The sequence below is a fragment of the Rutilus rutilus genome, assembly GCF_951802725.1.
Source record: "Rutilus rutilus genome assembly, chromosome: 19".
NCBI classification, from domain to species: domain Eukaryota; kingdom Metazoa; phylum Chordata; class Actinopteri; order Cypriniformes; family Leuciscidae; genus Rutilus; species Rutilus rutilus.
This window is the reverse complement of record NC_140232.1, coordinates 21,003,918-21,140,910: the sequence shown is the minus strand read 5'-3', so window position 1 is coordinate 21,140,910 and position 136,993 is coordinate 21,003,918. Positions and strand designations below refer to the sequence as shown.

At 37.9% G+C, this 136,993-nt stretch overlaps 5 protein-coding genes across 8 annotated transcripts; 3 read left to right on the top strand and 2 right to left on the bottom strand.

Annotated features, from left to right (window-relative positions):
* The first annotated feature begins 15,950 nt into the window (after window positions 1–15,950).
* Window positions 15,951–27,406, top strand: pdpn (podoplanin). 2 transcript variants are annotated; one of them, XM_084389510.1, is made up of 5 exons: window positions 15,951–16,535; window positions 22,305–22,664; window positions 22,782–22,887; window positions 25,511–25,559; window positions 26,182–27,406. In XM_084389510.1, the coding sequence occupies exons 1-5, from the start codon at window positions 16,472–16,474 to the stop codon at window positions 26,236–26,238; spliced, it is 636 nt and encodes a 211-aa protein (XP_084245636.1). In that variant the 5' UTR covers window positions 15,951–16,471; the 3' UTR covers window positions 26,239–27,406. The 2 variants fall into 2 exon arrangements, with proteins under 2 accessions (XP_084245636.1, XP_084245637.1); XM_084389511.1 differs by lacking the exon at window positions 25,511–25,559.
* Window positions 27,407–37,779: 10,373 nt separating this feature from the next.
* On the top strand, window positions 37,780–45,506 carry prdm2a (PR domain containing 2, with ZNF domain a). 2 transcript variants are annotated; one of them, XM_084389566.1, is made up of 3 exons: window positions 37,780–37,851; window positions 39,728–39,805; window positions 39,945–45,506. In XM_084389566.1, exons 2-3 carry the CDS (start codon window positions 39,763–39,765, stop codon window positions 44,369–44,371), a joined length of 4,470 nt encoding a protein of 1,489 aa, XP_084245692.1. In that variant the 5' UTR covers window positions 37,780–37,851; window positions 39,728–39,762; the 3' UTR covers window positions 44,372–45,506. The 2 variants fall into 2 exon arrangements, with proteins under 2 accessions (XP_084245692.1, XP_084245693.1); XM_084389567.1 differs by lacking the exon at window positions 37,780–37,851 and adding an exon at window positions 38,484–38,538.
* Window positions 45,507–49,206: 3,700 nt separating this feature from the next.
* On the top strand, window positions 49,207–71,900 carry rimkla (ribosomal modification protein rimK-like family member A). The gene is made up of 5 exons (XM_084390391.1): window positions 49,207–49,887; window positions 57,247–57,477; window positions 60,189–60,275; window positions 67,521–67,724; window positions 68,648–71,900. The coding sequence occupies exons 1-5, from the start codon at window positions 49,725–49,727 to the stop codon at window positions 69,160–69,162; spliced, it is 1,200 nt and encodes a 399-aa protein (XP_084246517.1). The 5' UTR covers window positions 49,207–49,724; the 3' UTR covers window positions 69,163–71,900.
* Window positions 71,901–71,903: 3 nt separating this feature from the next.
* zmynd12 (zinc finger, MYND-type containing 12) lies at window positions 71,904–82,018 on the bottom strand. 2 transcript variants are annotated; one of them, XM_084390393.1, is made up of 8 exons: window positions 81,789–82,018; window positions 78,942–79,083; window positions 78,675–78,846; window positions 76,800–76,969; window positions 76,447–76,569; window positions 76,282–76,363; window positions 73,102–73,247; window positions 71,904–72,508 (listed from the first exon to the last, which is right to left on the bottom strand). In XM_084390393.1, the coding sequence occupies exons 1-8, from the start codon at window positions 81,899–81,901 to the stop codon at window positions 72,395–72,397; spliced, it is 1,062 nt and encodes a 353-aa protein (XP_084246519.1). In that variant the 5' UTR covers window positions 81,902–82,018; the 3' UTR covers window positions 71,904–72,394. The 2 variants fall into 2 exon arrangements, with proteins under 2 accessions (XP_084246519.1, XP_084246518.1); XM_084390392.1 differs by lacking the exon at window positions 71,904–72,508 and having other exon boundaries at window positions 72,835–73,247.
* Window positions 82,019–83,706: 1,688 nt separating this feature from the next.
* On the bottom strand, window positions 83,707–118,709 carry slc16a1b (solute carrier family 16 member 1b). Its single transcript, XM_084390390.1, has 5 exons — window positions 118,513–118,709; window positions 103,577–103,869; window positions 89,721–89,864; window positions 88,807–89,601; window positions 83,707–86,496 (listed from the first exon to the last, which is right to left on the bottom strand). The coding sequence occupies exons 2-5, from the start codon at window positions 103,791–103,793 to the stop codon at window positions 86,258–86,260; spliced, it is 1,395 nt and encodes a 464-aa protein (XP_084246516.1). The 5' UTR covers window positions 103,794–103,869; window positions 118,513–118,709; the 3' UTR covers window positions 83,707–86,257.
* Between the last annotated feature and the right edge of the window lie 18,284 nt (window positions 118,710–136,993).

Genomic DNA, 136,993 nt, shown 5'->3' with positions numbered 1-136,993 from the left:
AACAACGTAGCATACTCTTTTTCTTTTTCATAAAGGTGAGGTCACATTTACCATTGCTCTGTGAAGTTTCAGTGGCACAATTCAGTCAATAGGAATCTGCACAATCAGGAGTTTTGAATGAGGGCAAGATTTTGCATCAGGTTGAAGTACTTTGTGAATTCACCGCAATGACCAACAGAAATCTGCTTGCTTTGAAAGTGACTTCTGTGTGAGCTGTGCTTCATGCATTGAATTGACAATGTTGCACACAAAAAAGGAGCAAGTATACAGTACTGCACAGTGTTCAGTAAGCAATGAGATATTACATTACTGTGTTAATTTAGTCCCACATCCCTGACCAATGTCCACACTGACCACATCCCTGTTAGGATGCTGACCACCAGCTGCAAATAATTGCTGCTCACGTCATGTGGATGAATGTATAAATCGAGCAGATTAAACACTGTTAAAGAGAATAAGAGTAACGTATATAACTGGAGGTGAGCAGCTCACTGCGAGAAATATAACACATGCATTCAGCTTGTATTTTGAAGCAGATGACAACACCTCCCTCTGTTTATGACATCACTTCCTCCAGGCTGCTGTCAGAGTGGTGTGAGGGTGACATTCAGCTGTCTCTCTCAATGTGTTTATTGTCAGTCACAAACAGCTCCAAAATTCCCTGATGGAGGACTGTTTTCCCCTGACCTCTTCAGTACTTGAATAACTGCCACTCTTCACCCAAAAATGAACACTTTGTCATCATTTACTCACCCTCATGTCGTTCCCAACCCGTATGATTTTCTTTATTCTACACATTAATAAAAAAAAAAGAAGGTATTTTGAAGAATGCTGGTAACCTGAACATTTTGGTTAAAACTGACTTCCATTGTATGGCCAAAAACAGCATGCGGGTCAATATACTTCAAGCGAAATCGTAGAACGATCTGATGTGATGTCATGTTCGTATGGAGATTTGGGTTTTGGGAGTTTGAAACAGCTTTTCAAAGCAATCTATCCGTAAAAGTTCACTCCAACTGGTAAACCTTGTGACAACTACCACTGGTCCGTGGTGAATACATTATAGGTGTGCTCTGAGGCTCCGCTTTTATTGACGTGGAAATCTTCTCTGGTTCATTTCTTCTGTTCAATCCTTCGAGGTCATACGTGAGTAAAAACATGATCACACTGGAAAGCTGCTTTATATTAGAGATAGAATTTGTAATTCTAATTGTAAGCAACACTGACATGGTTTCTTCATGTTTAATACTGTAAAGCTGCTTGCTTTAAAGCAATCTTTTGTACTGCTACATATTCATCTAAACACTACATCCAGAATCCATGTTCACTGACAGTATTCCGCTTCAGATACTTCAAACTTCATTTTACCCCTAAGCAAAGAACAAAATAGAAAATTTGGACTAAACCGCTCAATTCATATGGATCAGTTTTACGATCTCTTTATGAACTTTTTGAAGTGTCAAAGTGGTAGTTGCGTAACTGTCAATGGAGGGACAGAAATCGCTCAGATTTCATTAAAAACATCTTCATTTGTGTTGCGAAGATGAGAGAAAATCTTACTGGTTTGGAACAACTTGAGGGTGAGTAAACAATGACAGAATTTTCCTTTTTGGGTGAACGATCCATTTAAGAGACGACAGAATTTTCACTTTCCCTTTAAATCCCAGAGCCAGAGTCTCTCATCCATAGATATGAAAGATCCTCACCATTCGAGAAACAGAGTTTTTCCATCATGCCTGATTTTAATTACTACTTTCTGACTTTGCTTTAATGAGATTTAAGAGAAAGAATGAGATCCCATTTTTCTTATTTACACTTTGTTGCTAATCTCCTCTGGTTCTCTTTGTCTTCTTCTCTTTATGCCCCTCTGAATCTTCCTCTCCCTTGTCCTTTGCCCTCTCCCTTTCTCTCCGTCTCTCTCTCTCTCCGCTCTGCTGAGCAGGAAAATGAGGAGAGGAGAGACAATTAATGTAGCTCTTCCACATCCAGACACAATAGACCAGCCAGACCCTCGCATATACACCTATCGAGACACTTACTAAGCATCTTGCCCCGATCTCAAACTGACTCAGACCTTAAACACAAACCTGACACACATGCACGCAACCGCTAAAACAATTTGTTGTGGAGTTTAAAGCACTCATCCGAGCTGGGCTCATCACCATGGTAACAGCCGGCCCTCTAATGTCAGTCAGGTGTTTCTTTGGTGACCATGTGTTTCTGATTGGTTGGAGGCCTTCTGGGATATCAGAAGCAGATGGCATTATGGGATACGTTAGTCATTTGTGACATGTGCCCTCTGAGAACCAGCTGGGCCTTTGCACACTGACCAGTGTGTGTGTGTGTGTGTGTGTTGAGTTAGGCTTGATGAGGAATAGCAAATTGACTCTAGCAGACCTTATCAGTCCCCCAGGGACTCACCGTTGAGATTAGTCTGGACCTTGCTAGGTCCCGTCTAGGCCTGATTCATACCGAGGGTCATTAATGTGTAGCGTGAAGCTTGAATCGGCAAGGTTTTTAATCATAAAGTCACGATAAACCTTGTAACCCTATTAAAAGCTCACTCGAAATAAATGTGTTTATGTGTGAGCGAACGCCGTGAGAAGTGAGAGTGTGCTTCGGGATATTAAAAATTGCAGGAAAAGGACAGGAAGATGGCAGCAACATTATCATTTCCAGCCCCCCTTTGGCCTTGAATGGCAGGTTGGCTGATGGATCTCTGGTTTGGGAAAGGGGGGAGGTTTCGGCTCATCAGCGTTTGATTCGGCCAGGCGGAGCAGATGGGATAGGGAAATTGTCTGTCCAACCACACATTATAACACAAACACATTCTCACACCTACTGTATACTGGAACACTCAATTTCACACTGACCAACACAACATTCTACTGCATATTTTTTGTGGAATTTTACAGATTATGAACAAAAATATACCAAATGTTTTTGAAAGAAATATTTTTTGCTCACCAAGACCGCATTTATTTAATAAAAAATACAGTAAAAAAAAAACAAAAAAAAAAAACATACATAAACAGTGAAATACTATTACAATGTAAAATAAGTTATGTTTAAATATTTTAAAATGTAATTGATTCCTGTGATGGCAAAGCTGAATTTCCAGCATCATTGCTCCAGTCTTCAGTGTCACATGATCCTTCAGAAATCATTCTAATATGATGATTTGATCCTCAAGAATAATTTATTATTATTATAAATGTTGAAAACAGGTGGAAAATGTTTTTGGTGGAAACCTTAAATAATTTTTTATAAGAAGTTCAAAAGATGTATGTACTTCTGTTGTTATTATTTTATTCTCTCATGCGGAATGCTGTTTAAACGTAATTTGCATCATATGACAGATCCATAATATTTGTATAATTCATTTTTATTATTTCTTAACTTAGAATTAACCTTATTCTGTCTCTGTTTGATGTATGGTCCTTTCTATGAACAAGAGAGACGGATTTAAAGGGATACTCCACTTTTTTTGGAAATAGGCTCATTTTACAACTCCCCCAGAGTTAAACAGTTGAGTTTTACCGTTTTCGAATCCATTCAGCCGATCTCCGGGTCTGGCGGTACCACTTTTAGCATAGCTTAGCATTGATCATTGAATCGGACAAGACCATTAGCATCTCTCTCAAAAAAAATGACCAAAGAGTTTCGATATTTTTCCTATTTAAAACTTGACTCTTCTGTAGTTCCGTCGGTCTTAGTACATGATGTAACTACAGAAGAGTCAAGTTTTAAATAGGAAAAATATCTAAACTTTTTGGTCATTTTTTTGAGAGAGATGCTAATGGTCTTGTCCGATTCAATGATCTATGGCTATGCTAAGCTATGCTAAAAGTGGTACCGCCAGACCCGGAGTTTGGCTCGAAAACGGTAAACCTCAACTGTTTAACTCTGGGGGAGTTGTAAAATGAGCCTATTTCCAAAAAAAGTGGAGTATCCCCTTAAGTACATGTGATATCTCAATGGTATCTGTAATTGTGTGATGTATTCTGTTTATGGAGAAAATCTAAATAAAGTGAGAAAAAAATAAAAAGTTCAAAAGAACAGCATTTATTTGAAATAGAAATCATTTGTGATGTTATAAATGTCTTTACTGTTCCTTTAAATGTATTTCATGCATCCTTGCAAAAACACTTTTGAACAGTAGTGTCTATAAAGTAATAATGTATATAAAATATACATAAAGGAACATGATTGGCCATACCTGTGCGTTGAGCTGCAGATGTGTCATGAGCGTCATGGCTCTCTGAAGTGCTTCTCTTTTGATAAGCAGTGACACCTGCTCTTCACCTTCCAGATTCTTCCTCCACCCATACAAAGGAACCTTCTCGTTCAAACTGCACAAAGACTGACCCTCTGCAGAAGAACGAGCATACATGTACATTCATACACAATTAAAGCACTAGCATAGCTGATAAAGAGAAGCCTTGCCAAGTCCCCCTGTGGTGAAAATAAAGCTTTGAATGTTGTTTATGTGTCTATTTGGAGTTTTTAATATGCTTTAAGCCAAACCCTGTGCAAAATTATAAGTCAGCATTATTTTCTGAGTACAGTGAGTATTTTCTCACCTGTAGTGAACCAAAGAATCGGTTTGAAATCGCTGGTGTTTCTGACGTCACAAACTACCTTGTAACAATCACGTCAACGTGTGATCGTCAACGAGTGGATCTGAGCTGGTGCGAGTGAGTGGGGGCGGTGCTAATTTGCATATTAGTCGAACAGTGTATGCTAAATGAAGCAAGGGTGTAGAGTTACATTCAAGCTATTTTATGGCATGAAGAATTTATTTTCAAGGAAAAAACGGTTAAAAATGTCATTTTGGTGATCAAAGATTAGTTTTACGTGATAAAATTATTGACAACAGGGGGACTTTAACGCAATGAATGGCAGTATTAACGCTGACAGTCCCTGAGTGATCCCTGTTTTCCATTTGGACTAAGTTGAAGTTAATTAGCATTTCATTTCTGTTTAATTTAATGAGTTTTAAATTAAGTTAAGCTTTAATGAGCAGCACATCAAGGCCGGTAGCAGAATCTCCTTGTCACAAAGAGATTGTGTCTTAAAGGGAACCGTACACTCCACAAAAATGATGTAATTATTTACTCACCCTCATTTTGTGCCAAATGCAAACTTTCATAGTATTTTTTTATTCATTTTATTCATACTATGGAAGTCAATGCTGTCCATCAACTTTGGTTGCACATATTCTTCGAAATATCTTCTTTTGTGTTCAGCAGAAGAAAGAAATTCATACAGTTTTGAAACAACTTGAGAGTGAGTAAATTATGACAGAATTTTCATTTTTGGGTGAACTGTCCCTTTAATTTTATTCAATATGTCATGGTTACATTTATTTTGAATTCACAATATGTAAATCATTTACAGATTATTCAGTTAAGTTAGATAACAATGTTTCATTCATTTCAACTTATTTAAATATTCAACTAAATTAAACTGACTTAAAATGAGTTAAATCTTGTATAACATAAAAAAGTTGAAAATTGTTTAACTTATTTTGATGAGTTAAAGCAATGTAAAAACATATGTGGTCATAACTGATTGATCATAATTTTACAGTGTAAAAGCAGACGTGTACAATATTTTCTGTTTCTGAAGGCATTAATAAATTAAGCAAAATATTTAAAAAAGATAAATATAATGGTCAAAAAACTCAAGAAGCAATATCCACAAAAGGACAGGAACATTTTCTAGCATACTGTACAAATGAGTGAAAGTAAAGTCTAAATTGTACGACGAAAGGAGCAGCTCACGCTTCAGAATTTATCACACCATAAAACATTTTCTGAATCACTCACATATTACTCCATAAATATACAGACATACTTTATTGCCTTTAGAGTCATATTTTTCCTTTCATCTTTTATGCTCTTTACTACCAGGTGTAAACACAGAACCAAACCTGAACACACACATACATGTCTATTGAAAAAGAAAAATGGGAGGAACTCTTTCAAAACCAATTGAAAGAAGTACCTTGTGTCTGTTGTGAGGGTTACAGACCACTACAGCTTTAGGCATTTCATTAGCTGATGACAGATGCTTGAGTGAAATTAGACCACTTATCTTTTGGAGTGCTTTAATAGATGCATGTTAATGAATCTAAACAATGCTGGCAGGGAGAAGGAGGGACGACATAGGCTAAATGTCACTGAATTCAAGCATCAGCTCAGTCAAGGAGACTATATAGGCAAGAAGATTAGTTCAGAGCAAGGGTTCCTTGTATTTCTGATATCAGATGTGTGACTCTGATGAAACAGAATGTTTGACATGCAAAGACTGACTGTCAGTCCTAATGTTGAAGCACATCCCTCATTTTCAACCGCAACAAAATGAATATGTGTCCGTGCATCTTCACCACCACTGCAAAACAGATAAAATACTGCTATTGAGTCATGATACACCACTCGTTGTGTACTATGATAAACATAAAATGACACTCACTGTGCAAACAGCTGATGAGGGAAAGTCTGGGCTAATGCAGAAATGCTTTGCCTTGATTGTAAATTCAATTACAAACAGAATCGAATCTGTTTTTGTGTGATTATAGGTTCTATAAATACTATTCATGAAAGTACCTGTGCCTTTTTGTAAGTCTACGCATTTTATATGAAAAAAATGTTTGCAATGTACTTCCGTGGTAATAGTCTATCTGGATAGTTATACTGAGGATTTATGTCGCCCTCTAGTGGTCATATATCACTAAACGAGCAAAACAAACTGATCACAGGATTCCTCAATATACTGCATATCATTCCATTCCATTCCAATGAATCATCTAGTATTTGTTCATGCAGGCAGGCAGTAAGGAAAAGTGAAATATAAGGAATTAATATACACAACATAGACCATTCTGCTGTACTTCAACACACAACATCTTCTATTGAATTTTGCCTGTAGAAACATCTTCCTTTCCAGTTTTTCTCAATTGTTTACACACAAATACTGGTACTTGAGACACAATGACCACAACATGTAACTCATTCACCAACCCCCTGAACCAATTCTGCTAAACTACAAGCACAATTCCTGCTTTACACTCAAATTGCAGTTCTAAAACACACTTTTTTCAAAACACTACACAATTCTCTGCTTTTGGCACAATTTTCATGCAGAAAATCTCTTGTTTTCACAAGGAACACACTGCCATTCAAATATGCACACTGACTCATCACATGGGCAAACACCCATCACACAGTTTTACAATTAGCAATCCATTTTTTTTTTACTGTAACTGTATACAGTCAATTCTTCTGTTGTTTTGTATGTAGACCACTGTATGTACAACTTTGTGTTAGTTGGGATGTACACTGTGTATATTGTTTTTGTGGGAAAAATAAAATATATTTGTTACCATGTATTTGTGTGTTCTGAGTATAAAAACAATATTCTCAAATATTTTACAACACACTTATGCATGTACTGTCTGTAGTAAGTGTAACACTGAACAAAAAAAAAGGCCTAAGTCATTATGATGAATGGAGAAGAAGTGTTTTCCATTCATCATAGTGTTTTACATTGAGCACATCAGTGTTCAACTGGTTCTTATAAATGTCTATTCATATGATGGTTTGTGTGTGTCATTTGAAAACAAAATACCATTTTGAGAAGAAATAACATTGGTTTGAATGTAAAGTTTCATTTTGCAGGAGAATTGAGGGGTTTGCACATTGTGAGAGAGAGAGAGAAAGAGAGAGAGAGAGAGAGAGAGAGAGAGAGAGAGAGAGAGAGAGAGAGAGAGAGAGAGAGAGAGAGAGAGAGAGAGAGAGAGAGAGAGAGTAACATAAAGGTGTCAGACAGACTATATAAAGCTTCTGATATAATAAGAGCTGACACCAAAGGTCAGAGAACTGAAGCATCTCCCCTGTCCCTCTGTTCGTTTGAGATACACAAATAATCTACTGCAGTGATGTCAAAACGTCCTGTTGTGTTGCATTTAAATGATCTGAAGTGAGGGTCCTTGCGATACGTCATGTTTAACTGCTGCCCTTTGGTCACTGTGCTGATGGCCACTCGAGTACATCTGGGCAGAAGGCCCTGCCATTGCAGGGAAAACGTATCCAAGAGGCTTCTGCTGATGTGATCCTACAACACTCAGGGGGAAAAGCCCACAGGGTAAAGAAGCGGAGCGAATGCAGCCAGGCGAATGAGTGTGCTGACATCCAGCATTTACAGAAAGTACAGAAACTATACAATCTTGGAAAGACAATGTGCTTGTGTGGAATAATCTGCCTCATCATTTGTAATCACAAAAGTCAAAGAAGTGCACAGCAAAGCTGAGAATGGCGAAAAATTAACATTCTTGCACTGCAGTTTTTCTTTTGCCTCGACCAGAGAAATCAGGTTGATGTAGACCTTCCACACATGCAAGCAATCAAGTGAAACAACAACCCCTCTCTCTCTCTCTCTCTCTCTCTCTCTCTCTCTCTTCTCTATATATATATATTTCTTTTTCTCAGGCTAATTTGACAGTATCCTTGAAGGCTTGAGGTCACACTCTAAAGTAACAATCACTGTCCAATCAGCATCTCAGTCTGTGTCCAAATCCGACACATTAGCCACAAAACAACAGAATTACTTAAGAATTCTGGTAAAACTTTACAATGAGTTTATTATATAATGTAATGGGGATGTTAACACATCATGAACTAACAATGAATTTTACAGCATTTATGAATCACTTTATATTTAATGATATTGATTTATTTAATTCATATGCAATCAGATCTAACAAAGACTATAAGCTATTCATTATGTGTTCATGTCGTCTAATTTTAATAAATAATGTTAAAAAAAAACATGTATAAAAAATGCATTAACTAATGCAAAGTATAAAACTTTACTGTAAAGTGTAAATAACAATAACTAAACAGAAGGAAATTGAATTTATAGAATTAAAGTAGCATTAGATTAAATAAATATACTGAATAAATTGACAGAATTACAGTAAACCAGAACCAAAAACCGTTTTTGCCATACAAACGTTTAAATGAAAACAATAAAGATTACCATAGTGTTTTATTATTACTGATTTCTTTTTATAAACCTCTCAGATAACACAAGAAGTGCACTGCAACACATGGCGTGAGATGAATTTGCGTTTGAAAACAGATACTCACTGGCTTCTGTCCGCTGTCTTTGAGGACCCGTTACCTGAGCATCTGCCATCCTGCGTGTGCCTTTACGAGTGTGCAAGTTTGTTACTAGTAAATATTGATATATATTATTGATCTAACTGCATTCTCTTCTGCTCTTATTCATACCTCTGTCCTCCTTTATCTTTCTTTCCTTCTTTCTTGCTTTCTCTCGCTCTCTACTGCATGTAGAGGGAGCGCAGGCAATACTGCTATAGCATCTAAGATCACTTCCCCTGGGAATTTGTATGTGAACATATTTTTGTGTGTATGTAAGAATATTTTCTTCAAGTGACCCTTCTGTCTCTCATTCTTGTCTAAACTAATTTACCTTTCCTCTTACGTAAGAGACCTCCTCTTGCATAGTGTTGTCACAATACCAAATTTATGACTTCGATATGTTATTCTAACAACCGCTGAAAACAGGTAACACAGGCTCATCCGGGTTACTAAAGTCAGCAAACTAAAACGAAGTTTTGCTTTTGGTGAGCTAATACTGTATTAAAGGGCACCTATTATGCCCCTTTTCCAAGATGTAAAATAAGTCTCTGATGTCACAAGAGTGTGTCTGTGAAGGTTTAGCTCAAAATACCCAATAGATCATTTTTTTTTACAGCATGTATAAATTGTCACTTTTTGGGGCTCAGAAAAAACAAGCTGGTTTAGTGTGTATCCCTTTAAATGCAAATGAGCAGATGCTGCCAGTCCAGAGGGCGGAGCCTCACGAGCTCGCGCTCTGAGTCAGGACAATCTCATACGGAATGATAATATCAGAACAGAAACTCTCAGTACTGAGTCAGTAGGTGTTCATTTCGACCCGGAGTCGGACAATAATGCCCACAGAGCCAGAGAATATATGCTGTATGAAGATATAACAGTTATAGTTTAGTTTATTTAACGTATTTGTCATCTGCTTTTATCCACTATTAATACAAGCCTGCTGTAGCGGACCCCGTCGGAATGATGGCCAAAAATATATGAGTTCAATTAAGTTTATTGTACATCACACAAAAGATGAAGCGTTAGTTTTACTCCAGAAAATCACTTTAAGAGCTGAATAAACACAGTATAAGTAGTGCACATTAAAGTCTTATCCATAAACTTTCTCTCTCTCCCTTTCATAATCATCAACATAAAGAGCGAAGTGCACAAAACACTCCTTACAACTAACAGTAAACAAATATATACACACCTTTTCAGTGGATGCTTATTAAACTGGTAAACTTTATATTCGTAAAACGACTCAATGAGCTGTCATAAAGTGCATGCTCTCACTTTCTTTACTGCAGTGATCATCAGTAACGTCAGGCCTATCGCCCCGGATCACGAACAGCAACAGATCCATCCTCGAGTAGAATGAGAGTAAATGACGACTGCTATGTTCATTACATCCAACAACAAAACACCTCAATCGCTTAGGAGACATTCTTGTCTACAGTTGCTCCAGCGTTGAAACACTGGCAGACTGTGTTTATCTCACTCAAGGCGGGTCTATGCTAGTACTGCAGTGTCAATCAACAGTCGTGGGAGGGGCCTGTGCAAAGTGACGTCACATTGCCCCGAATCTGAGAACGGCTTGTTTTGAGACACTGTTTGTTTTTTGGGGATTTAAAAAAAGCACTGGGTGGATTTTTATCATTATAAGGTGGTTGTGTACACACACTGCCAACACACATTTATGTTCAAACGCCATGTAAAAGTGAATTTTGCATAATAGGTGCCCTTTAAAACTCAGTCGAATCAATATTTTGTGTACAGTTATTTCATTATGCCATCCAGTACCGCTCTATCTTGATTCATACAAACGCAGCTGCTGCCATTTTGTGACTATTGTTTTGTACCTATTTGTACACTTTTGGATTATAGGTTAACAAACAGGTATGTAAAACAATTTAATCTCAGATCAATATCTCTTATCCCCATAATTAATTATGTGGAAAAATCTGTGTAATAAGTGGTATGACTGTACCGTATCCCTTTAATGTCCATCTAGTTTGAACTCTCTCCGCAGAAGCTTTGCATTTAAAGAGCTAATAAAATATTTAGACTCAGATCAATATTTCGTGTCTAATGATTTACTTATGTGGCAAGTAGCCGTGTCATAAGCGCTTCACGTCGTGGTCCTGATCACCCTGACGGTTTTTATTCTGCGATAACAACCGCCTGGATGTACATTATCCCTTACATACCGCTGGATGGCTCTATTGACCAGTCAGAATCAAGTATTCCACAGAGCCGTATAATAAATTCGACTACAATACCTCGATACCGATACTGAATTGATACCGCGGCAAAAAACTAAAACAGTAAAAGTAATTGAATAATATGACAGAACTTATGAATCCCAACTCCTTTCCTTGGGTAATTTTGGCCCAAAATGAGTTTATTTAAAAAAATTTTAAATCAGGTGGTCTCTGAGTGGTCTAAGACCACTTGCTTCAAGACCACTTGCTTCAAACATTCACAGCTGGGGCATATAACAGAGACAATGTTCAAGGTTTTTATTCTTTTCTGCTTTTTTCAAAAAATGTATTTTAACACATGTACAATGCAGAAAACTCCCCCTCCCCCTGAATGCATAAAGAAGCAAACTGACATCAAATGGGACTTCAATTTAGTTCCCAATGGTAGGCCTAAAGCTTATTTGCTTCAGAGATATACAGCCATCTAGTGGCAATACTCATGAAATGCATGTTATATTTGTTTTTCCACAAGAGGTCAGCAGAGACAACTAGTGCTGTGCTTGTTTAACTGGTCTTTGCATGTACTGCAGTTATTTTATTTGGGTATTTATGTGAAAGAATGTGAAGAATGTGCTAAATTATTGGTAAAAATCTAGTAATTTAGAGGTAAATAAAATCATATTTAATAAAAAATCTCCAATAAATAGCAATAAAACAAAAAAGTAGGCTAGTTTAAAGGGATGGTATAATGCCCTTTTCACAAGATGTAAAATAAGTCTTCGATGTCCGCAGAGTGTGTATGTGAAGTTTTAGCTCAAAATACCCCACAGATATAGCATGTTAAAGTTGTCACTTTTTGAGGGTGAGCAAAAAACGCACCGTTTTGTGTCTGTTCCTTTAAATGCAAATGAGCTGCTGCTCGCTGCACAGAGGGCGGAGCTTCAACAGCTTGTGTCCTTTTGCCTCACACAGACATGCACTGAAAATTTCAAAAACTTTTAGCCTTTTATGTTCAAACCGAAGTCATAAAGATGGAGAGACTCAAGAAGAAGTGACGACATGTAGACAACATTTCTGAATGGTTAGTTGGTGAATTTATGTAGCTTATGTGTAGTTATCTTCTAGTCATTGATTAGCATATTCTGTCTTGATAATCTATAAATCGCGTTCCTGGGGGCGGTTTTATGGAAATTTTAGGCTTAGTGATGTCACTAACCCCGGAGGAATGTCGTGTAGTCCTTACCAGCCGTATTTGACGCCATTCCATCAGGCACAATCATGCTTTTTAGGTATACTGGCAGACTTCCACTTACTTCTGTCTCCCTCCCCGATGTGGCTGAATCACCAGTTGGAAAAATCTGTTTTTCCCAACTTCCTCAAAATAATAAGAACATTCATGCATTATTTCAGAAAGAAATTGTTTCTATTCCAAATGTTACATATTATTGGAACCGATTTGTAAATGACATTGACTGGAAAAAGGTTTGGATGATTCCTCACAGATACTTGATAGTAAACAAGGTGAAAGCAGTGTCGTTCAGAATAACTCACAGATATTACCCTGCTAATCATTACATGGTTAAATTTAAAAGAGACATCAATACAAACTGTTCTTTTTGTGAAGACCACCCAGAAACTGTTTTGCACCTCTTTTGGTATTGCTCACACACCAGAACATTTTGGCAAAACTTCAGCAGATTCATCATTGACCATATTTATAAAGACTTGGATGAATGTTGTATTTTGCTTTTATAGAAGTCAAAGTAAAGAAAATATGTACTTCATTATAAATTTTTGGCAAAATTTCACATTCATAAATGTAAATTCAGCACTAAAAAACCTCATTTTGTATTTTTTTCTCCATGAAGTTGTACATTATATTAATTTGATTTCTGGCTCCAACAACAAAAAGGCAGTTAAAACTGTCAACATATGGTCCTCTTTCTCTTTGTAATGGCCCATAAGCTTCCCCTGGCAATATTGTATTGTATTCTGTTTACGTACTATAATCTTGTATGTTGTTATGTAGCCTATATTTTGGTTAGATATACACTGTAAAGAGGTTGCTGTAAATTTTACAGTAACTTACTGGCACTACTGTAAATTGATTTACAGTGGGGAAGAATTACAGTAGTGACCATATATCTTCCCATAATCTTTTGCTGTTTACAGTAACATACTGTATACATATTTTACAGTATCTTACTGTATATATTACAGATACTAAAATACTGTTAAATTACAGAAACCTGTTACAGTGTAGATATGTATATTTATTAAGTCCTTACCAGCCATTTGTTGTAGTCCTTAAAAAGCAATTTCTTTAAAAGAAATGATCTCCCTTTGCTTTGAACTTTGAGCGTTATAACTTTGCAGATGTTGTTTATACTCAAACAGCAACATTACACACTAACTAAAGTTAGAAAAGTGAAATCATATTCAACCACCCCTTTAATATTTTATTGTAATTTTATATCACCATATAGTTATTTTTTATTTATTTATCTTTGTTATTAAAAATAAGCAAAGATGCTAATTACAAACATTATGAAAAATATATAATACAATAAAAAAATACAAATAAACACTAGGCTACTTTAAATTTTTCAGGTAGCCTACATTAGGTCAATTTAAAGGGATAGTTCACCCAAAAATGAAAATTCTGTCATCATTTACTCACCGTCATGTTGTTCCAAACGGTAAGACTTTCATTCATCTTCGGGACACAAATGAAGATATTTTTTAATGAAATCTGAAAGATTTCTGTTTCTCCATGGCAGCCTAAGCAACTACCACTTTGATGCTTCAAAAAGTTCATAAAGAGATCGTAAAACTAATCCATATGAATTGAATGGTTTAGTCAAAATTTTCTGAACGATCGCTTTATATGATGAACAGATTGAATTTATACATTTATTCACGTATAAACATTGATCAGTGAACATAAACAGAAGCTCAACTTGCTTGACGTGCGAGAACAAACCTCATTTGTTCTTGCGAAGCTCAAACGTCCTGCGTAACACACGAGAATGAACCTCATTGGTTCTCGCACGTCAAACGAAACATGCTTGAGCTTCCGTTTACCACAGCTGATGTGTGCGTTGATGAATGTTTATATGTGAATAAAAGCAAATCACATCCTGACTCCTGCTGTCAAACATCGACGCAAATTAAGAAATACGGCTCTTATTAGAATGCTGTCATTCTTAAAGTACTGGTACTAATAAAATGTGGTATTGTATTGTAGAATCGCTCTCGCGGTACTTTAATGCCTCAAGTGTCTCAAGTCCGACAAAGTGCTGCATGAAGTAAAAAAAACAACTATTTTTAAAGTACCGGTTCTAACAAAATGTGTTGTTGTAACGTTTTTAATAGCAGGGCTGGTCTTATGTGTCATGACTCTCTCTTATTTATTCTTTTGATGAACTATAGCCATTTGAATGAAACACTGACACAGAATACATTTTCCCACCAAAATGATGTCACTTCATTTCATTAAGGGATATGCTTTTTTTAGTTAAATGGAAATGACCAAAGATTAGGATGGAATGTCAAATTGAGGCTAGGAACTTTTTGTTTTGTTTGACACATTTTGACAAAAAAACTGTTTGAAATTCACCCATGTTCACTTTATTGTGATATTGTGGTAAAGGAAACTCATCTATTATTTCCATTTTTAGTAAAATTTTTATCCAACATTTTAGGCTCCTGCTATATAGACATAACACGAATGACCCGCCACAAATTTTGTGTGCCGTTAATAAAATGCATAACTGCCCCTCAGTCTTTAAGAAATGTGCATTTTCTGTGTGGTCTTGTTGATATGTGAGAGATGATTTGGCTGCTGTTATAGACAGAAGGAACATTGTGCTCAAGTAATTACACTAACTAGCCACTAGATGTCAGCATAAAATGGGCGCATTCACACCACCACACAAACACTGGGCTACCTCACAGGGCATTTCAAACGTTTAACGGTTGAAAATAATTCTGTGCCAATTCCTCGGAATCATGAGCTGACGTGCTGGAGGATTTTGCTGAGAACTCATGGCAGTAGTCAGCCCTTATTTTCAGGCGTAAAATAAGCCATCAGTCCATAATGACATCCTAAATTCACCAAATTACCATAATTGAATTGTCAAGAGAGACGCCATGTTTAATTTTACGCAATTACTTGACACAGCGTGGTCACTCACGAGGGACAGTCTGGACAGACATAGCCTACACACAATAGGGTGTAGGCTACTGTACACATATCATTTTCTATATATATATATATATATATATATATATATATATATTGTCCATTGGATTTATTATTATAATTTTTTTAATTTTTTTGAAAAGCCATATTTTCAATGTTGTGTATAGGCCTACCTTTTTTAAATGTAAGAATGGGTGCAACCACACTGGTTTGTAATGCAAAAAGTTGTACTGTTTACTGCACTTTGCTATTCTTAGTTATAGCAGCTAATGAATCGGAAGTCTTCACAGAACAGCTTACTTCTGTTTTGCAAAATAAGGTGGATAAAACATGTAGGCTAAACCATTGCTAAGACTGCCTCTCACAGACCCGTTTTCATTCTCATAAGATTACACGGCATCCACCCTGTTCCATTAGACTGATTTTTGGGAATAGGCTATTTAAGAAAAATAAAAGCAACGGTAAAAGTAATATAAAACAGAAAAGAAAAGGGATTATACTTTTTTTTTTTTTTTGCTCTTTTCAGGTTTATAATGAAAATTTGTAAAAGTCTATCTTGAGAAGGTGATAGTCAAGGAGAGAGAGAGAGAGGGAGAGAGAGAGAGAGAGAGAGAGCAAGACTGACAGACAGAGACTTACTTGAAGGCATGGAGGCAGGACCACCTAACGCCATTGCCCAACCCCCTCACCCTCTGAAGACACACTAAAGCACATTTACTCTCTCTCTCACTCTGGCTCTCGGTGCCTCTGTCCAGACTGCTACTCCAGACCTCACCGCCCCTTTCCATTCAAACCAACTTTAAGCCACACGTCTGTGTGTGTGAGCCAGCATTTCATCCAGAGCCTGCTGTGTGCCTTCAGGAGCCTCTTAGTTTGTTAAAGTTTCAGTTGGAGGATAGTGACCAACAGTGACCAAGATGAGGATCGTACTGCTGTTGCTGGTCGCCCTGGCAGGGCCTTTCTGTACCTTTATCCAAGCAAGTAAGTCAACACACACACACACACACACACACACACACACACACACACACACACACACACACACACACACACACACACACACACACACATAGTGCTATTCTTTCTTTCACACACTCTGCCCATTCTCCTCATCTGTTTCTAGTGACCATAACTTTCATTAATTCAATTCGGTTTTGTTTGATTACACACAGTATCTCCACTAAATTATATTTGTTTGATGTGTGTGTTTCAGTGCCTTCTGTTCATGATAAACATTATCCAGACATCTAAGTATGTGCTGATACAGTGTTCCTCTCATTTGGACCTTGTGATGGGAAAATGATGTAATGGTGCAATGAATGTTGAGTTAGTCAGCACTGATTTATTGCTTCTTTTCTCCCTGTTTCTCTCAATCTGGACAGGGTTACACATGTGTATTAATAGAGCCGACTCTATATTTAAGGGAAGCATTTGAGCATTTCGTACACAGGCTGGTTACATCTAAGAGCAGTGCAGGCCTGAGAGAAAGAGAGAGAGAGACGCCCCATATGTGCTTATTTTGTACGTCTTTCTCTCCCTCTTCTCACCCCCCTTCGCTTGTAACCATCTTTGGCGGGGTATCAAGCTTTCACCCCTCTCAGAGGTGGGTTGGTGGGGCATGTGTGTTATTTTTAAACTGCAGCGCCTCTGACTCACTGCTCAGGGTCGGTTACAGCCCTCTAAACATCACATTAAAATACTCAGCAAGTTTCAAACTTGGGAAAACTTCACTCCCTGCAATCAGAGCGTCATCAGTGCACAATCTTCCTCTCCAGACTTCCTTCTGTCTCTCGTTCTTTTTTCCTGCTGCCATTCGTCTCCCATTTTTCCCATTCTCCCAGTCTGGTGGTGCCACTCCCTGTTCTAAAAGCGGGGCGTCATCAGACAGCTAAAAGTTTCTACTCTCTAGGCTACACTGTTTAATATACAGCATTATATACAGTTCTTTTGGAATAATATAAAATTTGTGTTGTTCTATGAACTTTTTAACTTTTCAGATGGCACACTCTGTCTGTTATGTGTTGTGTGAGTGTGTTATGAATAGAGTAATGGTAAACTGACACGTGAGAGCACATCGAGGTATTGGGTGTACTGGGTGTTAATTTAGCTACATGAACCCTGAAACTCTCTCAGGGTCTCTGAATGCAACCACAAACCCAGCCCTATATTCACGGAGCTCAATCAAACTCACATTTAACTTCAGAGTGCAGTCAGATTTTCAATGAATTTGTTTTGAATTCATCTTTAGACTCAAAATACATTCAAGTCACTGTCATACAACTTCATAATATGAATGCACTTCTCAAAAGTGGTGCATTTATAAAAAATAAATATATAAAAAGATTAAAGCTGTATAGAAATATAAATTAACTACTAAAAATGACTAAAGCACATAACAACACTGCTAAAACTTCAACTAAAATGAAAAGCGAAAATATAAAAATGAAAGCTCATTTAAAATGTTTATAAGTAGGCTACTCTTTAAAAATGATACAACAATAATAATCTAAATCAACTCATCAGTGCTCTCACAATCAGTATCGGTAAACTTGACAAATGTATTTAGATTAGAATTTAGATTTGTGGGGAATTGTGGAGCTCGAGTAGATATTGAGTTTTGTCTCCCTCAGGTCTGAACTTCTGTTGTATTTTAGATTAGGATGTGTATGAGTGTGTTAGTCTGTGATATGTTGTTCCCTGGAGATTGTGAGTGTGAGAGCCTAAGCATGTGTGTGTGTCCTGTTCTAGTGATAAGAGAGATTTTCCACTTGCTCTGTCCCCTGCTGCCCACTCATGAAATGTGTGTATATGAGTATCAGTGAGAGGGAGGGAATCTGCTTGAGATGTTCTTCACTCGTTCTTCTTGTACAAAAAACATTCCAGCATCATACTCCCTCACAGCCTGAAAACACACACACACACACACACACACACACGCTGAAGCAGGTGATGGATATTCTTTTTTATATGGATTTAGAGTAATTCAATTAATTGTTCGACAGACACCCAATACTGGCCTCTTGTGCTCTATTTCCCTCTGCTTTTCTCCTCTATATTTGTCTCTCCTTTTTCTTGTCTTTCCCTTTTATGGTATGTTTTTTGTCAGGGAAATGTTTCAGGCTTGGTCATAGATTTGAATTTGATCATTTAATGGGTAGTTTTTCTGTGACACACACACATGCCTGCACTATTTTAGTGGGTTTTGACTCATTGCAGTTTGTATAGCAGAAAGGCTGTTAGTCTTTGCTGTTTCTCACAGTCTCAAATCTCCCTTTCTTTTATTACATGGTGCTCTGAAATTACTCGATTCTAATTGGTCAATTACGGCATTCAGCTATCTGATATTTCCTTATTACTGCCGCCATCCACAAAAAGGACATACGGTTTGAAGAATGGATGGATGGATCATCACCAATGTCAATGTTGTTTTCAATGCAGAAGTGAGCTTTTTCCTGCATGTATGACTTTTAATTAACTAGCTGCTATAGGTAAATAACTAGAAGAATAACAAAGTGCAGTAAACTGTAAAACTATTTGTGCTACAAACCAGTGGTTTTTTTGTGTGTGTGATTATTACTATAAAAAAATTCAACTAATATGACAACAAATACCAGTTTGTCCGGAGCCCCGCACATGATATGCAGACTATTGTGGCCTCGAATTAAGAATTTGATTCCACAAATTAAGAATTCGTTCTTTTGGTTTAAAATTTTTTGATCACATTGAACTTATTTGTTCACTCATATTGATTTAACAAAAAAAAATGGGAAAATTATTACGAAACGGTTTTTAAAAAATCTCTGTCCACATGAAAATGCAAAAACACGCTATGAAGCGATATAACCCTAACCGTAAAGCCACAGTGGCCAATTAGAAGCCTGAAAAAAAGGTTATTACCAGTTCCGGTAGGCTAACAACATGTTGTCATATGCAGTGACCTGCGTAGTATTGCATTCTGACGCCTCTGTTCTGCAATATAATGGGAGAACTGTGCATGTATCTGTATACATGTTATAAGCCCTGTTAGCACAGTTATTAGCAGCAATATTTTGGCTACGGCCGCCATTGCACAGATTCGCCTTGTGTAAACAAAGGAGATAGCGGCGCACAATCTGACGTCAAGCAAAGGAGATAACAGCACGTATTCTGACGTCACAAGCCAAAATCTCCGGTTTCACCGCCTACACGACAACACTGCAATCTGAGTTTCTGAAACTTTTCACCCTGGCAGGAGTTTTCAAAAAGGTTCGGTTTCAGTGACCTGATACTGCGTTTGCGTGTGGACGAACGGATAAACCGCATAGAAAAAGCTGCGGGTTTGAAAATACCCGTGTTCGTGTGGACAGAGTCACACAGGCAAACAGGAACAGGGAAAACCGAACCAAAACACAACCAGAACAGATCATACATGTTACACAAGCAGCATAACAAACTTTATATATATATATATATATATATAGATAGATAGATAGATAGATAGATAGATAGATAGATAGATAGATAGATATATAGATAGATATATAAAAAGGTAAAATAATTTAAAGCGTCTGACACTAGAAGGCTTGTACCTTGAAGTTTGCGCCAGCTCGTTAAAAATAGCAGGAAATTGAACCGGTGCTACTTGCTTTTTGATTGGTTAATACATATGTGACTGCCACCATCTTGCGTCTCAGTTGTCAATTTTTGTAAAAATGCCCTCAGAGACTTCAGTAATATTATCACTGCAGTGTTTGTCTTGCTGCTATGCCAATTGTTTGTACATTGCAGTGGACTATTTTTTTTAGCAGAAGCTTAAGTCCTGATAAAATAAGTCCTGATCACCATGTCGAAGTTTATTTCTCCATAATGAGCGGTTGACTGTAGCCAGTTACAGTTTCTGCCCATGCTGCTGTGTACAACTCAGAGAAAGAGAGGGAGAGAACAGCTGGCTCTTTCTGCATACTCTGCTCCTCCCATCACATCACGTGTATTTATGTGTGTGTGTGTGTGTGGTGGTTGGAGAGGAAGAGAGCCATACTTAGAACTAATTGTTGGGGTCTCAAACATAATGAGCTGATTGTTAACAGCAGTCAACAAGAACATTAATATAAGCACACAAGCACACATACACCCAGGGCATTCTGATCTCTGACCCCACTATTAACAGGATAGTTTTGTTTGATTGTGGCACTATGAAAAGCAACAGTGATCTTTGGAGCAGAATAGTTATTTTTATTGAATTTTTTTACACCTTACAATTAAATAATGTTCTCCTCTCACGTAAGAGGTCTTAAATTGTTATGACGCTTTATTTTGGGAGTCTAGTTAATTAGGTTATATAAATTTAGGTTTAAAATTACAAACTGAGTGGGTATATGTTAAGTTCACCCTTAAATGAAACATCTGTCATTGACACCCTCATGTTGGTCTTTCTTTCTTCTGTGGAACGTAAAAGAAGATATTTTGTATAATGTGCTTCTAGAAATTAAGATTTCAAACTTTAAAAAGAACTCAAAAGTACCATAAACGTAACATAATACTATAATGTTTGTCATTGTTTTCGAAACCGGATCATTGTGAAGGAATCATTTCAACTGGTTTTGTGAACTGGATCAACACTGAAAGGATTCGTTCACAAAAAGAGCATTGCTACTTCTCTTATGAACTCTCCTGAACGTGCAGGGAGAGCTACAGATAGATTTTTACAGTACCATAACTTTGGGTTTATACCTCAAACAAAGTTATTCTATGGTATGGTATTATAAGTCATTTGGACTTTTGAAAAATTATATTCCTCTCATAAAATTTTTACATTTAAAAAATTAAAGGCCAGGATATTCTTCAGAATTTCCCCTTTAGGGTTTTACAGAAGAAAGACTAATAAGTAATTGATGATACAATTTCATTTGGGTGAACAAACCCTTTAAATTCCACACTGCTGAAAGTGTCTGAGTCACATAATAATCAGTAAAAGATAAATCTGCTTCTTGAAACTCATATGAAAATTTTCTGTTACAAAAGAACCCCAACATTAATTTGCCATTAACCCAGAGTTGATAATGTGTGCTGAGTTTTTTAACCCATGCTGAGTTTGATATTTTAAACTGTGTATTTCAGCAGCTGAGGTGGTGTTATTATAAAGGGAGGTTCCCTACTGATCGCAGAGACAAAGTCTCCCATATGCAATCCATCTGGCTTCGACGCCAGCACAGATCTGAAATCAGTTTTTGCTGTGTGTCTCTAATGGTTGCTGAAGTCATTGTGAGTGGTGCAGAAAGATCTAAGATCAACCACTGAAGAAACTTATTTGTAGGAACATTTTTGCCATGTTTTTTTCTCCAGTGCTTCATTTCCTTGTGTGCAGTTATTGCCGGCTTAACCCAGGAAGTGAGACAATTGTCTGGTTGAAGGTATGACGTAAAAAGGAAGTGATCTCATTAGTGTGGAGCTGAATAGTTAGGGCGTGACTTTCTGTATGGTGAAATGGTTTTGTACGTAACGTCTAAGTGAACGTGTAAGTCTGTGTTTATTGGGCTGATGGAGAGGCTGGAATGTCCTCACTATTAACAACCATGAGAACATTCTGGCTCACCCATCTGATACAAGCACTAGAGAACAAAAAAACACAGCAAACAGTGTCTGTGTCTCTGGAATATCTCCATTTTCCTCCAACTCTCTAATGCAGAGCTCTCCCCATGTTGAAATGTAACATCTAAGGGTGGGTTTCTAGTATAACATTTTTATAAAACCTTTTTGTTGTTTATGTACCAGGTACTCTGGTGAATCCAACAGCGACTGAGGTGACTACAGAGCCAGTAATTTTATCAGAAAAAACGACTGCTGTCATTCCCAAAACAGAAGAATCAGCTCCTCAAGAGGCTGCTTCAACACCAGTGCCTGTTGCTGAGGCTACAGAAGCAGCTGCCTCAACAGAAGAAGCGCCATCAGTTTCCACATTAGCACAATTTATACAATCAGAAATCCCAATAGAAACCGCAGCCCCAACAGATGCAGCAAAATCAACAGCTCTACCAACAGAGGTGGCCCCTACTGAGGTCACAGAGTCGATAACAAAACCAGGAGAAGTTGAAAAAACAACTCAAGATGCTGTAGAGATAGAGGGGGAAGAAGGTGAGATATGCTACAGACATACAGTGTAAATATTGTTACAGTTGAGAATTTAAATTGAGAATCTGTGTGAGTGAGGATGAGCAGTCACTGACATGATAGTGTTCTTCCTTATTCCAGGTATGGGCACGGGACAGTTGGTTGGGATCGTAATCGGCGCATTGGTCGGAGTGATTGTTGTCATTGCTGTTATCATCATGGTGGTCAGAAGAATGGGCCAGTACTCGTAAGTCCTTTTATTAATATGATTATACGATTTAATATTATTGTATTATTAAGGCCCTTTCACACCGGACGCGTAACGAAAAATCGAAACGAAAAAGCAAATAGTTTGCGTCAAAACCATTCACATCAGCGAATTTGCGACGTTTGTGATGTTCAGAGCTTCAACATTCCAAAACTTTCGCGCCGACAGCTGAGAAAACATGGACACTTCATCATCATCATCATTATCATCCAGTGAAGACGAGCTTTTCATTTTCTTTATAAGACAGAAAAGAAAGTTTTGGGTGCACCCAATCTTAAAGAACCGAGAGTCTGAAGGGGAGTATATGCTAATGTACACTCTTAGTTTCCTTTTCCTCTCTCCTTTTCCTTTTCCCTTTCCTTCATTTTCTCACATAGGTGTCCCTGAGGTTTTTCCAGGTTTTTTTTTTGCGTCTTCAATTAAACACAGTGTGTTTTGTAATGTTAATACACAGCATGTAACACACGAAGTAACAAGTTAAAATCATTTGACTAGAAACTGTAGATATCATCACACAAAGAATGTACTAAAAGCAGCCCTAAATAGCCTCACCACATTTTGTTACATTTTCAAAGTAAACACGGATCTTTGACGATAATAGTGTTAGCTTTCTATCCCAAATGTAGTTTAGCCTGCTAGCCGACACAGCACAGGACTATAACGACTAAAACTATCACACAACATACTCACAGTCGTGATAACCGAGTTGGTTGGCAATGCTACGCCACACATTGTCTTTCAAATCGTTGTCCTTGTAGTATGTGATTGGCTGAAGCCTTTTCTGTCGCAGCAAAAGTAAAAAAAAATCGACATCGAAGCGGAAAAATAAAAGTCGTTTTTCCGCCGCAGCACATTCGCGTTCGGTGTGGAAGCACTCATTACACAAAACAGCTGATCAAAAAATAAAACCATCGCGCGAATTATTCGTGCGTCAAAATCGCGTCCAGTGTGAAAGGACTCTATACAGAAATAACTTTTTTTTAAATATCATTAAAGGGGTGAACATTTTGTCATTATTTACAAGATCTTTTTGCTTATACAATGAAAGACAATGAATTTCAATGTTGTACTGATAATACTGTGTGCTTTATGAACATGTTCTCTGTATGAATTAGTGATGGCCGGTTCGTGAACGAATCGTTCTTTTGAACCGGTTCTTTTTAGTGAACTGGTCGAACCAGTAGGCTAAATCGGACTGAATCGTTCGAAACAGTTCGCGTCTTGCGTCAGCGCTGATCCACAAGTTAAGTTACTCACTTTCGGACATGAGTCCTGACAGTCCCTTCGACTCAAAATAAACCAATATGCCGGAGTAGGCATATATGTTACTCCAGTAAATCCAACAGTTCACTGAACTGAGACATGTTGTGCTGAGAGAAGTGATGAGCACGAGCAGTTAATACTGAGCATGCGCGCACTACCGAACGTACAGGTACAGCGGTTCTCGGATCACCAGTACAGAACTGTGAACTGTTTCTTTCGGACGCGTTCGATACGGAGAACCGATGAGCTGATGAGCTGAGCATGCGTGCAATTTTTTCAGAGGGACGAAATGCATGTTTCTTAAGTATTTTATTGAACATCAATAAGTGTAACAAAATAAAACATGTTAGAAACATGTTTATCACATAGGCTACTGCCTTTTCACTGTATTATTTTAAAGATTGGAAACAATGAATGGATTATAAAACTAAACATTTATTATTATACTAAAACATTATTTTCAGGAACAGATATAATTTAATTTCTAAGTAAGGTGATATACGTTTTTGACGTAGCCTAAACTCTTTCCAAGGTTTTAAAGAGTGCAAATGTTTATAATGTGTTAATCAAAACATATAACGTAGCCTATTAAACATACTGGAGACATGCATCGAGTTTTTAGTTTTGTCGACTGATTTAGCCTAGTAAGGTTTCAGTAGTTTTCAGCTCACACACAGGCATGCTACGGTTCTCGAGTCAAGAACTGGTTGTTGCAGCAGTTCTCGGATCACCAGCACAGAACCGAGAACTGTTTCTTTCGGACACGTTCGATACGGAGAACCGATGAGCTGGAGAGACTGCGCATGCGTGATCGCGCCGTCTCTGAACCGAACTTTCTTTTGGCCAACTGATGCTGTGTTTATATACTGTCTGTGCTGTGCTGTTACATGAGCACGGGTGAACCAATGACTTGAATGAGGGGCCGAATTCGGCGAAATGTAAGTTTATTTAATTGCAAATAAAATAAAAATGATGAAGACCAGTTTATTCACTTTAAGACATGTAAAACATCCGCGTTTGCGCATTGCCTAGGCCTACTACAGGGTTCATTTTCAAAACGTAAATGTAAGAAACCTATCCAAGATGATTATGACGATGAGTACTTAAGTTATGATTACAAATGCCTTTATTTGAATGTATATTTATACGCCGGGATGATAGAATTGACGTCATTACGTGATGACGTAAAAGAACTGGTGAACCGGTTTTTTGAACCGGTTCATTGAAACGAACTGTCCGAAAGAACCGGTTCGCGGAAAAGAACCGGACTTCCCATCACTAGTATGAATGACTGAGGTGAAATGTTGCATGCTGACAGTAAATGATTTCTATGTTGTAGGACTGCAAAGAAACGAAAGCCTCAAAAACAAGACAGCATCTTGATCTCTGTAACTGTTTTACTGTTTCATAGATAATCCTGATTAATCAGTGTAACACAGTTGCTCTTAAAATATAAACGTATAACAGCTTAACACAACTATGTTGCTACTCCAAAAGTCTTCTACCAATGTTCATCTAAATGGCAAATATTGGAGAAAAACTCCACTGAACCGTATCAAGGCTAATGCCGAACAAGGAAATTATGTCATAATGGAATCTTATACCAGCCAAGTACAGTGGTTACTATGGTTAGCATCGCTCTTCACCATCTTAGAAAATCATACTGCAAATGTGAAATGGAGTGGCAATACAGTGCTGTTGATGCTATATTATTTGTGGTACTAACATGGTGTTGCCCAAAAAAACTAAATAAGAGGGCCAAAAATAACCAATTGTATTCAAATGTTTTTTTTTTTTTTTTTTTACAATTTCTGTCAAGTATATCTGAATCATTTCTGAATCAAACTCATGAATGAAACTGATAAATGCAATTGAAATGTTCAATAACCTATTAATGTACTGCCATTTATTTGTTTGTTTATCTTTGTATGTTACATGTATAAAAAAAGCTTTAGTAAGTGTCTGTCGCTGCCATTTGTACTAAACTGCTTTGTCGTCTTTCTTTCCCAGCCCCTGAAAAGGAAGGCACGACAGGAAGAGAAGAAGAAGAAATTGCGGAAGTTCTGAACTATTGTTCTCATGTTTTAAACAATGCAAGCAGCACTCTCACCATCCATCCAGGACTATAACGGGAGCAGGAGAGTGCCCCATCCCCTTTCCAATTGAAAAAGATGCCCTCCCCAACCCTCCGACAAAAACACCTCCCTAATTTATACCCTACTGGGAGGCCACAGGAAGTTACAATATATTTTTTAATGCATATTAATGTAACAGGATGTGAATGAATGTGGTCTCACTAACTGTGAGTTTGTGAAGTGCCTAATAAACAAAAATAAGCAAACAACTGCACATGCAAGCAAAAGCTTGTATGTTTTTTTTAAATTCCACTGAGTATGTATTGTATGTTAATATCATACAAAGATACTTAATGTCTTCATGTGTGACAAAAAGCCAATCCAAGATCATTATATTTTTCTCAATTTCTCTCTTTTTCCTCTCTACAGATGTGTCCAATAGGACTATGACGCATTATGTACAGTTTATGATACATATAGGCAGATGCTGTGGACGCATTCTGTTCTCAGAATAGGCTCAAGATGTGTAATTTACCGGTCTGGCGGCATTAACTAATATTTTTGAATTAATATTTAAGGGGAGCAGCACACAATAAGTGCTTGAGATTTACTCTTTTGAAGTGCATTAATACGGAGTGACTTGACTGTGTTGTTCTTAACTGTCACCCATTCCAAAAGTGACATCACTTCCTCTGGGACGCATCATTATTATGTGTTCCAATCAGCTTAGCTTCATGCGTGCAGCTGCTATTGGCATGCATAACTAAAATCCTGATGTTTTTCACCATGGATTACGACATTTTAACAGCATACAGACATTTTGCATGGTTTAGTTGTTTGCGTTTCTTTTTTGTCAATGTTGGGTTTGGGTTTCTTACTGACGGGCTTTGCTTTATGAGATCAGTATTAGGTGCACTGAATGATGAAGAATAAATGTTCAATATTGAGAAAGGACTTTAGACACTGCAACTGTTTGCAACGATATATATTTTTTTGTTTTGCCAGATTCCTCTTTATATCCCGTCACTATATGATCTAATTTTACCATTTGATCTCAGAATCCACTTATAACCAAGTGATTGTCTTTGTATTTTGGGGGTGGTGTTTTTTTGTTTTGTTTTGTTTTTATTGTTCAGTTTCAATAAAAAAGTTCCAAAGTATGTTGTATTGCCATGTTGTGTTGTTGTATTAGTGGATTCCAGATAACGTTGTTTGTCTGTGTTTACTTTCAGACCCTTTTACTCAGCATTCCAGCCTCCCTCTCTCTCTCTCTCTCTCTCTCTCTCTCCCGTCATTATGAGGACATTCCACTGGCGTAATGGTTTTTATACCGTGTTATAGTTTTTTTTTTCAACTTCTTACACACATTTTCAAAACCTTGCCTCTTTTTTTCAAAACTTTACACAAAAATGCAAGATTTGCACACACAAAATGTGAAATGCCTCAAATGAAGCACTGCATTCAAAATATCACAAACACATCTCAAAAGCAAACATTTGTCTTACTTTGCAAACACCTTTGCCATTATATTTTGGATATATCATATACACACAATTATTCAAAACCTAAAGCTCTTCTTTCATGAGCTTCTATGTACATTTCTGTACAAGATTGAAAGTAATTGGCAGAGAGATGTTAAAAAATTCACAGTAAACACGAAAGCAAGATTGAAACCAAACTTTTTTTTTTTTTACTGTAATCGTTTGTGGTTGTGAATACAGTATTACACAGTCCGAAAAACCTATAACTTGACCTTTGGCCTATTTATAGGCCTATTCTAAAGCCATGATTGGTTGGTGTTAAGTAAAGGCACTGATGAAAGGCACTTTTGAAAAAGGAAATCAAGATACTTCCTGTTAGATTTTCATGTGTTACATAGAGAATTGTGTGTTGTGGCAGTTTTATGAAATTGAAAACTGAGTCAAAAGGCCAAGAATTGCAGATTTGGTGTGTGTTTCTGGTGTTTGAGTGTCAGGTTTCAGAAATTGTGTGACAAGTAAGGATTTTGTGAGTAAGCTGAACTGTAATAACATTTTCAAGCCCCAAACCCTAAACCTACCCATCACACAAAACTTTCTGCATTGTTACATTTAAAAAATAAAAAAAAAAGAAGAAGAAAAGCTGTTTCATCATGGGGACCAAAACATTTCCATTTGGTCCTCACAGGGTTGGGTTTATAGGCACACACACACATACACGCCTATGCACTTCTTTTTCTCATACAAGCAAACACACACCCACACATTCCCTCTCTGTCTCTCTAATCCATTATAAAGACTGACAGAGAGAGGAAGAGATAGAGAGTCAATGAATAAAGGCATCATTGTAAATATGAATATGTTCTTAAGTGACCTCTCTGGTTAAGTAGGGTAAGTCCCAAACAGCTGCCCCCAAAAAGTATTTAAAGTGGACAGTAAAAAAGTTACTATATACTATCTATATACAGAGGTGGACAGTAACAAAGTACATTTACTTGAGTACTGTACTTAAATACACTTTTTGAGCATCTGTACTTTACTTGAATATTATTTTTTCTGGAAACTTTTTACTTTAACTTCTCTACATTTGAAAGACAAATATCGTACTTTTTACTCCACTACATAGATGTGTACTTCTTTTGTTGGGGTGTAAGATGATTATGGCTGTTGTTCAGTAGTTTAATTTCTGTAGGTTTTGTAACATTCTAAGCTCTTAAAGGAGAACTTGGTAACTTTTTTAACGTAATAAAACTGTCTAGAAATCATTTGGATGGTTAAACAACCTGTTCTGGTGATATTGGTGACTTTCCCCGCTCCCCCCAGCGTTCCCAGGCGGAAAACCAACCTTGCAACTTGGGGACTACCGTCCCGGCAAGATAGAAATTGGAAGTCTCGTGAGAAGCGAGAACGAGAATGAGAACGAGCGCGAAACACAAATTGCTTTACGGCAATTCGACATAAACAAACCAGAGCCCGTCTACGGAGAGCCTGCCCACTCCCTATTAAGTCCTATTGTACCGAATTTTGGTTGTAGTGCCACCCGAGTTCCACTGGGGGCGCTCGCCATGAGTGCAAAATGAATGGGAGTCAATGGGGCTAGACGGCTAAATTTGTCTCTTTCACCCGATTGCCGTTGAGAAATCTCAGATCTGATTGTAGATTTTGCAAGTTCAACATGGGTTTTAGGTCGAAAGTTGAATGAACGAGTACTTATGTCGTTTTGATTTCTTACAGGTTGAGTTGTTGTTGCCCATAACACGCTAGCATTCTGCTAATGACGTCAGCATTCTGACGTCATTGAGACTTTGAAAGACTTTTTAAAGCAAATAAGTGACTCTAAAAAATCTAACACCCAGCAATGTGTAATTTCTTTGCATCTCCTTTCGAATAAAACAGTCAAATTACTAGACAAAAAATTATATCCTGAGAAAAGTGGATTTTGAGGGGTATACCGCCATTGACCTCCATTCATTCTGCACTCGTCCTGTGAGCGCCCTCATATGGAATCAGAGTGGAACTGCAACCAGTTCAGAAGCCGGAAGTGTAGTGAGAGTGAAACTTCTCGCCATATTAGACATTCTCTGAACAAACACGCATGAATGATGTATTACAGATTACCCACCTGGTAGACATAGCTCCACACAATACAGTTGGCTTGCTCCGATCAAAACAAACGCACATGAGCAGCGGTAGAGAGGGGGAGGAGGCCGCCGCAAGTGAGTTTTTTACGACCGTGTTGTGAAATATACACCCTCCCACAGCTGTAGGGGGAGCTCGTGGGGAAACCATGCGACAACAAAAGGGAAAATCAGCGAAGAAGTGAGTAGAGTTCGCTAGAGTTACCGAGTTCTCCTTTAATTTCACAGATACTACTAACTGGTAGGTGTATTCACTAGGTTGCTTCAGAGGCATAAGGTACTGTAACAACAATGTAACAATAATAAAACAATGCATTGACATTTATTTTTTACTTCTGATACTTAAGTACTTTTAAAAACGAATACTTCTGTACGCAGGCATCAGTATCTGCGAACGTATTAATGGGTGTTAACCGGGCTTATATACTCCATATGTCGAGTGATGATTGGCTAGATCTGTGGTTAATGAATTAGAGTCTTCCCGGTAGAACTTGCGCTAGAGCTGCCATTTCTATATGAGGAGACATGTCTTAAATTATTATTACATAATTGTTAACGAGTTAATTTATTTTCTAGTGTTTACGAGCTGTTTAATTCCTAAAATGTATTTTTAAATAAATTAAAAAGAAATTATTCAATTAAAACGAAATTCATAAAATGATCCCATGATGAAAACCCTAAAATGAGCTATACGAACCATCTGACAGAACCCTTTAAGGTTTAATATAGAACATTTTATTCAAAGAGTGGACATTTTTTAAGTATTTTTACTCTGCCATAGTATTTTCATGTTTGGCCTTTTCATTGCTTTTACTCCAAAGCACGTCTGACTTTTTACTTGGTCTCCACAATCTACTTATGCTTATGATGCTTTTGGATAATGAAGCCCAGACCAAAGCAGGTATATTGTTAATTCAATGATAGTCAGAGTGAATCTCTGAGTCAGTGAATATCCGACTCAAATGAGCCAAGAACCTTAATATGAGTTTAAATGTCTTCGTCCACCACAGATTAGATAAAAAAAAATAAAAAAATCAAGTGCCATTTATTTTATCGTAACAAGTAGGCCTACACATATTTTGAGCAAAAGAATTTACAAAAATAATTCTATTTATGAGAACATATATTTTCCAGATTTAAAAAATACAAATAAATGCAGAGTCCATTGTTGTCCCTCTCTTTAGTATGTCTTTGTATTAACAATTTACTTTGAGAAAAACATGCTTGAGAAATCAGTTTCCACATATTTGTCTTGACAAGCTTGTTAGAAAACTGTTTTGTTTAAGTTCAGTGTACTTACGTTTTTCAATTGACTGAACTAAGTACTCAACTTGAAAAGGTCCTGAGATTATTCTTCCAGTATTGATCATTTACATACTGAAACTCTAATATAAATAATAAATAAAATAAAATATATTCTTGACAAATATCTCATTCTCTCCACATTAACATAAGCCCTCTAATCATGTAACGCACAACAGTCACTTCTGCATGTGTTTATGTGGGTGTGTGTATGCGTTTGAATGTGGTTTTAGGCAGAAGCCCAGCCACTCACTCTCTCTAGCATGAACAATGGACTCTTTTAGAGGGAGACCCACTCTGACGTCCTGCTCACTGTCTGAGCTCTATAACAGTGTGTTTGTGATACAATGATTTCTGTACATTCCTAATGAGAAGGGCACTTCCTGACCAGCAAAAGCTTTCATGTACACTTGCATGAACACACAGGAAAGTGAAGTGCCAAAACACACAAAAAATGTCTGGACGTGCACAGTCTGAAATACAAATACACACAATTTTGCAGATAAACAAGTGTAAAAATAAAATCTGTGACATCACAGAACTATAAGTGGCTTAGACTGAATAAATGTGGAAAAGGCAAAACAGACCCTCTGAAATTCCTATGAAATCTTGCTAACACAAACACACAAATACAAATACAAATACAAATACAGTAAGATGATAAAAATAAGCCTATATTGAAGCAAATCAGTATGTGTATCACAGAGAAGAGTCTATGACACACACGTGCAGAGTCTCACAGTGTTTCTGATCACTCCCCAGGCCTTGAGAAACACTCACTCAGTGCTGTCCACTCGCTGTGATATATATCTTGGGAGGGTATGTACACAGTACCAGTGAGAGACTGGACTCAGCTGATATGCTGAGGTTCACACAACACTACAATCAGGTCATTTATTCAGTTATCAGATCAATTCGATTTTTTTTAAACATTCTCTTGTCTTATAAATATATATTTGTGTGTTACATTTATGTATGTACCATCACAGAAAACTTTCTGCAATTTTACATTTTCAAAAAATGTAAAAAATATATATTTTTAGTATGATTTAAAAACTGTTTACCTCATGGGGACCAAAAAATGTCAACACAAGGACAAGGATTTCAGATATTTCCATCTTTGTGAGGACATTTTGTTCCCATAACGTAGGATTTACACACAAATATATATATTATACACACGGTAATGCACTAATCTGTGTGGTCTGAACAGCCTGAATGATGGCATATGAAGTTAGGAAGCAGTCATGCTAAGACATGTGTATGTGTATTGATTAACTGTACTTTATTTATCCACATGGGTACATGCAGCAATTCATAATTACAGGACAATCAAACACGTAGACTAAAAATACACACTGACTTACAAATATAGGCACATCTACATATACACATATAAACATGTAGCCTATGCAATAAATACATTCACACACATAAAAAAGCATTTGGTGGCAGTTAAGACACAAGCAGATTATTAAAGGATATGTGTGCTGTTTTGGGTGGATAAGGGTGTGAGTGTGGTCATTGCTACAAGTTCTCCACTTGTCAATAGTGCCTCTGCACATGAGAGATAAGTTGTATAGTCTTATAGCAGTTTATTCATGCGTTTAGCATCACCTGCTTTAACACAGAGCCCCAGCACACCACAGCTTAGAACATGGCACTAGCGACAACAGACTGATAGAACATGTGAATAAAGGACTCAAGAAGTAGAGCTGACTCTGTCCTTTCTTCTACATTGCTTCTGTGTTTTTAGTCCCACATATATATCTATATATTCCGTGACGTTGCCTCGACTTTGCTTTTCAGCTCGGAAGAACGAAATTGCACAGGAAAACGCAAAAGTAACCAATTTCCACTTATTGATAACAGTTTCAGTGATGTGCAACCTGTACATATATCTGTTCACATCTCAAAAAATGTGTTTTGGGGTTTCATGACCCTTTAAAGGAGTCCACTATCTTCACATCACAGCCACATATGCAGACAAGAACAATTTGATCCTTTCTTCTCGAAAGGATGTGTAAATTGAACTCGATGTATGTAAACGTAATAATTCAGATTCAAAGATTTTCCATGTTCTACATTCATGTATTTCTGTGTTGTTAAAAGTCAACTAAATGAACAGTACATGAGAAGCTGATGTAATGAGCAAGGCTGACATTTGAATTTATGTGTGTGTGTATGTTGGGTGGGTCAGGATGGAGGCTGTTGTTGAGTTCACATCTGGTGTTCTGTGATATGTAAGTCTCTCTCCTTCTCTTTTGTTAAGCAGTTCTTTGTGCCATGTGGACGGAACATGCATTGTGTGTAACACTAATCGCAGCTCAGAAGTGACTATTGTTTAGTGTGTCTATGTGTGTGGCAATGGTCAGTAGTTGGCACAAACTTGTATCTACCGCACAGTGTCCTGTAGATTGTTCTGTGTTCTTCATTCTCAGTACATGAGACATTACATAGAGACATTATGTGCAATATAATTTTTGTTCTTGGTGAGCATAACATATTTGTATGAGGCAGCAGAGCCTTTAGACACTTGTGCAGTTTACCAGACCATACTGCATTTATATACTGTATATTTATGAACAAATATACAGTGTTCATTTGTTGATTCACTGATTCAGTGTTCATTTTTCTAAAGTTATCTAGAGATAACTATAGAAAAACCCAAGATTACTTGTTTTGTGAAGATCTCAAAAAGAACAGTTGGAAGGAGTTGTTATTTTCGCAATTCATTTGGTGCCACACTTATCTTAAAATCACTGTCCTGATCTAGGATGCCGTTGTTATCTTGTAAATGAATCAGCGCTGCACACAAGATTTTCTCACGGCAATTTTATTCTGGAAATAACAGACATGCAGATCGAGTTCAGCTGCCCTTTCATTCAAGAAATATCTTGCTTTATTACACAACATTTTGAGTCTGGCTTATCAATCTTTACTCTTTTTTTTTATAGATTAATTTTTATACTTTCATATTGTAATAGTTTGGGTGAGCACTTTTCCTACTCTTCAAAAAGTTGATCCAGAAATGTTTTGTTAGGATTGCAACCCAATCAGAGTCATATTTTTTCTGCTCTTTTATCTCAGAAACATCAGATGTACTAGACATTAATATATATATATACAGTATATATTTTTTATCTTTATTTATAAGATATATTCAAGTGAAAGGAAATTCAGGTTCATTGTCATTTAACTCATGAATTTTCAGATTTTCATCCTCCTAAATGTCAATACTTGATAAGATTTAAGGGTAGCAATTAGAATCCCATCTGGCAAATAATGTTCCTCTATAACATGTTATAAGATGCTTGAAAGACTTTGTAACCGATTTCCCTCATTTATTTGTTCATTATGTATTTTACAGTGTTCATCAGTTTGTTCATTTAAATGATTATACACACTTGTGTTTTTTTCATAGATAGACACATCTATCTATCTATCTATCTATACATTTTGTTTAGGTGGAGGCTTTAAATGAGCACTGCATATTAATTGTATAACTGCTTTTTATTGTATATATTTTATATTCTGCTAAATAAACTTAAATAACAAATAAATAAAAATTGGTCACTGAAGGTCTGACCTCAAAAGTCAGTATAGCTTTAGCGAGTATTTATAAGGGTTGATGGGTAATTATGAGGATTTGTGAGAAATGTTTGTGGGCAGGGACGTCACTAGGTTTGGAAGAGGGGGTGCTTAGCCCCCAGGGTATTTGTAACTTGCGTTTATAGAAAATCTTACAGTGCATTTGAGTAAAAAACAACTATGTATATGTTTAGCTGTATTTGTCTCTTCAACCCCGTTACCATCTTCAACCCTGTTACCCTAGTCTCAACCCTGTCACACCTATATATATATTTTTTTTTTAAGTTTATGAATAAGTAATTTAATGTTTGTTGAACTTAGTCAGAAATGTTCAGAGCAATCATAAGAATACTGATTTTAGTTCAAATTCAGACAGCCCTATCAGCTGGTAGTATTATTTAAGGTTAAAAATAACTCAAATTAAATATAATGCGTTTTTTTATTATAATAACAACAACTTTATTTAATGATATAAGTAAAAAATATAATAAATATGTAATATAGAACACATATTTAGCAAAATACTCTCTATTGCTATTTTTTTTCTTGCCAACTACGTGCTATAGCCTATATTATGTTCATCAAATGGCTTTCCTGAGGTAAATGTGACATAATTGTTCTCCAGCTATGTTATTGAGCTCTTCACGCTGATAAAAAACACTGATTGATCGATATTATGTATGAGGAATATACATTTCGGTAAGTTGTAGCCTACTACTGTATCTTTCAACAGTGTTCGTGTTTTTTTACTATTAGCTAGAGATGATCGGTTCACGTGCGCTAGGGATCCGTCACATCACATTTACAAGCGCCAAAACGGTATTTATTGTTTGAATTTCGTAATAAAATTGACAGAATCTGAGAGTTGAGATTCTTTTATATCATAAAGTAACCTGCTCTGTCTAGTCTGGCGGTCTCCGTGTCCTCTTTGCTTCGCGATTTTTCTGTGCGTGAGAAAATGGATGTGTGGTGAGAGCGTGTGAAAAGTGTCAATTGCGTGTGTCTCACGGTGAATGCGTGAGAGTTGGCAGGTCCAACTTCCGACTTTTCGGCTATTTTTTGTAGCTGGATACATGTGTTGCGTCTAAATATGAATGAGGATACGGTTATTGATAAATCGAATTGTTATTGTTGTTCTAATTATCATTTAGGGGGGGCTTAGGAACATTTTGGGGTAGCTTCAGCCCCCCTAAAATAGGCCTAACGACGTCCCTGTTTGTGGGTAAATGTTTGAGTTCATAGGTAACAGTGAGAATATGGCGAACACTCAATTCTCAGATTCTCCCTCTTGTGAAATTGTAGTTTTTTCCTGTTCTTTGATGCTGAACGAAATGTACTTTCATTGTGTGGCGTGTGGTGACAGAGTTGAATTGTATTTAAATGAGCAGTATAAATAGATTAATCATTCAGTTTAACTCTTCAAAACTCTGCATAATAAAACGTTGAAGAACTAAACTAAAACATCTTGCAATTATCTTATGAGCAATGAAATACAGTGAAAGTGAATTTTTTTTGTTTTTGTTTTTTTGTCTCTCCTCTGATCCATCATCCAGGGTTGAGATCACACACATGATCTCACTCATTAACATGAGAGGAACATACTCTCACACAGTCGCATTCTAATGTAAAAGAATGTTCAGTATGATGGTGAAAGTGTGAGGGTGGAAGGCAAATGATTGAATAAGAGTGGGACAACCCGCAGATGAAGGATGAGTAGGAGAAGATTAATGCAGCAGTAACGTGACAGTTCTATAATAGGTTATTGTTGAATAGAACAGAACCCCGCTGACCACAGATACCAAAGTAGGCATATAGCATACATTCCACAAATGGCACATGCGCTCATATCAGACCAGACTTCACAATATAGGCTAGGCCTACACTGCTCACAGATGGTTGGTTCCCAAAAATGTGACCAAGGGTTCTACTTGTTGACACAGAAACATACACATGCGTAAACGTACACCAACACACACATTAGATGTCCGATTGAGTATTGACGGCGACGCAGTGGTATTACTTTTTCAGCGCAGCATCTTACATCAGTAGCCTACAAATTGGGACACCGCGGCCTCTAGTGGTCGCTCGTAATAACTACAGGAATTTGGGTTTCTGAAATTGAACAGGCTGCATCGTTTTAATTCTGATATAAGAACAAAGACCTTGAATATATATATATTTTTTCTTAGATAGTTTTTAATGTCTATAGCATACATTAACATGAGCACACACCTGCTGGCAATAAAAGACGTGCTCCTTTGCACTCGAGTAAAAAATCCATATTATACTACAACGTTATATATAGGCTATAATTGAAATTTCGGTTCGAGGTTGTATTATGTGGGAGTGTGTGCTTTGTTTCTGCTGTCATCTGACACAATGGATGATGAAAACACACCAGCAAATCGTGGGTGTTGCCTAATTTGGAATTAATTTGCACAAGTTTCATAAAAGATTTTCAATTTTGTTTATGCAATTTTTACTGAGCACAATACATATTTATATAGCATAGTATAAATAAATTGATATAGACAAATATGTAATTGTATAAACTATATGCTTAAATTAGTAATATTTTGTATTACAATCCTTCAGATTCAGTTGGTGGATAATACCGAGTTTCTTTTTAATACATGATTGGGGGGTGTTGGTAGGCCTATAATCTCCTTTTAAAACTGCTTTCACGCATTTACATTTCTGATGGATTTTTTTTTAAACAAAAAATACCTTATTAGCAAACAACAACATTCCAAACACAACATTTTCAAGATCTCTAGCCAATAAAACCTTCTCCCTGAAAATATTTGAAAATAGCCTAATATATGCAGTTAAAAACGGCAATCTGTTGTCCCTTTGCCCATTTGGGAAAATATATATTTGTCGTGATCAGAATTTAAAAACAATAATAATTAAAACTGACTCATTACACATAACTGAATAATGTAAAGAGACTTTTGGTTTGCGTGTAATATTCCATGTACTGTACAGGTGCATGAGATCTCGCACATGCGCCTTGTCAGTAGTGCAGTCTGCAGTAGCGCGTCCGTCCTGCGCGTGCCCACCAGACTCAAGCAGCGAGGCGTCACAACAAAGCTGGTAAGCAATACATAGGTATTGCCAATTTAATACAGAGACCAAAAAGGGCATACCTAATCAAAATCATGTGGCATAAAACGGCTTGCCGAAGTTTTGCGATATCAATCTCGTTTATGTTGTCTGCGAGTTAGCTCTGAGACAAACGGCGCATGCTTTTTTTATTTATTTTTTTATAAGTAATAACGCCGTAAAACTCACAGCGATATACAGGCGTACTAACTTAATGCATGTCGAAGCATTTAAACGTGAAGCGCGTGTCTCTGACCGTGACCTTCCCGTCTGCGCTCAGCGACAGTGCCAAACGAGCTTTCTTATTTTAAGGGCTGTCAGACACCCGCAACATGTGCTGTACAATAGACATGTTTACACGATTATTCCCGCTTTAAACACTTGAATCTATTCGCTGACAGCATGTATTTATGTTGTGCAATTACGTAATTATTTGAACACATGCATAAATCCGAATAGGCCTGGAAAATATTAAACATCCGCTGCACGGTGGTAAATCGATCCGCCGCATATGTACAGCGGGAATGCGGCAGTTATTGGTGCATTACGTTATTTCTTGAGCATCGTAGACAAAGACTCGTGCCTATTGCCATTGTGTTGACATTGATAAGTTGTCTATTTACTGCATTAGCACGCCCTGTGATCCTAAGAAGTAAAATGAGATTAATATTAGCTTAGGTAAGTTTATCTGACCCCACCCACACCTCCATAGTCTTACAGGTAGACTACAAATGAACCCACAAGGATGTCACTTCCTATATGTTTATCTTCAGCCACATCTGAATGTATATCTTGTAATACTGGTCGAATGTGGGGTATAGATTGCATCACCAATTTTTACATTTTGTGCATGGATTTGTTGTGGTAATTTAATTGACAAACATGCCAACCCACTCACCACCCACAACAACCATTAAAAAACATAATAGACATCACATTCTCAGAATTGTGTAAAATGTATACATGGTGCTATTTTGTGTAATCTTCTACAATCAAGTGACAATACTTTGGAAAATAGTGTTTCAAACCTCTCTGCCTGGCCAGCCATGATTTTTAAGGGTTTTTTAACATGCAGGTGAAAAAGTGTTGATATAGAGCCTTCTGATTCAGATGATACCAGATGCATGTAATTTTACATCAATTAACATGATCACTAATGAAATCATAATAACTTATATTGTAACCTCAGGATGACAGTGACATTAACAATAGTAATTTCACTCCTGTAGCTAATTTCAAATTGGTTAAACTGATAGTGTACAACTCAGTTTTCAAGGTAAAATGTGTCTTTGTTTTGCATAAGTATGTTTGCATAATTTTTTTTTTATTGAAGGGCAGAGTAAGTATTCTTGAAAAAGAATGTTTAGCTCTTAACACTCTGCACTGCTGGACTGTGCTTGGCTTAATCAATCTTTTTGTTTTGTTATTCCAATTTATGTATATTTGTCTAAGGTCATAGCAATCTAGATATGCTTTTAATAGTAAAAAGATTTTCAGTAATTCAGCAACTGCCCACCTTTGTTTCATTTGAAAAGTTGCGATTATGATGATGATTTAATTATCATTTGTTTAGGCCTACACATTTTCAGACATGTCGATTGCATTTATGAGTATATGTGTATGCATTGGTCCTAGGTTAGTTTAAGATGTCAGACAAGAGTGACATTGCAGCATGCCATGAATCAGCAACTGCACTCTCTGTCACACAGTTGGTTAATCTTTCACACAAACATAAATTCTGAGAAAGAATGCAATTAATAGAGATATCTCTTATGGATGGTTATTTTTAAGTTAGTAGGCTATTGTCTTTGCGTGCTTCATTCTAAAATTAAATCTTTGTCAAAAAATGTGTCATTTTCTCCTTCAGCCAACAGGGGGCCTCTTCTACATACCCAAGAAGAAATGTTAGCAAGGGCAATGAGGAAGATGTGGAGATCAGATGACAGTAAGTTTAGATATGTTTCTTCATTTTGTACATTTAGAAATGTTTTTGACATACGTTGGAAAAGATTGCACAGGGTATATACAATCATACAGCAATTAACAATTCTTCCTTATGTCACTGGTATATTCATATATTTCAGTTGTGGAAGAGGAGAGACATAGTATGCCATCAGAGGCTTTTCTCCGGCAACCTGAGGTTCAAGATGACCACTCTGATGAAGCTGCACTTCATAGTATCTTGCAGCCAGAAGGGGGAGAGATAGAAAGAACCAATGAGAAGATGGATTGCAAAGACAAACAAAACACCCAATTGTTCCAGAATGCAAGCCAGTCTGTGTCTCAAAATCTAGCTAATCGTAATCAAGCCTGTCAGGCAAGTGACCATGAGCATGCTGGAATGATAAAACAGGGTTATAGAACTGATTTGCCTATAAATGACACTAAGGCTGACCTTGACCATAGTACTAAACTTCAGGGTAAATTGCCCTGTCCTCGATGTGAGAGAAGGTTTACAAGTAGTCAAGGCCTGCAGCGTCACATACAAACACATGCTCTTTCAACCTGCCACACACAGCGGTTTAAATGCAATCGCTGCAGAAGGACCTTCAGTACGCTGTTTAGTCGTCGGAGGCATGAGAAAAGGCATGAAAAAAGAAATAGGAAGACGAATGATCACACAATTGCCACTTGCACAGCTAGTCAGAATGTCCCTGGCAGTGGTGAACCTTTGAAAATAGCATTACAAAACCCACAGCCAAACAAGTGCATTAATGCAGCTGATGGTGAAGATAGGGATGATACAAACTGTGCTTTCAAAGTCTCACACATCTGCAAGTACTGCAAAAAAGCATTTAGGACTCATACTAGTCTAAGGAGACATCAGCGCAGGATTCATGAGCGCCAGCTTCTTCCTAGAGGAGTTTATAAGATAGTCAAAATCACTCAAGAACCTGAAGGACAGCAGCTTGTTGAGACAGCACAGGACTGTCAGACTCCTAACCCACGGTGTGCAGAGGACATTGATCAGGAAAAGGAATACATGGTTGACATCTCCAGTAATATTTCAGAGAATCTTAGCTTCTACATAGATGGGAAAATTGTCTCGACGAGTGCTGTAAGTAACTGTGAGGTGATTGAGATGAACTCTGGGAGCTCTGCTGTGATTGGATTGAATGCTGTTATAATCAGTCCAGCTCAAATTACACAAGCTCTTAAATTAGAAACCAGTAACAGCAGTTTCATCTCTGACCTGTCTGGACAATCCTCAGCCAAAAGAAGGACGTCGACCCCACCTTTACTCCCACAAATAAAAACAGAATTAGAGTCTGAATCCATCTTGAGTACCTCATCATCTTCCTTGTCATCTTTAACATTGTCCTCTATGTCTGGAGCTCCACTGGTCACTGCTCATTTACCTCAGTGCATTGAGACAGTTGCATTTCACAAGGAAAAAACGGTCTATCTGTCTCCCAAACTCAAGCAGCTCCTGCAGAATCAGGATGGCAGTAATCAGTCGTTTGCGTTAATTGCTGATGGCCACAATCTGGGTCCTCCCTTATCCCTGACTGTTTTACCTGCAACAACAACTAGATTTAAGAGAAGGACAACCTCGCCTCCCAGCTCACAACAGCAAACCCCTGATCTGAATGTAGAAAATCAAGATCAGGATTCTACAAAAGCCAAGATGTCAAAATCGGAGAGCCATGAGTTGAGCCTTTTGGGCAATGAAGAAATTGAGCCTTTAAATTTACCCATAAACAGCTCTGATGGAGCTCAAATGCAGCAACAGATCTTGCCATTGGACTGCTCTGTATCAAGAATAGGAGGAAACTCCTGTAATCAACAGCCATTGGACCTCTCCAACTCTGTAGGTAAGCGAGACAGCAGTGAAGACTTAGCGGAGTCCATTTTGGATTTAAGTATTAGTGGAAAGAGTTTAGACTGTGACTCCACTGGAGTCTACCTCACTCAGCCTGCTTTGAGGAAGAATAAGCCTAACTCTAGTATGCTTCAGAAGGTGCTTATGAATGAGTATGGTGGGGTAGACAATCCTTCTGTTGAAGATTCAGCTGCTGCAGGTGTCCTCAGTGCTCCTGACCTAACAAACCTTGCAGTTGTGCCAGTGTCTGATGCAAGTCCACCAAACCCTGAAAAGCTTTTGTTTGAATTGGCTCTTCCTCCTGCCTCAATCCATTTAACCCCTCCATTGCTCACTCCTGTCAGTATCCATCAAACTGCCCCAGTCCCTCCACGTCACTGTTCATCTTCTTCATCTCCAACTTTTGTATCCTTTCTATCAACTCCCACAGTGGAACCCAATCAGGACATTCAAACTCACCATTCAACTTTCCTGGTATCTGACACTGTACCATCCACAGCGTCTGTAGAAGACTGCGCTGATAATCCTGTACATCTCTCACAGGATGATTTGAAAGTGACAATCCCTGATTGGGTGTCCTCTGCAGCCCCTTCCCTGACTTTACAAGGCCCTCATTGGGTCGCTGATCCTGCCATATGTGAACTAACTCAAAGAACGTTGGTTGTAGATTCTGTATTAGCTTCTGACACACAGATGTTTTCTCCATCTCTGCCTGTTAATCAGTCCAACATCGCATCCTTGACTTTTCCTCCAAACACTGTTGTTATTGAGTATACAGTTGCACTGCAATCTACAGAAAATATTCTCCCAGCTCTCCAAGCTAATTCTGTTCATTGCCTCTCAGATAAAATACCTGTCGATGCATTACAAGAAGAACCTTATGTCCCATCTGAGCCGCAACCTCTCAGTCAAGACACCTCCCTACTTTCTGAATCATCCACTCAGTCGGTTTCTATAGAGCAGTCATCAAGCTCTACAGATGGTACACCGACCCTCACGGCTTCCACTAGTGTTGTAAAAGCAGAGAGCAAAGAAGAGGGACAGGATAAAGCCCAGTCCTCTGATTGTTCTAAGCAGGAAAACACAGTTGAAGATGAATTGCCTCCCTTGCATACTTTTTGCAAGAACTTTATGTGCAATGTTTGTGAACAGCCCTTCCAGTCCATGAAGATTCTCAGCCAACACGTAGGTGAACACTCTAAGGAGTGGCCCTATAAATGTGAATTTTGTGTACAGTTGTTTAAGAGCGACACAGGTTTGCTGGAGCACCGTTCCAGTTATCATGGCATCGGTAAAATTTATGTTTGTAAAACATGTTCTAAGGAATTTGCTTTCCTCTGTAACTTGGAACAGCATCAGCGAGATCTCCATCCCGGTCAAGAGTGCTCACACACCGAAGTAGTACATGGCAAGTTAAGACCTGAAAACCATAACAGTCCCAAAACTGACATGACTGATCCAAGCCTTCCAATCAAAGAAATTAAGCAAGAATCTGACAACATAACCTTAAAAGCAGAGGAGGATGCCTTGGACGACTTGGACACTTCTGAAGAGCTGTTTACAACAATAAAAATCATGGCATCTGGAGGGGTCAAACCAAAAGGCCCAGATGTACGTCTAGGCATTAATCAACACTACCCGAGTTTCAAACCACCTCCTTTTCCATACCATAATCGAACGCCAACTGGGATGACGGCTGCATCAGCCACCAACTTTACCACCCACAACATCCCTCAGACCTTCAGCACAGCCATTCGTTGCACCAAGTGTGGTAAGAGCTTTGACAACATGCCCGAACTGCACAAGCACATCTTAGCCTGTGCTAATGCTAGTGACAAAAAGCGCTACACTCCTAAAAAGAACCCTATACCACTTAAGCAATTTGCAAAAGCACAAAATGGGGTGTTATCAACTGCAAGGATTGATAATAGTAGGCTGAATCTCTCTCAAAAGGTCGGACAACCAAAAAAACTGAACTTCCACGAATCGGCAGTTAAAATAAAAATGAGTCTCCTGAATAAGAAGAAATCTCAGCTGTTGCAAAGGGGTAGACCTGCTGGTCTGAGAAAGGCCTTTGCTCAGGATGACCTAGACATTTTTGCATGTCCTCACTGTAGCAGGGAGTTCACATACAATGCTAGCTTAAAGAAACACGTAGCTTTTAGCTGCCCCATGAGGCCGGCTAGTAGAAACTCCAAGAAAAGAACACTCAATATCGTTTCAGCTCAGGAGAACAACGGGAGCCTTCGCAGACAAATTGCAAATATAAGTGCAAAGCCACAAGGGTCAAACCATGGGCCAAAAATAATAACAAAGAGTCAAATCATCAAGCAAGATGCCGCAGTTGATAACACTCAGGATTTTAGACTCAAAAGATCTTCCATTCTGTCAACATCTGTGGTTCAATCTGGTAAAAAAGGCAAGATAGTCCTCTCCTCTGTTGCTCAGGTTAATTCTCAGGAGCCGGGTGTTCGGGTACATGTTTTAGGTAGAAAAATGGAGCAGGGAGTGGGCGACGTGAAGCTACAGCCCAGAAGAGAGGACCGTTTGTCTCTGAGGTTGAGAGAGAGAGTAGGAGGACCTATTACTCGCAGTGTGCAGCAGGCCAGCACCACAACAACAGTCCTTAAACAGCCAGACAGCAACAACATCATCATGCATCCTGTCATTCTTCAAGTCAAGAAATGAAACTTGTAAACTATTGACTTGTATCTGTTTTTTTTTTCTCTTTGTTTTTTTTAAATGCTCCCTTAGTGCAACATTTACCTGTAAATATGCATCTAAATATTGGACATTGTTGAAACAAACTTAAAATTATGGCTGAAATAAGAATGTCCTTTTTTTATTTTTATCTTTTTAAATTGACTGGCTCAAACACAGCAAGCTATAATATTTACATTGTAAGTATTATTTACATTGTAAGTATTATGAAATGCCATTATCTATTCATATGAGAACACAGTCAACATATCACCTTGTCATATGTAAATACTTTTGCCATCTGAAACATTTTAATATGCTATCACAGTTTCTGGATATGTCCTCTTACAAAGTTTAGCTCCTCTGCTCTAACACATGAAATTACCTTTTGAAATTACCCTGATGAGCTGGTTTGGGTGTGTTAGATTAAACCGTGAACTAAATTCGGCAGAAAAGTAGATCTCCGGGAGCTAGGCTGAGTACCTTTGGATTACATAAACCTCAAACCTTAGAATTATAGTGAAATGTCATGTTAAATCAAAGTCTGAAGAGTGGGGGGGGGGAGGGGGTCTCATGCACTTTATGCTGTAATTCATATTCACCTGTGTCAAAATGCATTGCAATACAGTCAATTACTTCCAATTATTTATTAATGTATGTATTCTGTGTTTAAGAGAAGACGAGATGTGTTCAGTGAGGTTCACTGGAAAACAGGTATTTGTTGTAATGGTTTCTGGCTTCTATTTTTGTAGATTGTGTTAGTTGTGTTTTATTTGTTTGTATTGATGCAGTTTAGATTATTCATGCATGCCAGAGATTCCATATGGGTGAAGGGAAGGGTCAGAATATAATATATCTGCACCACAAGGGGCAGGAGAAATGTATATTCTGTTCACAAAGAATATGTATGAATATATTTTAAAAGTCTCTCTAGTTCTCTCCATTTCTCCCTTTTTGTGCTATTCTCCTTCTGAAATATAAACATATTTGGTCAGCTGTCAAATGAGTAGGTCTCTTTTTTTAATGCACATATTGTGTAGCAATAGGGAAGATATGATGCATATAAATAAATAATAGGGAAGATATGATGCATATATATATATATGTATATATATATATATATGTATGTATGTATACAGTGAGGAAAATAAGTATTTGAACACCCTGCTATTTTGCAAGTTCTCCCACTTAGAAATCATGTAGGGGTCTGAAATTGTCATCGTAGGTGCATGTCCACTGTGAGAGACATAATCAAAAAAAAAAAATCCAGAAATCACAATGTATGATTTTTCACTATTTATTTGTATGATACAGCTGCAAATAAGTATTTGAACACCTGAGAAAATCAATGTTATTATTTGGTACAGTAGCCTTTGTTTGCAATTACAGAGGTCAAACGTTTCCTGTAGTTTTTCACCAGGTTTGCACACACACTGCAGGAGGGATTTTGGCCCACTCCTCCACACAGATCTTCTCTAGATCAGTCAGGTTTCTGGGCTGTCGCTGAGAAACACGGAGTTTGAGCTCCCTCCAAAGATTCTCAATTGGGTTTAGGTCTGGAGACTGGCTAGGCCACGCCAGAACCTTGATATGCTTCTTACAGAGCCACTCCTTGGTTATCCTGGCTGTGTGCTTCGGGTCATTGTCATGTTGGAAGACCCAGCCTCGACCCATCTTCAATGCTCTAACTGAGGGAAGGTTGTTCCCCAAAATCTCGCAATACATGGCCCCGGTCATCCTCTCCTTAATACAGTGCAGTCGCCCTGTCCCATGTGCAGAAAAACACCCCCAAAGCATGATGCTACCACCCCCATGCTTCACAGTAGGGATGGTGTTCTTGGGATGGTACTCATCATTCTTCTTCCTCCAAACACGTTTAGTGGAATTATGACCAAAAAGTTCTATTTTGGTCTCATCTGACCACATGACTTTCTCCCAAGACTCCTCTGGATCATCCAAATGGTCATTGGCAAACTTAAGACGGGCCTTGACATGTGCTGGTTTAAGCAGGGGAACTTTCCGTGCCATGCATGATTTCAAACCATGACGTCTTAGTGTATTACCAACAGTAACCTTGGAAACGGTGGTCCTAGCTCTTTTCAGGTCATTGACCAGCTCCTCCCGTGTAGTTCTGGGCTGATTTCTCACCTTTCTTAGGATCATTGAGACCCCACGAGGTGAGATCTTGCATGGAGCCCCAGTCCGAGGGAGACTGACAGTCATGTTTAGCTTCTTCCATTTTCTAATGATTGCTCCAACAGTGGACCTTTTTTCACCAAGCTGCTTGGCAATTTCCCCGTAGCCCTTTCCAGCCTTGTGGAGGTGTACAATTGTGTCTCTAGTGTCTTTGGACAGCTCTTTGGTCTTGGCCATGATAGTAGTTGGATTCTTACTGATTGTATGGGGTGGACAGGTGTCTTTGTGCAGCTAACGACCTCAAACAGGTGGATCTAATTTAGGATAATAAATGGAGTGGAGGTGGACATTTTAAAGGCAGACTAACAGGTCTTTGAGGGTCAGAATTCTAGCTGATAGACAGGTGTTCAAATACTTATTTGCAGCTGTATCATACAAATAAATAGTTAAAAAATCATACATTGTGATTTCTGGATTTTTTTTTAAGATTATGTCTCTCACAGTGGACATGCACCTACGATGACAATTTCAGACCCCTCCATGATTTCTAAGTGGGAGAACTTGCAAAATAGCAGGGTGTTCAAATACTTATTTTCCTCACTGTATATAGAGAGAGAGAGAGTGAAAGAGAACAAGTTAACAGGTAAAGTTAATGAACAACGAAAAGTTTACACTATGATTGATTGTTGTGACTGAAAATGTTAAGCTTGTAGTCTAATTTATAATACTTATATAATATAATGTAGGCCCATAATACTTTATTTATTAAACTTTTAATCCATTGTTTACTTTCTGCCTAAAAGTTTGCTTTATGGCACTAATATTCTTGACCCAACGTTTTCAGGCTTTGAAAGGGTTTCAAAAGCAATTTAATGTGAAATGTGAATGATTGAATAAATTGCTCTGTTTTAAGTTCATTTAATGAATGTGTTTGATTTTTTAATTACATAATATCACAAGCTAAACTACACCCTGTATCATAAACATAAAAGTATCAGTTTTTGTTTTGTTTTTATTCTACCCCAACAATTATGCATCCCAAGGGTAAAGGATGTCAGTGGCATTTCAGATGCATACCAATACCACTCACAAGCCTGATAAACACAAACTTACTATTGTGACAATGTTACAGTGTATATCTAAATATGACTTATTATAACTAAAAACGAAATGTTAATGAATCATGGATAGTGTTTATTATCTTGCACAACTGGTTACTTAATCAAGTAAATAAATAAATAAATATTATATTTATCATTCTATATATTTTACATATAACTTTTATCATGCCAAAATAAGCTTATTCTATCCGAAGTGTGTGCTGATGTTATAGTAATAATATCCACTAGGTGGCAGCGTTGACTCGCCGCATGATCGCACCACCACGAAATTTACATCACAGTAGCCCACATCATTGTTTACATTTACATTTATGCATTTGCCAGACGCTTTTATCCAAAGCGACTTACATTGCATTTCAAGGTACACATTTACATTCTTATCAGTTCGTGCTTGTTCTTGTTTAGAAAAAATATATTTGTAATGCATTTGCATAAGAAAATCTTTAATTTGTCCATCATATTAAAGCACTTTGTTAACATGAATGGGTCACGGTTTTATAAACATTATTCAGGCAGTGCAATGTACATTGTACGTATCGGCATAAATAAATAAGTATCACGCCATAAATGTTCCGCCCTGAAAATATTCATTGAAAGCTGATTGGCTAAGAAAATTGGCGCTGGGGGTTGATGGACGTGTCAGGTCAAAATAAGGGCGGGACCAACAGTCCTTTAAGGCTGAATTGAGGATTTACTGCATTGCATTATTTCTGTGAACAGTACAGATCACATTTCACTGAGAATAGAAGAAAGATTCATTTGAGACAGGTTTGATTTTACTTAAAGACATCATTTATTTACCGGCTGGTTTAATAATGTCTTTAATGTATCTATAATGCTTGATTTCTCTCCCCCATCGCCCCTCCCTCTGCCTTTCTGGGTGTAAACAAAGCCAAAGTGGGTCATTTTGTCGTGGGATGATTTGATCTCACATAAGAATAGTAACGGTTCTGCTTCCGTAACGATTTGTGTGAATAGCCCCCAAGTGATGTATTTGTCACTAAAACAACAAAATAAATTAAACATCGCCGTTAACTTCCGACATCTATCTTTCAGAGAAAAAAATCTTCAGTGTTTTGTTGTTATGGGGTTGCCACGACATTAAGAAAACGCTGGTTGAGCTACACAAAAGAGTGAGGATGCGCCTGCAGACGCGCTCATTCCCCACCTCCTCGGGGTGGGGGGGTTTCTTCGCTCAACCGTTCTTTTTTTTAAAAAACGTTTCAACACGTAGCATGAGCGAGACAGGCGTTGGTATCCAAACCAAACCAAACCTCCCCACGCCCGGTCTGAACCGGTTCGGGGGTAGTGCGCGCTCTTGGAGACTCCCTCCCCTCTCCCTTGCTGAAATTCCTGCCACGCGCTCATACACAACAAAAAAAATCCAAGCAGAGAACGAGCGCGCGCACGCCTGCGCATACGTCACTCCCTCCCCTCTGCCTTGTTCACCTCGCATCTCCCATTGGTTCCTGCGGACATCTCGAGCCTCCTCTTGTTCTCTCCCCCGATTGGTTCGCGGTGAGGACTGTGGACTGCGATTGGTTAATGTGAGTGCGAGCCCTTCTTGCTCATTGGCTGGTGCGGGCTGTGCATGAGCGCGAGGGAAAGAGTTGTAAACGCGAAGCGCGTGCTGGAAAAGACGAGGCGTAGAGCTGAGAGCGGCGCGAGCACCGGAGATCAGCAGGGGCATCACTCGTCACAACATCCAGCCTCTCATCCGCCCTCTCTCCATTTTGTCGCGATTTTTTTCGGTATATCTTTGAAGTCTGAATCGAAGTCAGCAAAGGGTACCGAGTTCTGTAGCGAGGCTTTTGTTAGCCCGTGTTGGGGGCAATTACTGTTGCCCTCAGTGGGGGGGAGCGCGTTATCATTTTTTGCTTATTTGGGAGGCAAATTTGCCGCCTCTCACCGCGTGTTCGTTAAAAATCGATTTTAGGTGCGTTTTTGCTTCATTTTGGATCTGGCTAGAGCGGATTAACTGGGTTTTGTTTTGTTTTTAAAACCGTGTTGCGGCTCTTTGTGTGGGTTCAGCTTCGTGTCCCTGTGATAAGCTACCCGAAGTTCCGCACTCCGAGCTCCAAAACATGTGTTCCCGGGTGTGGTTTATCACAGACCGGCGGATCAGCCAGGAATACCCGCAGGTCCAGATCCTGCGAGCTCTGAAGGAGCGCTGCGCCGAGGACGATGTTGAATTCCGCTATCTTCTAATGGATGAAATCGTCCTGACCATCACGGACGGACAGCTCGGTAAAAACCGCCGCGCGCACATACACATTCATAGACGCATACATTCCATCTGTACGAGCGCTGAAATGGTTGTTGTTTAAACTGTTGAGTTGGCTAAACTGGTCAGTGTGGATGGTTAGCACGCTTGCTTTGAGCGGATGTGCATCACCGTGTGAATGTTTTGTGTAACGTTAGATGTGCTGGTGGGTGACCGCCTAACCCACTTTCAGTCCGCTACCACAGCCTACCCGATGGATGGAACGCCGTTTAAAATAGTCGAGAAATCGTTTTAATCCCATATCAAATGTATAAATTTATTCACATCAGTATTTAGATATCATATAACCGTTTATTGTTGCACCATGTGCGCGCGAACAGTCACGAGTGTGCGGCGCGAGCGCGTTCATTATCATCACATAAAGCCTCGAGCGCAGATGGCGCGACGTTCACAAAGACCCGTTATATCCAGGTGCTACACACGCGATGGTTTTTAGGTTTTTAAAGCTTTTTTTATATGCAATCGGCGAGCTTTGATCGGAATGAATTAAACTGGTATGCTATGACGCATTTGCGCGAGGTTTCACAAACAACGGGGTTAAATGAAATAACCGATTCGTCACGTGCAAACCTCGACTGAAATGCGACTTTAGTCTAAAGATGTTTGGTCGGTCGTTTAGATGATTACTGATGTAATAGCATCACGGTCTGGTAGTAAAGCAATATTAAGAATACAGACAGACATTGTCTAACTTGTGGTATCCGGGATGCTTAAAGATACTCATACCTACCTCTTCTTAGTCATAGATTATCTTGTTTTACCAGTCTAGTTTTAATAGTCACTTATATGCTTCAACATCGGAGTCAGTATTGGTTACCAAATATGACTTCAGGTCATTTAAAGACTTAAATTGATCTGACAGAACTCCTTATATAATGCACAAAACGTGTGTGGGGGGGTCATGCTGTTAAATTAAAAGGATAGTTCACCAAAAAAATGTAATCACCCTCGTGTTGTTCCAAACCATCATCATGCTGATTTTCTTCAGTGGTAAACAAGAGATGTTTGGCAGTATGTGAGAGGTTGGCATTGGCAGCCTGAGTCACCATTCACTTTAATTGCATCTTTATTTCCATGCAATGCAAGTGAATGGTGACCTAGTCTGTCATTCTGCCTAACGTCTTCTTGGAAGTAAAACATACTGGTTTGGAACAACATGAGGGTGAGTGAATGGTGACATTTTAATTTTCAGCTCAACTAATCCCTTTCATAATAAGCTGACAGCAAGTTGCAAAGTGTTTCGTAAGATAATAATCTGGGTTATTGACACCGTTGTTGCCATTGTGGAAGGTGGGGCTGTTTTTGACATGACAGCATTTATTTTAGGTGGTGCAGATGGGCACTGGACATAAAGCATTTTGCATGGACCTGAGGTAAAGGGAGTGGCTATGCACCAATGCAGCTCTGCCTTGAATCAGCTACTTTAAGTTTAGTGGTGTTACTTCGCGACATAATGGATTGCCAGTCTAACAGAAAGACCCGAATAGACAAGATGAGAAGGAGAGAAGAACTAAGACCATATTGAGCTACTTTAATGCAAAGGTAGACCGCTGTATGGAGAACGTGACAGCAACACAAATGGAGCAGGTTGTTGGCCTGTCATGTTTAGGTCTGTGTGTGTTTAATGTGCTGTCCTGGATTCTGTCTTGGTCCAGTAAAGAGGTGGTTGACAGTTGGTCAGCTCTGGGATTTAAACCCCCAGAGATCCTGACATTCTGCTGCGTTACATCATCAACCTGAGACGCATGGAGCAGAGTAGGTCAGCACATAATCATGATCACTTATGTCAGTAAAAGCATTGCAATTAAAGACCGTTGTTTGAGGACATACCATAATTCCTAAATAATAATTTCCTGATTTTATTTGTGAACCTGTTGACAGGTGTGCCACAAGAGTGTGTGTTATCTTATCACCTGCTGTGTGTTACGCCACATGCGGCAATCAAACAATCAATAGGCAATCAGGGTTCAGGACTTTTGGCAGCGTGATTTTTCAGTTCGTGTGATGGTGTGAGCGATATGTGTGCATTATTTTTTGATGTCAAGTGTCCATTCCTCTAAGACATGTGAAATCTAACACCAGTTTCTCACACATGCACAAACTGCAAGCCTGCTGAAAAACAAACATGCAGATAATGCATACACGTGACTGTATGAGACCGTAGTTAGTGGTAAGTGAAACTTCAAACTGGAACGATTTAATCAACTACTTCCCAAGACGTTTCTTTCCATCAATAGTCATAGGGAAGATTTTATAGACATAGAAGAGGGTTGAGAAGTGAAGTGTAGTGTTTAGATAGCAGTGGTATCTGTTGTGCACTAAAATTGAGGTACCAGTAGTTCCCCTTGTTTATCTCAACTGGGAAAAAGCAAGTTGCACATTTGTAAACACAAATGTACAGGGTTCCTATGCATTATGGAAAAATGTTCATTTCCAGACTATTGCCCTGATTTAGTTTTCTTAATAGAAAATTAAGAATTTAACGAAAATATTTATCATTCAAGAAGTGTGTTTTCATGGCAGCTATTTAGTGATTCTTTAGTGACTGTCAAACACGCCTGAATGAATTCAAGGTGCACTTTTTCAATATGAAAAAAATCTTCTAAGAGAAGGACCTTTGCGAAAATAAAATATATACAGACTTTCGTGTGCGCACGAGAAACCATTAAACTTGGCATATAGGACAATGCACGGTTTTGCACACTGAACCACCTATTGCGCCATCAGCCCATTTCGCAGTGTGGTTTCTTGGCCGCCACAGAGTATGCGCTAAAGCAGACCTAAGGCCTTGAATGTACTGCCATAACGAAAGTTACATTTTGAACAGGCAATTTTTACAGTACCAGTCTTTTTTTAAAGACCCTTGAACTTGGCAAATAGGACAGTGCACATAGTTGGCACGTGCCATCAGCCCATTCATGTCATGGTTTCTCCGTCAGAGGATGCCTTAAATTGGACATTAGGCCTTGATATTAGAGGCTCTGCGAACGGCAGCGCCTGAGCACAGCGGTCACATTCTCCGTCTTCATTAGTTGTGGTTTTGTCGAAATGCATTACTGGATAGAACCGTTAAACAAAGAATGTAAACTGTTTACGAAAGAGTATCATAGCTTTTGCTTTTATATTATTAATAACATAAAGGCAAACACTAATACTTTCTCATTAACCGTCAGCATTCAGCATATGCGCATTTATATAATTTAAACAAATCTTCAATATCTATCTAATAAACATTTAATTTCACAAACCTTGCAGGTTTAGTCGTCAACGTGTTACTGTGCGTGACTGTCAGATCAGCTTCACTGGAGACGCACGATCAACAAACTTTAAAGTAACCCTTGATTTCATATATTCAGTTGCCCACTTTCATATTCATATAATTTTCACTGTACTGTATGTAAAATTACTGTTACCTTGTCTTTAAAAAAAACATTCCCAGTACGCACAAATTTAGCAGATTACTAAGTTTACTTCCTTTTTATTATTTTCTTCCAAACAATTTCTTTATTTGTGAAAAAAACAGTAATATGATCACAGAATCAAGAAGTTACAATCTAAAGTAAGTCGATATAATTTAGAGATTTCTTTTTTAATTCATTTTCATATTATTTCGGCCAGTCTGCTCTTTTAAGATATCGGCATCAGCCTTCAAAAACCAATATCGGTCGACCACTAGTTTAATGACTATTTTGACAACTGATTGTTTAAAGCAATACTGTGTTTTAAAGTGAGAAAATTGACCAGTCCATAAGCTTGTTCCAATTTGGATATTCTCGATAGTACATCACAAAATTGTCAAAATCGCGATTTAGATCGTAATTGTTTGTTATAAGCTGTAATATGAAATTTTGGGAAGATCGCCCACCCCTAGTTATAGTATATACAAAACTAGAAATTGTAGCGCAAGCACGCAAAATATTCCTGTGCGCGTGTGAATAGTTTCTCGAGGGCTCTTGTGCATGCAAAATTCTATTTTATCTTTTGATTTTAGGGGCTGCTCTGTTTGTCACTTCAAGTATCAATGAAAAAAACCCATAGAAAAGAAAAATATTTACAGATGACTGTATATACCAAACATAAATCGTAAAATAATGCTGAATTTGCGAAATAGTCTTAAAAATCTACAGAGAGAGGTCTGGAAAAGTATGGAATTTTGAAATGGAAAATGTGTAGGAACCCCGAATGCAGAAGGTGGTACACTTGAGTTAGGAACCTCAGAGTTTGATGACACTACTGTAAATTCAGTGGCTGAATTTCTGGTTTCTGTGGTGTATGCTAGTGTAATAAAGCGTGGAGTGTACAGGAATAAATGCCAATTCTAGCCCTTAACATGCATGATTTAGGCTGTTTGTGTATGAGAGTTGTTTATGGCGGTCCAGCTTGTTTATGAATGGTTGGCCAACATGGCTTATTTTTGTGGTTGAAATTCTACAGGATGGATTTAAATATGGTAATGTAGTTTTGAGTACTGCTCTCTCATTGGCAGCTGAATGACAAGTATTCAGAACACACAAAAATGCATTTTAATTAAGTAAAACAAATGGATTTTCACTTGCACTACTGTTTAAAAAGTTTAGGCCCAGTAAGATTTAAAAAATATATAGACCTATATAATAATACTTTTATTCAGCAACGATACATCGAATTGATCAAAAGTGACTGATCTTTTGTAACATGGCTTTACTATTTCAAAGAACTTTCTATTTAAAGTATCCTGAAAAAATATTAAGCAGCACAGCTGTTTTCAACATTTATGATAATAAGAATCAAATTCTTGAGTATAGAGTGATTTCATGTGACACTCAAGACCAGAGTAATGATGCTAAAAATTCAGCTTTGCCATCACAGGAATAAATGACTTTTTAAAATATTAGCAAATAAAATAATATTTTAAGTGTGGTAATATTTCACAATATTATTCTTTTAACTATATTTTTGAGGAAATAAATAGCCTTAATGAGCATAAGAGAGACTAAAAATAAAACACCCTTACAACCCCAAACTTTTGAGTGGCAGATTAAATTGAATAATTGTGGTATTATCCAGGCACTGTTTTGTCTGTTTATATACCTGTATCTATTTCCAGCTCACCTCACCCTTACAGTTACCTCTGAAGTAGGTTAACCCTGTGTCTATACTGTGCTTAACACAGTAGGTTATCCTGAAATCCTCACTCGCTCTGGATTCAGTGTGTGTGTGAGAGTCAGTCATGTTTCTTAACCCACAATGACAGCTGCCGCAGGACTGACAGAAAGGGGAAGTTAGGGGAAGTGCTGCTGCTTTCTTCTGTTGAACACAAAAGAAGATATTTTGAAGAATGTTGGTAACCAAACAGTTGATGTACCCCATTGACTTTCATAGTATATAAAAAAATAAAAAATACTATGGAAGTCAATGGGCCCCATCAAATGTTTGGGTACCAACATTATAATATGTTGTGTGTTCAGCAGAAGAAATACATTTATACAGGTTGGAACAACTTGTGGATGAGTAAATGATCACAGAATGTTCCTTTTTGGGTGGACTGTCCCTTTAAGGGTTGATTCTCTGTGCTGCAGTGAATGTATGACTATTATTTCCTCCGGAAATTTGTCAGACTGGTATGAGCGTCAGATCTGTTAGTGTACCTGGCTGGTTAGAGTTGGTCTAATGTACTGTTTTATAGGTTTTATTGGGAATTAGTCAGGTAATTAGTTTATTCAAAACCAAATAACAAATAAATGTGCAACCACCATGTTTATCAGTGTTGTGAAATACTGAGTAAGAATTGTGATGTTTTAAAACCTAGTGGACCACTGACACCATCCAAGATGGTGGACAGAGAGAAATGTCAACTACGAATATAGACTTACTTAGATGCATTAAAAAAATAATCAATTGACTTTTACATTATTGCATAAGATTTATTTAAAAAAATGCTGTTGTTTTGAAAGAATCCTGAATTTTTTTTTGATAAAAAATAATGCAGCATTAGGTGAGCATTAGAGATTTCTCTAAAACAATCTTGCAGACCCCAAACTTGGTTATAATTAATATTATAATTGGTTGTAATTTTAAATGTATTTTTGCACCCAATATTTGTGTGCTCTGTGTTTTTATTCTTTTTTTTTAGTGTTATGATTGTAGGTTAGCAACATGCTAAAGTCAAATTCTATTAAAATCAGTTTCCAATGTGTGCACTGTTTGTGTAGAACGTTGAGATGCTGTCTTTGTAGAGTAACTTATGAGGGTACTCTGCATAGACAGTGTGACAATTAGGATGCTGCCTATTTAGGGAATTCACTAGGTTTTGGAACAGAGCTATTGTCCTCACAATGGTTGTTCAACAAGGTGGTAAAAAAATCTAAGCAGATGACTGTCTGTTAGTCAACATACAATACAATACATTACATAATGTTATATAATTTGGGAATCAATAATGATTTTATTTCATATATGCCCAAATCCCATATAGTCCTGTCATGCCCGTTTAACTGCATTCAAGTCCCATCTGCTTTGATCCATGAGAGGAAAAGAGAGTGCTGATGTAGCAGTTGCTAGTGAAGATGCTGAGTCGTGGTTTGTGTGTGTTGCTCCATCCTAAGATGGCGGAGAAGCAGGAGAGATTAGAAATACTGTGACGCATTCATGTTTTGCCTCTTGTTCCCTTATGGCTCCTTTTATATCCTCCGTTTTACATTTCCTGTTGTCTCTTGAATTACTTAATCACATGCTTGGCTTTATGTAATCTCTGAAATCCTTTCTTGTCGTGCTCTATTTTGTGTTTTGTTTCATCCAAACAACAAAATTACATATTTGCAATTTTTAGTAAAGTTTGATTGCTTTCATCTGCTCTTGTATTTGTAATCAGTCAAAATGCAAGATTTAAGTCAAATCCAATGAGCGCTGACTTTAACACTGATTTTAGATTTGACTAAGTGAAGGCTGGTGTTAAGTGAGCATAAACCCAAACTGGCACCTTAATTAAAAACAGAAAGCAGTGCAAACTGGGTTAGTGGGTCAGCGTGAACGCCGCAATAGCGAGGCAAAGCAAGCGACCTTCTGCAGCATTGTGTAACTGCTCTCAGAAGGAGATCCGCAGTTTAGTATTAGAGAGATGCTGTCGTGTGTTTTGTGAGCCAAGGCCAGCTCGTATGTCATATTGAGTGTTTGTAAGTGAGCGAGCAAGAGAAAGGGGCAACACATCCAAATGAAAGTCTGGCTCTCATTGGTTTGCTCAGATACATGAGTGTAATCCCTCCACACAATACTGCGGCGGCCAAAACACAGACTGCACTGCCTGTACTGCAGCATGTGATTTATCTTCCCTTTCTTTCTTTCAGGTCTGCGGGTTGGGCAGGAAATTGTTACCTCATACCCGCAAGTTGCTGTGGTGCGTGTTCCGACCCCATGGGTCCAGTCGGACAGCGACATCACCGTACTGCGTCACCTGGAGAAGCTGGGCTGTCGTCTGGTCAACCGCCCTCAGGCCATCCTCAACTGTGTCAATAAGTTCTGGACCTTCCAGGAGCTCGCTGGGCATGGAGTGCCTCTGCCAGACACGTACTCCTACGGTGAGAGATCATCTTTATGTCTGTTAACGCATCATTCCCCAATAATCACTTTGTAATAAAAGAAATAAAGGAATACATTTTTCTTACTTGCATCTTATATACACCACCTTATGTAACCATTCAAAAATTTGGGGTCAGTAATTTATTTTCTTTCTTTTTTTGAAAGAAATTAATACTTTTATTCAGAAAGGATGTTTTAAAATGATAAAATTGATAAAGACATCATTAGAAAAGATTTGTATTTTGAATAAATGCTGTTCTTTTTACCTTTTATTCATCAATGAATCCTGAAAAGTATCACTGGTTTCAAAAAAATATTATATACATTGATAATAACGGAGTATCAAATCAGCATATAAGAACTATATATATACAGTGCAATGCATAAGTTAATACACCCATGCTAAAGTTGACTAAAAAGAGGAATAAAAAATCATATTTTGGAAATTGAACTTAATGCCTTAATTTAAAAAATTAGGAAAAATCCAACCTTTAAGGACACCAATTTTCTTTGTGAATGAATAATGTTTTGTAAATAAATAAAGGTTCTTCCTTAAAATACATGGTGCATAAGTTAGTACACCCCTATGTTAAATTCCCATAGAGGCAGGCAGATTTTTATTTTTAAAGGCCAGTTACTTCGTGGATCCAGGATACTATGCATCCTGATAAAGTTCCCTTGGCCTTTGGAATTAAAATAGCCCCACATCATCACATAGCATTCACCATACCTAGAGATTGGCATGGTTTTATTTCAGTTAGCCTAAAAGCTAGTTTGATTTGCATTGAGAGCAATGCAAATCAAACTAGCTTTTAGGCTAACTGAAATAAAACCATGCCAATCTCTAGGTATGGTGAATGCTATGTGATGATGTGGGGCTATTTTAATTTAACATAGGGGTGTACTAACTTATGCACCATGTATTTTAAGGAAGAACATTTATTTATTTACGATACATTATTCATGCACAAAGAAAATTGGTGTCCTTAAAGGTTGGATTTTTCCTAATTTTTTAAATTAAGGCATTAAGTTCAATTTCCAAAATATGATTTTTTTATTCCTCTTTTTAGTCAACTTTAGCATGGGTGTATTAACTTATGCATTGCACTATATATATATATATATATATATATATATATATATATATATATATATATATATATATATATATATATATATATATATATATATATATATATATACACACACACAAAATTTCCACAAAAATATTAAGCTATTTCTTGACCGCCAAACCAGCATATTAGAATGATGTCTGAAGGATTGTGAAACTGAAGACTTGAGTAATGGCTGCTGAAAATGCATCTCCTGTTCTTCACATGAAAAAAATACATTTTGAAATGTACTAAAACATAAAACAGTTAATTTAATTGTAATATTATTGTCTTTACTGTAATAAATGCAGCCTTGATGAGCATAAGAGACTTTCAAAAACATTACAAAATCTTACCACCCCCAACATTTTGAATGGTAATGTATGTGCACTCCTGTATTTATCATTTATTCAGACATGACAACTGCTGTTTATGCGACACTCCGGTTTGTAGAATGAAACGGGAAGCCCTCATCTTTACCCTAATGAAAACCAGAATGGAAAAACCAGATAGATAGTGAAAAGAACGGGAGTGGGGTGTTAAACAACGGTTACAGCTGCTGTAGTGACGAGTTCCTGGCAGAGCAGTTCTGACATACCCTGCATTTTCTCTTTTTCTTACTGAACGCTGAACGAGTTCATCTGCTCCTGTCAAACCAGCCAAACAGATTCTACATCCATGAATGTTCTCTTCAAAAGCATGAAGAATATATTTGAGAATGCACAGGGTGCTGACACATTTAGAAGTTAGTTATACTGGCTTTGGTTTGGCTTTGAGCTTAAATTATATTTATACCCACTTCTTAGGTTTCTCTTTCTTCTACTCTCTTTCCATATGCTCTGTTTGTTTAATCTTGGACACGTTCTATCAAACCAGAGGTTGCGTTAATTTAAAATCCTGTCATTTACTTGTCACTGGCTCATTTCAAATGCTGTCTAGCATTGTAATATACATACAAGGAAAACAATTCAAACCTGTTTTTTTCCCTTTAAACATCTCTAGCTTGTAGTCTGTTTTGCCAAGTTCAGGTTGTTGAAGACAGAAACATAGGCTGTGACATATTCAGAAAGGTGCTACATTTATATAGTTAAAACATGAATAACAGACCATACGTGTCCAAAGCATGAATTGTCATTTTTAATTATTGAAATTGTTCATATTGGCTAAATTGAGATGATATAAAATGTACACAAATAGAACGGCATAGATTTACGTTCTTAAAGGGGAACTGAAAACAAATTTAAAGTATAAAAATAGACCATGAGGGTAACCCACAACCTCTGGGTCTAACATGTGGCAGTCATGTATCTTCTGAAGAACATATTTTCCTAAAACATCTTTAAGCCATGAACCTTCAAAAACTGGCCACGTAGTTGAACTGAGTGCCATCCAGGAAATGGGAAACGTGTGTGGCAAAAGAAAAAATCTGTCAGTGTTGCAGTTCTTCTCATGTGGATATTGAATGTCGCAGTGTTGCTTGTTTCATTAGAGCTGTTTGCGTCTTGCTCAGGAATCTGGCACTCAAATTAAATCTCACTTTTAATTACATTCATTACATATTCACTAAGCTGTGTGTGTGTGTATGCATGTGTCTCTAGGAGGACACGACAACTTCCGCAAGATGATTGATGAAGCTGAGCCGCTGGGTTACCCTGTGGTGGTGAAGAACGCTCGTGGACACAGAGGTATATAACTGATACTAGAACAGTCTGTGTGCATAATGGCTCTTTTGGGGACTGAAAGAAACAGGCCACACTAGACTTCAGATCTGGGTGCTGATCTTCAGGAGCCCTGAGAACACAAACGCCTCAAAGTTATACTGCTGGATCTCTGAAATCAAGCAGCTTAGAAACATCATCTCTTACCTTAAAAACAAAGGTTGTCTTTCTTTCTCCCAGTGCACATAAGGCGTCTTTGTCCTGCACTGCTCTTTTTCCCCCAAGCAAATTTGAGGTGTGTGTGCTGAAAGCATAATATTTTTTTTACGACTGCTATTGTTTTAATGGTAGTTGCCTTTGATCAGCAACAATACAGAATTACACAAACTGCAAAGAGTCTCACAGTCAGATGAGATCTTGCCTCATTAAAGCTAAGACCAGTGGCCACACCTAGGGATGTCCCGATACCACTTTTTGCAGAACGAGTCCGATACCGATACCGTAACCGATACCTGAATTTTCACTGCATTTGTAATTTTTAAATGTATTAGTAGATAAACCAAAAGATTATAAATCATATTAGTTGGCTTAATTTGTTCATCAAATATATATATTTCTTTCAGTTATTTTCATGCTTAATTAAGCCTGCTAAAATGCATATGAGCTTCTGTAAGCCTACTGTCACTGTTCATTCTATTGCTCTATCATATTTTATCTTTCATTTAATAGCACAGCACATATTTAGAGCTGCTTCAGCAGGGCTCAGTGCTGAGGACTGGGTCAGCGGTTCAAATGTTTGTCAAAACCAGTGAAATATCAATTATTTAATCCAATTTTGATATACAACAAAAACTAGCAGCCTAATTAATGTGAATTTAAAACAAGTAAGCAGTCAGTAACAAAATAGAAACAAACAATTGAATTACAAATAGGACAAATATATACAATAGAACAAAGGCTACAAATGAAATAAACAGTGTTTTTAGAGTTTTTCGGGTAGATCTAACAGGTACAGAAATTTGAATAAAGTAATCAAATGTGAAAAAAAGCATATTCATTACTGTATGAATTATATATAGATGGATATTTTTCTAAAGTTGAAAAGGGTAGCCTATTTAGTCAAGAGCAGTGAGTAATTTCTTTGTCCTTTGTTTGATTAACATTAAAACACAGAAGAAGGTTTATCAAACTGCTGCCCCTTTAAGACCGAGCGCACGGACCGCATTTGAACATGCTACATTCATTTGAGATATAACCGACTTTGTTTACTATAGGATACTCACCAAGACGGGCGTTATTACATAGTTGTGTGTGAATTCGTCCGTACAAGCGCAAGACGTGAAAGACAATTTAATTCAGTATTCGCGCGCTGAGACGCTGGTTTGAGGGGCGCGCGCTTCGGATGTTTGCATTCATGAAACTTCTTGACCTCTGCACACGTCCTGTAATAATGTAGGGAACCACTCGTTATACTTCAGTCAGGTAACAGTTCATGTTTTACTTTACTTACATATACGATTTAGTTTTCATCCAAATAACATGTGCTGAGTGAACGATCAGCAATCAAGAGCATTCAACGGAAGTGCGCTTCTTGCTCTCTGTCTCTCTCTCTGCCTCTCTCTCTCTCGTCAGTTAACGTTAATATAATAAGCTAAAGCTACATGCCTCCATTAATTTCGTTGCCATTGACATCGGACTGAACAAACTTTCCACTGTTGTCTGTTTAAAGGGATGTGCTCGACCAGCTCGTGCGTCTATGACTCAGTTCACCTCGACAAAGCACTCGCGGCGGCCAGTTTCTTTTCGCAAAATGTACGTGGTATCGGTGCGTGGTATCGGCGAATTTTTATGAGTACGAGTATATGAGGACAGTATCGGCCCGATCCCCGATGCCAGTATCGGTATCGGGCCATCCCTAGCCACACCTGAAGAAAATTATGAAAATTTCATTCACTTATCAATGATTATATATATATATATATATATATATATATATATATATATATATATATATATATATATATATATATATATATATATATATAGTGCAATGCATAAGTTAATACACCCATGCTAAAGTTGACTAAAAAGAGGAATAAAAAATCATATTTTGGAAATTGAACTTAATGCCTTAATTTAAAAAATTTGGAAAAATCCAACCTTTAAGGACACCAATTTTCTTTGTGAATGAATGAATGTATCGTAAATAAATAAATGTATATAAAAATAAATTCACCATACCTAGAGATTGGCATGGTTTTATTTCAGTTAGCCTAAAAGCTAGTTTGATTTGCATTGCTCTCAATGCAAATCAAACTAGCTTTTAGGCTAACTGAAATAAAACCATGCCAATCTCTAGGTATGGTGAATGCTATGTGATGATGTGGGGCTATTTTAATTCCAAAGGCCAAGGGAACTTTATCAGGATGCATAGTATCCTGGATCCACGAAGTAACTGGCCTTTTAAAAATAAAAATCTGCCTGCCTCTATGGGAATTTAACATAGGGGTGTACTAACTTATGCACCCTGTATTTTAAGGAAGAACATTTATTTATTTACGATACATTATTCAGAAAATTGTATGTCAGAAAATTGGTGTCCTTAAAGGTTGGATTTTTCCTAATTTTTTTAATTAATGCATTAAAGCAACAACATGGAACTTTTCCTCTGCGGTCGCCCTACAGGTTGGAAGCGGAATTGTCCATTACCGCTGTCGTAAAATGATTTACGGTTACTGCAGAGAATGTCTGGTTACTGTCAACGCATTCTCATCCCCAAATCGTCACTTTCAAACATTCTTCAATATCCGACGCACAACGCACCCTTAGCGTCAATATGAGACGCTTCGGTTATGGATAGGTTTAGGTCTGTGGTAGGGTTATGCGTCTCATATGGACGCTAAAGGGTGCTTTGTGCGTCAGATATTGAAGAAATTTTGAAAGCGTCAGTATATGACGACTTGGGATGAGAACGGGCTGTTACTGTATATGAAGCATGCAGGGTTTTTTCATATGGGCAATGATAATATTATTAATCTTCCTCCTTTCATAATTTATACATGTTTAGTAGACTAAACATTTTAACTCAAACATTTGCGATTTGCATGTCGATTGCAATGCTCAAATCTGAACGAGAATGATAGCGATAGCATCCTAACCATCTAAAACTAGCATGTTAGTGTTTACTAGCTAAGTTACCAGAATGATAATTCGCTCATCTACTAACGTTAGCTGATTCATGAAGATAAATGGAGGTCCAGATAGTTTCCGTAACGTAGCCAGGCAGACAACAGATTAGAAAAACTAAAGATAGTATGCAAGCAATTTACTTACTTGTTCAACAGCATGACGGCCAAGTCAGCATCGGTCTGACGATAAGCTCACGCCAGCGAGCAAACGCTCGACCAATATTGATCCTCGTCCTGCCTTTCAGTTTATCACTCTCCCTTTTCCTCTTCCGACTCTACTCCGACAAAACCTTGGACTTCTTACGTTTCGCTGCTGCTTCAGCCATGACGAAAACAGACGCACGAAAACAAACGCGCTGGTTGGCCTGTCACGGACGAATTTGAGGAAGTGATTGGCGAAGTGACGTATGCCGTAAAGCAGTCGAATTTTGTAGTTCTTTTTGAGCTCTGGTTACTACCCGCACCCCGAAGTTACATAGTGCCAGTAAAAGCGATACAGACCCCGTCAGGCTCTGGCAGACGTGTCATTCAACCTATTGTAAGTCGATGTACCATCACAAGGGTCTTGGAAATATATTATGAAGGTTGAAAAACTACATGTTGTTACTTTAAGTTCAATTTTCAAAATATGATTTTTTATTCCTCTTTTTAGTCAACTTTAGCATGGGTGTATTAACTTATGCATTGCACTGTATATATATATATATATATATATATATATATATATATATATATATATATATATATATATATATATATATATATATATATATATATATAATTTTTTTTATTTTTTTTTTTATGTTCCCAGATCATCCCAACCAGTCTCTGAATGCGGTTTCAGAATGCTGAGATTTTTGAACGTTCCATTCAAATCTCATCTTTAATATATTTATGGCCTATTAGTCACTTTTTTTGCAGTCTTTTTAAAAAATGTTTTTTTTTTTTTTTTTTTCGTACCCAGTTTATGATCACTACTGGATAAGTAATTTAAATGTATTGGTTAAAGGTGTTGGAGAACTGGTTAGGTGAAGCAGAACGCGCACATTTCAGTCAAATCTTTGTTAAAAAGGTACCGGGTCGATTGACCTATACAGATGAAAACAAAATTGCTCACAATGTTGACCTTTGTTGGGCTGTGACATGTTTTGAAAGATTTCCTCTGACCCAGGAGGAATAGGGTGGGGTGGCGGCAGCCTGATGGTTGAACATCTGGGAGAGTTCACAATCCTGCTGTTTCACCTTTTTGCCCTTGAGCGAGACACTTAACCCCTGGTTGCTCTAGTGATCTCTCCCAGCAATTAGTGTCTTGCATATCTCCTTGTATCTGATAGATGACTATTACCTACCAAAATTGATTATTCAGCCCATGGATAAATGGCAAAATTTACAGACTTTCAGCTGTTTGCAATGAACAAATTAAACAAAAGTAATTGAAATCGCTCACCACAACAAATGTGGTTTCCCCAAATTTAACTGAAAATGCAACTTTTAATGTCTTCTGCAGTCTCAAAATGATTAAATCCCCTGAATAAAATCCCTCACAACAACACAAATCTGTAATACAGGTGTTGTCTCAAGCACATCTGATGCAACTAATCAAGGGCTTCATTAGTTGCACCAGGTGTGCTTGAGCAAGAACACATGAATTATCTGAACTGGCTAGGTTTGTTGAGACAAATATGGCTAAGTCAAAAGGTGGCCGAGTCAAAATGGTCCTGAAAGATAGTGAAGGCACTAAATGTTCCAAGGGACACAGTTGGAAGCATTGTTCGCAAGATCAAAATTAAAGGAACAGTGGTTACACTACCTGCACAGTAGGGGTGGAAACGCACACAGAAGTCACGGTTCGGTTCATACCTCGGTTCAGACATCACGGTTCGGTACGAGTTCGGTACAATGGAGGGAAAAGCAAAACAAAAATGCAGAAGGCTTGTGCATGTCTCAGGCTGTACCACCAAAGGAAAATAAATTACTTTAGCCTTGAATTTTTTAAATAAGTTTTATTAATAAAGTAAAGGCATAGAACCAGTTTATTTGTAGTGCACTGACAATAGTTTTATATTATTAGTTTATTAATTAAATTAATAAAAAGACCTTGAGATATGTTTGGTAATTGTACCTGAATGAATTGAAAATTAATTTGCTACATTTCAGATTAATATATTTGTTTTCCTTAATTTTAATTAACAGTAACTTAAACAGTTTGCAGTTTGAATGATGTCCTGTATAAACAAAATGGAGTATGCTTTTATGTTTTCTCTGTTCGATCGCGCCCGCGCCACGCACACACAAATATAATTAAACACTTTGCGACTTCGATCGCGCACGCGCCTCACTCACTCACTCACTCACAACAGAATTGCAATCTTTACATCGCAGCCTGCTTCAGAGCTAAGGCGGGGCTACAGATTAGGTGTCCCAAAAGAACCCGCGTATCTAACAGTAGTTCCGCATTACATTCATTAATTTAAGAAAAACAAAATGTAAACTTTTTTTTTTATTATTTTTTTTTTTTTTATTTGTATTTGTATTAAAGTTTTATTTATTTTTATACCGTGTATTCTCCGTGTAAATTTATGCACCGAACCGTGACGCCCGTACTGTTTCGGTTCAATACGAATACATGTACCGTTCCACCCCTACTGGACAGGTCAGAAAAAGGAATCTTATCAACGGCTGAAACCAGATTTCTGGGAAGGCAGGTTCAGAAAAACCCTTAAATGACTGCAAAAGACCTGCAGCAAACCTTGGTGGCAACAGGCACTGAGGTTTCAGCTGCACAGTAAGGCGCGTACTAAACGTATGCCAGAACTCCAAGATGTACACCACTACTGAACCAAAAGCACAAGAAAAGTCGCCTCCAATTTGCTCAAAATCATATAAATAAGCCATAGAAGTTTTAGGATTCTGTTCTGTGGAGTGATGAAACAAAACTGGAACGTTTCAGCCCTATGGATCAGCTGTATGTTAGGAGGAGGAAGAATGAAGCATATGCTGAAAAGAACACTGGTGGTGGCTCAGTGATGCTCTGGGGCTGCTTTGCATCCTCTAGCACTGGAAACCTGCAGTGTGTGGAAGGCAAAATGGATTCATTGAACTTCCAGGAAATCCTAGTAGAAAACGTCATGCCGAGAAAGCTGAAGCATCATTGGACCTTCCAACAGCACACTGATCCCAACCATACCTCAAATTCCACCAAGGCTTGGTTGTAGAAGAATTCCTGGATGATTCTACAGTGGCATCACAGTCACTTGACTTGAACCCCATAGAAAATCTCTGGTGGGATTTGAAGGCGGTTGCAGCACGCAAACCAAAGAATATTACTGAACTGGAGCTCATTGCTCATGAGGAATGAGCTAAGATTCCTCAAACACCACCAGAAGCTGGTGTCTGGTTATACATCTTGTTTTCAGCAGGTCATAACAGCAAAAGGATGTTCTAAGTACTAAATATGCTTGCCATGAAGGGGTTGAATAATTTTGAGACTGCAGAAGTCATTAAAAGTTGTATTTTCAGTTTCATTTGGGGAAACCATTTGAAACATTTGTTGCGTTGAGCTATTTCAATTACTTTTGTTTTATTTGTTCATTGCAAACAGCTGAAAGTCTGTATATTTTGCCAAAACCTGATTTGCATTGGGGGTTGAATCATTTCAATTACAACTAATTTTCTCTTCCTCCTTGTGTTAATAAAAAAAAAAAAAAAAAAACAGTTTTGCATGTGGCCAAATTCATGCTGCTACACCTGGCTGTGTATCAAGAGTGTAAAATTCTGTTAATGTGTGAAAGGGATGCATTTGACACTGTTCCACAAGATTGTCGTCACATGAAGGTTCGCGCATTTAACCCTGGATTGTTATTTGTTCTATTTGCTCCTTATGCAGAGGAATCAATCATTGCTTTAGCTTTTAGTAACACTTTGAAACTTCTTTTACACAACTTGTTAAAGTAGACACATTTTGTTTAGGTAGTTCCAAAAATTATTATTTTTTGGAGTACTTATACAGTCAAAACCTCACTACTGTTAAATTTGCACTTGATCATAGTTGGTCTTTAATGATGTCACATTTTGATCTGTGCAGGTAAAGCTGTGTTCCTGGCCCGGGATAAGCACCACCTCTCAGACCTATGTCATCTGATTCGCCATGACGCCCCATATCTGTTTCAGGAGTATGTGAAGGAGAGCCATGGGAGGGATGTGCGGGTAGTTCTGGTTGGAGGGCGAGTGATCGGGTCCATGTTGCGCTGCTCTACCGACGGACGCATGCAGAGCAACTGTTCACTAGGTATGCAATTGTGCACTTGCCTCCCCCCAAATTATTAATTTTTTTTTAATACCTGCTGATATTTTTTTGTGTCTGTGGATGTTTTTATTTTTCTGTATCAACTATTTATTTTTAATTTTATTTTTAAATATTTGGCCACTACAGCCACTAATTTCTTGAACAATAATATGCGGACATCAAAACATGCTAACTCGGAGCGAGGGTTTAGCTTTCATTTTTAAATCACGATTAGTTGAAATCAGTTTGCATATTTAGAAACATATTGATGTATTGTCCTGTGTTAGCGTAGGTTTATAAATGATTTACATTACAAAGCTGTTGATGGTGCACATGAACATTATAATCAACCCAAACTCACAACATTCAGAGATGGAGTTTGAGGCATGCTCCATGCATGTAAATGATAACAGTTCATGTGGAAAAGCATTAACAGTGAACTGAGCCATTCTGAGACACAAGTGCATGGGCCTATATATTAAACATGCAGGGCATATATTTATTTAATTGAATCGCAGCCTTTGTGAATTCACAATAGTACTATGCTATAGTATGGTTTTAATACATCTTGCAGCCTTACAAAATGATCTAATAATGCGGTTCATGGATTCTCGTCCTTGGAATGCGCCACTTCTGGTATTTTGCCGGTTACTCGATACGGGTAAATTGCAATCTGGGATTTTTTTTAAATCGAGTACTCTAATCAAGGAATCGTGACAGCCCTAATAATAACAATAATAAATACTATTGAATTTAATTTTCAGTTCAAGGCAACATTTATAATTTTCATATACTTTTTTTAATATTTCAGTTTCATTTAATATAGAATAAAGATCTAGAATATTTAATTGTTTTAGTTAACAAAAGCAACACTGACCATAATTTCCAATTAGCCCCTCTGCTCATGATTTCACTCCTTTTTCTAGGTGGGGTGGGAATGATGTGCCCCCTTAGTGAGCAGGGGAAGCAGCTGGCCGTGCAGGTGTGCAATATTTTGGGGATGGACGTCTGCGGGATCGACCTGCTCCAGCTAAACGATGGTTCTTTTGTGGTGTGCGAGGCTAATGCCAACGTAGGCTTCATCGCATTCGACCAGGCGTGCGGAATGGACGTGGCGGGTATCGTGGCTGACTACGCCCTCTCACTCCTGCCAAACCGCCTCAGCAGGAAGATGTCGCTGCTGTCTGTGGTCTCCAGCACCAGTGAAACTAGCAGCGAGCCTGAGGTGATAATCCCCACAGAGGTGTGTATTCCCAACGAGATCTGCCCACCCGGCACTAGCTGTACCATCCCTGACGGCGTGTCGACCATGAGCACAAGCTCCACCTCCAGCGAGAGTGAGGGGGATCTAAACGAAACGGGCCCCAACCCTGTCACTGCAGATCCCGCTTACAATATCAACTCCCTCCTCGCGAGTGAGATAAAACTGTTGACTGAGTGAGCTGGAATTACAGCCACAAACACACACAGATACACAGACATCAAAGAGCAACACATACTGAAGTGGACATTAAATGCATACAGATGCACACGTGTAATCATACTAACCCTCCCTGTAAACCCCCGTCTGAGGCTGCTCCCCTGATGTTTCTTCTCCATTGACAGACTATAGAATTAAACAAGTGTACAGTGCAGTTCGGAAGTGCACCAGATAGAGTACACTCCAGTCTGGCTGTAGTGCACCAGCTGAAAATGCGTTTTCCACTGTAATTTGAGGGTGCATGCACTGTAGAGTGGTTTTATCAGGACACGATTCCCAAATGTAACCTTTCAGCGACCAACAAACTGGATTCTGATGTTCATACTTTGGGTTAGGGTACACACACACACACACACACTGACATACACTTAAGGACATATTAAAGTCTTCTGTATTATAGAGAGAGAATGAATGAATTTTGTCTGTTACAAACCTTGTGGTAAAGCCTGGCTGAAGGCATAATGCATTGCATGCATGGGGTGAGAGAAAGAAAGAGAGAAAGGAAATGAATGGACCCAAATTTCAACTGCCCACCAGGATACAAAGGCACATACCTCCCTGCCCTCAAAAAGCCCATCCAGACAGACACATAGAGGGACACCAAGAACAAAAACTGGAAAGCTGTGAATATTCTCATCCATCCCGACTCTCTTAAAAGCATGAATGAGTATGAGTTATTTTAGTCTGTTGCAATGGCTGCCTGTAGTAAATGAATTACTGCTGATCAGACAAGCGTAAAGGTTTCATTTGCTTTGCCGGTGTCTGTAAAATTGATTGACTGATGTGGGACCCATTTTGAATTGCCATCCTTAATGTGTAAGTGATGATTTGGCCTATAGGAACTTAATTGGTTAATGGGCATCTTTTACTTGGTAATTCTGTAATTGAGGCGGCCATTTTAGAAACCGCCACTGTCCACCATTTTGGATTGGTTAATGTACTCTGTTTACAGATCAATAGTATGGAAGATAATGTGAACGGGGAACAATATTCTTAAAAATAAAAAAGCTGTTTTATCCAATGTCTAATTCAAACCTGCTAATGCCCACACGTCAATCTGCATGTCTGCCACTCCAAAAGCAAATCTCCCACATATTAGAGTCTGAACAGTGAGTTGCATAGAAATAGAGTAGACTTTTAAATACTAATGTTTTTACCACAAGGGCTGAACGTTTTGCCAACACTAAGCGATGACGATGAATAAGCTATTTGTCTTCAACGATTTGTTTGTACAAAAATACTGCAACAATAAAACTGAAGTGTCAACTCAAACGGGTGCTACAACTTCTCTTAATTCAGCCCAGTGGTCTAAAAGCCAATAACCTGAAAGACAACCAGGAATTGTATTGATTTGAGCACTGCATATTCCTCAAGTCTAAATCTATTTAACAATAAGTGACTCTTTTAATGTCCCTTTTCAATTTGGAAATGTCTAAAAATCCTTACTCTGAATATTTGCATATTCAAATTTACCTTGAGTCTTAAAATGCATATAACAAGCTTCAAATGGACCAAACTCACAATCCAAACCAGCTCAGAATGGTTTGCCATGTTAGACGTCATAGTTTAGATCAATTAAATGTGAGTTCAGACTTTAGAGGAAATACTGTTTACATTAAGATGAAATATAGAATTGAAATTTTAGAGTTAACTCGGGGAAGCAGCCTTGATCAAATTCCTGTCCTTGGAAACGTGACATTCATGTTAGACAGTCCTGCCTATGTGTATCAATAAACAAAAGGACAAAGCGTTATAAAATATTAAGAAATGGATGCTGTGAGACCTGATGGTTAAATGCAATCTTTTTCTTGTTTGTTTTATATTTAGTGTTCTGTTGTCTTTTGTTTTCCTAATTTATAATTTTATGTTTTGTTGAGAAAAAGGACAAACTGGTTTATATGCGATAATCTTGCTTGGGAAAGGCTGAAGAGTGGCGAAGGGTTTTAGTGTGAGTTTGACTGAACAGACGTTGACCAACTGAGACACACACACACTCTTCTCACCACCCCCTCTCAAGCGTTGTGATTTGCCGTCTTGTGTGTGATGTGTTCCATCATTCCATGCCACCAGAGACTTGCACCCTCCACCTCATCCCACTCAAGAACAAGTGTCCCTGTAAACTCTGACACTTTTCGGTGTTTGCGATAACGCACCATATGGTTGTCCAACTCTTACACACTCTGCCTCCACTTCCGATAGAATTGAACAGGAAGTTTCTTCTCCCCTTATGTTTAGTATAATAACGGTGTGACTCCAAATCTAAATACTTCAATTCAGAATGGAGTCCTAAATCTGAACTGAGAGCTAAAATGGCGTCATCAGATCTGGCTCAGTGGAAAACATTGTCTATATGAAATAATACTCATTCTGAGTATTAAGGTACCACTATACTCCTCTGACTTTGCAATTAACTTAGCGTCACAACTAAAAAAAAAAAAACAGTTGCTGCTAATGAACTGTTCTATGGAATGGAAAAGGGAAATGTTTTGAGACTCCATGTGTTCATTTCATTGCGCCTCTTGTTTTGTTTTTGTTTTCCTTTTTTTAGTGGGAACCTAAATGCCAAAAACCAAGCAATGTTGTATAATTTAAAACAAGAAATTACTAGTGATAGAACGCTAACATTGATGTTATGTGTCATTACGTAATAAAACCAATAATACCAATAAAGACATTCAAAAAATGTCCAGAACATGAAATTTGTGTCAGCTTGTCTTTATCTCACATCACAGTTGACAGACCTTTTCCATCGAACTTTTGCTATTGTCACTAAAGGTGCAGTCACATTTCAAACTTTTGCAGGCAAAATCCAATCAATACAATAGGAATCCATGCGCTTGGGAGTTTTGTGAAAGTGTTCCCAACGCAGATTTCGCAGCGGGTTAGAGTTAGTCACAAATTTACCAGCAGAAAGGTTTGAAAGTGACTTCTGTGTGAGCTGTGCTTCGTACACCATTGACAATGGACCCTTTTTGCCAGTGAAATTTCACTAAAGTGGCCGCGCCTTAATTGTACATCATTATCTCCCAATATCCATTGATGACAGATTAACGAATGAATATGAAGTTAAGCAGGATGCCACAAAACAGTGTAAAGTCACTGTTTGACTGTTGATTGTGCTGTAAATTGTGGTCTGTTTTGATTTATTGTTTTTTTTTTGGAGGTCTGTGGTGTATAGGTTTAGCGGGCAATCTCATTCCAAGTGTTTTTCAGCATGTTGTATGAGATTATGGATTGACTCTCTCAGTCTGTTTTGTTCACTTAACCCCTGGATCAACACCTCAGCTTTCTTCCCATACTCCAGAGCCTATATACACAAACACAAAAACATAAAAGGAGTATATACCAAAAACAAAAAAGGAAATCTGATTTCCAAACTTATAATAAATAGACCAATGTTTCCAATTTAATCTGGTGGTATGACAAGTGTAGCTGTTTAATTGAGAGAGTTTAGCATAGTTTGATGAATGTTAATAAATGGGAAGGTTTTTTTTTTTTTTTTTTTTGTAGTTGGGTATGAGAGCTGGGATGTTAAACTAGTTAGTAATTAGGGATTTAAAATGTAGGGGAAGTAGAAGAAAGCCTGAAGGAGAATCCCATTACAACCAGAATAGCAGGGTCATGGCTTTAGTCATTAGTGTTATTAGTGTTAATCTGCACTGAATTCAAGAACTTAAACATGTTTACAGCACAGAATGACTTCATATACACCCATGCATCCAGATCCAACGTTTCATCTCAGCACTTTCAATATAATTTAGACGTTTGGGTGAGGTTTTGGTTATTTACTATAATTTGGTTATGCAGGGCAGTGGTGAGGAGGTGAGTGTTGAATTCAGGAGCATATTGTAAATGTAGTTTCTTTATAGAATATTTCATTAGTCGATCTTTATTGTTTACCTTGGTGTAGTTGTTGCATAGCAACCACAGCATAGCCAGAGAATGAGCCAACACGACTGACTGGTCAGGGCGAGGTTTCACACTCTGTTCCTCAAACTCTAAGAGACATCTCAACATCTGATCAGCCTCTACACACTGGGCCTCATCTATACAAACACACAAAAGAGGAATCTCAATGTCAGATACAAAGGTCACAGGTCAGTGTAGTATCTGAGAAAACTGTTTCAAGTGTCTGTATTAAATAAAAGCTTCACCACTGTTCGATCTTGCGAGGTGAGTAACCCAGGGAAATACCTGTGAAATTGTATGATGAATTCTGTTGAAAAATCTCTAATCTATGAGATATTCAGCAATATGATCCTTACACATTAGAGTTGTTTCCATTTGACGTTGTTTGCCGGGCTGACGAATCAGCCGATATTTTCCTACTTCGAGATTGTCTGAATGGGCTGATAACCATGATCACTCGGTCCATTAAGAGAAATACTAGCTCTCCCTTGAGCCATTTCAAAAATCTACCAACAACCTAGTCTATGAATAATTTGTTTCCAAATATTTTTTGTGTATTTCAATTAAATATTGCATGAAAATGTTTCATGTCAGCGTATGTACACTACCGTTCTAAAGCTTCGGGGTCAGTAAGATTTTTTTTAATTATTGCATTTAAATTAATAACTTTTCAGCAAGATTGCATGCAATTGCTAAAAAGTGACAGTAAAGACATAACATTAAAAAAGTCATGTTCTTTTGAACTCTATTCATCAAAGAATGAAAAAATGTTATCATGTTTTCAACAAAAATATTAAGCAGCACAAGTGTTTTCAACATCGATAATAATAATAAGTGTTTCTGGAGCCCCAAATCAGCATATTATAATGATTTCTGAAGGATCATGTGACACTGAAGACTGGAGTAATAATTCTGAAAATTCAGCTTTGATCACAGTAATAAATTAAACTAGAAAATGTATTTTTAAATTGTAATGATATTCCATTGTATTACTGTTGTACTGTATTTTTGAAAAAATAAAAGCAGCCTAGGTAAGACTTTAAAAAAAAAATGTTTTAACAAAAATGTATGTGTATGTATAATTGAAAAGTATTCGCTTATATCATTGGTTTAGTTAAACATTTCAAGTTGTGTGTATTCCGAACAAACATAAATGCACAATGAACAATAGTATTTTTATACATTAACAATACACTGATTGGCTATTAAATGTATTCATTTATAAATAAAATAAGAGTAATTATGATGATACCTATTGCATTTACAAGTGTATTGACTGAACGGTGATGTAAGGCTCCACTGACATGATCAGACTGTCTGCCCTATAGAGACAATAAAAAATAAAACTGGCTAGTCTGTGTCCCTGATTGATATCAGGTCATGCTTGTTGTTGTTGCTCAGTGCAGTCACATCCAATGTGACATGCAGAGCGAGGCCGGCTGAGCTGTTTCCTGCTATAGAGTCATCAGGTCAGAAGTTATAATGTGATGTGGCTGGCCAGAGGGCGGAACCGGCGCCAGTCTACTGACCTCAGGTCAGTCGTTAAGAGGCCAGAGAGCAGGAAGGATCAAGTGTACTGACCAGTGACCAGCCAGTATGGACACAGAGCTAAGCCAGCCACGTCACTGGAAGACTTAGCCAAAACACAGCTGAGGTTAATAGGCTTAGAGAGAGAACTAGGGCAGGAGTGCGGCACGTACTAGCGGCTCTGTCATATTTGATCTTAGTCATCAGTAGAATAAAGTAGCTTTTGCTCTAGGACACAACCTCATGACATGACTCTAAATATATAGATGACCTCATACAAACTACATGCAATACACACACACAATCATGATGGTACAGGCTGTCATAAAAGCTTATAAATAATTAAATCCGCACCATTCAGATGTGACATTTCGTGAGAGATGAGTATATATACAAATTTATGTCAGGATATGAACTACATTAAATAAATTTACAAAATTATTTTATTTATAATTTTTATATGTATGTATGTATGTATGTATATATATATATATACATACATACATATAAAAATTATAAATAAAATAATTTTGTAAATTTATTTAATGTAGTTCATATCCCAACATAAATTTGTATATATACTCATATATAGATATATATATATATACTCATATATATATATATATATACTGTATATGCAGGATGCAGGTGAAATGGGCAGGAATTAAGATTGACTTCTGATTGACTGGGTAAATTATCTCTGAAACACCAAGGCTTGTGTCAGCAGTGGTGAGAGTTTACCAACAGTGGTCCGAGGAGGGACTACCACAAACCAGCAAGAGGCTGTTGGGCACCCAAGGCTCATCAATGCACGAGGGCAACGAAGGCTATCCTATCCGGTCCAAGCCAACAGAAAGTCTACTGTGGCACAAGTCAAACAAAATTTGAATGATGGTTATGGGAGGAATGTGTCATAACACAGTGCATTGCTCTCTGATGCATATGGGGATACGTAGCCGCAGACCAATCAGAGTGCCTATGATGACCCCCGACCACTGTCGAAAGTGCGGCACGAGCATCGGAACTGGACCCTGGAGCAGTGAAAGAAGGTCGCCTGGTGCGATGAGTCCGTTTTTTAATTTATGGCCAGATCTCAATCCAATTGAGCATCTATGGGATATGCTGGACCAACAAGTTCGATCCATGGTGGCTCCACCTCGCAACCTACAGGACTTGAAGAATCTGCTGCTAAAGTCTTGGTGCCAAATACTTCAGGACACTTTCAGGGTCTTGTAGAGTCCATGCCTTGGCATTGAATAAAGATCTGATTGACAACCGGCATGCTAATAAGTGTCTGCAGGAATTTAGCACATTATAAGCATTAAACTTGTGGGAACTGGGAATGAGTAAAATTATGTCCAATACCACAATCCTGAGCTAAAATATATGCATTTATATATTCAGGATTATTTCAGGACTTACAGTTATAACTATATATTCAGATTTACAATCATAAATAAATATTCGGATTTACATTTACATATTCACGATTCATATTTTTATATAATTATTTCCTAATTGGCCCTTCATAATATGAATATATACATTTGATATCTGATGAACAATGAAACCGTTACTGTCCACAGAGATGAGACTTTTTACGGATATGTCTTTGTGTAGGTTTACTGTCTTTATGCCACTTACCAAAACGTTCTTCTGGTTGAGTGCCACTCCGACTGATATCATCCATCAGCTTACACAGGTGAGAGTGCCATGAACTCGCCACCTGTACACACGCACGCAATGCGATGAGAGACGTTTCACAGACACAGATGACTCAATGTTCACTGGAGGTGGGTGTGTGTCTACCTCTGCATAGAGCGAGAGGGCAACGTCAGGCTTGTTTTGCTTCAGAAACACATCAGCCATCAGGAAATATCCTCCAGACGTCACAGTACTGTCCAAACCAAACATCTCACTGGCATAGTACACCTGCACAAAGAAAAAATATATAAAAATTAAAAAATGAATGTAGTTAGTCAGTACCTCAAAATGAACTTTGGGTGTTTAAAGAGATAAACAAATAACTGACATAAATAACTGGACATGAAATATGGATTTTTAGTTCAAATTAAACAATAATATCTAATGGCAGTATACCACTGGTACATTATTATGTACATGCAATCCAATCACAGTGTTCCACGCATATTAGGACTTACGTCATTGGCAAAGTGAGTGAGTGCAGATGTGTATTTTCCCATGGCAGCGTGCAGGCGGCCCAGGGTCCTGTGTAGCTGATGAAGGACAGTGTGACTGCAGCCTGGTGTTTTCATCACTGTCCACTCAGCCTTAGACAGATACTCATGAGCCTGAGAGAGAGAACCTAAACCTAAACACACACAAACAACATACACTATGAACAAAGGGTCCTTGATGCCTCTTGAGTTGGAGTGAGCCTGGCTATTAGAGGGCCTGTCTGTGTCTACTCAATACAACCATCTTTGATGTTTCTATTGGAATAGACATCTAGTGTTTTAAAGATTTATGCCTGGTTTCCTCAGTTGTCAAAAAGTCCACTGTGTGGATTCTCAGCATATAAAGTGTCTATCTGTATAGACAGAAGCCTAATGATCAAGGGTGTGTCTCAATCCGCTCCCTAGTTCAACAGTGCACTGCCCATGCCCAAGGAGTTGGCTATTGCTAGGGCTGTCTCACTGTCAACATTGGCAAAGTGAGTGAGAAGCATCAGCTGCTTACTATATTCACTTACTGGAATTGTCGTCATGTTATCTGTCTCTCGAGTTGTGAGAAGATGAGCGCAAGTGTAAATGAAGACAAAGCTTTATTACTGTCTTTAAAATCTTTTATTTCTAATGTGCATGGAAAGAAAACAATCCTGCACAAATAATTATACAGGAATTAAGGGGTTTTATAAGATTGATTTGAAAAATAAATGTATTTATTCATTTATTTGTTAATGTATGCATGTTCTGGTTCAAGGTTTTAATATTTACACTACCCTTTTTGGGTTGATAAGATGTTTTTGACAGAAATCTTCAATGCTCACTAAGACTGCATTTATTTAAAATAACTGTTTTCCTATTTAAATATATTTAAAAATGTAATTTATTCCTGTGATGGCAAAGCTGAATTTTCAGCATCATTACTCCAGTCTTCAATGTCACATGATCCTTCAGAAATCATTCTAATATGATGATTTGGTGGTCGATAAACATTTTTTATTATTAGCAATGTTGAAAACAGGTGTGCTGCTTAATATTTTTGTGGAAACCGTTATACATTTTTGTCATGAATACAAAGTTCAAAGCATTTGTTAGAAAATAGGAATCTTTTATAACAATGTAAGTCATTGGAATTTAATGCCCCCTGTCTAAGTATTTTGTAAAAAATAATAATAATTAGATATATGAGTAGAAATGCAAGTATATTGTAAGTATTTTGTACCTTGTTTATTGCCTGGCTGAAAAATAAATAAATGCACATATGTTTTTTTTGTAACAGCTATAAAGTAGATGCACTGTGATGTTGTTTATAAATGTCAGATGCATTTTGATGTGGAATTTCTTGACACAGCAAACTGAGTCATCAGTGTCCCAATATTTAATGGATCAAGGCCCCAATTCATATTCACAATATGCAAATTTATGTCAGAGAATTATCCCATGCCAACTATCAAATCTCCAGTCACATAAAGATGAGTCTTTCATATGCTTATGTCAAAGAGCTTTCAGTGAAAGAGGTTTTCACTCAGACAGTACACATCTGCATGACTAGTCTGCCACATCCTGAATTACATAACAAACGTCTCTCCGTTCAGTTCATGTCCAAGCACCACCCTTCCGTCCCACAGGAAGTAAATAGGGCTCGATGTCAGCCTCGTTTTTTTAGCAAACTCTTGTTTCCATTCTTTACAGAAGTGAAAGTTATTGGCTGTTAGCCTCCAGAGAAGTTCAGAAAGTTAAGCAAACTGTGAAGTTTGTTATCTAATGGACCTTAGAGAGAATTAAAATTAGTTCAGCCATGGGTTGGTTTTTGCAGGTACATGTCTTTTGTTAGTTTTGTGCATGTCTCACCTATATTAGCCTGCGCAAGCAGTAGATAAGCTGGTACCAGTTCAACAGCACAGGTCCCGTACACCTGCATGGCCCAGCGCAGGAATAGGAGAGCGGCTGGCAACACATCCTGGAACCTCTTCTTGGACACCCACCTCTGCGCCTCTAAATGAGCAATCTCTATTAGATACTCCTAGTGTCGAAAACATACAAAACACACACTTATCAGACATCTGCCCTGTTAACAAACCGATTTGCCCCATTTTATGTGCTGGAGTGCATATGAACCTGTTTCTTCACTCTTTCTTTGTGGTGGTGGTCTTGGTCGGACTGCAGTGTGCCGAATGGTGCAGGTGCGTGAATAGATACCAGCAACGGACACACTTTTTCATGAATACTGATCCAGTCGGTCAGCTGGTGGTCAGGGTCACTACACACAAACACGCACACACACACACATGTTTGGTTTCCATATTTCATGGAGACTTTCCATAGACATAATGATTTTTATATTGTACAAACTGTGTGTTCTATCCCCTTACACTAACCCTACCCCTAAACCTATCCCTCACAGAAAACTTTCTGCATTTTTACATTTTCAAAAAACATCACTTAGTATGATTTATAAGCTGTTTTTTCTCATGTGGACCAAAAAAAAAAAAAAAAGTCCCCACAAGGACAAGGATTTCAGATATTGCCATCTTTGTGGGGGACATTTTTGTCCCCATAATGTAGGGTTTACCAGGACACACACACATTACTTAGCTAGCTAAATGAGAACATTCCAGAGACTTTTATTGTTTTTAGAAACAGATAGGTTAACCTAACCCCAACAGAAACATTCTGTAGTTTATATCAGACTGGTTTATATATACAGACCCTTTCCAAAAAATTTGAATATCATGGAAAAGTTAATTTATTTCCATAATTCCATTCAAAACGTTAAACCTCCATAGATTATAGATTCAGGGACCACAACTTAAACGATTTCAAGTATTTAGTTGTTTATTTGTACATAATTTGGGCTTCCAGCTCATAAAACCCACGAAAACAGGATTTAATTTTTTTTTAATATTACATGAAATCACACAGTAATTACACAGTGATACCATGGTCATTGAACCAGGTTTTGGTTCTTTTGGCAGTGTGGGCAGGTGCAAATCCAGCTGGAAAATGAAGTCAGCATCTCCATAAAGCTTGTCTGCTGAAGGAAGCATGAAGTGCTCTGAAAATGTCCTGGTAGACGGCTGCGTTGAGTGGACAGCACAGTGGACCAACACCAGCCGATGACCAACACAGACTGTGGAAACTTCGCACTGGACTTCAAGCATCTTGGATTGTGTGCCTCTCCATTCTTCCTCCAGACTCTGGGACCTTGGTTTCCAAATGAGATGCAAAATTTGCTCTCATCAGAAAAGAGGACTTTGGTCCACTGTGCTTTATTAAATCCAGAGTCAACGCAGCCGTCTACCAGGACATTTTCAGAGCACTTCATGCTTCCTTCATTTTCCAGCAGGATTTGCACCTGCCCAAACTGCCAAAATAACCAAAACCTGGTTCAATGACCATGGTATTACTGTGAAATTACTGTGTGATTTCACGTAATATTCAAAAAAAATTAAATCCTGTTTTCATGGGTTTTATGAGCTGGAAGCCCAAATTATGTACAAATAAACAACTAAATACTTGAAATCGTTTAAGTTGTGGGCCCTGAATCTATAATCTATGGAAATTTAACGTTTTGAATGGAATTATGTAAATAAATAAACTTTTCCATGATATTCTAATTTTTTGGAAAGGGTCTGTATATAAATATAAAAGCAGGAGTCAGATTTCATCTCATTTCGCCTCACTCTTGATTGAAAAGAGGATGGCGGAAGATTTGGTTTCAAATCGAAATGGAAAAACGCCTATTTAAGCGATTTTGTCATTGTATTGTTTTGTTGTGTTTTTCATCAATAATAATAATGAACCCAGCATTCAAGCAAATGCCGCCCCAGAATTGACCGTTCGCAAAGACCCGCCCCCTTTAGTTACTGTTGATATGTCCGACAAGCCACGCCGCTCTCACGCCCCACCATGTTCTCATGCAGTGAAAAATACAGTGTGGAGCAGAGAGGACACTGACAACGCGCTGACAGACAGGACAGACCACATTACTTTTAATATGAAATAAAGTCCTCAAGTTCCTCAACTTTTTAATTTTTTTTAATTTGTAAAAAAAAAAAAGTAAACAATAAATACCATTTTGTGGCTCTTTAATGTGTCTGACAGATTGCTGTAGAGTCTCAGTTAAAGCTGCTCATGAGCAGATCATCTCTTCCTTCTAGTTAATTTATAGCATCAAAAAAACATGAATGAACATAAGACGTCAATACACACCGTTTTTCAAGTTAAAATCCTCCAACATTCTCCTGACTGCTTTGTCGGAAAAAAAATAGCGGATTCGGCGGATGGCGGATTATGATTGGTCAGATCGCCTGTCAATCAAGGCGCTAATTCAAAAGCGAAAGTAGAATGCACCTTTACGTCACATTTTGTAATATTTGCATATTAATATTTTTTTTTATTATTATTAATCTCTCATCTCGTTTGTTGAGGAGGACACTGCCCCTCTTGCCTCCTCGGAGGAATCGCCCCTGATACATTTTTAACTATCGCTTTAAGTGCTGCCCATACGAGAACATTCTGTTTGGAGAAAGAAAAAAACGTGACCGAATTATAATATAGATTAGATTTTCATTTGCATGTTGACACTGTGAGACCGTAGATATGGGTCGTGGTTCGTGGTGTCTTTAAAACGGCAAGTGAAAACTCCACGGATGCACACTAAAAACATATATTTTTCCAGTCATATTTCTTTCTTTTTTTTTTTTTCCTGGTTGGTTTTAAGCACGCATGGCTGGCTATTCTCTTCCCTCTGCACATAATTTCTCCTCCAGCTGTTTGAACTCGTTCAACCTTTCCATCTCTGCAGTAACACGGCCAAGAAGAATGCGTGCGTAACATGTGTGCCTATAATGCCACCTGCTGTCTTTACACGCAATTACACCATGGCGTATTCTTTACCAGTATAAGGTGTTGTATTATAAAGACAAAACACGTCATTGAATAACCCGAAGGCTCCAGACTCACCAGTAAAATGTGACCAGGCATTGTGTGCACTTCAGTTGAGCAGGTTTCTGGCAAAGTTCGCATAGCTTTTTCACTCCTTTGGGATTTGCTAGAGGGTTTATAGTGAACGACATCCCAAATGTAGGCTACAAATCTCTACTAAAACTCTCAACCTGCAAAACGTGCTTAAATATAAAACAAAACAAAAACAAGCTTTAATTCTTCGTTCTTACCACAACCCGTTTCAACAGTTTTCCCATTACAAATCAGCTCACGCAATATTTCTTGCTTTGTGTCTGAATAAGTTGAGTTTTACAAATTGGTTCCCATGGAGACGACCTCAACTTAACCGACGAGGATTTAACTGCCCCAGCGATTTTTGTTTTATATATTTTATACACTATTTATAGTGTATAACAATAGCGTTGTTATTGCGTTTCCAAATATATATTACGTACTTTCTTATTTAAACAAAACGCTTCTTTTGCATAACCCTTTTGTCTCGAAATACAGGTAACGTTAAAACGTGATCTACAAGTTTATCGCCATCTGGTGGTGAAATTATGTCTCCTAGTCCTAACTGTAGTGTATTTTTCCTCCTAGACTAGGGATAATTGTCAAATGTTTTATATAGCATACTACAAGGTTTATATTAAATGTAAAGCAGCGATTTTGTTGTTCACTATTTATTTATGTCCTCCAGCTTTTTATCAGAAGGGACTCACAAATGTAAATAATACAAGCAAAAATTAATCCAATGACAATAGAAATAGTAGTACCATTTCCATAAATACCATTGAAAGACAATGCAAGTGCATGGTTTAAATTTAGGCCTATAATCTATTAGCTATAATGGTTTCATATATTTTTGTGCATATTTTTTCACATTTTAAATTAGTTATGTTTCATAATTGCTGCCCTTTTAAAGGGATACTCCACTTTTTTCGGAAATATGCTCATTTTACAACTCCCCCAGAGTTAAACAGTTGAGTTTTACCGTTTTAGAATCCATTCAGCCGAACTCCGGGTCTGACGGTACCACTTTTAGCATAGCTTAGCACAGATCATTGATTCTGATGAGTCCAGTAGCATTTCTTTCAAAATGACCAAAGAGTTTCAATATTTTTCCTATTTAAAACTTGACTCTTCTGTAGTTAAACCGTGTACTAAGACCGACGGAAAATGTAAAGTTGCGATTTTCTAAGCCTATATGGCTAGGAACTACTCTCATTCCGGCGTAATAATCAAGGAACTGTGCGGCTGTACCATGAGTGCAGCAGGCGTAATGATATGACGCAGCGCCTGAAAATAGGTCTAATAGGTTAGACAAACTTAGTCCCGGTCACGTTGGAAGAAGTTACCGAGCTGGGGACTATTTTCAGGCGCTGCGTCATATCATTACGCCTGCTGCACCCATGGTACAGCCACACAGTTGCTTGATTATTACGCTGGAATGAGAGTAGTTCCTAGCCATATAGGCTTAGAAAATCGCAACTTTTCATTTTCCGTCGATCTTAGTACTCGGTTTAACTACAGAAGAGTCAAGTTTTAAATAGGAAAAATATTGAAACTCTTTGGTCATTTTGAAAGAAATGCTACTGGACTCATCAGAATCAATGATCTGTGCTAAGCTATGCTAAAAGTGGTACCGTCAGACCCGGAGTTCGGCTGAATGGATTCTAAAACGGTAAAACTCATCTGTTTAACTCTGGGGGAGTTGTAAAATGAGCTTATTTCTGAAAAAAGTGGAGTATCCCTTTAAAAACTAGCAGAAAACCTAGTTTAATGTGTCACATTCCATTGTGACAACTTACCCCATACTCTCAACCTGTCTAACTACCATTATGCACATATCATCAGTCTCCCAGTCCCAGGGTGTATGCAACAACATGACAGTTATATCAACATTTATATATTAAACTCAGTAATAACACATTAACATTTTTAAAAAAGTTTATTGATTTGCTCATCCACACAAAACATCCAAACATACAAAATTTCACACGTGATCGTGTTTAAAATAGCCTTCCTAAAAATACAATTATTTTTCCTCTGCCCTGAAAACCTTCAAGGGGCCAGACTCTACCCACTCGCCTAAATTAATCATGAAACCGTGAGTTTGCATAGAATCTCTGTGCAAAAACACACACAAATACAGTCAAAATCAAATACTTCCTACCTCAGCCTCTCTTGACCTCAGTCAATCGTCTTTCTGACAGGAGACGTTTAAAAAGCACTCTGGTTAGTGTTACTTCTGTTCATTTGGCCAACAAGAAAAAGTGGGAATAAGATGATGGAAAATTCTCAGGGTGGTCCATTTTCTGTACAGCAGTAGCCTTTTGTCCTTCGCACAATTACCAAAACTAAGAAATCCACCTGCACACATACACACACAGTCGAGTGGAGTTCTTCCAGCTCTTCCTGTAATCCGAAGTGCAGTCGGAGCTGCGATGAACTTTTCGGAGATAGTGAAATTGAGTCATTAACACTCAACTGAACCTCTTTCTGCTTTTAGTCTAGCAGCTGCTATTATTCAGCTGAGCTCTGAGATTACCAGAGAACTGGAGCACACATCCCCCAGGACCCAGACCGATCCATTTCTACTCAGGAAAAAAGCCTACACTGTGAATGCAGCATGAGCATAATTCAACAGTATAATTTTACCTTGAATGTAACTATAATTAAAGTGCACTATACAAAAACTGCCATCTGCTCTGACTAAACTTTATTAGAAAATAATGACTGACTTGTGTTTGGACACAAATGTTTCTCAAAAATACTACACAGAAACGGCAGTGAACCCGCATTTTTGATTGACCTGTTGTTAGGCCGCAGTGTCGCAACGAAGCGGCCAGCAGGTGGTGGTGTTTTCTCGCTTTTTCAACGTATGTTTGACCTGAAAGTGACTCGACGCAGCACTCTAGAGTGCCAAAACTGCCACTAAAGTTTGAAATTGTGTACCTTGTTATTTTTGCAGACCTGAGAGTCGTGTTGTTTTCCACATCATCAGCAAAATATACTCTAAAAAAAGCAGAAGCAATAAAATGGCTTCGGAAACATTTGCACTCATAAAAAGCACAAGCACCTTTGTTTTGCACTAACTTGAAACGAAGTCTGTCTTTAGCCAACAAATTCAGTACCGTATTTGATGCTGGCTCAGGTTGAAATGAAAGACTCTACTCTCCCTCAATATGGCACAAAACAAAAATTAATTTCAGACTATGAAATTAAAATCAATACACATCCTATTGATAACCACAAACAGCTCTGTAAAAAGAGGTTTCAGGAATTTGTATTGCATGTACCTGTATCATGTATGTAGATAGAAAGGCACTCAATCAAAGGCACAGGATCTGTTGGCAACCGTGATTAAAAGTTTCTAGACATCTAAAAACAACATGGTCAAAATGGCAAATCAACACACACTTTAAAAAGGATCCCCTATGTGAATGTATCCTAGTGAAACAATTATCATTTTCACTAAATTAAAAAGGGAAACAGAAGCTAAAGCTTCTCCAACAGACTGCTCATGTGAAGTGAGAATTGCCTCTCAGACAAAAACAAGACCTTTGCAATTTAGTGTTTGCTGCAGTTTCTAAAAACAGTAACCATGTTAATTTCCATGGTTACAGTACAGTGCATGAACAGATGATGAGCAATGTGAGATCACCAGAGCAGGAAGCAATCTGTCAAAAACGCACATTAAACTGCACTTGGAAACTAACCGTGAATTCTTCTGCCGCTCTAAAAGGCAAAACACAGTAACTTCATATTTTAACTTCATAAATTATACGAATCTATGATCTGTCCTATGACAGATGGGTTTTCCTAAACTATGTTCAGATTCAGAGAAAACGGAGCATGAAAGTTGACATCGAATCAATCAAAAAACTTTTTCCGTCTGCGTTTTGCCATCATGTGGCAGTCTAGCATTGCCTGGCACTATTTTCAACCAGCCAATCAGAACAGAGAAAACTACAATACAGATACATAAAAAGTCCACACTCAACTTAAAAAAAAAAAAAAGAAGTGTATCCTACATGACCTTTAGTCCAAAAAACTATCCCCTATGATAGATATCCTTCTCCCATGTCTTGATCCGACAAATTCTGTGCGCACGTCACCTTAAAATGTTGAAATATGCATTTTGAAAGTTTCATTTAAAGGCAGATGAACTGTGTAATTCTGGAGTCTCAAACTAGGAATGCTCTCGTAATGGTTGTAATATACCAGAAAAATGTGCATTTTGGGTCATTAAGGTACAGAGTCTCTCCCATATGAACGTTGTGAGAATGAAAGTAACATTTGAGGTGTGTGTGGATTGCATAAAAAATACTTTTTGTGCTTTTCAAAAATTGGCTGAATCATTAAGTAATGCTTTAGAGGGAACATTTCTATGTTTAAAATTTTGGACGGTCAGAACGGGAAGACATGGATTGTTGGCATGTGTGCGCAGTTTTTAGTGTCCTATTCTGTTTGGCAACGTCCGCTCATGCATAACATTCGTCTCCATCCGCCTCCTTTGCCTTCTCGTTCAGGGCATTGTCTACATTTGTTTCTTCATCTTTCTCTTCCAGCCTAGCTCTTCTCTCCTCCTCCCTCTTCTCTTTGTCCAACAGCCGGTAGTTGATTCCCATTCCCACGAACAGGAATGCGCTGGCGACCACCAGGACGGCTCCGCAACCCTGATATGTGTATCTATAATCATCGTAGATGTCATTGAGTCTTCCTGCAAGGAAAGAAATGGGAAAATGTTTTCATCAATCTCTGTTACACAGTAACTGGAACAGGACATGCGATGACGTTCATTGATTAGTGTAGTTAAAGCTGAAGGACGTTAAGTCCCGACTCAATCTTTGGTCTTTGTTTGAGCCAAGACAAACTGGTCAGGACTGGACATTCTGAAAGTGCCACTTACAAATTGCTCACTTAGCTCACTTAGATCACACCTAACTCGTTTTTCAGGTTCGAAAACGCGAGGTGCACAGCACTGCCCCATCACACAGAATGAGCAGTGCGCTGTGTTTTTTATGTTGCTAGGCAACCACTGAAAACAGCTGTCCTGTCAGTCAAGTAAACGTCAAATCAGCCTTTTATTAAAGGAGAACTCCGGTCAATTTTAACAGTGAGCTCATTTTTTTGTACATTTGGAGTGCTGTCAGTACAGAGAACAACGACAAAAATCGGTGCTGCCTACACCGTGTTATCCTCTTTTTAAAAATTGCACCCTGTTGACTTCAATGGGGCAAGTTTTAAACCTGCTTTTAGCCTCTTAACATCCTTGATGTGTCATTACAAGTGCACAGGTCATGTGAGTGATTCCTTCTGAGTGAACGCGGGTGAATCTGACTGCAGTAGATGTGAAAGATATGAATAAAAATGATGTTTATTCAGCCAGCGCACATACCTGTATTTACATCCTGTTTTCGGGTGGAAGTCCACAGTAGTCGATTGTCGAGTTCACGCGCGTGATCATAGGTACTAAACCTATGCGCGTGAACTCGACAATCGATTACTGTGGACTTCGACCGAAAACAGGATGTGCGCTGGCTGAATAAACATCATTTTTTATATATTTCTTTCACATCTACTGCAGTCAGATTCACCCGCGTTCACTCCGAAGGAATCACTCACATGACCTGTGCACTTGTAATGACACATCAAGGATGTTAAGAGGCTAAAAGCAGGTTTAAAACTTGCCCCATTGAAGTCAACAGGGTGTAAATTTTAAAACGAGGATAACACGGTGTAGGCAACACCGATTTTTGTCGTTGTACTGACAGCACTCCAAATGTACAAAAAAATGAGCTCAATGTTAAAATTGACCGGAGTTCTCCTTTAACTTTATTTACTTTCTGTTTACAGTGTGGTATGGTTTGTGAAGTCGTTAAGCTCCTGGTAACCCGTGAGAGCACCACAAGTTTATCCTCCATCATCGCACTCTCCGGGGCGTTCAAGCAATTGTAGCTTTCATCACTAAAACGGAAGGCCCGCCTCTCCATTCATTCGATTGGACAGTGGAAAAAAAACACGATGACGTCGGACGCTTTTTCCGCTCGGAGTTGCTTTTTTTTCAACTGCAAAAACGCGAGGCGCATAAACAGCGCGCAGAACGCTCACTGCCATAGGAAACCAATTGAAAAAAGGCGCCTCTCACTGCAAAAAACACGTCAGGTGCGATCGGGGCCTTAGAGTTCATTTTTAAACAGTGTTTTTTTTTTAGTCACAGTTAAAAAAATTCAATAAAAACAGCTTTTATATTTACTCAATATTTTAACAAGTCACTCATTTATCTCAGTAATAGCATTTTAGTTGATGAGAGTATGTAAAATTTGAATATCCAAGCATTTTATATATTAATTTAACATTAATGAATTAATATTAATTAAAATGTTTTTAATATTTAATTTTATATATATTTTTTAAATATTGGTTTTATTATTTGAAATATTTTAGTTGAGAACAATAAACCAAATATTCAAACATTTTACATATTAATTGTAACATTAATATTTAATTTGATATTCATATTTTTGATTAAAATTCCTTTAACTTTAGTCATTATGTCATGTTCATACATTTTTGTAATGACATTTTAGCTGATGAAAACATGTATTGTTTTTATTCATTTATTTCTAAATGTTTTATTATTTTTAATATATTTATTATAATTTTATTTATATTCATATTTTTGAAAAAACTAAAAACATCCCATAAATTGTCGCTATTTTGTCATGTCATATTAATATTTCACAATAACACTTACAATGATGAGAAAATATTCAAGCATTTTATATATTAAATGTCTATCAACATTTAATAAAAAAAAAAACGATATTACACTCAAAAACTAATTTTTTCATCATTTACTCTGTCAATCCAAACCTGCTTGGCCGCCTTCGTTGGATGATCAAACGGTCAGTGGTAAACAAAACTCTTTGGTAGCCAACATTCTTCATACAGATTTGGAACGACATGAGGGTGAGTAAATGATGAGAGAATTATCATTTTGTCGTTTTTGGTCTACACCCAGCCTTACCCAGTAACGGCGGCCCCAGCAGCACAGGTCCACACTCCACGATGGTGACCAACCCGACAGCACTGGAGAATCTCTGAGTGCCCACCAGGTCCATGAGAGTCTCAAACAGCACAGAACTGAGCCAGCCGAACGCCACACCGAAAAACACTGCATAAATGGCAAAACCCAAGTAATCGGTGGAGAATGGCGCCATCAAGTGGCAGATGCCATTATACAGCACAGATGCTGCGAAGAAGTACTGGATGCGTGGACGGACCCAGCGTGTGTTGGCCAGCAGGCCCATGGACGGCCGAGCGATCATGTCAGTGAAGGCCAGGATGGACAACAAGAACGCAGCCTTATCCTTGGAAATGGCTTTACTCTTCGCGTAGTTACTGAGGAACACAAGGGGTGCGAAGAGGCCGAAAAACATGATGACGTTTCCGAGCAGGTACAGCAAGAAGCCTCGGTGGGTAAACAGGGTCAGATCCAGAAAGCTGTTGACGGTCTGAAGGCATGTTTTTTTCTCTTGACGTTTGGGTTCGCCATCCTCTTTTGGAATGGCAGGTTGTGGTTTTGGTCCAATGGGTCGCATCAGCGACCCCGCAACACAGCAGTTTAGCAAAGCTCCTCCCAGGATGAGGAAACTGCCCCTCCACCCGAAATATTCAAACAGCCAGCTGTTCAACGGGGCCAGGGTGGACAAGAACACCGGGCTGCCCGCCATCGCGATGCCATTAGCTATTGGCCGCCGCTTGTAAAAGTATTTGCCAATCATGGTCAACGCTGGATTCAGATTAAAAGCCAAACCCAGTCCTAGAAACAGAGGAGAGGAGAGAAAGCTTGTACGCATGATTCAGAAAGTGAGTTTGTAACTTTAATTATTTAATTGTACTCACCCTGTCTTCATGATCAGTGTCATTCAATGCACTTACCGCCTATAACTCCCACACAGAAGTAAAGACCCTCTACTGTGTTACAGAAGGATGCTGCGACTAATCCTGAGCCAGACAGAACCCCTCCAGCAATCATGATGGGTCGACTACCATATTTATTCACCAGAATACTGCTGATTGGTCCTGTTGAGGAAAAAACAGGTTGGTTTTAAATAAAATAAAATAAAAATCTGACATAATGTCTACTTACAGTTTAAACTGATTTGTGTGATTATTTATTATTTATATAGCTAAATACAAATTAAATATATGACACTAGATTGGGTAACATTTTTGTAAACTTGATTAGTCATTTTAACGAGCTAAACCTAAATTTGCAACCCACTGTGGTATTTTATAAAAAAAATATTTTATAAATTGTAAATTTAATTTGTTTATCTAATGCTTAGAAAATAGGTAAATAAGCAAATAGTTTTCATTTCAAACTGTATTCATTTCTTTAGCTAAATCAAAATAATAACAACACACATCACCCTGTGTAACAGGGTTGCAAAAAATTCTAAACATATTATAATAAATAGAATATATATATATATAAAAAACAAGTTACTTTGACCCCGTGAGGTTGACAATCAACATTACCAACCGTTTGTTGAAAAAGAAAAATCACTTTATTTAGGAGTTTTAGGCTACATTTTGTACCCTTTTAATGTTCCACCACAAGATGGCATCACAGTCATTCACACCACTGACTGTTTCAAAGCAAGACTCCAGGAGGACACAGGAGACGATTCAGAGGAAGGAAACCTCACTACATGGCATGTGATCAACTGGGGTGGTGTGAGGGAGAAAACCTTAATCAGCAGAATGAAGCTGACCCAAAGTGACCAGAACAGGAACAGACTACTGTTCATTTCAGTAAACATGGCTCAAAAATGATGGAAAGCAGACAAAACAAGCAGCCTAATACAACCTTCCTTTCTTCGACAGAATTAGGAGTTCCCACACAAATACACAATTTCAAGATTTAATAAGCGGTCTCAAAGATATACAGTGAATATTTCTGAGCTGTACTGTGCAACACAGAAGACAACAATACAAGTAAAAAGAGCATTCAGAAACAAAAAGAACCCGGCTATTTCTTCCTATTTTTCTTGGTGAATAAATAAACTGCTTCATCAGTGCAGTGCTCTTCTTGTGAAAGGCCCCATTTAGAGCAGCGTCACCCTTAAAGGGCTAGTTCACCCAAAAATTAAGATAATTTTGATGAAATTAGAGAGGTTTCTGACCAATGTTCCCTCAAATTTTTTTTGTTGCCGGGCAAAACTTCTCTATTTGGCAGACATTTTTCGTCACCTGAGCAAAAACATTCTTTATATCTGACCAGTACAGCATATGTAGAAACACAATGGTTTCAACATAAAGTTGTAACTTTTAACTTGAATATGCCATTTCTATTGTATTTGAGCCTTGGTGTAACTTCGTAATAAATCATATTTTTGAAAACAAACAGTTAATTAAGAAGTCACTAAATTAAGGTTACCTTTTAGGTTACCCAAGAATCTTTTTTTTTACAGTGCTGTTAACTGTATCACTCTTTACCAAGAAATTCTATAAAATAATTTACAAAATCTTCTGCAGGACAGTTCAATTCTTTACAATAATATAATATAGTATGAAAAAATTGAAGTATTTGAAGTGATATAATATATCAGTTTAAATGCTTCAATTAGTTTTCATATTATATTATAATATGAAAACAAACTGAAGCATTTAAATAGATCTAACAGCTAAATATTTTCAAGAAAAAAGTGAATGTGAACTTTTATAGTAATCAAAACATCCCTGAAACCCTTAAATTTGATTCACATGTCTTTGCATTTCTCATTGCCTCTCGTATTTGTTATTCAAATATTGCTTATTTGGTTCGCAAACATGACAGTATTCTTACCGCGACTTATTTATTCTTATTTGGCTCACTGGCTGAAACTGCTTTCACCGGTTTTTACTCTCCCCACACATTTCGCATCTGTCCTCTACGTGGCATTTTATTCTTTCTGCGCGGCCGCGGCATCAGAAGTGCAAAAAAAAAAAAAACCTATTCAACAACTTCTCTTCCCTTTCAGTCTCTGACGCTGTTCACGTTGTAAACACAGTGCAGCACTTCCAGGTTCTACGTCAGAACGCCAGCTCAGTATTGGCCATCTCCTGCGTCAGCATCACACGCATGCTCACGTGAATAGGCTCGAAGACTGACAAGAAAGAGAAGAAATTGTTGAATAAAGTCGTTATTTTTGTTTTTGCGCACAAAAAGTATTCTCGTCGCTTCATAACATTAAACTTGAACCACTGTAGTCACATGGACTATTTTAACAAAGTCTTAACAACATTTCTGGGCCTTTAAAGTAAGAGTTTGAGAAATATGAGAAAGTTATGACGTTGCTGTTTATAGAGGGGTCAGAAAGCTCTCGGATTTTAGCCTGGCTAACGTCAGACCTCGTCTCATTGAGACGTGGTCTGGGAACCACATGTTCATTTTCTCGTATTAGAGGCGTGGTTTACGAATGCCCAGAGCCGTTTATTGGGCGCTACGAATGTCTATCAAATGCACCTGTACGTAGGTCATAGCCAATCGTTTGAATTATACCAGATGACGTATGTAGAGCGACAGAAATTCGACGAGGAAGAAGACGATGGGTCAGAGATGTATGTGTACACGATGGCGTTCAGCGACTAAACTACTTAGAACACTATCTAAGGCTGCATCGAAAGGTAACTTCGCGTCTGCTGCCATGTTGGATCCATAGATATAAACAAACTGCTTCGGTGTGTCGCATAGACAAGACGATGACGACCATCGTCTTGCTGCTCCCTCCCCGTTCTGTGATTGGTTCCCTTTTTGAGGGGAAAATCTGGTCCATGGTGTCCAGGCTGCCTAGCAGCGTGAATAAAATTGCGCAGGCTGGGGAAACCCAGGCTACTCGGATTTCATCAAAAATATCTTATTTGTGTTTCAAAGATGAACAAAGATCTTACAGGTTTGGAACGACATGAGGCTGAGTAATTCATGACAGAATTTTAATTTTTTGGCCAATCTAACCTTTAAAAGCAATCAAAGTTGGATAACTTTAAATTGAGGTTTGGTCACGGTAACTAAGACTTTTAAACAATAAACAGACAGAGAAAAGAATGAGAATCCATCACAGAGCTATTGAGAGAATCTGAAACAGTGCAGAAGAATCTAGCGCAAACGCCATAAAAGTCATAGCATATAATTTTGTGTACACACAACCCAAGCTAATGATAACATGTCAAGGTAATGTAGCTTTAAAAAAAAACTTGATAGATAATTCCTTACCGTGCACATAAAAGGAAAGACAAAAAGCACTAAAACTACAATAAATTCGTTATGTTTGCAAAATTTTATGTGCCGGTTCGCCATAAAAGCTAATCTATCATCAGGAGGAGGAACTTTCCCATATGCTCCATGCAGCCAATCAGAGTTCAAAGCAATTTGTCTGTCCCCCAGTCACATTCCTTGAATTAATTTATTCTGACAGGCTTTGTGTAGCACCAAACAGGCCATCCTTTCCAGCCCACAAAAAAAAGGGGGAAAAAAAGACAAAAACAGCAGTGATTCAAAATACACACATACACGATTATATAAACTGGTTCAGAAACACGGTAGTCAGAAGAGGATATTTTTTTTTAGATATTCAGTCTGAGAGCTACTTGTAAAGTATTTTTTGTAGTTTTACAGAGATAATTTTAAATTTACAGGAGCACAGCAGTGTGATTCTCACAAACGCTGGAGAAAACTCGAACACTCCACAAGGCCGAAAACAGCCACAGATCACACAGTGTTATGTTTTTACACTTATACAACAGTAAGAAAGACAATCAGATCAGAGCTCATCTTGAACACGTCTTTACTGCGCAATTGCAACGATCGCATTCAACACTAGAGTGTGCAGAATAACTTTTTAATTATTGACTTAAAGGGATACTCCACTTTTTTCGGAAATATGCTCATTTTACATCTCCCCCAGAGTTAAACAGTTGAGTTTTACCGTTTTAGAATCCATTCAGCCGAACTCCGGGTCTGACGGTACCACTTTTAGCATAGCTTAGCACAGATCATTGATTCTGATGAGTCCAGTAGCATTTCTTTTAAAATGACCAAAGAGTTTCAATATTTTTCCTATTTAAAACTTGACTCTTCTGTAGTTAAACCGTGTACTAAGATCGACGGAAAATGAAAAGTTGCGATTTTCTAAGCCTATATGACTAGGAACTACTCTCATTCCGGCGTAATAATCAAGGAACTGTGCGGCTGTACCATGGGTGCAGCAGGCGTAATGATATGACGCAGCGCCTGAAAATAGGTCTAATAGGTTAGACAAACTTAGTCCCGGTCACGTTGGAAGAAGTTACCGAGCTGGGGACTATTTTCAGGCGCTGCGTCATATCATTACGCCTGCTGCACTCATGGTACAGCCGCACAGTTCCTTGATTATTACGCCGGAATGAGAGTAGTTCCTAGTCATATAGGCTTAGAAAATCGCAACTTTTCATTTTCCGTCGATCTTAGTACACGGTTTAACTACAGAAGAGTCAAGTTTTAAATAGGAAAAATATTGAAACTCTTTGGTCATTTTGAAAGAAATGCTACTGGACTCATCAGAATCAATGATCTGTGCTAAGCTATGCTAAAAGTGGTACCGTCAGACCCGGAGTTCGGCTGAATGGATTCTAAAACGGTAAAACTCAACTGTTTAACTCTGGGGGAGTTGTAAAATGAGCTTATTTCCGAAAAAAGTGGAGTATCCCTTTAATTCACAACAGTTCCTCTCCTCCAGCCTTGATGTACTCACTTCCGATGTTTTGAAAAGAAATAACCCGTGTTGCTGTTGCATCCAAAAGTTAGTACCATGTTGGTGTAAGTGAGGGGCCCAGTCTTAGGTCAATATTTTACCTGGTTGCCACTTTTGGTGTGATTTGTCTATAGTCTCTAGCAAGCACATTTTGACCAACCTGCAAGGTCCTGAGTATGGATCATTTTGGATTTTGGCTACACTGCTTAGTTTGCACGTCGGCACAAGTCAGATTTGCTAAGTCTTGGCGTTAACAAAGACTTCTTCCCATAAAGAGTGTGGCTGGAGACTGACCTGTGGTTGCGTGAGCGGAGTTCCTATGGGCCAAAAGAAAGTTTGCAATCTTTTCTCGCAGTGGCACTCTCTTTCCATGGGATTCAGGGACTGAATAAAGCGTTCAGTCAGGCCATTCGTTACAGGAATTCCTCCGAGGTAAACTGTGTACCATCATCGTTGACCAACTGCTCTGGTAAGCCAGTGAGGGAGAATAATGTGCGGAGCAGGTCATCAGTCAGTGTAGGTGTAGCATTTTTGACAGGAAATACCTCTGGCCATTTTTAATATGCATTCACTACTACCATAGCCTGGGAAAACCCAGACAAACTTCCGGCAAATTTAGATTTGCTCTGCAAGTAGTCTGGCAAAGAGCCCATTCAAGCCGATTTCTAATCCGTCCAAATCGAGGCACCAATCAGAAACGGGCTTTACACAGGCTTTACATGATGACGATCGCTCAGATTGGTTTTAGGTCTATCCAATTGCGCCCAGAGGCATTTGAGCGACGTCCGTTGGTGAAGCGCACCAACTTTTAAATGCATTATTATATTCAAATTGCAAACACATGAGGACAGTCTCCATGAAAGACCCACTGGCAGATGAACGTGCTACTACATTTCTCTCCGAAACGGTAGGAAATTAAATTAGATTTAATAGAGGATTGTAACTGTGACAAGATGATTGACAGGGCAGTTTAAGTGACAGGATGCACGCGACAGATCCGTCCGATAAAGATGACGAAGTAGTATGTCCCAAAGCTTGCCTACTTTTTTGCTACACATTCAAAAGTAAATACCTTTTCTTCACAAAAAGAGTACATACTTTTATGGCATAGTGTAACTTAGGCGAATTGGGATGCAGCATGTGGCTTTACACAATGACGATCGCTCTGATTGGTTTTAGGTCTATCCAATTGCGCACAGAGGCATTTGAGCGACGTCCGTTGGTGACGCCCCTTTGGAAATGAGTTATTAATGAAGCTTTGCCAGACCATAACTCAGTTACTACTGAGAATGGTCTGGTTTTAACCCTTAAAGACCGATACAGCCGCCCGCGGCATACAATAACTATCGTTCTAAAATGTTTAATAACTTTTGAGTCACTAATCCAATCTGTATGCTTTAAAATGCACCGTAAAGATGAGATTCTCAGCTTTCCCGTGTTATCAATGTTGTCTCTATTGGTCATTCAGTGGCTCTGTAGTGCCGGTGATTGCGTCATCAAAATCTGCAGCAGTGATTCGTCAAGGAAACACATGTGGTTTCTTTCTCTGAGCCAAACAGGAACGATTGTTGATGCTTAGTCCCACCCCCATGCCCAGATTCGTCCAAACGGTCATCAACTCAACAAATAAACATAGTGATTGGTGTTTTTAACAACCAATCTCGCTTCTTTATACATTTTAACAAACGCAATGCATTGAAAACTACGCATGAAAACTAACGGATGCAAAGTTTTTGACCATAGCGCAAACCACGAAAGAGCATAAAACACGAAAGAGCACAAACACGAAAAACAGCAGTACAAATCGGAGGATGTGTTAGAATTTTTTTAAACGAGTCGTTAGACGATGACCTGGTGGTGGAACCTTCCGATTCAGAAAATTGTTTGAATCATTTGCACTGTTTATTTATCTATTTGTATTTAGTTTGTGAAGATTATTTGTGAACCATTTGTTCATTTACACTCTGTAGGCTATATTGTATTGTTAGTATTTATATACTAAGTTGTCACTACTTGTTATATTGTTTGCATTTGTTGTTCATGTTCAAATTATAATATAATTTTCTGAAGAAAAATGTTTGCTTCAGTGTTCTGTTGTAATATAACAACTTTTCTATTTACTTTACTTCCTGAACTTATTTGGACACATCTACATTGTCAGTAAATGTAATACACCTGTTTTTACTCAAAAACGCCTAGAATAATATTATAATAAATGGCTATAACTTGCTGAGGGATTGTTACATGTAGACAAAATTTCATCTGGAAGTCTAAAACAACCAAGTCTAACTTTCTAAAAGAAAAAAACAAAACTTCAGGAAGTTCTGTTTGAGTTCACACTGAAAACACCACATTTTTTGCTGCCGTTTTTCTTAAAATCTTGTTAATTTCATAAATTCTCTGACAAAAGAAATGTAAAACTGTGACTTTAAATGAGCTAGCTGGAAACTTTAGGCTCTCCTGTTTAAAATGATATATGGCACTTGATGCTTGCTGCTAGAATGGGTTAGAAAAACAAAGAAAAGTACAGGTGAGTCAGGCGCCCCCAAAATGTTCTAGGTCTTTAAGGGTTAACCAGGCTACTACTACCAGGCAAATTGTCAAGAAAGGGTGTTGCATAGTCTATGTGGACTCGCTGTCAGGGACTGGTGGGAAATCCCCACACATGTAAAGTGGCTGCTTGTGGCGTTTAATCCGTTTTTGAATCTGTCGTTGGATCTGTGACACCCAGAACAGTTTTAGCTAGATCTTCAATTTGGCGATCTAGTCTAAGCCACCAAATATAGCTTCTGGCCAGGCTTTTCATTTGAACAACTAAATGTCCTTTGTGTAAGGCAGTGAGTACTTTGCACGCTCACTCGGTACTCCACATGACACATCCTTGTGTACAGAAAGCTGTTCACGGTGGTTTGAGCAGGAAGTTGTGGATCTCCTCTAGCTGGCCATCCTTTCATGTTTAGGTCAAACACTTCGGCCATTACAGGATCTCAAATTGCCTCCCTTTGTATTTGAGCACTTGTGACAGGTAATGGTTCCATTTGAGTGATGTGAAACATATCAGTGTCATCTTTGACATCATCTAGGTTCTCCTGAGAAAGACGCAATAATCCATCTGCATTGCCATGGTACTTTGTGCCCTTGAACTCAGTTGAATAGTCATGACCACCAAGGAACAATGCCAAACGCTGTAGTCGTGCTGCTGCCATCACCGTGCGAGGACCACCCATTGGCCCAACGACGGAATCCAAGGTATAATGCGGCCTGGCGAAGGTATAATGCGTGTATGTCTTTTCAGCGCTCCAGTGAAGTTCACTTAATTTATTGGAATTTAGTTTTAGTATTAGGCTACTTTAGCTCTATGCGTAATCTGACTCCAATTTCAAATGATAATCAAATTTAGATCGTGTTTCTGATTAGAAAATAATCATAAATATTTATTATGAATTAATTTAGATCTTTGATTATTCTGGGCATCTCATAATTTCAAATATTCGTTCATTACGGACCTAGTGTCGCTTTGAGACGTCACGTCGCGAATGTGCGCTCACGATCACAAACTAGCCAGTCCTGAAATAGTCAGAGGGTGCAGTGCAAGTACTTTACCCTATGCAGCCGCTCACTGCAGACCCATAGGTGTAATTTTTTATAATATTTGCAGCGTACAACACGCTAAGTCAGGGAATAGTCAGAAATCAGAAAGTCTTCCTAAGATGTGCCCCATGCTCCATTCATAGTGCCTCCAGTTTGATCTATCCTGGACAAAGATTAGCGGAAACACCAGACTACACTTTTAATCTACTAAAATGAATGATTTCTGAAACTTCAGAATAAATCAAGATGTAACATTTATTTGTCAGGTAAAAATGTATCATGCCAATTACAGAAGTAAATGATTAAAAGCCAATTCAGAAATAATAAATACATGACATCATTTACTCAAAGATTACTCTAAAAGTAAGTAAAGTTTTCCTGACAGAGACACACAGTGGTACACTGAAACATCACTGTATGGGAGTTCCTGGTAAAGAGTCCCAAAGATTGCTCTGTCCCCTCGCCTTAAATAACCAGACCAGAACAAAAGGGGTTATACCAATGGTTCTCAACTCCAGTCCTCAGGACCCGCTGCTCTGCACATTTTGTATGTCTCTCTAATCTGACACACTCAGTTCAGTTCATGGAGTCTCTCCTAATGAGCTGATGATCTGATTCAGGTGTGTTAAATAAGGGAGACATACAAAATGTGCAGAGCAGTGGGTCCCGAGGACTGGAGTTGAGAACCACTGGGTTATACAAATGTTGTTTAGAGTTGTTTGGGCCAATCCATGTACCCCAGGGGGGTAGCACCTGGTTTCCTGAGATATCTTAAAGAGATATCCCCCAGAGAGGAGAAACAGGATTCTCCTAAGTTCTCAATCTTTCTCATTAAACCAATGACTGCAATGAAATTAAGACCATTTTACCAATCGCACTGAGACACTTAAAATGATACCAAACATGAAAATGAAAAACAATATATTCACAAGATACACCATATGTGTTATATAAACATTCTTAATGAACTTTCAGTGACTTGAGGAGGGAGAGGGGGGATGAGTTGAAGTCCAACAAGGGGACAAGGAGATAAGTTTGGGCAGGACAAGGTTCTGTGCTCTGTCTTTGCTATCTGCTGTCCAGGGTGCATTTTATGGCTTTATTGCAGACTGTTACATCACCACTTTTCTTGACAATTGGAACTATAGGTGTAGCCCAGTCAGTCCAACTTACTTTAGACAGAATTCCTTGGTCTTCTAGTCATTTCGCTCAGCCTCCACTTTTGGGCGTACCGAATATGGTACAGGCCGTGCCTTGTGAAATTTTGGCTGCAAACCAGTCTCAATAGTAAACCTTGCTTTAACAAATTTCAATGTTCCAATGCCATCTTAGAAAACTTGTGAGGATTGCGCAAGCGCATGCTCTAGTTTGTCCTGGACAGAGCACAATGTTACCTTGGGGGTAACTCACATGTCTTTTATGGACTGCCAACTGAGCCGAATGCCATTCACATCCAAATAAGGGTACTCCACCCTTTTTCATCACATAAGGATCTAAAACACACCTTTTGTTTTCACATTTTGGTCTGACTCATAATTTTCCCATGGGTGGAATTTTCACACCTGTGTAGATCTTGATCATAACTCAAGTGCATTTTAGTTTGAGTTTGTCGAAATTGTCTTTGTAATCCGTGTATGACAATATTGACAGCACTGATCATGCATCAAGTTCCATCTTCAATTTTACCTCTTCAATAATTGGAGTCACCCAGATCATTTTGTGGTCCATCTCTTTAAGGGAATGCAGCTCAATGTATGACAAGCCTGCCATATCAGCAATCGCAATTATCGCATTCAACACTAGAGTGCGCAGATCCAGAATATCTTTTTAGTTACTGACTCAGTACATGACACAAAGAGATATTATATGACATAAATTCAATAAGTGCTGACATGAGTCAAGACAAGAGAAGTGTCCAAACCTTGGATAAAATTAAAGGACAAAAGGGCCACCACACTAGATTTTGTGTTCAAATCAATTTCTTTCATCCACTCATATACAAAAGCATGTACAGAACATGATTTTAAAAATGCTGAGTTGTTTCAGCCCATGTTTAGGTCAAATATGGACAAAAATGTTTGGTTTGTCCATATTTTACCCAAACATGGGCTTAAACAACAGTTTTTTTTTTTTTTTAAAGAGCGGGGTTCATGTGGAAACAAAGATATATATTTTTTTCTTTACCTGCAGCATGTCATGTGACCATTAACCGACATCAGAGAACTGTGAACAACTTATAATCCCAAGGGGAATTTTAAGTAAATATTTCAGGTCAAATGTGATCAGCGGACCAAAGTAGTTTGAAAATGGTATAGGATATTCTCATTTTAGTGTGCCAAAGTTCAAGTTTGGTGAACTCTCACCTGCAAATTGTATGGCAACAATTTGTTTGACCAAGAGAGGGTCTAAAAGTCACAGACTGGTCAAATCAAAAGACAAACTTTTGACATTTTTGAAAGTTTAGATAATATAAACTTTACTCATTAGGAGAAGCTGCATGTTTGGCAATGTCAAGGGAGTATTTTTTGAATGTATCATTAATATTGTAATTTTTTATAAATGGCAGACAACATACGCTACTATTCAAAAGTTTAGGGATGTTACGATTTATTCCAAATGTTTCTGAAACAAGTCTCTTATTCTGAAGGTAGAATTTATAAAAAAAAAAAAAAAAAAAAACTCTAGTAAAAACGGTAATATTGTGAAATGTTAAAAGTCTTCAGTGTCACATGATCCTTCAGAAATCATTCTAATATGCTAATTTGGTTGTCAAAAAACATTTCTTATCAATGTTGAAAACGGTTGCGCTGTAAATCAATTTAAGGATTCTTTGATAAACAGAAAGTTCAAAAGAACAGCATTTATGTTGAAAAATATTTATATTTCAAATAATAAAATGTATTTACTGTCACTTTCGATCAATTTAATTTAATGCATCCTTGTTTATTAAAAGTATTTTAAAAAACGTACTGACCCCTAACTTTTGAATGATACCATATAGCAGTGACATCATTTTGATTAGTGTGAACACCCCTTATAAAAAAAAAAGAAAAAAAGAGGATATAAAGTAATAAAGATTCATTCATTCATTAGGTGAGCACATGCTCACTTGCATCAACTCTTTACATTTATTAAACTACACTTTTCCTTTCAAAAATGTAGTCACATTTACAACAACTGGTTCACAAGAAAGAAAAAAGAAAAGAGCAACTCTCTCCCCTCCCCTCCCCCGCTCTGCCTTTCTCAGATTATGGGCGACTGGAAGAGCCTCTTTGTTGAGTTCAGGCTACGTGCAAAGCAACATGAACCTAATGTAGTCAGTGTATATAAGCGAGAGGTGGAAACCACAGACACGCTTGACATCAGGAAGTGACCATCAATCTACAGTGTACTCACCCACATTTTCTCTGACGTGGTAGTTGACTGCAAATATTAGTCATACTATGTGCAAGTTTGTATCCTCCCTAGTACAGTGTCAAGTGACTCTGCAACTTTTCAAACCTTAAACCAAAAAATCATAGAAGTAAAGAAGGGTGGTTTAACAGTCTAATGACAAATCAGCATAGCCTCCTGGGTGATTGCCTGTTAGAACATCAGGTAGGACAAATAGTTTAAACCTACATTAACCTAATCACCTTAATTATATGAAAACCTGTTTAAACATACAGCTGTGTTTCAGATCTGACCTTATTTTACTCTACCAGAACACAGAGAGTTAGAGAGAGAGTTAAGGCTCGTTCACACCAAGAACGAGAACTATAAAAATAACTCTATTAGTGTCCACACCAGCAGACGATATAAATGTTCGGTTTATTATAAGCGCGCACAGCGGTTTTGTCGTCTGCCACTTTAAATGCTTGAGCTCTTTAATGTTTGGTGGATTCTGATTGGCTGTCACTGTTATGCTTTATCAGCTGGACAAAATCATTCTGAAAGTGATTCTAACAATATCGTTTCCCTTTGCTATTATTGTTATAGCTGTGGTGTGGACTGTGTTATGTGACCCTGGACCACAAAACCAGTCACATGGGTAATTTTTTTGAAATTGAGATGTATACGTCATCTGAAAGCTGAATAGATAAGCTTTCAATTGATGTATGGTTTGTTTGGATAGGACAATATTTGGCCAAGATACAACTATTTGAAAATCTGGAATCTGAGGGTGCAAAAAAAAAAAAAAATCGAAACATTGAGAAAATCGCCTTTAAAGTTGTCCATTTATGTTTGCGATTGTGCTGCATTCACTCACAAAAATAAATTTTTTATATATTTACAGTAGGAAATTTACAAAATATCTTCATGGAATATGATCTTTACTTAATATCCTAATGATTTTTGGCATAAAAGAAAAATCATTAATTTTGACCCATACAGTGTATTGTTGGCTATTGCCACAAATATACCCGTGCGACTTATGACTGGTTTTGTGATCCAGGGTCACATATTTAGAATGATTTTTAGAACTATATCTTTATCATTATCATCCTTGGTGTGACCGGGCCTTTACACAAAACTCAGAATTGAACAACTCAATAGTTTTCAGTCAGGTGGCTGGTGCGGAGACCTGGAGAGAAACACTTGCATTGAACTGCAGCACAGGCCTGTCTATTTTCCATCTGTTTCATGCCATGAATATTTAGATCACCTCTCAAAAGAAGGAAAACTAATTTATGTGAACAAACCGCAAGTTCTGGGCACTTTCGATCCATATCACCTACCTCAGTATTTCAATCACTACAAACAGTACGATATTCACACAGAATGCGTTTTTAACAGGCAACTGCGCTGCTTTTCCATTGTTTTTTTCTATGCAAACATTTTCTTTATAATGGTTTTCTATGGGAAAAAGCTTAATCTACAATATAGCGTGTTGCGTTCATATTTTCGGCACAGCTGTTTGCAGGCACTAAAAACCCTCACAGATTACGTATAAGTAATTTTAGGTTTGAATGCGACAAGACAAAGCTGTGATCAAGTGGGTGACATGTTTACTTGCTGTGCATTTAATGGGAAGTCTAATTACAAAGTATGTAAGTTTCATCACTAAAGGTTGTTTACTCAAAACAATAACAAAGATGTAACTTTATGATGCAGTGATGGAGCATAGAATCATGGGAGTTGTCGTGTTCACCTAACTCTGATACTGGTACCATTCTGATACATCGACCTGTAGACGAACCTGTTTGAGTGAGTGGAGGCGGGGGTTTGCATATTCATACTATACTAAATGATCCACGTATGCTAAATGAAGCAAGGCTGTAGAGTTACATTCAAGCTATTTTAAGGCATGAATAAAAAATAAATAAAAAAAAACAGGTTTAAAATGTACCATTTTGGTGATCAAAGATGAATTTTAAGGAATTAAATAATTGACAGGGGGACTTAAAGTACCAAGCAGGACAGAAGTGAAAGTAGTAAAACAAAACTGACCTCCCGCATACATGACAGCCAGCATGATTGATGAGATCCATGACACTTGGCTGCTGGTGGCATTGAAAATCACCTCGATCTCTTTGAAGAACACCGTAATGGATTTGGGGAAGGCATAGGAGAAGCCAATGCTGATAAAGGCCCCTACTACCACTGCCCAGCCCCAGCCGCCCTCGGGAGGAGTGTAGCCTACCGGCCCTCCTGTTGCTGGCGGCATCTTTACACACACACACTGACGAGGATGATGACGAAGAAGAGAAGAATCAGCTGAGCTTCAAGCGAACTGGATCAGTCTGTAAGGGGAAAAAGAGAAGGATTTAGACAAGGCGGCACACAAGCATAGACTGAAATAAGAGGATTCACATGACAGATCTCAACCCTAACCCTGTGAACTGTGTCAGACTCTGTTGTAGATCACACTGGACAAGATCCAATTCAGGGAAAGTTATCTACGCGGACAGAGCAAAAGTACAGCATGTGAATGAACAAAGCGTGAACAAAAACACTGTGTAAACAGCTTGTAGTTTGAGCGTAACTGCTATAGTTAGTTACTCTTTAACAGAGCTGATGTCTAAACACACAAACATACGGGACCTCATCAAAAGACATCAAAAGCATCAAAAGAAGAGAGATGTTGGCACAAGTGCCTTCACACACAAACAGTCTTTTCTGTCTCTCTTAGCCTTTAGAGCACAGAATAGGTTTATTTGAGCATAAAAGTGGTCTAGGCTGGTATGTGTGCTTGGAGGGGTGAAGGCTAAATCACTGCCAGGGCCTCAGATAGAAGGAAGGGTCATATATCAGAGAAGATAAAACAGATGGGGGTAAGGAGTCCCATTTTAATTAAGTCCTCTCTTTGTTGCTTCAGGCAGAACTTACCTGAGAACTCAAATAGCTGCTATGATGCAACTACTGTGGGGTAATGTGTGGGGTGACACGTGCACTTCAGGGGCTACCGTTTAAGCAAAGCACTGTTTTACTCGATCAAAACAATCATAATAAAAATAAATTTGTTTATGTTAATATTACTCTGTCCCTTGTGGCTAATATGAGACACTTGTTGCACACTGCAGTAAGCTAGATCGATATTCGAATATCATATTAATAAAAGATGGATGACTTATGTTGCTAAAAGACATGCAATTATTTTAAAACATTGTATGGTGGAGAAAAAGCTGTATTACTGTTAATACAAATAAAGCTATTTCTGATTATGCTATAAGCCACTTGACAAAATAGTGTTGTCTAATTTACTTTTTGGGTATAAACATGCAACTTGTGGTAAATCAAAAAAACCAAGAGATTCAAACAATATTGTTGAGCTGTGCAACAATTATAAGTTCTTTGGATTTAAACGTTGGAAACATTTGGGATAATGCAAGCACACAAGTCAACTAATTAACATTGTTCTAGTGTTTTTTTTTTTAAATATTTTAATCAAAAATATTTACATATTGTGCCTTAAATGTGCCTCTGGTCATTGAACTTTTTAGATGAATGCTGTGGCTTTTTAGGTCAGGTAGAATCTGCGATCTCTGACCCAGATTGTTTGTTAGCTTTCAATACTGAAATTCGCTGTGTTTTCTGCCCGAGATGTCAAAATACTATTGGGTATATTGGCAGTAGGCAGGATCACACATACCAAAACAAAAACAGACATTCCGCCACGGAACACACATTTCAAAGCAGAATTACTGGTTGTAACATTGTTTTTCTTAGAAAAAAAGTATGTGAACCTAGCATGTTTCTTAAATATCTGCGAACATATGGTATTTTTACGTTTTAGCACAGCCCCCCCCCCCAAAAAAAATTACATACAGGTTTTTATTGACATGAGAGTGTGTATTCCTTTAAAGGTGCTGTATGGCTGACTTTCATCAGTGGAACATAATAGATGATATTCTGAAGGATTTTGGTAATCAAACAGTGTCAGTTTCCATTGATTTCCATTGTATTTTATTGTGGGAAGTCAATGGGAAACCAAACTGTTTGGTTTCCAGCGTTCTTCAAAATATCTTTTATGTTCAACAAAAAAAAAAAAAGAAAAAAAAAGAAAGTCATACAGGTTTGGAATGACGTGAGGGTGAATAAATCCTTTTAACCACATTAGTCTAGGTTATGTTATCTCTGAGAAATCATGACAATGTAGTTTCATTTTGTGTTAAAACCGGTTTATTAATAAGGTCATATGGTATTTGCAGAATCATGGGAATTGTCAAGGCCTGTAGTTGCATGTCTGAAGAAGCTAAAAGCATGAGAGTATTTTAGTACACTCCAGCCATTCAAAGGATGATGAGAGATTCAGCAGTTTTAGGTAATTGGTGAAATCGAGTGCAGTGAGCAGGGATTTTTGGCATAAATATTAGAGTGAGGGTTGTTTTTCAAGATAGCAGCTGACACTAACAAATACGTGAAGATGTGCCAAACATTCAAGAGGGTTGAACTGAGACTAACAGTTACCGCACATTAAGCCAATACAAATATAAGAGATAACAAAATTAAGAGACTTTCCCATTTTAAAAGTGGGCGCACATATTGTTCTAGTGGGGAACGGCTCTTGTCATTCTGCCACTAGACACAGCGAAGACCTCTAGTCTCCAATAGCCAAACTTTTGACAAACAACAAAGTCTGATTCACACAGCAGAGTATCCTGCCCAAGATCTGCTTACAGAAAAACCACCGCCTGACCGACATCTAAATTGTTATACTGTTATAAACAGCCAAAATACTGGAGAGTTGTGCAGATAACAATGAATGAGACGCTGAGACAACTAAGCAGCTGTTCGATCTTCAAGTATTACACATATTCCATCACTGCCAATACTGAAATGCAGAACACTTGTTTTGAGAAAGAAACTCCTGCTGAACTCAACATTTCTAAAGAGCAGCTTTCACTGGTGCCACACGTAAACTTCTATTCTCTCTGCTATATGCATCCACCTAAAACTTAGATTTTTCACAACTTTATGAAGTAGCCTATTAAAATCATTCAGATATTGCAAGCATTTGTGATATGCTTATCGCATTATGTACATTTGCTATATTTTGCATTGTAATGTATTGTGCAGCCCTAAAAATAATAATAGGCCTAATAACAATAAATCCTATGGTCTTAAATACTGAAATAATGGAGGCTTATACTCCTTGGCTGACTGAAGGTTGTCATGAATGCTTGTAAAAAGATGTATTTAATGTTTGCATTAGAAAAAGGGGTAAAATGGGGTAAAATGTATTTTTTATTGAAAGTACACCAACTCGTCGATAAAATTGAGAGTATTAGAATATCACAAATAAACAGATGGACAAGATTATGATGCATAATTCTTTAAAACTATTCCACCCTTTCACCCTCTACTACAAATTATAGCCCTAGAACAGGGGTCGGCAAGTAAGTTTGACATCGGGCCAAAACATATTCAAAGGATAATTTAAGAAATTAATTGATGAAAAATGCAACTAGATTTGCCTGTGACAGACTGTTAAAAGTGTATTTTGTAACTGGTAGTGAGCTCTGTGTTAAATCCTGTAGTAGGACAGTCATTAACAAAAAGCCACATTTGTGTGGCGGTGTCCGGGTCTTACACTGGATAAATTAATAAAGCAGTAGTGACACATAACCTGCCAAGTATCTTCATTCACCAACTTGCAACACAGACCGCCTTGCTAAAACACATATGTGGGAGATGCAGAATGGATAAAAATAACAAAAAAAATAAAAGAGGACTTGAATAAGCCCATTAATGGCATGTTTGAGTTATGCTCTTAACGAACTATGTTTTATTTCCTCTTTCCATATTGTGAATAATAAATGTGTATCATTTTAATTAGCTTGTTACACAATGGAGCCTAACTTATTGTAATAATTATTTGATGTAGCTTACTTTTACACTCTTACATTATTCCTTGGCATCCTCACGTACTAAACTGCATTTTTTTTTGGTTTGCGTGCAGGAGGTATGCTATTACGTCGTGTGCAGAGTGATGTTAAAATTTAAGCTGGTGAGAGATAATGGCACTGTCAAAGAGTCTAAAGAGGAAAGATGACAGCGAAAATAGGGCATACAAAGAAGAATGGAAAGACATAGTTCATCCTACCTAGTTTTGTGAATGCAAAGCCGGTGTGTCTTAAGCGATCCACAGACTCTTTTGAATGTATTGCAGAATTTTTTTTTATTAAAAGCTCTCAATTCATCTCAAAATAAAACATTGCTGACAAAAACGTTCTCGTACTTTTATTTTGAAGGCAAAATCACTAAAGACGAAGTTTTTGTGAGTAACTGTTGCTGACAGATCTATTTCAGAACCAGCCGCTATCAAAATAATATGGCTGCGGGCGCAGGTCAGATATTATTGCTGGCGGGCCAGTTTTCGCCTGTTGCCGACCCCTGGCCTTGAATTTAAGAATGTAGTTAAGACAGTTATTCTTAACACACAATAAAACAATATACAGAAACATTTGTTCTTCTTGTGTGAATAGACTACAGACCTAAAATGAGGGACGAGCCACAAATCCGTGAGTACAGACTGCAAAACTGTGGGAACGGTTCTTGATTTTGATTTCATGTCAACTTGCATGTGACTGTTTCAATCCAGTATGTGATTTCATCTTGTATTGATGCCATCAAATGTACAAACATTTGTGGTCAGACAAGCACAAAGACACAGTAGCTGAATTGTTCTGGAAACAAACTGAGAATGGAGACTTGAGCATTGTGATCCCACATTCTCCAACTTCCTTGTGATGTTTTATTTATGACTACAGACAGACTAACCTCTGTTTGGTTTGCCAATAAAGTGATGCATTAACCCCTTCTCTTAATCCTAATTGGGCTGCAAATCTGTCAATCACCTTCACAACTTGCTTATTTGGATTTTTTTCACTGTACTACACACACACACACACAATACCAATACCAGACAGCACATAGGAAGTGAAACAGAGCCGCAATAAATGCTTAAAAATTTCACTTGGATGCCCGGTTGCTTTTTCACCCACACGCAATGGGTTAATGAAGACAATCACATGTCGACAAAACCCCTGAGTCTGGAAAAATCTGTAGGCTTGAGCACTTTAAAGTGCTGATCTGTTTCCTAACACACTCCATTGAGACCTGTGAGGGGCCAAAACCCCAGCAGAATACCAGATCAGCTGGAGCCAGATCAACTCATACATGAGACTTGTGCATTCCTACCCGCTGTTCTTTTAATCCTCTGGAAACGTATGCATTTAATCTTACTTATAACTGGTACAGGAAAAATTAAGGTGCGCATGTGTTGCGACCTCAAGATATCTAAAATAAGCATTTTTGTTTTCCGCTGACTTTGCATATGCCCTCATAAGGGCAGTGTAGCTTGACTGCCATAACGTTATTTATAAATCATTAATAAAGTGTGACAACCCTGCAAAAACAAATAAGCAAAGATTAATACTTCTGGTTACTGCAAAACCATGTTGTAATATTCAGGGGTCAGAAATGAATTTAAAATCAGTACAACGCTATTAAAACATCTACACAATGTATGCATCCATATCTATGTGGAAATCATGTTGGTTTAAAAACTGCTTGAACCATGACCATGTCTAAAATTAAATAGCCTGTAAATCTCCCAGAATGCTTCAGCATGGCCCAATTAAGCCATGAAGAGTCTCTTTCCTCCTGAGACTGCAGTGTTGGACAGGCTGCTGGTTCAGCGGTCTCCTGAGAGTCTGTGGATGTCCTGAACTGCTCTCCAAAGTGGATCTGTGTGTATATCAGTCAGACTCTCAACTGAAGAGGTTATGGCCTAATATTTCTCTACTGGGAGCTGCAGGATATTGGCTAGTCATAGGTTGAGAGATGATGGTCTTGTGCTTTTTACAAGAGACAACAGATCAGCACTAAAAGGAAGCAGATGTCCATTCTTACCCTCTCAGTGTAGGTCAGGTGTTGCGTTTAATCTAAAGTTGGGATAAGTCAGAATGGTTGACTAGTTGGTCAATAAATGATCCATCATCAGCCAGCATTAATTAAATCCCATTAAACATGGATCATTTTGCATACACACCACGATAGTGTATTCCATATTCTGTTCACATTTTCAATGGATTTTCACTTTGCTCTCTGAAACTTAAAGGGATACTACACCGATTTGTACTTTGTATTAGTAGAAACCCGGTAATATTTTCGAATGACCGTGCTTCCCTCCCTCATGTCCCCTGAGACGAGAGATTTCTGTATTGTGCGTCTGGAAAAAAACCTCAGATGAGGCAAAAATCATTTTGCGGATCGGAGGCTTTTTTGGCCAGAGGCTAGAGACTACAGCCAGTAGTAGGAGCTAGTTCCGCATGTTTTCAACCCGCCCATAGGGGGTGGGATCTCACGATAAAATGCCGTCTTTTCAGTTTCGAGTCAACTAGCCTAGTTGTATAATTTTTTTCCAATACTGCCCTCTGTAACCAGTAGGCGTGCTTGGGAGTGGCCTCGTAGGGCAACGAAGCAAGTGCATTCTAGGAGTTGTTGTCTTTCATCCACATGAGCCAAAAATACATTTTCTGGCTTTTCTCAGTCTAGAAGGCACCAACTTTTCTACTACATAAATGACCCAATTTAAATACACATTCATCTTTCCAGTGGTGAAATATCCCTTTAAATGTAATTATGACATTTTAAGTGAAATTCTTTGGAGACTGAAATGTCAGTTCATGCTTTTCAATTTAAATCAAATCTGTTTCTCAACAGGCCAATCAAACAGGTAAGTTTTTCAGAGCAGCCTGATTTAAATGTTCTTATAATTCAGGACACAACAGGTATTCATCGCAAAGAATGGTGGCTAGGGAAGAATACTGGTGGTACAGGAATAAAATAGTTTGTGAATTCACAATAGAGTGTCTACTACTCTGTGTGCAGGGAGCAGCGGCACTGAACGCAAATTTTACAAGATGAGATTATTGTCAATGACACTCAGGGATCTGTTGCACACCAAATCCTCCGCCATCACCATCATTCATCTCATCTTTCCTTACTCTCATCACGTAATAAGTGAAATCTGACTCCTGCTGTATGGAGCAGAGAAGATGCTTTCAGTTTATAATTGTAGCATCCTTTGCCCAATTAAACAAAATGGTTTTTATTTCTACAAAAAGCAAAACGACAGTGGGGCTAGTGCCGCAGTGACAGTGCCATGTGTTGAAGGCCAAGTATGGTAACCCATACCATTTTGCTGTGGCGCCCGGGGAGCGATTAGGGGTTAGGTGCCTTGCTCAAGGCCACCTCAGTCATTTCCTGTCAGTATTGAGAATCGAACCCGCAACCTTTGGGTTACCAGTCTGACTCTAACCATTAGGCCACGATGGCAACGACTGCGTTGGGCAAGTAATGTAAATGGTGTATGGCCGAATACTGTGTAACACCAACTATCGCAGAAAGTCTCATATTATCTTGACAGGTAGTTAAAAATAAGTACTCTGGTGATTAATCTGTCAAGTACTCAAGTATACAAAATGATAAGAACGCATATCCCTAGTTTTGTATGGCTTAATGGCTAAATAAATCTGAAAGAAATATCACTTCCTATACTAGGGCTGCACGATATATAGAAATGATTGAAATATCGCAAATGTACATATTGTAATATGCATATCAAGCTTTGCATAGCCTAATCGCAATGGCTTGCGATATCTGAATCATTTTAATAGGCTACTACAAAAAGTTGCGAAAAAGTCAAAGTTTCAGGTCGACTCCTATAGCAAAGAATAGACTGGGCACATGACTGTTACTTGCATGTGATTTGCTTGACGTTAAAAATAATTAAGCTCAATAAGCTGCAGAAAACAACTCACTGCAGTACTCGCACTGCCTGACAATTTAAATAGTTTTTGTTTTAAATTGATGTTAAAATGACATTGTCAGATTTGTGACATTACTATTTATGTAATGTAATGTAACACTGCTTTTCACTTTTAGAAGTTGTGATGCTTCCTTTCCCAGAAAGAATGTGAAACATATATTGGTTATTTCATTTTCATTTTTTAAATATATTTAAAATATAATTTAAATGTATTATACACACTTAAAGCAATATTTTATCGCATATCAAATATCACATTATTTAACAAGTAATCACATATCACATTTTTCTTTAATATCGTGCAGCCCTATTTCCTACGCTGTCCCTGATACATGATCTCCATTTGTAACGCAGGTGACATTTAGTCTACCTTCCAAATGCCATATGGTTCTTAACATAAGTTTGTAGAGCTGGATCTTCCTGTGAACATCAGTCCTCTCTGACACTGAACAAAACAGATCACTACAAATAAACCCATCATAAAACCTAAAACTTTATATATGCTAGACACAAGTATGCATTTCTGAGATGCTCAAAAGAGAATCCCAAGAATTTTAAATAGATTGCCTTACTGAATATAAATAAACCTTCAATTCAACCTCCATCAAAACATCTGTAAACATTAAATGCATCTTCCGTTGGAATGTTTAAAAAACGGAGCAATGCAGAAAGGCTAATGACAGTGTAATAAAGAAATATGTAGTCACCCACTTAGAGACTACGAGACTTTAGATATGGCCAATTACAGCTGTCTAGACTAGAGCTCTGGTCTGGACAACCAGTTTACAGCTCCCATTATAATGAGAGCCCTCAGCTATGTTCAGAAGAATATACTATTCTTACTATAGCTGCATTAAGTATGCACATTTTCTTTACCGATATACGTATCTGTATAAATGTGGGGGAATAATGTATCCCACGATGCAATGTGCTCTATTTTTCCTTTTATACTGAGTGTGATGGATGAATATGAGATGTTGCAATGTCTATGGCTCAATATATGACTCATGATTTGACCGCCCAGAATTGAGACATAACGCAAAAGCGTATTTATTTTTAAGATGTAAAGTGGGACTCCACTTTTTTAAAGATTAGGCTAAACATGCACCATTTAAAAACAAAGCAGGTAGTTGGCTATACAGTAAGCTTATCACAACCCTCTACAATGCGAGTAAATCACTCACATATGCGACTAAATCTTCAATATGGGCGACTAAAAAAAAAGTATATTATTAGCCATTGGCTATCTAACAGATTCTTAGATTTTACTCGCCAGTGTGTGTGTTAAGAGGCTAAGTAAAGTTTAGCATAGCATAGATAGTCCGAGTGTTCAGCGAGTGAATATAATGTATGAGCGCTTGAGAGCTATGCTTATAATTGTGCTCTTACAAACTATTCCAACTAAAACATTCGGGGGAAAATCTGATAAGATAAAAACTGAAAGAGTTGTTGGAAGCTTAATGATGGTGACGTTGAATTTGTGGGACTGTGGTGTAGTTTGTTTATTTAGTTAGTTGTATTTTCCTAATTACTTAAGTTCTCACATACACACACACACTATATCAGTAGTCAGGTAAGTAACCAAAAATGTTTTACTAGCCAATGGTTCATTGAAGCGAATTATCTTATTTCACCTAAGAAAATAGAGGCATGCCATCTGGCTGCATCTCAAAAGAAGGAAGTGATCATTTCCTGAAACTTCTTGGTCTGAAGAATTTACAAGTGTTAATGTTTAGTCATTAATGGTCAAAAAGCCAGTGGGGAAAGTGTGATAAAATGAATATGTAGCCTATGCCTTGGAGTACAATCTTTTAGGTTAAAGACTTTACGTCAAAAGTTCTTTGCAAATAGAGAAGGACATACTCCATTGTTTTTAACTTGTGTGACTAAACTACACTCACTCTCATGTCATTTCAAACCTGTATGACTTAGAACACCACAAAAGAAATTACAAAGGAGTTTAGGGTTCAGATTTTATTTGAAAACAACATTATGAAAGTATCGCTATATTCTAAGTCTTCTGAACAGACTGATATTGTCTATATTCAATGAAAATCTTCTCTCCTTGGTGGGCTCATGAGAGAACAGATTCATGAACGGATCATTTATTGTATGGCTTCAGAAGAATTATGATGTATGGTCCATACTTTTATGGTACTTTGAATTCTGAAAGTTTAACTCCACATTCATCCACATTAGAAAAGGAAGCCATATGGAATGATATGCAATGACACGACAACATGAGCAAATATTTGTATATTTTTTGCAACAACCCTGAAGACCTCCTCAAACCATTTCCTCTTCTTATGAAATCTGATAGAGAACGCCCAACACCAATGTGTCATAAGTGAACCACTCATGAAATCGGCATCATAATGTGTGATATAGATGTGTGTGTGTGTGTGTGTGTGTGTGTGTGTGTGTGTGTGTGTGTGTGTGTGTGTGTGTGTGTGTGTGTGTGTGTGTGTGTGTGTGTGTGTGTGTGTGTGTGTGTATATCAGATCAGACTGTTCATTTAGCAAAGTTTTGCTTACATGCATTTTAAATTTTGTGAACTTTTACGGTTCATTGAAACCAAAGGCCTTGTAAAGTCTATCAGACTGATGTTATTTTTCACAATCCCTTTTCTCTCACTCTCAGTAGAGCAAAAAGGATGGTACTGAATGACATGCTTTATTCATCCATTCACTCTGCCAAAGTACACAGTACACACACAGGTTATTTGCTTCTGAAAACAGACTGCTCAGTATAATGTCTGATGGAAATCTAAAAGTGGGCCCACAATCATTAATTCATAGAAAGAGCCGTTCATATGACTCTGATTAATTATTAATGGGTGAAACAAGTAGCACACACACAGTATAAGGAATAGCCATTAAAACAACTTCACAGGCACTTACACATACACAAAGACATTAAAATCACTTGCCCCTTCAAAGTCTTGAGTCCTGAGAGGTGGGTTTAAACACTCCCCCAACATTCATTGGTCTCTGACTGATAGCCTATATACGCAACGTTCGTCTCCACAGGGCTCTGATGAGGAAACATTTGACTAAAGCACAAACCTTTACATGTGAAGAGAGATAGAGTTCTCTTCCACTCAGAGTTAAAGCAATAATTCATCCCAAATATGAAAATTACAGGACAATAAATGGGGACTGAAGCTTTCAAGCTTAAAGGTAAAAAAGCTCTAAAAAGTACCATAGTAGTCCATTCGAAACATGCTATATTTGCTATACAAGTTCTTGAGTCATAAAATAACTGTGTAGAACTTTGAATAGAACGAAATTCATTCTACACTGATAAACGCTGTTGAAAGCTGTCTTATTAAATTAAACACTGATTAAATTAGTCAGTTGAGCACAAGAATCAGTCCAATTTGTAAAAGAATCATTCATTCATAGGTTTCAAGTGATTTTTTAAGTTCCTCTTCACTGTTCACACAAAAACAAAAGTCTCACCATTTAAATAATGTTCTCTTCTCATTATAATTTTATGTAAGTGAATCCAATCAATCAATTCAAAAACCATCAAGGCAAACAGTGCGCATCTGAAGTCTCTCAGCAAAAGGAAATCATTTAATGGCTTTAATATAACAGGCAAATTTTCTTATAGGGTCGATAACATAAAAAATGTGCATATATCGGTTGATACCGATATAACGTGCATCCCTACGAGATATTTATTTTAATTCACCCCCGTAAAAAAATAAAATAAATAAAAAGAATAAAAAAAAATCTTTGAAGAACCAGGATTCCCATGGTCTTGGAAAACCAGGATTTATGAGGAGGCCTCAGTTTAAAAGTGTGATTACTAAACCTGTACAATTCATGTACATTAATAAAATCTTGGGCATTTTTATAATGAACACATTTTACAAGATATGCCAAGCTCTAAAATATTTAATGAGTAGAAATTGTGAATAAATATATTCTAAAAGTTATGGCGCCTTTGAATATTGCTGTGGACAAAGCAGGCCTTGGAGTAAAAAAAGGTTCAGAACCACTGCTTGAAGGGTTTTGACAAGTGTTTAAGAGTGCGCATCTCAATAGAATTAACATTTACCACCAAGAGAACAGTGGAACAGCCAGATGGACCAGCCCCAAGCCATACACATTACACACCTCCCCCTTTTGCTCCATTCTCATTCAAATTCCCTTTTGATTCTCAAACTTGACCCGCTCAATAGATAGATGATGAGAAAGCATGTCTTTAAGCTCTTCTTTTCCCCACTTCATTTCATCTTTCATCAAACCACAGCCTTTAAGTTACCCAATACGTTCAACGCTGCTAAGACTGATGGCGCTTTTCCACTGCATGGTACGGCTCACTTTTTTGGGGGGGTGGGGTTCCAGTACCTAGTTTTTTTAGTACCTACCTCAGTTGAGGTTCCAAGCGAGCCGTCGTACCAATACTAAAGTGTGACGTGTAAACACTGCAGATCACTGATTGGTCAGAGAGAATCGTCACTACCAGCATAATTGAATTTGTGACACGAGACACCAAACCCGCTAGATTTAAAAAGCCATGTATCGTGGTCAGTAGACGAGGTGGCGGCGCAACTATAACGATCAGTCTATAATCCCACCCACTTTGAAGCGGTACTAAACTGCAGTGGAAAAGCAAACCGAGCCAAAGTAAAGTGAGCCGAGTCGTGCCGAGCCATGAATGTCACAACCATTGACTCTGAATTTGAGTGTCCACTTTAAAGAGTGGACGTGCAACATGCACATGCAACAGTGAGTTTGTGGCATTCATAACTAGCCAACAATAGAACGCCCTTTCTGTCATATTCAATTGCCACCTAATACAGGGCACATAACCACAAACACACAAACCACCACAGTGAGCCTGTGTATACCTGCGAAAAGACCACAGACTGACACTACAAGTTTGTGGCTTGTCTTAGCAACAAACTATACATGAAAAGAAATATAATAAACAATACCTGTAACGAAATATAATATCCATCACGGTGTGCTTGATGGTGACAGTTTGGCATCCTAGTACACAAATCAATTCAATTGTGCGCTCTTGTGACTCTTTTGAATTGCTAAACCCGTTTTTCTCCCACAACCTCAACATTTACCCTTGTGTGAACCTTTGATCAATTACAAATCTGACGTGACCGCTGAACTTTACGTCAGCCAACTAGATCTCAAACAACACATAACAGCAGTTAAATGGACTTAAACAAACATTACATATGCAGTTTTACTTATGGGAGATTATCTTTACACTCTCAACGTGGGTCAAAGTTGGAAATGAAATCGCATCAGAAGCCTTGTGGAATTCATTACTGAAATAGTGTCGGGTTGCTCTTTTGTCAAGTAATGATTGTGTGTGCATCTTATGCCCGATTTCCATTTCCAGAGACCACACACAGAATGGCACCATTTGTGCCCTTATAACAGTGTGACCTCACTGACATATCTCTACCAACCATTGTTCTTCTCCATGCTAGTTCTTCTCCTAAATTGAGTAGAGATCTGTTTGATTCAATCTGAGGTGACTTGGCGACCTACATTTAACCTCATGAGATAAGCTTGCAACATTGATGATACCAATAACCTCATGATGAAATATCAGATGTTGAAACTTTCCCCTGCAATAAAAATCTGATAAACTAAATCAGATTCTCCTCATGAGAATCCACTATGAAAATGGACTATATAAATATAGCTAGAATTTTGACCCAAATATTTGTTTATTCAGAGTGTCGGTTTCCTCTCACGAATGGAAGCGGAGCTCTAATTTAGCTTAAAGGGTTAGTTCACCCAAAAATGAAAATTCTGTCAGTAATTACTCACCCTCATGTTGTTCCAACCCCGTAAGACTTTTGTTCATCTTCGGAACACAAATTAAGATATTTTTGATTAAATCTGAGAGCTGTCTCACTCCTCCATAGGCTTCTAGGTAATTTAAACTTGCCAGCCCAGAAAGTTAGTAAAGACGATGTTTAAAATAGTCCAAGTGACTACAGTGGCTCAATCAGAAGTTTATCGAGCGACGAGAATACTTTTTGTGCGCAAAAAACCCCCAAAAATGAATAAAGTCGTTATTTTTGTTTTCTTTGCGCACAAAACTTATTCTCGTCGCTTGATAAACTTATGGTTGAGCCACTGTAGTCACTTTTTTAAAATAGTCGACTATTTTAACGATGTCTTTACTAACTTTCTGGGCCGGCAAGTTTCAATTACCAAGAAGCCTATGGGGGAGTGAGACAGCTCTCAGATTTAATCAAATATATCTTAATTTGTGTTCCGAAGAAGAACGAAAGTCTTACGGGGTTGGAAGAACATGAGAGTGAGTAATTACTGACATAATTTTTGGGTGAACTAACCCTTTAAAACAAGCAGTGTGTTTCTATAAGTCAGCCCATCAGTGTTTATCTTACCCACTTTTGGTCTGAGTTGCTTGGTGACATTGGTTGAGAAAAAATATACAAACTGGCCAAATTACTCTGAAATGACTCCAAATTACTCAAGCTAGTCAATGTCTCAAAACCTGGTGGTATGCCTGCCTAGAAAGCATCATATAAAACACAGCACATGCCTCGGATGCTCAAAAACTTATCTAGGTAGGCATCTCATCAGGATTTGATCCAGCCTAAGACTAAATGACTGAGTGAAAGCACAAAAGTAATCATCAAATAACTATCAAAATGATAAAACAATGGATATATCCGCAACTGAACAGATACTGTTTCAATTAATTCTATTTTTTTCACCCCATATCCTTCATTGCGCACATGAGCGTGTGACGCGCGAGCGTGGCGATAAACTCAAACGGCGAGAAAAGCGAACAACGTGATAAATGAGACCCACTTCTTGGTCTGTGAGATAAGGGTCTGTTTCGGTGTTGGAGGGTCACAAACTCCCTTTTCACTCAACAGCCCTTAAATGGCCACAACAACTGTCTCAATCTGCAGGTCTGCGCGCACTACAACATCGCGAATGAATCACAAAGAGAGTGTGCTCGCACCACCAGAGTTCATGTTAATTCATTGTGTTCTTCTAAAGCTCAAGATGCACTTTTAAATGGACCCCTCTCTCTCCAGCCGGACCGTGTGGTCCACAGCCTGTAAATACACACAGGAAACACATACCTGCGCGTTTCATTCACCAGCTCCGGTTGCAAGTGTGCGATATCCTTCTGTGATGTGAGCTCCCGGTTCACCGAGCAGCATGGAGAGCTCGGAATGGCTCCGTGGATTCGTGGATATGTGTGGTGTGACTTTTCCCATCCGCTCGACTATGATAGAAACTCTGCTGCTGCGCATGCGCACAAATACCGTACAGCCCTACGAGCGCTGGTGCAATAGTCTCCAGTTACAAGGACACGAGGAGTTATGATGACTTTGAACGTGATGTTAAAACTTCACAGGGACGCTTTGAAGTTAATGCCATATGTTATTTACAACCTAATTGCCCAGCAAGTAAAAGTTGAGTCCAGGCCAGCACTGAAACGTGTTGAAAAGTATTTTGGCCGAATTATGTGAATTACGAATTATTATGAATTCTATTTAATGTGGATAGGCTACTTTTTACTTCCAGTATTTTTCTTTCTTTAAGTAGGCCTACATTTTCTCAGTAGGCTACTTTTGCTGTAGCCTACCCTTGAAAAGACATGATTTCTTATGCAAGATTACTTCTCAAGCAAAATTATTGTTTAAAAGTATGCTTAGACATTTAGGGATGCACAATATATCAGCCGATATATCTATCGATTTATATGTTCGTTTTTAAAATCGTTATCGGCCCGATGAGAAAATATGGCCGATATATCAAAGCCGAAAAATAATGGATTATTTCCTTCCGCTGAGACACTTCAGATCCGCACTGTTCACCATGATGGTTTTGAATTGCTTGAAATATAATTGGAATCACTTAAAAAGAAAAAAGAAAATACGGTTAAGTGCAACATATGACATACAAGTCTGTCATATGGGCTACATACAATTATAATGAGAACATTATAATTGCATGCTTGGGACATGGCTTTAAATGTTGAGACTTTTCTTTTTGAAATCAGACTTTCAAAAATTATATAAAATTTGGGTTTAGATTTATATATCTGTTATTGGCTTTCAAATATAAAGAATTATCGGTTATTAGTATCGGCCAAAATCTTTATATCGGTGCATCCCTAATGTTTTTAGACTAGTTAATGTCTGCAGCTTCTTTTGTATTCACCAATATTCTGCTGTCTCCCATTCTCTCATTTCCAGTTGACAGCATGTGAAATTGCTGTGCTGTACCAGCAGAGATTAATTAGTGCCTTTTGTTAATAAGCATGAGTTCCAGTCACAGCAGCAAAGAGAACAAATTCCTGCATACTGAATCAGAGACTGACATAAAAAAGAACACTGAAATGAAAGACATTTTTTGAAAATAAGTCTTGGTTAACAACTTGTTCTGTTTATATGAATATTTCTGGTGTGCACAGGCATGCAAACACAGATAGTGGCCACAAAGTCCATAACCAAATAAGCTCTTGGTAGACCTTACGGAATAGTCGCACACATAAATCACACGTGACTCAAAGCTAAATTCATTGCTTCAAATGACTTTGCACATCTAATTTGGAATAATTATAGTCCAATTTTGACATTCTCACCACAGAATTCCAACTGTGATGCATTTGTGAAATTACTGAAACATTTGTGTGAACATTCAACAGACATGCAGTTTACAAAGGTTCACCTTTATATTGTGGGTGTCTTTAGTTTATGATTGACAGCAATGATCAGGATTTGATATATTTTTGATGTAAAAAAGCTGATATATTTTCATAGAGGTCCCCAGTAGTATATTTCTGTATAGCACACCCTGAGATCAGTTTTGATTAAACATTCTTAAAGTTCTTAAACATTCATTCTTAAAACCCGAAAATGAAAATGCAGCAGGAGTGAGAGTAATAACTCTATCAAAAAACGGAAATTCCAGGAAACTCCCCACGCAAGCATTCCAACTTTAAATAGGAGTGGACATCAATACAAGTGGAATCTCTCAGATCTCTATAGTCATGCGCTACAGGTACCATATGTCCGATAACATTATTGCTAACATGATCCATGTGCCAAATCAATTAGATTATGTTTAGCACAGCTCGAAACAAGCACTTCCATTATTCATTCAATGCATAAATACGTTTTTAATCAATCTTTTTAAACAGAAACTGGCATTCTACAGTATGTAACTTGCTTTCATCATCTTTTAGGGTTCGAAAGCCATAAGGATGGCTTTATCAGGAGCAGACACATCCATCACTGCCACCATTAAAATCTCAGACTTCACCTATACAGGAATAGTACATTGTGTCATTGCACCTCTTTCAATTGCCCTCTCTCAGTCTAAATCACCAGTTCATTTATTTTCTCAGCAAATGTTACTTATTGCATCATAGCAAGGGATGGTTTCAAGTGTCAAAGTCAAGAATTGCGCAGCAAAAACAGTGATAATGCAACCAGTCCTACTCAACCCGCTCTAAGCGGGATTCAAACCGGAGTCTTTGCCAGAGTGACCCGGATTGGATTGAGGTTTGAGGTTTAGGGGGTTGAGTGTAATAGGCCAGTAAGAGCTATATGTGTAAACCTCACTCCCCTGGCCTCAAGAGGTGTGCTAGCTAACAAGGACGCTAAAAACTGCAGACTCAAGCATCAGTCGCTAAGCACACCTCTTGAGGCCAGGGGAGTGAGGTTTACACATATTGCTCTTACTGGCCTATTACACTCAACCCCCTAAACCTCAATCCAATCCGAGTCACGGCACTAAATGAAATGGGTCCTACTCACCAGCGTTTCCAGAGTGAGGCTGCGGTTTTAAGCGTCCTTGTTAGCGCACCTGGCTCCCACGCCGGAAACAGTAGGACCGTAGGCAGGTTGAGTAGGACCGGTTACAATAACATAATCTGGTTAGATCTACGTATAGCAGGCTAAAAGCTAGATTAGGTTTAGCTTTAGAGGAGTTTCCATAAACAATTATTTTTTAAAAGGGATGTTTTTGAATTTTTATTTGAATTTTCACCCTTATGTTGTTCCAAACCTGTATTACTTTTTTTTTTTATTCTGTCGAACACAAAAGAAAATGTTTCTGTTTTTTTTGTCCATGCAATTAAAGTGTACAGTGTTGTTATGGACCACACTGACATGTTAAATGAACAAAAACAATCATTTCAAATATCAAGATATCTTCTTCTTTTTGTTCTAGGGAGTGTACATCTTTCCCATATCACAGAGCCAAATCCTCTCCCTCTAGCAGTTGTTTTTTCACTACTGCAGATGTAGAATGACCCATCTCTGTTTGAACAGATCACATGTGGGAACTTTAACCCACAACACAAGCAAGCTAGTCCGCAGTCCTGTTTATCCACGCTGCACTTCTTCTCTTCTCAAGTCCCTTTCAAAACATCTCCCTGCAGTTCATGAGGAAAACCACCTGTATCTTCTCCGGTTTCTATTCCATTTATGATAAACAGAAGTCTATTTTTCTGCACACAAACCAAATATTTACATCAGCAGCTGAGATGAGCAGTACTTTAACAGAATAATGTGATTAAACTGTGGATACGGTCAGTCACAACCTTTAACAGGGTGGATGGCTCTCTGATTTCAATTGGCATGGTTATTGTTGTATAAGCGTGTTCTCATATCCCTTCTGCTTATCCCAAAGTCATTTCCAGAATTCTTAACCCGAAGAACAGCACAACTCAAAAAGAATCTGTATCTATGGCTGTTTTAGTGATTCATTTTTATGTAAGAATCTTTTGTGTGATTCTGACAGTACTGGATAAAGCCAGGTGGAAAGACTCCAGTTTAGAGGCCAGATTAGTTAAGGTCAAACGACCATTGAATACAGATTAAACTCACTACCCCTGCATCACAAGACCTTCAGTACAACAGAAATATAAAGTGCAAATACTGTTATACATTTAGATAGCCAATACAGGACCACAACTGTCACCATGACGCTCACCAGAGACACGCAGAGAAGCTGTGCTCTTTTTTCCGTTACTAAGGGGAGGCATGTGGAGGGAGAAGCATGTGACATGCTCTAGATAGTACAGAATGCAGTATAACACATCTGATTTAAATGCCTAATTCAGATGCACATTCAGTACATCCCCACTGGGGATTTTATGTTCTCTGACTGATCAAAGCCAAGAATGATCAACTACCCATCAATACGTATTGATCACAGATTGAGAAACAGGTTCTAGGCCCAAATATGTAACATATAAGCCAGACTGTCTTGTCCTCTGCTTTCTGTACAAAATAAAAATGGTGTAGAGCAGTGGTTCTCAACCAGGGTCCCTCAATATGACTTATAGTAGCCTAACAGTTCACCTAAAAATGAAAATTCTGTCATCATTCACTCACCCTCAAGTTGTTCCAAACCTGTATGAATTTCTTTCTTCTGCTGAACACGAAAGAAGATATTTTGAAGAATGCCAGTAACCAAACAGTTGACGGGGCCCATTGACCTCCATAGTACCATGGCACCAAATTAAGAAGCAAAAATTGCGATTGCTTTCAGACAGACTGTTTAAACAAACAGAGCAATGTCAGGTATTTACATTTTTTGCAATGCAGACCAACAAATGGCTTACTTACTATCTCTGCACAAAATGATGCACTTCTACTTTTATATATCTATACATATACGTTTGTTTTTTACCTTACATGGTGTATTGTACTATATACTGACTATGACAGTTATTGCTCTAAACCACATGAGAGCAGCCGTATCCCACCGCACTGCCAATCCCTGTCATGTGTATATAGGTGTGCATGTTTGTTATGATGGTCATGCACATCATATTTACTGCATATGGAGGGGGTGTTTCATCTCCACATGCACCCTGTCACCCTTCAGTACACCGGGAGGTGGAGCCTGCCCCCGCCTCTGCTGTGATTGGTGGACAGGAGGTGGCTGTGTGGCCATCTGTATCTGATTTAAGGAAGGGATTTGAAACTGAAAGTGTAGAGGGGTGGTTGCTTTTCAAAAAGCTTGTGAAGGAAATGAGAGATCTGCTGGCTGCTGGCTTTGACCTTTAACAATATGTGCTCAAGAATATGTGTATGCAGTAACACATCGGAAGAGAACAAAGGTCTTGAATTCCTTAGATGTGATGATACCAGATGGGATTTGATCACGGCCTGAATGAGTATATAGATACTGACCTGTGACCTCTGTTAAGACTTCTTATAAATCACTTTTAACCCTTCACAGAAGTGTATTTATACAGTTACATACATGTAATTAGTGTGTCTGTAATGCATTTGTGTGCTTGTGAATGAGTGTTTTTGCATGACATGTTCCTCCTGGTGTGGGGAAGTTTTAACCAGAACCAACAGGCTGGAGTCGGTTTCAGTGTGTGTGTGTGTGTGTGTGTGTGTGTGTGTGTGTGTGTGAGGTGTTCTCACTATAGTCCTTGTGGAACAGTGCATGACATAGTGAGTGAAATGCTAATATACTAATTATAGCAACAGTGCTGCAGATTTTCCAATGAGTTGAAAAGTACAATCAGCTTGAGCACATGAGAATCAGTTTGTCATTCAGTAATTCTGTTTTTCTCAATGTAACAAATCTACAGAATGAATGAAAGTTGCACTTTATGAAGTTTATAATGACCTCATCTGTCAAGGACAAGAAAGTCATTAACCCTGTGAAGCCTGACGTGTGAAATTATAGTCAGAGAAATTAATAATAAAATAGAACAAACTTTAGACAAAATATTTTAAATATATATTTAAAAAAAATTGTGTTTTTGATTAGTAACATATTTGATAAATCAGGCTCGTGGAGCTTATACTCTGGGAGGAAAAAACACCTGTTTTATTCAGAGGCTCAAACTGAGGAAAGATATGCAATCTGGTGCAGTTGTTGATATTTATATGGCAAAAAGTAAGATAAAAATCGTGATAGCTTAGGGCTTTTCACACTTGAAATAGTTAACCCTAGGTCATTCTAAACCCCCGGGTAAACAGAATCCTGGGTTATTTTTATTCACGTTTCACACTGCTCATAGCCTACCCGGAGTAAACATTTAATCCTTGGTATTCATAAACTGCCGTTTCTCACTGCACATTCCTAAACCCTGGGTTAAAGTTTTTTTTTTTTAAGTGTTAAGTGGTAAGTGTTACTGACTGGACAAACGCAGCACGTGACCTGTTTACATGTCTTGCACGTCCTCATATTACACATTGCTTACTGTAATATATAGTTCTAATATCTGTAATATAACGTTTTTTTTCTGAGTGAACTTTTTAAACTATAAATGTAAGAATGAAATGAAAATCGCTTCTTCACTTCAATTGTCCCGTTTTCCATCGGCGTTTGACATTTTTCCTATCAAACGCAGAAACGATATTTAGTCTATATTTTGGGCTGGATGAAAATGACAGGTGTGTGCCGGATCTGGGGTAGGCTTTATAGGGTTAAAGCACCATTAAAGTAGTCCATAAAATATAGCGCATATTTCAGATTTATATGAGATGTTCTTCCCTTGATAATCTTCCTCTCTGCCGAAGCTCAATTCTTTATTGTGTCCACGTTCGAACACACAGAATAGAGAATGAGATTTAAAATGTGCAGCAATGGGGAATATTTTCCAGGAATAATGACTTAACTTTTGGTCTGTTGCCAGTACTATCCATGGTACTATCATAGACTTCAGAAGACCTGAAGTATCATGCACAAGCCACGTGAAACACTTTTATGGTCCATTTTTGTTCCAATTAAAAAACAGAAGTAATACTATACCCAAAGTGCTTTGTTCAAGGTTATAGAAGTGATAAAGCAGGACTCTAATCTCTCCATTTCATAAGTCACCCAGTTTACTTCTCAACCATTTAGTCTCCACTCACGCAACTGAAATTTAACCCTTACTTGAAATTATACTTAGTTAATAATTCAGTAAACTAAAGTTAATGTTTATATATATATATTATTAAAACCTTAAAAGAGATATAGCAGGATGCTAAGGAGAACTGTGATGACAAAAGGTATGACTGCTTTTAAACAAAGTTTTGATCATGGTGATAATTTAGAGGCCGTAGAAACTTGTCTATTAAATATAAATCTGGATATCATATATATAAAACTTGAGGATCAAATCCGGACTAAGCAGCTCTGAGCGCCGGATGCGGATTATGTTACCATGGCGACATCTAGTGGAGATCAGGAGTTATTACAAAGTCGGTTGCAGGCGGTGCTGTGAGTGAACTTGATGTCCAAAAATACGACTGATAATTTTTTTATTTTTTTTATCTGTCACTGTTTACTTTCAGATTAATGAAAATAAACAGATGTTCAGATCCTCACACGGGTTTTCTGTCGGCTCAGGATATTTCTCGAACTGTCTGTAGCTGCTGGGTTTCTCTCTTCCTGTCCGACTGGCAGCTTTAGGCTCATTCTCAGCATCAGATGTTCACAGCAGGTGCCGAGCAACCCAGAGAAATGATGACTCATATTTCAACCAAACAACATTGACTCTTATGGAAGCTTGTTTCGGCCCCAAAAAAAGTAAAACATAATTGCGACTTTTTAATCTCATCTCGCAATTCTGACTTTTTCCCCTCAGAATTATGAGATTGCATAAAGGCGCAATTGCGAGTTCATATTTGAAAAGAAGGGAAAAGTCAGCTCAAATTAATTCTGACTTTTTTTTTTTTTACAATTGTGAGTTTATATCTCACAATTTTGACCCATATCACGCAATTCTGATAAAAAAAATAAATAAAATAAAATAAATAAAAAAAGAATTGGGAGATGTAGGCCTAAACCCGCAATTGCGAGAAATTATTCAGTGGCGGAAACAATCTTCCATAGAAAAAAAAAAAAAAATAGGTATTAACGCTGACAGTCAACTCAATCTTCACATGAATCTGACCTTGTTTGCAACCATCCCCCTCTAGTGGACAAGATGAGTTAAGTAGGTTGGTAGGACTTGAGTAAAAATTACAAATAAAAGGCAGGTTATGTCATAAATTACACCTTACTTTACCTTATCTTAGCTACCCTTATTTTAAGCATGTCATATCATAACATAAAAAAAATATCGATTAATTACCTTTGCACCTCTGTACTTGCTATCTTCTGTACATAACAGCCTCAATACATTTATTCATTTCATACAAATACTTCTATAAAAATTCTTCATAAACACATTCAATGAAATAAAATAACAACTCACCCAAGAAAATTCTTTAATATCCTTGAACTATGAATATAGCCTACACAGGTTCCAAAATATTGGAACATGTTAAAAGACATGCATTTGCTACATTAGTTCATCACATGAATGAACATTTTCAACAAATATTTGACAACCAGAAAGTTTTCAAATATATTTTTGACTTAATTTTGAACAATATCTTAGGCTATTATTTGTGAACAATATTATCTTTTTTTATTTTTACTATATTAATTTACTTTGTGTAAAATTATTTGGTTAGAAAAGTTAAAGTCCCCCTGTGGTGAAAATCTTTTTAATGTCAAGCTTTTAAATGTTGTTTATATGTCTATGTGGTGTTTTTAATATGCTTTAAGACAAACCATGTGCAAATTCATAAGTCGACACCATTGCTGATTATTTTCTCCTTAAAACTGCCGTGAACCAAGACAGTCTCAAAAACGCGGTTTGATATCGCTGGTGTTTGTGTTTCTGACGTCATACCTTGTAACCAATTATGTTAACGTGATCGTCAAAGAGTGGATGGTGTAAATGAGTGGGGGCAGTAATTTGTGAGCAATTTGGAAAGTAATGTGTTAAGTTACTTTTGTGCTTTTTGCTTGTTTTTTAATTACAACAAAAAGTTATATTTTTGGCAAATGTAAAGGACATTTTACACCAAAAGTGAAATGAATAAGCCTCAGGCTGAAGGAAATGCAAATTCACGTCTGTACAGTAGAGGGTGCAGCTCAAACAAACCTTTCAGCTGGACTGCTATTCTGGATTGCAAAAAAAAAAAAAAAAAAAAAAGTCATGGTAGGTTTGCATCAAAGACATTGATTAATAAAGTGAGATTAATACATAAAGACCAGGTTTCACAGACAGGGTTTAGATTAAGCCAGGATTTGGCCTTAGTTCAATTAGCTTTTATAAACGTGCCTTAGAAAAAAACATTACTGGTGAGCATCTTCAGACAAAACAATGGCACTCTATGGCACAATAAATGGGAAAACAAAGTAACTTGCATTACTTATTTAAAAAAGTAATTTAGATATTTTGCTGAGAAATTTTAAAGTAATGCTTTATTTTACTAGTGAAAAGGTAATCTGATTACGAATAACTTAAAATTTTAGTATAATTGAGTTTTACTGACATCCAACATTCTGAGCTGACTTTGCACATTAAAATATTAGTTTTACTCACAAAAGAACGTGCTTTTAGGACAAAAGAATCTGCAGTATCCCACTAAATCTATTGTTTTCCATTCTGCCTAAAGAACACTTTGCATAAAGTGAAACTCCTTTGAGTGCTGATTTAGGCTTTCCCATAATACAACAACTATGACAGAGAAAACTACTTTCAGTGAGAGCTGGTAAAGGTCAGATGAGGTCAGCGTTTTGACTGTAGACCTGCAGGATTAGATTAGAATAGATTAGATTAGATGAGATTAGAGGGATACGATCAGAAAGTCTTGTCAGATGTGTCCATGTGTCCTGAAAAGCCAAAGAACAATAAGTCATCAGCATATTCAGCCTTTAAGATGATAGGGATTCAGCATTACAACACACTAACACTGATGGCCATTTTTGTCTGTAAACATGGTTTGAAATGTAAAAGATGTTTTTATTTACTTGGAACTTTTAAACATCGAGTTTTAGTTTAAACGATTTTCAAATAGAGTTTTAAAGCTGTCAGAGCCTGTAAGACTTAGGCAGATAGAGAAAGAAAGAGTGAGAGAGGGAATGGTCTTCTCTTCGACAGTGGTCCTGACAGACTCTGAGTCCATTCTGATGAGGAGATTAAAGGTCCCAAATTCAATAAATGCACCCAAGTGCGTGCACACACACACACACGCACATGCACACACACACACACACACACACACACACACACACACACACGCACGCACGCGCACACACCTCAGTGTCACACAGATACGCTCACTGACACATAATTAAGATAAGTGGACAGGGGCATTATTGCAGCCCCACAGAGACAGACAGGTGAGAGCAGCAAATTAACCCCTGTGTGTGAGACAGAAAGGCAGGGGGAGATCACTGGGCTAAAAAGAGACAGGTAAATTGACCTTTGAACGAGAGTAAGAGTGCGTGTAATTGAATAAAAAAAATAAAAGCATGCAAGAGGGTTTCTGTCTGACATTGATAAAATGGCTTCTCATGACTCAAAAACATATTTCAGGGATAATGATGAATAATAATGGATGGCATTTTATTTAAGGGACACTCTCAGCAGGAGTGTTCTGCTCAACTGCCTGGTGTCTAAATTCATTTACATAATACACCACGGCTGCATGCATATCACATCTGGGCAAAACTTACAACTTCATTGATGAAATAGCAAAATTGTGTCATAACTAATATATAGCTTCTTTAAAATAATCAAATCAAATAAAGTCCCAGATTATTAATGTGGCGTTTACTGTAACTGTATAGATAATTTGGTATGTCTAATGAAGATTTACTCGTTTTTTAAGTGTCTGTTTCACACAGAACATGATATACAGTAAGAGCATATAGCCAACTGAGGACATCTCTCTTTATCACTTTCATTCTCTAGTTTTGTCATTGTCCATCTTTGTCTTCTGTTTTTCCCTGACAGTGTCCTGTGTCCCGTCTACACATCAGCGTGTGAGAGTGATGTGTGGGGAGGTCTCGGATGTCAGGCCGTTGTTTAAAGTGCTATCTGTGGCCTCAGAGGTCTGCAATATTAACCACCACTCACCGGAGGCTCTCCTCCATCCCTTTCTGTCTTTACAGTGTTAAAAAAGAAATGCTATATATTTTGTAGACTTTTTGTATTTTATGTATATTTGTATTGGTTAATAATGTAAAATATGGGCACTTTTAGAAGGAGTTGTTAAAAAAGAAACACATTTTGACCTTTTCCTTTTTATTATAAGAAGGTCACTTTAAACTTTTCAACATAGTTTATTTTGTCCACTTTTCATTTTATTGTATTGATTTGAACTCATTATCCCGCTTATTACATGGCTACCTACCAAATAAATCAATAATTTGACACAAAATATTGATTTAAAAAGGAGTTTATTGATTTAAAAACGATTGTATTGCTTCCGCTAAAGAAAATAGTCCGTTCTGTCTCTACGGTTAGAATCCTGCGTCCATAGCAACGCTCTGTTTTTCATGGCAACGGTGTGTTTATACTTCGCAGCGGTCTGTTATAAAGAAATAACAGACCGCATTCTACATTGGAATTCAACCAAGCCATGTAAAATATATATATTTATTTATCAATGAATCCTGAAAAAAGTATCACAGGTTCCAAAAAAAAAGCAGCACAACTGTTTCCAACATTGATAATAACGAGTATCAAATCAGCATATTAGAATGATTTCTGAAGGATCATGTGACACTGATGATTGGAGTAATGACGCTGATAAAAATTCAGCTTTGCATTACAGAAATAAATTATATATTATAGTATATTCAAATAGAAAACCATTATTTTAAATCGTAATAATATTTCACAGTATTACTGTTTTTTCTGTATTTTTGATCAAATAAATGTTGGCTTGATGAGCATAAGAGACTTCTATCAAAAACATTAAAATGTGTAATGTTTCCGAACTTCTGACCAGTGAAATGAATGCTAAAAAGGTCCATATTAAGTTTCCTTTTAAAGAAAGTAGTGTAGTTAATATAATTACGGTAGTTTTTATAAGAGCAATACATGTCCTAAAGTATGTCCTGATTTGAATTGCGAAGAAAACGCTTGTGTGTGTGTGTGTGTGTGTGTGTGTTAAAGACTCCTCTGTGACTGTCTGAGTGAGCGTCTGCTTCTAAACTGTTCTGCATCTGTTCCTGCTTCAGTGGGTTAGCATGACAGCAGGACAAACCCATCACTACCACGCTAAAGAGCAGCAGAGGAGGATTTGAAAGTTGTGATACACAGAAAGGGGATGTGAGTGGATTACTGTGGGATTCCAAACAGGGATATTTAAAAGAGACGTCTCTGGAAGAACAAAAGATGGCAAGATGTTAAACTAAGAGTCCCTTTGTAAACACAGGTTTGGTAATTTCAAATTGATTTTAAGACAGGAGGCTAATGGAAACGGAATACACGTTGGCTCACACACGGTATGCAAATAGTGGACATTTTCTCTGATTTGTTGGAAGGCCGCAAGCGAGGGGACGCTAGCTAGCGGAGGTTAGCGTGGACTCATTAGCTTGTGCGGGTTAGTGATGGCTACTTAGCTCACTCTATAGGGGGTCTCTCAAGTCAGCTGGCTAATTACTCCCCATTCATCTCTTCTTAACAGTCAATTAAATAATTAATGTTTGATAAAGGTGCGATGTCAGGCTGATCTCGTCTGTGAAATATTAATTAGATCAGGAAAGTAATTTATGAGAGTAGATTAGTGGAGTAATTTCCCTCACCCATGAGAGAAAGAGCCAGAGTCTTGGACAGAAATTTGTGGCTTTGATTTTATAGTAATTTTATAGAAAGAAATATTTAGAAAAATGAATGAATATGCAAATGAGCCCCGCCTCCACTCACTCACACCAGCTCAGAGATCCACTCGCTCAACTCATAAACAAGTTGATGTATTAGAATGGTAATGAATTTTATGTATCGCTCTCTACACTGTAAAAAGTGATCAGTTGACTTAAACCCATTGCCTTAAAAAATTAAGTAATAAACTTCATGTGTAATTGAAAAAATTAAGTTATGTGAACTTGGCAATTCCACATAACTTATTTTTTTTAATTACGAATGGCTTATTTACTCAATAATTTGTAAGCAGCAACAGGTTTCCTTGATTTTTTTAAGTTATGTCAACTGATCACTTTTTACAGTGTACCTCTTCGGACACATAGCTGTAATTAATATAATTAGCCTTTGGCTTGACTATACGTTATCAAACACATGGGCGTCGGAACCATTGTATATGGATGGGACCGGACCCACCCACTTTTTAAGATCAATGATATTATACCCACTCATTTTTACCATCTCTAATTCAGCGCATTTGTCTGTTCGCTTTTCAGAGCGTCGTCAGTCAAATCCATTCCACTTGAGGAATTAAATTAAATATTTTTTTAAATTAAAATTAATAAATTAAACTCCATTTCCGCTGAATCGCTACATTATATTTCTCAACGAGCCGCAACTGACGAAAGTAACCGCCCGTTGTACCTTTCCAGTCAAATATTGCGTTGCAAACATCAATAACAGCTTTAAGTTGTCATTGCTGGCAAATTACCATATTAGGGGGATAATCCACGGATAGCTGTGCATTTAATGCACGACGTGGAGGCAAAGAACCGCCCGACGTTAAGTGGAGTTTAGTTTACTTGTTTAATTAAAAGGCACCAGAATGAAATGGTATTTACTCCAGTAACATTTTTCTGGGGGAGGACCCACCCACTTTTTTTTTTTTTTTGACGCCAATGATCAAACAGCTAATAATGTGTTGCTAATGTTACACAAACCATGTTCTCGTTCGCCATCTTAGAGTCAGAGAGCTGCCTTTTAACAATCAGCATCCTAGGAATGCTTTTAACAACTTAGGCATATAGTTCATCATAACATTGTAATATAGATCATAATATACATTGCTAAATGTAGGCTATCCAATATTTCCATATAAACAGAAAACTATACCAGGATAACCTGGCTTCTCTTGAGACTCCCCTGCTTCACAGCATAGTAATGATGATACGCTAAAGCCCGCCTGCATGTTGACGTGATTAATTACAAGGTAGTTTGTGACGTAAGAAACGTCGATTTCAAACCGCGTTTTTGAGACTGTTTTTGGTTAACTGCAGTTTCAAGGAGAAAATACTCAGCAATGGTGTTGACTTATGAATTGCACAGGGTTTTTCTTAAAGCGCATTAAAAAAAACACCACATATAATCAATATTAAATGCTTGATTTTCACCACAGGGGGTCTTTAATAGTTTTGATTACTCCATCACACTATTTGCTTCAGTTTGACAGAATGACTCATCAAATAACTCATGTACATCTAATAAGTACAGTAATATCATTGGATGCTGATTGTATAAGCTGTAGAACAGCATGTGAGGAGAGGCAAAGTGTTGTGTCTCCACACCCTTCTCTATCAAACACACAGTCACTTACACACAAACAATTGTTCTCTGGTTCTGGGAAAGGATAATATCAGCAGGAAGTGGTGGCAAGGGCCTTAGATCAATGTTCTCTTAATAACAGCACAGTACAGATCAGGACGAGGCTCTTCCTCGGAGCACCGTTAACTCGCACACACAGCACTGCTGGGCAAATGAGAGAAAGATTAGGGGAGTTTATTGTGTGTTCACTCACAGTAAGTTCGGGCCCAAAACTTGCTCCAGGCTGCAAGTTGGGGAGAATACCAAGGCAACAAATGGCTGTGTGTTCGTGTGAGAATGCCTTTCGATTGCTATGGAAACGCATCTCTATCCTCCCATCTCCGTGGGCAACTGGCACACTGAGAGAGTTATTGGATTAGCATAAAAGCTTCTTTCACAATAAAAAGCACTTTTATTGCTCTGATCGTTTAATTTCTAATGAAGTTATGGCCAGTGGGAGATCTCTGACCCGACCCTGCATGGTCTGTTATTCCTCTTTGGCTCTTTCTTTTCATCATGGAGTCCTCTCACATAACAACACTTGGACATTGATGAGAGAGGTTTGAAAGTAAATATATGGATAGACAGACAGACAGACAGACAGACAGACAGACAGACAGACAGACAGACAGAGAGACAAACATATAAAGATATATAAAAGCAAATATTGTCAAAAGAAACATTTTAAGAGGTTTGAAAGTCGACAAATGAGACAGGACAGACAGATGTACTGTAAAATATTTTTCTGAGACTGTCAGGCTGCTCTAAGATATTGAGGTCCGTTTTGTTGTGTCTGAGTGAATCTAAACCCGCTCTGGGTTTCCTCTAGCTATGCTAAACACTAAAGAAAACTAGGGCATTCTGTTTCATCGATTCTTTGAAGAGTTAGTATGTGTTTGTGAGGTCAGAAGTTCCTATCAGCTCAGCCTGGTGTGTGATGATAACTGAAATCCTGCGGCCTGAAGCTCCTGTGAGGGAGTGAGGAACATCACATTCACCCCTCTGATGTTCCAAACATACCAGGAAGTCCCTCATGTCTGGATATCAGCTATAGAAGACACCTGCGGGATGTGCTGTTTTTTAGGATCGCTTCTCCTAGTAGATTCTGTTGTCTTTCATTTGAGTTCAAGTTAAAAAAAAAAAGTGTTGGAGCTGTACAGTAGCAGTTAGAACACACTTGACGTTGCATCTACATTATGGTGATACTGTTTTGAGCCCTTGTCATGTCCCGATCCAATTTTTCCCTCTTCTGCCAAATATTTCTAGTCATCCAGTGGGATATCCAGACTTTTCTAAATGGACTGACCCATATGGAGAAAAGATTGCATGAAGTATTTGTCAGGATAAATACACTTGGCAGGGAGGTAAGTGAATCCACACAAGCTTTACTGAACGTACAAACTGAAGCAGAGGTAAACTGGTGGTAGTTATCCAGTGTTGTGAATGGAATGCATGCAGATAATAAAGAAATGACTCATACAGGTGATTGATGGAAGGAGCGGATGGCAGGGAGGCAGGGATTGTTGAAGCACACACCTCAGCAGGTAGACGTAGGAGACGAGCACAAGCAAGTATCTCTTTAATCCACAAGAGAAGAATCACAAAAACCAGAGTTCAGGTGACGATCACACGTAAGGGTCCATGTCCCAGTTCAGGGCCAGACATTGAGTGAACCAACGCTATCTCACGACCAATTCGTACGAATTCGTACGAATGATAAAAAGTTGGCTAATTCGTACTAATTCGTACGACCTCACTCGTACGAATTTGTACGATTTGTCTAAACCCACGTGATGGGTAGGTTTAGGGGCGGGGTCAGGGGTAGGTCATTCGTATGAATTCATACGAATTGGCCAATTCGTAAAATATGTACGATTTTGCAAAAAACGTACTAATTCGTACGAGTCAGGTCGTATGAATTTGTACGAATAAGCCACCTCGTAGAATTTGTACGTTTTCCCGTGAGATCGGGCTCAGTGAACTGAGGTGTTTGCTTATATGTGGTGGCAGATGAGATGGGTAAATGACTGACAGGTGTCAGTGATAAGAACTCAGGGGCACGTTTAAGCTCAAACCGGTGCGCAACGTTTTGCTACGGTTTCCGGGTTGAACGACATGTTTCCTGGAAACGGTGTGCAACGGGGTTTGAGATACGTTTTCTCTTGTTTGGTGGGTGTGTCAAAAATGTCAGCCCAATCAGCAGCAACATGTATATAAACCACACGGTATTAAGCTGCGTTCACACTACAAGCGACTTTGTCACTGCATGTCGCCAGTGGCTGGCGGTGCGGTCGCTAGCAGGCGTTCCCACTACTAGTTGCCTAGTAATGTTTGTGAGTGACATTCACGGATGTTACTCCATGTTGTAGAACAATCCGTTTTCTTGCCGCTACAAACAAACATTTTGGAAGGAAAAGTCTAAATATAAATGGAATCAGTACATAAAATGCATAATATTAAAGATGAACGAGAAACAGCGAGTGCTCTTTGCCATCACGGCTATTTAACTGCAGCAAACGGGCAAATTCCGGTCTATCTGGGTTCACGAAAGCATTCAGACTCGGAGTCAGTATGGCAAGTACCACCGTATGTACACGGAGACATATACATTATAGGACAGTTTCTGACTACTAAAATGAGCTTTTCATTCTTCTTGCCTTGGTTGGACTCGGCACTGAAGAGTGACGGATCACGCGCGCCCCACTGACTTCACTCCTATTGGTTGTCGCTCCCGAAAGTCGCTCTTCATTTGCATAAAGTTAAACAGATCTTAACTTTGTTGCGTCGCCAGACACGCCCCATCTAGAGAGTTTTATTTATTTATTTATTTATATACCGTTATATCTATATTTGAATAAACAAATGTGTTGTGTAGTGTTTTGTTCTCTTTTATTTTCACATATAAATGTAAAAAGTAAATAAATATGACAAGCAAGTGTTTTTATTATCTTTTTTTTTTTTTTTTAAATATCGCAATAAACGTGAAAAATACATACATACAATTGTTACATACAATTCATACAGCCAAAAAAGGAAATATTAAAGATGGGTAGGTAATGTTTATGACGAAATTGTCCGAGCTCTCTGGCGCGTGATAATTATGTCAGCGTCCGAATTCGCTCACTCATTTTCGTTCACTCTTTGCTGATGTAGTGCACTCAACTGCCATTCACTATGTAAGGATTAGTGAATGAGTGAACGAGTGAGCGGTTTCAGACACAGCTAGGGTGTTCAAAGCACCACCGTTTCCATTTAAAAAACTTTTTGTCAGGGCTGAATGCAGCCCAGGTGACTGGGATCGTTGAATGGTGGTGGTGAGAGAGCCTGGTGAACCCCAGACAGAATTATTTTTTAACTTTAATAATAATAATAACAATAATAATTAAAAAAATTGTCAGGTGACCTAAAAAATTATAAATAATGTAAAAACAGGTAAGTTGATAAGATAAATTGAGCACACATATTGCTATATAGTAACATCACCTTACAGTTAATTATTTTCTGAGTTGGAGCCGGTGGTATAAGTTGAAGAATTATGGCGAGAGCAAACTGTTCTTAATCAAATTAGGTTTCATAGACATGATAAGCTTCAGTTTTACTTCCCGCCTTTGACTTGACTTGGTGACCAATCCAATTTTAGAGCATCGCTCTGGCCATCTGGACAAACCTGTGCTGTAATCTCTCAATCTCTCTCTCTCTCTCTGTTTATAATAGAATTTTTGGGAGGATCAGATGAGCTGTGAGCATGTCAAAGCATCTCTGGCAAGAAAACAAGTTTTATTCAGTAGGCTACCATGGGGGAGCATTACACAACAGAAAGATCACCAATCATAGAAATGATGGAATATTAGGATCTTTATGAAGCATAGACATAGACAACCAGACAGTTAGCTCCACCTGCCTGAGAAGTATCAGGAAACAATGAGCACAAACAGCATTGATCTACAGTATATGTGCTGTCAGCCCTGATGACTCAGAATTATTTAAAACATTTTCTGTTCTCTGATTTATTTATGGCTGAATGGATTAAAATCAAATCAAAAGTTGAGATGTTTTTTTTTAATTGGGCATAGGTTAAAGTCTGCTTATACATTTGCAAATGATGCTCCACTCACAGCATTTTCTGTTGTGGGACTTATCAAAAGCTCCCATTGTGTTTGAATCTCACATTTCTGATATGATGCAGGAAGTGTGTGTATGTGTGTGCGTGCGTGCGTGCGTGAGAGAGAGAGAGAGAGAGAGAGAGAGAGAGAGAGAGACATATAATAGTGTATTTGCTGTTTGCTGCCACACGATGA

Bases quoted from the DNA above. Each gene is read 5' to 3' on its own strand.
- zmynd12 (XM_084390392.1), bottom strand. From the start codon at position 81,901: ATGTCGTTCACTATAAACCCTCTAGCAAATCCCAAAGGAGTGAAAAAG. The intron at 76,570-76,799 runs GTAAGTCCTAAT...TTCTTTGTGCAG, and splicing joins TCACTCACTTTGCCAATGAC to GTGTACTATGCCAGTGAGAT. The intron at 73,248-76,281 runs GTAAGTGGCATA...GTGTTTGTATAG, and splicing joins TCAACCAGAAGAACGTTTTG to ATGAGGCCCAGTGTGTAGAG.
- rimkla (XM_084390391.1), top strand. From the start codon at position 49,725: ATGTGTTCCCGGGTGTGGTTTATCACAGACCGGCGGATCAGCCAGGAA. The intron at 60,276-67,520 runs GTATATAACTGA...TGATCTGTGCAG, and splicing joins GAACGCTCGTGGACACAGAG to GTAAAGCTGTGTTCCTGGCC. The intron at 67,725-68,647 runs GTATGCAATTGT...TCCTTTTTCTAG, and splicing joins GCAGAGCAACTGTTCACTAG to GTGGGGTGGGAATGATGTGC.
- prdm2a (XM_084389566.1), top strand. From the start codon at position 39,763: ATGTTAGCAAGGGCAATGAGGAAGATGTGGAGATCAGATGACA. The intron at 39,806-39,944 runs GTAAGTTTAGAT...CATATATTTCAG, and splicing joins GATGTGGAGATCAGATGACA to TTGTGGAAGAGGAGAGACAT.
- pdpn (XM_084389510.1), top strand. From the start codon at position 16,472: ATGAGGATCGTACTGCTGTTGCTGGTCGCCCTGGCAGGGCCTTTCTGT. The intron at 16,536-22,304 runs GTAAGTCAACAC...TTTATGTACCAG, and splicing joins CTGTACCTTTATCCAAGCAA to GTACTCTGGTGAATCCAACA. The intron at 22,665-22,781 runs GTGAGATATGCT...TCCTTATTCCAG, and splicing joins AGAGATAGAGGGGGAAGAAG to GTATGGGCACGGGACAGTTG.
- slc16a1b (XM_084390390.1), bottom strand. From the start codon at position 103,793: ATGCCGCCAGCAACAGGAGGGCCGGTAGGCTACACTCCTCCCGAGGGC. The intron at 89,865-103,576 runs GTCAGTTTTGTT...TTTCCTCAACAG, and splicing joins GGCTGTCATGTATGCGGGAG to GACCAATCAGCAGTATTCTG. The intron at 86,497-88,806 runs GTAAGGCTGGGT...CTTTCCTTGCAG, and splicing joins GCTGGGGCCGCCGTTACTGG to GAAGACTCAATGACATCTAC.